General features: G+C 41.3%; 1 protein-coding gene, 1 long non-coding RNA gene and 7 pseudogenes across 2 annotated transcripts; 6 read left to right on the forward strand and 3 right to left on the reverse strand.

Annotated features, from left to right (window-relative positions):
* The first annotated feature begins 2374 nt into the window (after positions 1–2374).
* On the forward strand, positions 2375–3691 carry LOC120615899 (elongation factor 1-alpha 1-like; annotated as a pseudogene).
* A 5118-nt stretch (positions 3692–8809) lies between these two features.
* Positions 8810–63694, forward strand: LOC120615894 (tRNA-uridine aminocarboxypropyltransferase 1-like; annotated as a pseudogene).
* A 21894-nt stretch (positions 63695–85588) lies between these two features.
* LOC120615897 (patr class I histocompatibility antigen, A-126 alpha chain-like) lies at positions 85589–89218 on the reverse strand. Its single transcript, XM_039879086.1, has 8 exons — positions 89064–89218; positions 88553–88831; positions 88011–88286; positions 87092–87367; positions 86853–86969; positions 86375–86407; positions 86177–86224; positions 85589–86014 (listed from the first exon to the last, which is right to left on the reverse strand). The coding sequence occupies exons 1-8, from the start codon at positions 89134–89136 to the stop codon at positions 86010–86012; spliced, it is 1107 nt and encodes a 368-aa protein (XP_039735020.1). The 5' UTR covers positions 89137–89218; the 3' UTR covers positions 85589–86009.
* Positions 89219–89296: 78 nt separating this feature from the next.
* LOC120615898 (uncharacterized) lies at positions 89297–92313 on the forward strand. Its single transcript, XR_005656382.1, has 2 exons — positions 89297–89769; positions 91817–92313. It is a non-coding gene; the product is annotated as an uncharacterized LOC120615898 (long non-coding RNA).
* Positions 92314–99764: 7451 nt separating this feature from the next.
* Positions 99765–99883, forward strand: LOC120615901 (uncharacterized; annotated as a pseudogene).
* Positions 99884–107007: 7124 nt separating this feature from the next.
* On the reverse strand, positions 107008–107126 carry LOC120615902 (uncharacterized; annotated as a pseudogene).
* A 3407-nt stretch (positions 107127–110533) lies between these two features.
* LOC120615900 (selenoprotein K-like) lies at positions 110534–110904 on the forward strand (annotated as a pseudogene).
* A 6735-nt stretch (positions 110905–117639) lies between these two features.
* Positions 117640–124079, reverse strand: LOC120615895 (60S ribosomal protein L4-like; annotated as a pseudogene).
* Positions 124080–142542: 18463 nt separating this feature from the next.
* Positions 142543–142660, forward strand: LOC120615903 (uncharacterized; annotated as a pseudogene).
* Positions 142661–144179: the final 1519 nt, after the last annotated feature.

The raw sequence follows: 144179 nt of genomic DNA on the forward strand, positions 1-144179 counted from the left end.
CCTCCTATATAGCTCCATCCCACTTCACATATTGATGTTAGAAAATTATACCTTTATGCATTATATTCAAAAACATGACTAATAATTGCTTTTTATTCATTAGTCTGTTAACTAATGTAGGAAACAAAAAATGGAGTTATAATCCTAAGTTACAATAATACTGGCTTTTAGACTAATAGTTATTTTTAATGTATTAATCTTTAAAATTATGTAGAAAATAAAAAGTAATGTTACAAAATAAAGTTACAGTAATACTAACTTTTATAATTGCCCATGTATTTACCCTTATTGATATATTTATTTCTATATTATTTCTTCATACAGCTTTGAGTAACTGTCTAGTGTCCTTTCATTTCAATCTGAAGGTTCTCTTTTGCATAGCTTGTAGGGAAAGTGTAGCGGCAATGAACTCTCTCAGCGTTTGTTTACCTGGGAATGAGAGAGGAGAGGAGGCATCTGTAAAAATGCAAAGGAAAGGGTCTGCAGCAATAACCGACTCAGCTGGTTAAAACTGCTCCCTCCCCTCATTCTGCCCAGTGCTCTCCAGCTAACATGTTTTCCCATAGCTACCTCCCCCATCTCAAGGACTCTCCAGCTCACATCTGTTGATTCATGGCTTGCCAACCAACTAATGTTCTTCCTTATCTCTGTAGCTGCGTAGGAATAACAAGACTGTGTAAAACTGCTTGTTATGTTGCAATTGGAGCTCAGCCTTTGGATAGGAATCCGCTGAGCAATAAGGGCTGCTCCCTGCTTATAGCCTAGGTGTCCCGTCTCTCTGTTCAAGAATCCTATAATGGTGCTGATAACGCCAAGGTCGCAGGTTCTACAAAACAAAAGACCTGTAAGACCAGTGGTCTGGAAATTCCTCCCCTCTTGCAAACTCCCAACCTGAAGTTACCCCTCCCTATCCTGAGTAAGGAGACATATGCGAAACCTCAGACAAAGGAATCACGTGCCGCTTGCATGGACACTGCAGGAGTATAGAAACTGTAATAAATCTAACTAGAGTGAGCTCGTGCAGGGAGTTGTTACCCCACGCGCTCCGCCAGCCTAATAAATTCTCCTTCCTCTAACAAAGTCGTCTGAGCATCTGAATTCCTCTGTCAGGTGTCGCTTCCTGAAACAAGAATATTTTAATTTCTCCCTCGCTTTTGAAGGACTATTTTGCGGGTATAGAATTCTTAGTTAACAGGGGTTTTTTTTTTCTTTCAGTACATTAACTATATCACTCCTCTGCCTTTAAGGTTTCTGATGAGAAATCTACTAGTGATCTTAAAGATCCTTTGTATGTGATGAGTTACTTCTCTCTGTTTTCAAAAGTCTTGGGCTTTGGCTTTCAAGTTTGATTACAATGTGTCTTGATGTGGCTTTGACTTCATCCGAGTTGGAGTTTGTTATTCTTCTTGGATGTTTGGAGTTTGTTATTCTTTATGTCTTTCATCAATTTGGGGAAGTTTTCAGCAAATCTTTTTGCAAATAATCTCTCTGTTCCTTTCTCTTTCTCTTCTTTCTGGGATTCCCAAGATGTATATGTTGGTACTTTTTATGGTATTCAGCATCTTTCTTAGGCTTTGTTTATTTGTCTTCAATTTTTTAATTTCTGTTTTTCAGACTTGATCGTATCGATTGTCTTACCTTCAAGTTCACTGATTTTTTTTCTTCCTACTCAAATCTTTTCTTAAATCCCTCTAGAGAATTTTTCTATTTCAGTTACTGTACATTATTAGCATCAGAATTTCTTTTCACTTACTTTGTATGTTTTGTATCTCTTTATTAATATTTTCATTTTGTTAATAAATCATTTTCTTGATTTTCTCCATGTCTTTCTTTCATTCTTTGATCGTCTTTCAGATAGTTGTTTTGTTTAATAAGTCTACCATCTGATCTTTCACAGGAACAGTTTCTATTAATTTTTTTCTGTGGATGGGCCATATATTCCTATTTCTTTGTATACCTTGTAATTTTTTTATTAAAAATTGCACATTTGAATCCTATAATATGGTAACTCTGGAAATCAGTTTCTTCCCATGCTTACAGTTTATTGTTTGTTTTTATTTTTTTATTGTTGTAGGCTGTGTTATACGAATCAGCCCAAGGTGTAACCCAGCTCTTCCCAGGTCTTTTCCAAGCCTACACCTTTCCCTAGGTTCACTCATACATGCAACTGCATTTTCATATTCTAAACATGAAGTGTCTTGCTCCCAAAGGAACAAACAGTGAAAAATGTCTTGTCCTTTTAATCCTTTGAAAGTTGCTTCAGTCAGATGGGAGAGCTTGGAACAATGGCAATGAAAATTGACATAGCTTTTCTGCAACAGGTTTGCTGCCAGAACACAGGTGCCATGAAAACCAATGCTACATCTAAGCCAAAATGGAAATGGAAAAAATTCACATCAACATCATCATCATTGGACACATAGATGTGGGCAATTTGTAGACCAGATGACCACAACTGGTCATCTGGTCTACAAATGTGGTGGGATTAACAAAAGAACCATCAAAAAAATTGAAAAGGAGGCTGCTGAGATGGAGAAGGGCTCCTTCAAGTATGCCTGGGTCTTGGAAAAATTGAAAGCTAAACATGAGCATGGTATTACCATTGATATCTCCCTGTGGAAATTCGAGACCAGCAAATATTGTGTGACTGTCATTGATGCCCCAGGACAGAGACTTTTATCAAAAACATGATTATAGGCACATCACAGGATAACTGTGCTGTCCTGGTTGCTGCTGCTGGTGTTGGTGAATTTGAAGCAGGTATCTCCAAGAATAAGCAGACCCATGAGCATACTCTTCTGGCTTACACACTGGGTGCAAAACAACTAATTATCAGTGTTAATGAGATGGATTCCACTGAGCTGCCTTACAGGCAGAAGAGATGCAAGAAAATTATTAAGGAAGTCAGCACCTACATTAAGAAAATTGGCTACAATCCTGACGCAGTAGCATTTGTGCCAGTTTCTGGTTGGAATGATGACAACATGCTGGAGCCTAGTGCTAATATGCCTTGGTTCAAGGGATGGAAAGTCACCCATAAAGATGGCAGTGTAAGTGGAACCACGCTGCTTGAAGCTGTGGATTGTATCCTGCTCGTCCAACTGACAAGCCTTTGTGTCTGCCGTTCCAGGATGTCTACAAAATTGGTGGTATCGGTACTGTCCCTGTGGGATGAGTGGAAATTGGTGTTCTCAAACCCGGCATGGTGGTCACTTTGGCTCCAGTCAGTGTAACAACTGAAGTACAGTCTGTTGAAGTGCACCATGAAGCTTTGAGTGAAGTTCTTCCTGGGGATGATGTGGGCTTCAATGTCAAGAATGTGTCTGTCAAAGACATTCATCATGGCAATGTGGCTGGTGACAGCAAAAATGACCCACCAATGGAAGCAGCTGGCTTCATGGCTCAGGTGATTAACCTGAACCACCCAGGCCAAATCAGTGCAGGATATGCACCTATGCTGGATTGTCATTCAGCTCACATAGCTTGCAAATTTGCTGAGCTAAAGAAGATTGATCATTGTGTTGGGAAAGAACTAGAAGATGACCCAAAGTTTTTGAAATCTGGTGATGCTGCCATTGTTGATATGTCAAGCCCATGTGTGTTGAGACCTTCTCTGTCTATCCTCTGGGCCGTTTTGCTGTTCATGACATGAGAGAGACAGACAATTGCTGTGGGTGTCATCAAAGAGTAGCAAGGTCACCAAGTCTGCCCGGAAAGCTTAGAAGGCTAACTGAATATTATCCTCAATACCTGCCAGTGGTGGAAGAACGGTCTCAGAACTGTTTGTCTCAAATGGCCATTTAAGTTTAATAGTAAAAGACTGGTTAATGATCACAATGCATAGTAAAACCTTCAGAAGGAGAAGGTTTTGTGGACCATTTGTTTGTGTGTGTATCTGTGTGTGGCAGTTTTTAAGGTATTAGTTTTTAAATCAGTAGTTTTTAATGGAAATAACTTGACCAAAAATATGTCACAGCATTTTGAGATCCCATTAAACAAAGTGTAATGAGAAAAAAAAGAAAAAGAAAATTTAAATAATGGCAGCCTACCTCTCTGTCTACACCTCTGCCATCAAAAGCAGTAATCATATATCAGAGCATAGATCTCTTATATTTGGTGGAAAGGGTTTTTATGGCCCACCGTAGCTCCTGCAAGCTGTGTGCAAGCTGCTCCGAAAACTTGAGCATGGCTGCTTCCCATGGGGCTGGAGGGTGGTAGATGCTGCCATACAAGGCACTGAAATTGCCTGTAATTAACCACGATTTTCTGTTCAACTCTTTTCATGGAAGTTAACGTGCCTTCTAATAGACTCAAGAATTTCGAAATAGTTACATCAGACAGATTTTGCCAGTATAATTGTTGTCTAGGTGGGTGTGTTGCTGCAGATTTGTGGTTCCAGGGTAAGGAATACAAGACTTGGGCAGTTGGAAGAAAACACAGGGAGCCACAGGCCACTGCAGCCTACTTCTTTATTCCAGCAAGGGCACAGCCATCCTCACAGGGCGGCAGGTTTATCCAGCAAGGGCACAGCACCATCTTACAATGTGACAGTGCTTTTTTATACACAGGTAAAGCAATAGTGTCACACTGCTAGATAATGGAAGCCCATGCACACGTACCAGGCATCTGGTTACATAGGGGAGAAGTGCTGAGTTTCTTCCCCTGGGAAGTTAGCTATGGGTGAGGAGAGGGAGCCTAACTACAGTTATCTTACTTTCTCTGCACAGTGGGTAGACAGGATTCCTAGTACATTCTATTCTGCCATCTTCCAAGAATCCTTTCCTACACGCTGAATCTTCATAAGTTTTATCTTCCATATTTTTGAGTGCCTGTTTGTTTACCATGTCCTCCACCATACTTTCCACCTCTTGTCCATCCAATCCAATCAATGTGATCTCAATGTAATGAACTAATTATACTGGAATGTAATGGGATGTTCAAGGGCTCCAGATCTCTAAGGACTATACTATAGAGGTCAGGAGAGTTAAAATGGCACTGAGGTAAACTATAAATAAATACTATGGTTTATCCTACATGAATATCATCCCACATCCACTTTTCTAATTTGAATGTAAAAGAATACACTCACCAAATCAAAAGCTGCATACCATATGCCTGAGGCCTTATTAATCGGCTCTAGCAGTGGTATCAAATCCAACATAGCAGCTATTTAAATTTTCTTCAAATCCAGCACAATCAGCACCTCTGCTGAGTTAAGTCTGAAGTAATCTCATTCATTATTAGAATTCGTCAGGATTCCGCAGGGACAGATTGTTGAATTAAATGGAGATAATAGGCAAAACAGACACCACACCTGCATCCTTCAGGTTTCTAATGGTGGGCTTAATTTCCATAAGACCCATCACCTGACACACAACATTGTTTCTGCTTTGGCCAGGGTGGGGCCAGTTTCAGAGGTTTCCCTTTGGCCTTCCGTACTATTAGAGTCCTTACTCCACAGACCAGGGACCCAGTGTGAGCTTTGCTCAAACTGCCAAGTTTATCAATGCCAATCATCTACTCAGAGAATAGGGAGGTAACTCAAGGTATTTAATATACCCAATTACATACTAGGTTGCTCTGAGGGGTGGCCCATTTTTGAGCTGGACTTTGACCAGGATGCCATTTATTACCTGACCTCTGAAAGCCCCTATTATAATAGTGTGGACTTGATTGATACTGTGGGTACCAATATCATCTCAAACATGATGTCCAATAAACCTGGAGATTTGTAGTTATTCCCCTTTCTCCAGCATAGTCACCGGAGTAAATGGCTCTAGGTTCATTTGCATAGGACTGTAATATATAACAATTTCCTTGCATCATGTTCCACATCCTTCCTCTTGGGGATATGGACATCTCTTCAATCAATGGGGTTTGAATCTGAAAATTGGCTCAGTTCTAGCAATGGAGTAAGGAACTATGATGTTTTATGGGAGCAACAAACCTCAGCCTCACTTTTCTCAATTCTTGCTTTTTAAAATTACAGATATTAAGCAACACCAATATTGACTATCCTTCAATATCAACTATTCTAGGGTTCTGACTCTAGAGACACCTTCTCCACAGCTCCCTGAAAGTCAAGCTCATTATAGTCATTGTGACCTCCAAGATCCAAAGAATTAAATGCCACCACTTTGCCTTTAATTCTTCGAGGTCGCACCCTCCCCACAGATATTAATGATCACCTTTCCTACCATCATCCCAGCCTATAGAGGACAATACTACCAAACTTCTTCATGATGCCAACTCATCTCACTAGCACATACACTGAGTAAGAAGGGTGTTCTCTGGACCCTCTGTGGAACATGACCCTGTGGCCTTACGTAATATCTCCATTTCACATGCCAACTTCCCTCAGCCTCTTTATCCTATTTTCTACCAGCTACCAGAGCAACTAAATCATGTCTACCTTGTTGGTGGTTGGTCATTGCTTTTTCCAGTCCATATAGAGCCACCCCAGCAGTGAGACTGCTTCACACCCTGGGGTACTTGATAAACACATGTCTTGAGAAAGTATCCCCAAACCAATCAAATTTCACTTATCTAATTTGACTTCGCAAACGAATACCCTCAAAATCCAACTCCTACATGTTGGGCTCCTACATGTACATGCTGGCTAAATTTTTGCAATTACTTTTATGTAAAGTCTCTTTTCTACCTTATTAACTCCATTGTGTCCCCAGCTGGGTGATGTTGGGATTTAGCCCTAGTTATTGGGCTAAGGAAAGAACGTGGGGGCAGCTCCTAAGTGGAATATCCATTGTACCATAGGGGTGAGGCTTCTGCAACATCTGTGGCACAGTGGAAGAGCTAATCATCATTAGAGAAGGGTGACCACAGAGGGTCCAGAGGGCATCCATCAGGATGACTTTGTCCCAGTTTGCAGAATCTTGAGTTTTTCCCCACTAGCCCTGACTCACATCACAGGTCTGCCTTGAATGAGTGTCTAAACATCTCTAAAGAGTTCTACCGTCCTCACAACCATGTCTTTAGCTGCAATTCAACTCTATCCATCCTACTGTACATGAGATAAAGGCTTCTCTATGAGCTACTGCAGAGGCTTTCACACTAGTCAATAACAGCTTGTAATAATCTGTTACAGATTCCCATTATCTTTTTATAGGGGATCAATACAGCTTATAGTAATCAGCCAACTCCACTATCTTTGTAGAGTGTCTCCCCCCTACCTACCCTCCAGCCACCCACACATGCATAATTTTTTTAAAGGTTTCTGGAGGCTAAGGTTAATGTGGCTCCAGGGGTGAGTGGCTTGTTAGCGCTCCTTTGCTTCTGTTGTGACTGCACACCTTTGGGCACCTCGAGGCCTCCAGGTCCTGGCTTGCTACCACTTTCCAACTACAGCCACAAAGACCACAGGACCAGTTCTGCAGATACAATTGACATCTTTATGTTACTGAGTCTTCCTATTCAAGCATAAAGTATACCATTTCATTTGCTTAGGTATTCTTTAATGTCTTTTTTAAATGTTTAAGGTAGACATCAGAAACATTGCAGAGCGAGAGACATCCCTGGATCTCTCCCTTTGAAACGACAATAAGCTGAACATCTAAAACTCAATAACAAAAACAAACAAACAAACAAACTGCACACCAGCACGTCTGAGCGTGAGATCTGCACATAAGAGCTACCACGGGTCAGAACCCCAGGTGTTGGGTGGTGGTCTGGGGGAAAAAAAAGAAGCTGCCTCTCACAGCCACTGGAGCTCCCTGTAGGAAGATAGGAAGAGGGAGAGGGGAGAAGGTGTGGCAACTTTCCTGAACAGCCCTGCCTGGGAGAGCTCTGAGCTCCACGCAGGGAATGGCAGTACCCAGTCATCAGGGCAGAATGCAGAGAAATGGGGACAGCAGAAAAGCGGGGACGGCAGAGAAACAACAGTTGATTTTTACCAGCTGAGGATGCAAAACCAAGGCTGAGCCACAGCTTCCATTCCCCAACCCAGAGGGCCCCTACCCCCATAAACTCCCAGATGGAACACTGTGGAGCCCCAGGGGAATCTGAGCAAACGCTACCAAAACAGTCACAAACACTGACAGGAACTGAGACTGAGGGTAGTGAGTGTGATTAAACATCTAGAAGAGAAAAAAAATTATTAACACTTTATACAAAGCAGAGATCCAAGAGGCTTAAACACCACCTACAGGAAACCAAAAGAAAACACCTTCTTTGCAACAGGCTAGGGACCATTATATGATAAATCTTCTTTCTCGAAAAAAAAATCAGAATACACTTCCCTTAATGCTCAGGTGGAGAAATAGTCCATTACAGACCATGAACAATCAAGGTAACAAGGCATCTCAAAAAAGAAAGAGAGAGAGAGAGAGAGAGAGAGAGAGAGAGAGAGAGAGAGAGAGAGAAATCTCCAGAAAATAAGCTTACAAACATAGAAATATGCAACTTAAATGACAGAGAATTCAGGATGGTACTTCTGAAAAAAACTCAATGAGATCTAAAATGAATCATATCAACAATTTCAAGAATTGAAAAAACAACTAGATGAGTGGAATGAGTTCTTTAGCAAGGAGATTGAAACCCTCAAAAAGAACCAGCTGAGGAGATAAAGAACACACTGCCAGAGTTGAAAAATGAAATAACAAGCTTGGGAAATAGAGTCAACCAAATGGAAGAAAGGATCAGTGATATCAAAGACAGAAATCTAGAAATAAATCAGAAGGCAGAAGAGAGAAACCGAAGAATGAAAAATAATGAAAGAAATGAAGAATGAAAAATAATAAAAGAGAAATATAAGAACTAGCTGATACCATCAAGAGAGGAAAACATAAGAATAATGGGCATTCTTGAAGGTGAGGAGAAGAAGCAGGGATTAGAAAGCATTTTAAGACAAATACTTGATGAGAATTTCCTAAATCTAAGGAATGAGCTGGAGCTTGGAATTCATGAAGTCAACAGAACGCCAATTCTCTCAACCCAAAAAGGCCATCACCAAGACACACTGTATTAAAATTATCAAAAATCCATGACAAAGACAGAATTCTCAGGGCACCCAGGGAAAAGAAGACAGTAACTTATAAAGGAAAACCCATTCGAATATCTTGTTGGACTTCTCAGCACAAACCTTGCAAGGCAGAAAGGAGTGGAATCAAATATTCAAACTAATAAATGAAAGGAACTACCAGCCAAGAATAATGTATCCAGCTAAGCTCTCCTTCAGATATGAAGGAGAAATAAAGACCTTTCTAGACATACAAAAATTCAGGGAATTCTCCACTATGAGGCCTACACTACAGGAAATACTGAAAGGGGTCAGCTCACCTAAAACAAAATGACAAAAAAAAAAATACATAATTAAAAGTAAGGCGACTAGCAGACAGATAGAAGCAGAGGAGTGCAACCCTTACAAGGAACAGGGCATTGTAAGCTTAAAAATAAGAAGAGATTTGCTATAGCAAGATAGTAATAAACATTCAGCACACATAGGGTCAAATTGAGACAACAATGACTGAAAAGGGGAGGATTCAAAGATCCAAATTTGCAAAGGGGAATAAGGCACGCACAGAAGAAAAGGGACGAATATATATACATACATACATACATACATACATACATACATACATACATATATATAACTATCCTTTACAAATTTGTAATGGCAACTGCATGCCAAAGATTCAGAACCGAAGTATATAACATAAAACAAGAAGAACCAGAGGCAAAACCCACAAAAGCCAACCAAAAAAAAAAAACAAACAAACAAAAACAGAAACACAAGAACAAGGAAGCAATGGAAATACCGAGATACCAGAAAGCAAAAGATAAAATGGCTATAAGAAGATCTCATATTTCAATAATCACCCTAAATGTAAATGGACTGAACTCACCAATGAAAAGGTGCAGAGTTGCAGAATGGATCAAAAAACAAAACCCAACCATATGCTGCCTCCAGGAGACACATCTCAGTTCCAAAGACAAATATAGACTCAAAAAAGGGTGGAAAATAATATTTTAAGCAAATGGCATTGAGGGAAAAGTGGGAGTAATGGTACTAATATCAGATGAAATAGACTTCAAAATAAAAAAGGTAAAGAAGGATACCGAGGGACACTTCCTAATGATAAAGGGAATCATGCACCAAGAATAGAAAACTTATTAATATTTACACTCCCAATCAGGGAGCCCTGAAATATATAAAGCAATTACTAATAGAACTAAAGGGAGAAATGGACAAAAACGCTATCATAGTAGGAGACCTACATACCCCACTGTCAGATATGGACAGATCATCCAAACAGAAAATCAATAAGGAAATAACATCCTTAAATGATACATTAGACCAACTGAACATAATTTTTGTATGTCTAGAGCCTTTCATCCCAAAATAGCTGCTTATGCATTCTTCTCTAGTGTATATGGAACATTCTCAAGGACTGACCACATACTTGGACACAGAGATAGCCTCAACAAATATAAGAGGGTTGAAATCATACCAACCATATTTTCTGATCATAATGCTTTGATACTAGAGATCGCTTGTAAGAAGAAAGCGGAAAGAACCACAAATACATGGAGATTAAACAACATGCTACTGAAGAATAACTGGGTAGAGAAGAAATAAAAAGAGAGATCAATAAATACATAGAAATGAATGATAATGATAGTACAACATATCAAAACTTTTGGGACATGGCAAAAGTGGTCATAAGAGGAAAGTTCATATCATTTCAGGCCTATCTACAAAAACAAGAATGAGCCCAAATAAACAACCTAACACCTCATCTTAAAAAACTAGAAAAGGGGGGTGGCTCCATAGTGTAGTGGTTAGCGTGTCTGCTTTACACACAGAAGGTCCTGAGTTCATGCCGCAGGTGGAGCCACAGACCATACCTTGGGTGCGCCAGGCACCGGATGCACACCATGAGCATGTGGGAGGAGATGCCCCACCTACAGAGATCCAGGTCTTAAGGGAAAATGGCAACATCCATAGGTCAGTGGTAGAAATGGGAGGAGGGAATTAAAGAGGTGGGGAAAAACCCAAAAAAACTAGAAAAGGAAGAACAAATGAAGCCTAAAGTCAGCAGAAGGAAAAAAATCATCAAAATTAGAGTAAAAATAAATGAAATTAAAAACACAAAAACAATAGCAAAAATAAATACGACAAAGAGCTGGTTCTTTGAGAAGGTTAATAAAATTGACAAACTCCTGGCTAGATTCACTAAAGAAAAAAGAGAAAGGACACAAATAAACAAAACCAGGGATGAAAGAGGGGAAATTATGACAGACACCGCAGAAATACAAAGGATCATACAAGAATACTATGAAAAAATATATAACACCATATTCAATAACCTAGAAGAAATGGACCGGTACTTATAAAAATACAACCTTCCTAGACTGAATCAAGAAGAATTGGAAAATCTAAATAGACCGATCAGCAGTATGGAAATTAAAACAATCATCAAAAACCTACCAAAAAGTAAAAGTCCAGGACCAGATGGCTTCACCAAACATTCAAAGATTTAATACCTGTTCTCCTCAAATTCTTCCAAGCTCATTTTATGAGGCCAGTATCACTCTGATATCCAAACCTGGTAAAGATAACACAAAAAAAGAAAACTACAGACCAATATCTCTCATGAACACAGATGCAAAAATCCTAAATAAGATACTAGCAAAACAAATACAGCAACATATTAAAAAGATTATACACCACGATGAAGTAGGCTTCATCCCAGGGGCACAGAGATGGCTCAACGTACGCAAATCAATTAATGTGATACACCACACAAACAAATTTAAAAATAAGAATCATATGATATATCAATAGATGCAGAAAAACCCTTCAACAAGATACAGCACCCATTAGTGATCAAAACATTTAACAAAATCAGTATAAAAGGAAAGTACCTTAACATAATAAAGACCATAAATGACAAACCCTCAGCCAACATTATACTTAATGGTGGAAAAACTAAAACCTTCCCTCTAAGATCAGAAACAAGACAAGGTTGTCCACTATCGCCACTATTATTCAATATAACATTGGAGGTCCTAGCGAGTGTAATCAGGCAAGAGAAAGATATAAAAGGCATCCAAATAGGAAACCAAGAAGTCAAACTATCATTATTTGATTCTCTTTATAGAAAACCCTAAAAACTCCACAAGAACACTACTAGAAACAATAAGCAAATGCAATAAAGTTTCTGGATACAAAATCAATATTTAAAAAGCCATAGCATTCCTATACTCTAATAACGAAGTGTCGGAAAAAGAAGTGGAAAAATTAATTCCTCTTGCAATTGCAACAAAAAGAATAAAATACCTAGGAATAAATCTAACAAAACATGTGAAGGACCTATATAATGAAAACTACAAGACCCTTTAAAATAAATCAAAGAGGATACAAAGAAATGGAAAGATATTCCATGTTCTGGGATTGGAAGAATCAACATAGTTAAAATGACCTTATTACTTAAAGCATTATACAGCTACAATGCAATCCCCATCAAAATCTCATCATCACTTATTAAAGAAATGGAACAAAAAAAATCTTTCGATTTGTATAGAAGCACAAAAGACCCCGAATTGCCAAAGCCATCCTGAGAAAAAAGAATAAGGCCGGAGGCATCACTCTGCTGGACTTCAAATTACATTACAAGTGACAATAATCAAATGTCATGGCATTGGCAGAAGAACAGACACACGGACCAGTGGAACAGAATCGAGTCCATGTTTATATGGGCAAATAATTTTTCACAAAAGAGCCAAAAACATACAATGGAGAAAGAAAAACCTCTTCAATAAATGGTGCTGGGAAAACTTGAAAGCCACCTGCAAAAGAATGAAACTAGACTGTTGTCTATCACGACACACCAAATTGACTCAAAATGGATTAAGGACATGAATATAAGACCTAAAACAACAAAATGCATAGAAGAAAACATAGGAACTAAATTCGAGGACCTTGGACTTAAAAAAGGATTTTGTGAATTTGACCTCAAAAGCAAGGGAAGTAAAAGCAAAAATAAATGAATGGGACTACATCAAACTTGAAAGCTTCTGCACAGCAAAAGAAACCATCAACAAGGTAAAGAGACAACCATCCGAATGGGAAAATATATTCGCAAGCAACACTTCCGATAAGGGCCTAATATTCAAAATATACAAAGAACTCATATGACCTAATAACAACAAAAAAGCAAACAATCCAATCAAAAAATGGGCAGAGGACCTAAACAGACACTTCTCCCTAGAGGACATACAAATGGCCAACAAATATATGAAAAGATGCTCAATATCGCTAGCTATTAGGGAAATGCGAATCAAAACCACAATGAGCTACCATCTCACACCTGTTAGAATAGCTGTTATCAACATGGCAATTAATAACAAATGCTGGAGAGGATGCGAAGAAAAAGGAACCCTCGTACACTGCTGGTGGGACTGCAAATTGGTACAGCCACTGTGGAAAACAGTATGGAGGTTCCTCAAAAAACTAAGAATTGATCTACTATATGATCCAGCAATCCCTCTACTGGGTATTTACCCCAAAGACTTAAAAATTCATATCCAAAAAGATATTTGCACACTGACGTTCATAGTAGCATTATTCACAGTGGCCAGACATGGAAGCAACCAAAGTGTCCTACGATAAATGATTGGCTAAAGAAACTGTGGTACATATATACAATGGAATATTACTCGGCCTTAAGAAGAGATGAAATACTGCCATTTGTGACAACATGGATGGACCTCGAAATAATCATACTAAGCAAAATAAGCCAGACAGAAAAAGTTGAAAATCACATGATATCACTTATATGTGGGATATATATAAATCTAAAAGCAACAAACGAACAGGACAAACAGAGAATCATGGACATGGAAAATGGACTAGTGCTTACCAGAGAGTGGTGGGGAGGGAGGATGTAGACAGAGGAAAAAAATTTAAATCATTTCTTCAATAAAAAATAAATAAATAAATTTTAAATAAATAAATAAAGGCCTCTATCCTTACACTTTCATAGCATTCCCCCAAACCAGGACATTTTCTCAGGTCACCACCAGTCAAATCTATAGTAGTTCAGCTGCCACCATGTGCCCCACCTACCAATCTGGACAGCATCGTCTTGGCCTGCAAGCAGTTGCTGAGCTAGTCTCAAATCCCCATTTTTGCCTGTGTTCATACCCCTTGTGTTAGCGAGGGTCCTGTGAGGAGCAGACACCAATACGATATTAAATATGCAAAGGTATTTTAAGGGAAGCACTGTTAGAGAAAATAGAGGAGAAAAAATGGCTGGGAGAGCCATCAAACCTCAGTGCATATGACAAAATCTAGGGGATTCAAGGGAGAGGGGGCCAGGAAGAGTGGAGCACAAGGTTACGGAGGAGAGGAGGTCCAGGAAGTGAGAAGCCAAGGACTGAGAACATCTTCTCTGCTGTGTGGGTGTCCTGTCACTGCCATAAAATCACCACAGCCTGGGTGACAGGCTTTCAGGGTGGGGAATGGCTCCGATGTGTGACCACCTTGGGCACCCTGTAGGGGAACCACACAGGGGAGGGCCTAGATCTGGACCCATCACATGGTCACAGCTGTGTAGACTGGGCCTTATCTGGAAAAGGTCTTGCAAATGAAAGGGATTTTTAGTGTCAATTATACTTTGAGAAGGTCATTCAGGCACACAGAAGCAAATTTAAAACATTCAAAAGGTTTACAATAGACACTCCCCTCCACAGGTCCTAGGCGCCCAGGTGCCCTGCCAGAGATGAGCATGTTATCAAGTTACCAATTTCTTCTGTATCCTTCCTGAAGAAACAAAGTTATACACATGTTGTTACTGTGGCCCCTTCAAGCACCAAAAGGAAACAGGCAGTAGTAGAAAGTGCTTCTACTTCTCCGTTATCCTGGATGTTGCCCTCCACAGACTGGAGAGTCCAGGCGAAGAGATGGAACCTCAGGGAAGGCACTAGGGCTGCTGAGTGAGCCTCTCCTCCAATCCCGCCGCATCTGCGGAGTCCAGGGCCGCTCAGAAGCTTCTTCGTCCCCTCCTGGATGTCCAGCCTCTGGGTGGGCCGCCTCTGCGGGACTTAGACCACAGCCCAGTCTGCTGCCCCCTCCCACCTCCATCACCAGCCTCCCTCGCAGCACGGTCGAAATCGGAGAGCAGTGCGACTGCGTCACCGTGTGGCCACAGGACTAAGGACAGAAGAACATCTCCCCTTTCTCCTGGACTTCCGGCGGGTCTCCCTGGGCTCCCAGCCAGTGCACAGTGCTCTACACACAGGTGGTGCCCCTGTCTGGATCAGGTTGGGCTTCTGAAGTGTTTACAAAACTCTACATTGACATAAGGTGTTTCCTCCCCATTGAGAAACTGGAGACCTGCCTCAGGGAAGAGCGGGGTCTCCAGGCCATAACAGTTGGTTCCCAGGTCCACAGTGAGCTCCACAGACATGCTGGATGTCCCAGTACACGTTCCGTCACTTTCCCTGGATGGGACCTTGGACCACCAAGACCCTGTAACTTGTTTCTGCTGCTGCCCCTGGAGCTGGAGGTCCCTCCACCTGGGAATCAGTCCAGCGAGAGTCTCCAACCCTGGGATCTCAGGGAGGAACCCCTGGGGCACTAGGTCCAGGAAGGAAGAGAGGCCTTGGAGGAATAAAGAGAAAGAGGAAGAAAGAACATCAGAGGTCTAAGCCAAGAGGAAAGGGGGAGGATCAGCCAGAAAAGGGGAGGGATTGGGAAGGGCTGGCCTAAGGGACACCCATGGAGCTGTTTGGAGAGGGTTTTCTGGGTACTGGGCCACAGAAAACGAAGGGCAGGTGCCTGTGTTGCCCCTGCAGGGACCAGCCCTGGTCCTTAATTTCCAGGATTTCCAAGGCTTCACTCTGTACAACCTTGGGAGTGATCTGAACCCAGGTCAGATCAGTTCAGTCACTCAGTTGTCCCTTCCTCATCTACCTTCCTTGACACTTGAGGGACCCCAGAGAACCATCGTTCCAAGGATCTTGGCAGTAGGCCAAGACACGGACAACTGACAACCCCTTTCTCGGGATTTGGGGAGGCCATGCCCCTCTGCAGCTCTCTGCCAGGGATCCTGTCTCTTTCCCTTAGGTGACCTAAGTGCCAGCAACCTAAATCTAGACCACTTCAGCCCCCACCGTCTGCTACCTATTACACCTGAACTTAGGAGTTCTGCCACCCTATCCCCAGATCTCATTTCTAACCCAGAGGGTTGAGGGTTTCCGGCCAGGAGAGGGTTCCCCAGGGCCTCCAACCCTGCAGCTGAGCAACAAGACCTGCGAGATAATCAGAGACCCCTCCCAGGCTAAGACATGCCAGAAACAGTTGGTGGTTAGGAACTGCCTGTCTGCAGTATCCATGTGGCAGGCTGTGAGCGTGGGAGGCTCTATGCAGAGTCCTGATTGCTTGCTCAGGGGACCAAGACTAATAAGTAGGTACTAGACTCAGGATACATGCAGATACATGCACACGTGTATACACACAGCATAAAAGACCCTCTGCACCAAACACCAGCAAAATCCCCTCTTTCCAGCCTCAGGTCCAGTTTTACAGAACTCTGGTCTCAGCATTTGTTCATTAATTCATTCATTCAACTAACATTTAATGGTGCCTCTCTGTGCCAGGCTTTGTGTTAGGCCTGGTGATCATTTAATGAAAACAGACAAAACATTCGCTCTCTTGATGCTAACAGTTTGACAGTAATGACAGACAATAATGAGAACATCTTAATAGTAGCAAATTATGTGGTATGTGTTCCTGTTATCTGTTGTTGGGTAACAAGCGATCCCAAAATAAAACAACCTTTTTACTCTCCCTCATTCTGTGAATTGACTGGGCTCAGAGGGCAGCTCTTCTGCTCCAATGTGATGTGGGCTCGGGCTCCAGTCATCTGGTGGCCCGATTCATCCAGAACATTCAAGAGGGCTCCCTCACAGGGCTGCAGGTAGTACTGGCTCTCAGCTAGGACCTCACTGGGGTCATTAACTGGTGGCCTGGGTTACCCTCCACCTGCTTCTCCACTTGGCTTGGCTACTTTCAGCTGGGCACCTGGGTTCTAGGACGGCAGGTTCCAAACAGACAAGTCAGAAACTGCAAGGCATCTTATGCCAGAACCTCAAAAGCCAAGCGGTGTCACCTTCCTCATGTTCTAGTCATCAGAGCTAGTCATAGATCCAAGGGGAGGGGAAGTAGGCCCCACCTCTAGATAAGGGATGGTGAGGTCACATTGCAAAAGAGCATGTGGGCTGGGGCATAATTTTGAGTCCATCTTTGGAAAAAGAAACCTTCCCAGTCATTTAGAAAGTGATAGAAGATATAGAAAACATTTTAATTCAAACTTTTTTAATTTAAGATTTTAAAATTTAATTGAAAAAATTAATGCAAAACAGAAAATTAATGCAAAATAAAGGAAGAGATGCCACTTTTAAACAGCACGGTCAGGGTAGGCCTCACTGAGGTGACATCTGACCAGGCCTGAGATGGTGAAGAACTGAGACATACAGATATTTGAAGGAGGAAACTTCCAGAATCACCGTCTACACATACGTAGCCTCTGAACTGGAGCTAGCACTGAAGCTGGAGCAGGAATGGAGATGGAAAGATTTTTAAAAATTTTCTACCTAACTTTACCTTAAGAAACTAGAAAAAGAGAAAACTTAATCCAAAGTTAACAGAAAGAAAGAAATAATAAATATTAGAGCAGAGATAAATAAAATAAAGGATAGAAAAACAATAGAGAAACTTAATGAAACCAAGTCAGTCCTTTAAAAAGACCAACAAAATTGACAAACCTTTAATTAAATTAACTGAGAAAAGAAAAACACTCAATTTACTAAAATGAGAAGCAAAAATGAGAACATTACCACTAACTTTACAGAAATAAAAAGAATTATAAAAGAATACTATGAACAACTGTATGCCAACAAATTGGATAACCTAAATTGAGCAAATTTAGGTTAAGACTAAATCATGAAGACTAAATCATGAAGAAATAAAAAATCTGAATAAATATGCAGTTGACCCTTGAACAACATGGATTTGAATGGTGAGAGTCCACTCCCATGTGGATTTTTTTCATCTTGGAAACAGAGACATAAGCTAATGGTATTGATACAGTACTGTGAATGTATTTTCTTTTCCTTATGATTTTCTTAATAACATTTTCTCTTCTCTAGCTTACTTTATTGTAAGAGTATAGTATATAATACATATAACATACAAAATGTGTGTTAATCAACTGTTTATGTTATCAGTAAGGCTTCTGTTCAATAGCAGGCTATTAGCAGTTAAGTTTTGGGGGAGTCAAAATTATATTTGTATTTTTGAATGCATAGGCAGGAATCCAGAATATCGAGTTGAGCATGTACGGCTGCTTTAGTTCTAGGTGATGTTTACTGGTCTAGGCATTGTAGATAAGAGCCTGGAGGGGCTACAGTCATAAAGAATGGAGCTAGTCTGCAAGGGGTGCACATGTGGCACCAAGAAATCCTGGTGTTTGAGATGGGTCCCAAAGGGCTGCCCTTTAAGAATAAATTAGCTAGTTCTCACATGAGCTACAGTGTGGGTGGCCCAGAAAATCTGAATCATAAAATTGGTATTAATTGATTGTTTTCATCACTCTTGTTGAACATTGTATTTGAAGACCTCTTCAGTGCAGTTAAGAAAGAAAGGAAATAAACATATAAGGATTTGAAAAGAAGGTACAGAACTCTCATCATTTGCAAAGGATAGATAATATGTTGGGTGCAGAAAATGCAAAACAATTATAAAATGCTTAGAGTTAATTGATAGCTTTTAAAATGATAAAAGTTATTAGCATTTTTACACTGGTAAAAAATAGAAAGTGAAAATTTAAAAACATAATTTGTACAAGACACCAATTGGGATATTTTTAAATGGGAGTAATTCAAGAAAATACAATTAACTGAAGGAATCTATCATGTTTATGACTGGGATAATTCGATATTATAATATTAACTTCCCAATATGCTCTAAGAATCAAAGTAAATCTCAATCAAATGTTCATCAGGTGTATTTGTGAAACTTGGTAAAATGATTCTAAGCTTTATATGGAAATATAAAAGATGATTAACAGCCAAGACACTTTTTAAATAAGAACAATAGTGGGCCAAGAATTTTCTTAGCAAACATCTAGACTCATTTCAGACTTACAGTAAGAGAGCAAGGTATTGATACAGGGATGGACAAATAGATTTTGAAACATAATAGGTAGCCTCAAATAAAACAATACACATGCAGATAATTGATTTATATATTTCATATATGTCTGTAGGTGCATGTGATATGTACTTATATGTATGTATACACACTGTATATATATGACACATATACCAGTGTTTACTATATATATACACATTACAGATAAATGAGTAAAAGAAAAATTTTTAATAATTGCTTTAAGAAAAATTGGTTATCCATATGGAAAAATGCAATTGTGCCCATCTCTTTTAAAATAACTAAGTAAAATATCTTCAACCACAGTGTAGGACAAGATTTCTTGAACAAGTTACAATAAAATGTTAGGTAGCTAATCAGACGTGAGCAACAGGGGAATAAAGGAGTGGAGGCCCAGCCCAGAGACCACCCCAAAAACACCCCATTGGTAGTTAAAGAATCTCTCCTGCATCCTAGGAGACAAAGGACAGGAGGGCCACAACCTATAGCTGGTTTACTCCAGCCACAGACGGGTGCACAGAAGGTACTACCCTAACCTGCCCATAACCTCAGCCTCATTATACCATCATTATAATACCATATTTATGCCCAGAAGTTCATGAACCTAATTATAAAAGACTGAATTCTGGGTAAGCGCATGCACACTAAGCAAAGAGTTATATAGCAGCCAAGTGTCAATCAAAATGACCTCACAAGCCAATCACCTAAGAACACCTTTGTAACCACCCATCACAGCCCTAATATAACGCAGACCTTCCCTTCCCCTGGGGTTACAACTCTCTTCACTGAAAACCCATTCCTCCTCTGGAGCATGCTCTTTCTAAAGTATACCTTTAATAAATCTTTTTTCAAATCTTGCTGACCTGTGATTCTTTGCTGCATCAATAGGAAAGAACTGAAGAAAAATGCTAATTGCTCTTTTGCGTCGTTACTCCCTCCCTTCCCCTCCCTCCCCTCCCCGCCCCTTGCCACTAGGGCGACACCAGAGTTCAAATTGCCTCTCAAAGGTAATGAAAGCATTAACCTTAAGGGTAATGGTTGATAAAATCAAAACGTAAAAATTGAGCTCCCAGGTAATTTGTTGTTGAGGTTTTCATTCCCAGTGGACAGTGGTAAATGACCAAACATCCTTTGGGAAAGGTCTGCGGTAAGAATATACCTAGACCTGCAATCTAGGACTCTTTCTTATAAGCACTCAACCTTCCTTCCCCTCAATCAAAGGACTCTGACATATAAACTGGCTTTTGTATGGCAACTGGGTAAGGATTTCTAAATATCCTTTACCGAAGATTGGTTACTGTCCAGAAGAGCTAGCAATTTTTATACTCATATATGTCAAGCAACATCTTAATGCCTTGGTGAGGAGAGTGAATGCTTCTGTTCCCTCTATGGAGATACAGTGAGAAAATGGTTAAGCAGTTTGCACATATGGATACATTTCAATATTCCCGTCCTTCTGAGCTATTTTAAGACACCTATCTCTACAGTGTGTGTGATGTTGATTTTATTGATATAGGCTACTGTTGTTCACAAGCTTTTACATATGCCAAAATCACCTAGAGAGCTGACAAAAAGAAAAATACATGTCTCAGGCCTGCAGAAGTAGAATGCCTGGGCCTTAATAGTTGTACTACTATTCCAAGATGATTTTATTACACAACAAGTACAGAGAATCATTGCTCTGAGCTACTGGTTCTTAACTTGGCTGCTCATTGGAATCACCTGGGGAGTTTTACAAATATTAGTACCTGGATCCCACTACTAGTCATATTTAATTGATTTAAGGTGTGATGCAGGCTGTGGCTATTTAAAATCTCCCCCAGATGATGTAAAGTGCAGATGAGTTTGAGAAACATTGCTCTTAGCCACAGTTGAATTCAGTTTTTTTAAATTTATTTTTCAATTACAGTTGACAAACAATATTATATTACTTTCAGGTATACAGTATAGTGATTAGACCTTTAAATACTTTATATAATGATCACCTTGATAAGTCTAGTACCCATATAACACCGTACACAGTTATTATAATATTATCGACTATATTCCCTAGGCTGAACTTTACAAAACCATGACTATTTTTATAACTGGTAATTTGTACTACTTAATCCCTTTCACCTGTTTCTTCACCCTTCCTCCAAACCTGCCCCCTCCCCCACCCCGTGACCATCAATTTTTCTCTCTGTACGTATGAGTTTATCTCTGCTTTGTTTGGTCATTTATTTTGTTTTTTAGATTCCACATACAAATGAAATTATATAGTATTTGTCTTTGTCTGACAGATTTTAATGTAGGGAGAAGGCAAGAGAACTAAAATGTTGAATCAAAGCTATATTCAGAGACTGCAATATGCTGATCAGCCCTATGGCCAGACCACAAGGACACCTGCAGAGCAAAGGAAGATTTCTTCTGGGATTGCTAACAAACCTCCACACTGTGAAGGGAAAACAGAAAAACAGTCTTTAAGTGGTGTCCTACACAAAATAAAATCATTCATTCCCTATGGCTAAAACCATAGGGAACCTATGGATCAAAGGCTGGGAATTGCCAGCAGGCCTGTCATGCTACATATTCTTACCGTTTCACACTACGTACTCTAACCCTTTTACTCTGTATGCCCACGCCATCAAAGGGAAATGGCTGAACAAAGTCTTAAACTGTAATTCACAGAAACTAAAGAATGATATATGAACTGAATTCCCCAAACACTCCGAGGTCTCTTTCAATGGTTTTACTCTGTCCTCCTCATTGTCTCTGTCTCTCTCTGTCCCTCTTAGTCTCTCTTAGGCTCTCTCATTGTCAGCACCAAGCTGATCAAGAAAGGAAGTTTTCAGTGGTGAGATGCCCAGTTGAAAGAATGCATAAGGGGCCGATATGAGAATGAAATGGCAAGCACCTACTTTATTGCCGGGAACATGCTTCTGCTTCTGCTCCCTTAGGGTATCGCATCGGCTCCACATATATCAGAGTACAACAGTGGCATTCTGCCACACATGAGTGATACAATGAGCTGAATTATGTTTACATATATTAGGCATAGGAGCCCTACTACACTAATATAACATTCTAAATCCGGGGTCCTATTCCTAGTCATGATCTTGGATCACAGCCAGACCTGGGACTAGCCAGGCCTGGGACCCACACTCATTCTCTGCCCGTGAGAGGATACCATGTTCTGTCTATGGAGCATTACCCCTTCTCTAATAAACTTTTTTAGACTCTAACTCTGGCATGCCTTTGAATTCTCTCTTACACTCAGTCAAGAACCCTTCCCCTCTCACTGCAGGGCTTGAGGTTCCCGCCACTTGGGAAATTTGCCCTGTCCTGCATCAATTTCACTTAGTATAATACCTCCTAGGTATACCCACAGTGTCACACATGGTAAGACTTCATTCTTTCTATGGCCAAGTAATAGTCCATTATCTATGTATACCACTTCTTTATCCTTGTGTCTATTGATGGACACTTAGGTTGTTTTCATATCTTGGCTATTGTAAATAATGGGGCAATGACTATAGGGGTGCATGTGTCTTTTCGAATTAGTGATTTGGATTTCTTCAGATAAACACCCTGAAGTGAATTGCTGGGTCATAAGGTCGTTCTATTCTTGATTTTTTGAGAAACCTCCAAACTGTTTTCCATAGTGGCTGCACCAATTTGCAATTCCACCAACAGTGCACAAGCATTCCCTTTTCTTCACCTCCTCACCAACACTTGTTTGTTGATCTACTGATGATAGAAATTCTGACAGGTATGAGGTGATAGCTCATTGTGGTTTTGATTTCTATTTCTCTGATGACTGGTTATGTTGAACATCTTTTCATATATTTGTTGGCCACCTGTATGTCCCCTTTGGAAAAAAAGTCTTAAGATTTTCTGCACATTTTTAAATTAGATTGTTTGGATTTTTGTGTGTGTGTGTGTGTGTGTGTGTGTGTGTGTTAAGTTGTTTGAGTTTCTTAGGTATTTGGATACACTCCTTATCGGATGTATCATTTCTGAATATCTTCTTCTGTTCATTAGGTTGTCTTTTCATTTTGTTAATGGTTTTCCTCACTGTGCAAAAATTTTTTAGTTTGATGTAGTCCCATTTGTTTACTTTTGTTGTTTTTGTTTCCTTCGCCTGAGGAGACATATCCAAATATATATTTAATTACTGATTATTGAATCAGTAATAAAGGTTGCTCCTTCATTATTATTGATCTGTTTAGATTTTCTATTTCTTCACAATTCAGTCTGGTAAGTTGTTTTCCCCGAAAGTGGGAAATAATCCTAGAATTTGACAGTAACTGTTGAAATGGCCAACCCAGTAAACTAAATAGCCCTTCAACATCTTATATTTGTTCCATTTCTGATGGCAGTATAGCTAAATCTGGGAGAACTGATCATTTGTCCCTATTACATCAATTGCCAACTTTCTGGGCAAAACCCTCAACTGATATTGGCAGAATCCATAATGCGCCTCCTATTTATATTCAAATAGATCTCTCAAAACCCCTTCTCAAAATATGTCAATACCATATAAGTAAAGAGGATTTTCAAGGCATAAAGCTCATAATAAAAGACTATAAAACTCAAGGTTTTATTATCTTTTGTACTAGTCCCTGCAACACTCCTATTTTACCTGTAAAAATGCCTAAGGGACAAAGGTGGAGATTTGTCCAGGACCTTAGAGCAATAAACAACATTGTTATTCCCCTACACCCTGTTGTTCCTCACCCTCATACAGTACTAACATCTATGCCAACTGGAGTAAATTCTTTACTGTAATTGATTTATACAGTGAATTCTTTAGCATTCAGTTGATATATTTTGACCTTCACTTAGGAAGCAAAACAGTTCACCTGGACAGTAATGTCTCAGGGTTTTACTGAGAGCCCTTTTTATTTCTCACGAATTCTGAGGACTGATTTGGATGATATACTTTCCCTAAAGGTTCTACTTTGTTGCAATATGTAAATGATTTTCTTCATTGCTCTTCTTCTCTGGTCTCCTCATAGGAAGATGGCATCCACCTATTAGAACTTTTGACCTTAAGGGATATAAAGTCGCTAAAGAAAATTTTCAGTTTGTCCAAACTGAGATTTAACATTTGCGCCATCTGATATTGAAACAGGACTACACCTGGATTCAGTTACGCATCATGGTGTCCTTAGTTTCCCAAGGCCCAAAACTAAGCGTCAATTGTGAGGCTTCTTGGGATAGGTCACTATTGCCAAAATTGGATCCTAAATCTCTCTTATGGTAAAATCTCTGTATGTTTTATTAAAGAATGACAGTCCCAAATCCAATTTTATGGGGAGAATGGATGGGATAGCCTTTAAAGCCTTAAAGGAGAGTTAATGAACCCACCTGCTTTGTACTTCATGAGATAGAAGCTCTCCTGAATTCTCATCACACCCTACATTTTTTAATCAGTCACCTCACTTCCCATGAATTCCTTTTGTTAACTGCTCCTTACATAACTCTTTCAAGTCGCAATAACCCTAACCCTGCTACTCTTCTCCCCTCCAATACCAGTGAAGCTCCTCACAATTGCTTAGCACTGATGGATCATCTCCCGACTCCTCATGATGACCTGCAGGAAACTCCTCTGGGAAACACTGACTTCTCATGCTTTACAGGTAATATTTAAAAAGTAAAAATGGTAAGTATTGTGCTAGGTATCCTATTGTCACTCTTTTTAAAGTCATCAAGGCAGCATCTTTACCTCTGGCTACTTCAGCCCAACAGGCTGAATTATATGCCCTCACTCGGGCTTATATTTTAGCCAAAGACAAAACTGCCAACATTTATACTGACAGTAGATATGCCTTCAGCATAGCTCACGATTTTGGAAGGTTATGGAAGCAACATGGCTTCCTTTCTTTCAGTCAAAATAAAATTACAAATGGCTCATATGTTCATGAATTATGGGATGCTACACTTTTACCTGCTGCTATTATAAAGGTCCCAGGGCATTCTAAACTTGACTCTCTGGAACCTAAAGGAAATCGCCTTGTTGACACTTCTGCAAGAAAAAACTGCCCTTAAAGAAACCAAAAGCAGTCAACCTCTGTCATGGTCCAAAGGGATAATATTTCTTCAGCTGATAACTTAGAAAAACCAGCCAGAGAAACACAACAAAAGGGAAATAAAGGAAATTCAAGATTGGAACTCTTAACAGTTGATTGATTAAAAGAGAAAGCTCTGGTTCGGACCAAATAACAATGCAGTCCTATGAGAAACTCTGAAGTTCACGTGCCTAACTACTGCGCATACATTAAAACATTGATCCACTGACAAAATGACAGTATTAATGAATCAACATTGGTGGAGAAATATCATTTGTCCCACCTGTTCAAAATATAACCCAGTTTGTACTGCCCTTGGATATTTTAAATTGCTTAATGGACCATTTCAGGTTTGGCAAATAGATTTCATACAGCTTCTCCCATCTCATGGATATTATAAATATGCTTTAGTCATGATATGTATGCTTATTACTGGACTCTAGCTTTCCTTTGTAGAAAAGCTATTGCCTCTTCTGCCCTTAAAGACCTATTAAAAAGATTATCCCTACCTGGGGAACTCCTCTCAAACTCCATAGTGGTTGAGGACCCCATCTTACTGGTCAGGTGCTTCAACAAGTCTGTGCTGTTTGGCCAGTGTTACAACATTTCACTGCACTTACCATCCTCAGTCCTCAGGTTTAGCTGAATGTACTAATGGCATTATTAAGATTCAATTGGCAGTACTCATAGAGACATTTCAAATACCTTGGCCAAAGCGCTGCCAGTGGACCTTTTAAATCTCAGATCCACCCCTTTTGGAGCTCATAAAATCTTACCTTTTGAGATAATTACAGGACGCTGCATGTATTTGGCTCCTGCTTCTTTCGATCCACAGTTGATAAAGAGAGACATGCCTCAATATTGTAAAGGCATAATTGCTTCTACTGAAAATAACTATGCTTTAGTACAGTGCACTCCAAGGAGATGAAAACCCATAACATCACACTCTACAACCTGGACACTTTGTTTACTAGAAAAGACGCTTCAAAAAAGACTCCTTCCAGCCTTGCTGGAAAGGTCCCTATTAGGTACTGTTGACTAACCCCTATGCTGAGAGCAGACTCTTGAATTCAGGAAGTAGACTCTTGGATCCATACATCACGCCTTGAAGCACCAAATGCTGACTGGAATTGCACACAGTCTGGTAAACTGAAATTGAAGCTGTCAAAAATTGAAGCAGGTGACAGTTTTTCCAAAACAACTGGACCAGACCTGTATAACATTTTCTTACTGTTGTTTCTTCTCTTTCTTGGAAGAAAAATGCCCTTGTCTGTATTTCCCAATCTGCCGTGAAAGGGAAAACCTCTCCAGCTCTTGGACCTGTCATCAAGAGCTTCAGCATCCAAGACAGTACTGACCCTTTAGTTAGTTCACTTATTTCAGATCTGAACTCCTATTTTAGAATCATCATCATAAGTTTGTTATGTTGGTTTTAATTTTGCTCTGTTTTTTTGTTTTGTTTTGTTTTGTTTTTGTTTGTTTTTTTTTTTGCTGTTAAGCTCTGTAACTGTTGCTTGTCAAAACTGGACATGAGTGGTATTCAGATCATGAACTTTCTCTCCTACATGGACATGAAACCCAGAAGAGGTCTTTCCTGGCATCAAGGGACAAAAGACCACTGAAATTGGAAGACATGACTGTTGATAAGTGACGTTTTTAGAGAAAAATCTCAATCAAAAGGAGAAAATGTCAAAATTAATGACAGAGACTAGAACCAAGATAGGGATCAGGAGGGCCTATAGGAGAAGCTGTCATGCCCTATGTCAGCTACAAAAGCCCTATGGGAAGAACTTCATGGTTATAACATACCCCCAACTTCCTCTTCCCCTCTATAAAGAATTTTCTCTCCTTTTTTTCCCCAGACTTGCAGCTCATCATGGCTGCATGTTGGGATTACATTCTTTTCTTTTTTCCTGAAGAAATCCTTTTTGCTGAAGGAATGCCTGCCTGACTTTTTGTTTGTCCATACCCCTTAAAATTGACTTTGCTGCATCCATAAGTTTGAGGATGTGTTTTCATATTTTTTTAATTTCCCATCTGATTTTTTATTTGACCCATTGTTTAATGAGGAGTGTGTTGTTTAATTTCCATATATATGTGAATTTTCCAACTTATATCCTGTTATCGATTTCTAGTTTCATATCATTGTGTTTGGAAGAGATACTTGGTATAATTTCAATCTCCTTGAATTTGTTCAGGCTTATTTTATGAGCTAACATATGCTCTATCTTGGGGAATGTCCCATGTGCACTTGAGCAGAATGAGGTTCTACTGCTGTTGGATGGAATATTCTGTGTATGTCTGTCAGTTCATTTGATCTAAAGTGTAGTTCAAATCCATTATTTCCTGGTTGATTTTCTGTCTGGATGATCTATCTATTGTTGAAAATGGAATATTGAAGTTCCCTACTATTATTGCATTGCTATCTATTTCTGATTTCAGATATGTTAATAATTGCTTAATATATTTAAGCATTCCAATGTTGTGTGAGTATATATTTTATAATTGCCATATAGTCTTGATGAATTGACCACTTTATGATTACACAAAGACTTTGTCTCTTTTTACAGCTTTTGACTTAAAGTCTTTTTTTTTTATCCTAATATAAGTATGCCTATGTCTACTCCCCTTTGGTTTCCATTGCATGTGAATATCAGTTTTTAAATTAGGGGAGAAGTAACAGCTTTCTTACATCCCTTAGAATATTGAGAAAAAGAGGCCCTTTATTTGAGGTGAAGAAAGTCAAGGCAAACCAACAAATAGCTGGTGGAAATCCTGATCCTGTTTATTACAATATGTGGGGCTGCTCAATATCACCTATCATACTGACAAAAAGATTTAAGACTCCCTTTGAAAACCGCTGAAACAAATTGAAGCAAACATAATTTTTAAAATACGAGTGAAGATGGAAAGGCAAAGAGGATAAGAAATCATTATTGGCACCTAAAGAAATAAGTGATAACAGTGAGCCTTTACAAAACTCATCAAAATCAGCAATGACAATATGGAAGTGAGCAGATTATTACTGATGGCCAGAGGAAAACTCAGATGTGACCAGCAACTCACAATTCCTATCATTATCATTCTTTGGGAAAGAAAACCATAGAGAATTAGCATCAAGGACCACACATTCAAAATTAATATGAACATATTGGCCATTTGAACTCACAAAAAAAGTAATGCAGGAAACAGAATGATTGTATCGGTTAAAATAATTTAAAATATAAATATCAGAAGTTTTCAAGTAGCTTAAACAATTAAGGAGATTAATTATCTTACCAAACTGGATGTTGAAAAGTAGGTCTCAAGATTTAGGGATACTGATTGAGTAGCTCAACAATGACATCAAAGACCAGGTTCTGGCTTGCCTCTGTTCTGCCATGCTCAGGACATGGACTTTGCCCCTAATACAAAGGTAGTAATGTAGTCCAAAGTCATAAACAAATATGGTCATATCCAACGAATGAAAAGATAAACTCCTCCAATGTCTCCGTTTAACAGCCAGCAACTCCTTATTTGTCATGTGCCGCATTAGCAAAAAGATCATTACACAATCATTCCTAAACCACATCAGGAGATGAGCAGGGCAGTCTGTTAAAATAAGGAGAGAATAATACAACCTCTAATTACATTTGCTTTTCTTTGAAATATAAGAAATAAACCAATCATTGCTAACATTTTATATATAGGCACTGACAAACTGATAAATATATAAATTAATATATGCATATTGTGGTTTAACAAAAGTCACTTATAGATTGGTTGCACAATCAAAAATGAGTTTGAAACCCCATATTATTCAAATCTGCAGATGTAGCAATCCACTTGCTGGCCCATATCCCTGGTAAGGTGCAATGACATCCAATGTCATTTCTCATAATTCTTATTCATGTGCACTGGACATCTGGAATCTAGGCCTGCCAGGGAGAAATGAATCCCTAATACATTTTTATAAATATAAATTAAAACTAACCAACCTTGATTGCCTTGTCTAAAACCCAATTACCCAATGATTAGTATAAATGAGCCAGTGTCATCAGTTCCAGGCAGAATAAACAGGAGAATATAAAAGAGGTTATAAGAAATAAAGGGAAAATTGAAAAATATCCCAGAGAAATCAGCCACTCTGAGGGCTGGGCCTTCTACCTCGCTCATACCTTCAAGCAGCTTTTCAATATTTATTTTCTGCAAGTTTTCTAGTGAGTCCAATTACTCAGTTGGCCTTTACTGAAAGCTAAAGTTCATTTTTAGATGTTACTAACCTGTACCAATATATACAACATTGCTAATGGTGGATGTTTTGAACATTTGTGACTTTTAGAAAATACAAGCACATACTGGTAAGTGACTACATATATTATTATTAAAATATTTACTAATCAAACTCCTAGGAAAATCTATATATTGAAATATGCTTGTGACTCATATTCAAAGCAAGACTAGTTTGTGAAGAAAGTGTCGACCCACTATTGGTGCATTGTGTTCATGCATTGTGAAAGTCAAACAGAAATTCTGGATGCTTTGGGAGGCTGTCTGGAAAGCAGCTTAGAGATAGTTTCCACATGAAATCAAATCGTCTCCTCAAGATGATATTGGATTTAAGATTTCATGTTTGTGATTATTTAAATGGAGCCATCCAATTCAATTAATTAAGAAAAAAAAAAACTGACACACTAAGTGAATCACTCCTGATGCATTCAGCCACCACTCTTCAATATACTAAAGCAGAAACTCCTTTAACACTGGCCATTTCCAGAGTGACGTCATTCTTTCATCAAGTTCCTACAGGGTAAATTTTTCTAGAAAAGTCCAGAGAAAGAAGCAGCTCTCATGGATGAGCTGTTAATAATAAACATAACAGTAGTTAATAGTTATATAGTTCTTACTATGTGCCTGAGAGATGGCAGGGAATCAACTAGGTGGTCTTGCTGGTTCACTCTGACAATCCCAGGACCATGTGTCCCTGGAAAGATTGGGACAAGACAGCAATGGTGCTGAAGAGAGAGTCAGGGAACCACCACAGTCTCTGGGTTGGACTCTGAGTCTCCAGCCTGAGGGCTGGAGTCTAGTGGTAAAGCTAAGCTAAGCAAAGAACAAGTCCTCAGAGTTGCCCATCTCCCTGGGGCTCCACTTTCACTTTTACTTTCCTTTTCACAACTTTTTACAAGGTGTTGACACCAAGAAGGAACACACCTGACAAGGACACCTGCTGAATCTGCCCAAAATTCAGAATCTAGCAGCTACTGTTTACAGAAGCCTTTCACAGACTGAGCTGTCAAGTGTCCTGCACTTCATTTCTGCCACCTGAGCTGAATCTGATAAAGAAGTTCCTAGACTCGTATTTCTACCAATGGGCTGAGACCTGCCCTGTCCAGTTAGAACTGCACAGCTTTATCTTCTTTACTAACCAATCAGAACAGCTCCATAACAACCAATCAGAACACATGATTCTGACCAATCAGGACAGCAGGACAGTGCTATTTGGACCAATTAGACTGCAAATTTGGATTCCTCATTTGCGTAGAAATGGACCAATCAGGGACCAGGGGGGGAACTTTATAAAAACAGGCTTCCAAGTTTGTGTCCATAGAGCACACTTTTGATTTCTATCCAGGCTATGCTTCCCCAGTTTGAAAACTGTTCATTTGAATACAGTTTCTCCTTTTCCCAAACCCCAGAATGGGGACTCCTGTTGGCATTGGATAGGTGGTAGCAACATTTGTTGACAAGATTTTTTTTTTTTTGGAATCCTCTACCAGGTATAGAGGACACAGTCTGATTTTTCATTTCTATTGGGTGACCAGATTCTAAGAAGCAAATGACATTTAGTTTAGTTTAGCATTTATAAAGTCAACATAAGTAGGAAGGATTACTGTGCTTTTCCTGGACTCCAAGATGCCAGACAAAACGCATTGTGAAGCTTCCAACCCTCCTCCTGCTCCTGTCTAGGGCCCTTCCCCTACTTGAGACCTGGGCTGGTGAATAATGGACGAGAAGAGACATTGAAGGAGGGGAACAAAGGAGAATTGCACTGAGTTCTTTAGTAAATGGATGAAGCCACATCTCTGTCTCCTCCCAGGACCCCAGGCACCTCACCCTTTTCCCTCACCTTCTATACCTTTCTGTCCAAATCCATTACCTGCTCCTACTTCTATATATAACCACTACTTGGAGAGCAATTCTCTGTACTAAGATAACCACCAGGGTACAGAAGACTTGGGCCTGAGGTTGGTCTGGGGTTCTTGTTGAGTCACTCAAGCAGACTCCAGATCAAGTCGGTGGGAGAGAATGGGCCACCTACTGTCCCTAAAGTAAGAGGTCAGGGGAAACCCCTACATACTCTGGGTCAGATGTGGCATCTACTGGGTGGTGATAGGTTGGGAAGCCAAGCAGGGCAGAGGCCCAGTCTAGAGGTGGCCTGCCTCCCTAGGGCTTCTGCTAGGCTTCCCTTGCCTTGTCGCAACCTCCTTCAGCTTCTTCTGCCACATGACCAATGACACTGCCACATTTTCAGTAGCCATCGCATACCACACTTCCATAGAAACTAATCAGAGCTCTTTGAGGTTTGCTTTCTAAACAGGTAGAGATTTTAGGGATCTCCCAAGATTCTGAGGTGTCTCAAGCAGCTGGTTCAAGAGGCCTATATTCTCCTTTCTATTCCTCTGGAGAGCCCTGACCCTGACTGAGACCTGGGCCCTGGCAGATTCCAGAAGAAGTCATACTGAAAAAGGTCTCCCATGGACCTCTAGTAAAAGCCAAGGGAGCTGCAGAAGGAGGGGTCTCCACCTTTTTCCAGAGTTGCCAGCCCCCTTCCCTTTCCTCACCCTGGTGCCCTCCATCTCTCTCCATCTCTCTCCTCCTCTCACCTTTCCCCTCCACACAAAGCAATAACAGGCCCCAGGGAAGCGCTCCCAGCACAGGCAAGGGTGGTAGGGGAGTGGAGAAGTGGGGAGGACATGGGCGGGATGAGGGGATGAGGGTATGGGAGGAGGTAGCGTTTGAGACCAGCTCAGGCAGAGGGACAGGGGCGGGGCGTCACAGCCCATCCTGCCTTCCTGGAAAGACTTGTGCCCAGGCTCTCACTCCTTGATGTGTTTAGACACTACCTTTGTTCACCTAGGTCAGCAAGCCTGGCTTCACCACCACCACCACCTTCCAAGACACATTCAGGTCCTACACTTTGACAACTAAGGCAAGGGTCATAGTGAGATGCTGCGGGAGAAGTAGTTGGAGAAGATGGGACCTGATTCTTGAGGCGAGAAGGCAAACCTCACGAAAATTATCACGAAATATCCTTAAGTGATGCACTTGAGTGATGTCAGGCACAGAGGGGTAGGGGTCACGCACCTGTCCAGGAAAGGGTCTTAACCTTGTAAGGGCTGACCAACACTTTCTAGCCTGGGAAAGGTGTGTGGCATCTTGCTTCAGGTTTCATTTTCAATCTGGGTCGTGACTGACTTTTGCTGTGACAAATGTAAGAGTGAGAGGGGTGAGACAACTGCCACCAACCAGGCTGATGTCAGGGCAGTTCCAGGACCTTGCACCTTGCAGATGCGTGGTGGCTCCAAACAGGCCCTTCCTGAAGGAACATTTTTAACTTGCTTATGATGGTGAGGATTTCATCTACCTGAACAAAGACCTACAGATTTGGACGGCAACACCTAATTTCATTTTGGTTGCTGTCACTGCAGAAAACCCTGCTTCACAAAGATAAGATGTTGGAAATGGAAACAGGCTTTTCGGTGCTTTTGTGGCAATCTCAGGATATTCCGCCATGACTTTAATCCAGAAAATATGGAGATCTGAAGTTGTCTGGAGAATTGAAGTTGTCTCAAACATACTTTCAAGGCCACCATCATTTGCGATCTCAAACAGTTGATCCTCTTCTAGCTCAGACAAAGTATATTCACCTGGCTTACTCACAAATGAGTCGTGGATCCATTCCTTCCCAGTCAGGACTCCTTCAAAAATCTCTGCCAGTGTTTGAAACGTCAAAAAAATCCCAATGTTTACTCGCTGCCCTCATAATTCCAGTTTGGCGTTGAATGTAGCCACTTGGTCTGCTGACTTGAACGTAGTTGTCATTCTCCCCTGAAGTAACAGATGGACTTGGTTAAGCAGGTTGAATATGTCACACAAGTAAGCAAATTTTGTGACCCATTCTCTGTCACTGAAATGTGCTGCTAGCGGCAGCTGCTTTTCTAAAAGAAATCTCTGGAGCACTTTTTGTAACTCAGAAACTCTGGCCAGTGATCTACCTTTAGAAAGCCATCTCACTTCTGTGTAGAAGAGGAAATGTGTGTGCTCTGTGTCCATCTCACAGCTGTGTGAACAGACGTGAGTTAAGGGCATGTACTTTAATGTGGTTGATAATTTTAATCACATCCTGCAAAAACGTGTTAAGTTTGGGAGACATTCTTTCGACTAGCCAGCATTTCTCTATGAATGACACAGTGCATAGACTCACATTCAGAAGCAACCTCTTTGACCCGAATAGTGAAACCAGAAAGTCATCCACTCATGGCATCCGCTCCATCTGTCCATATACTGACACAAAATGACCAGTTCGGTTTTCCTGATATGTAATCATTCAGAGACTTGAATAGTTCTGCAGCTGTGGTGTTGGTTGGCAACAAAAGTGCACATATCATATCCTCATGCACATCCTCCTGAAAAATATATCGCGCAAAAACAAGCATTGTTGCCTTGTTGTCAACATCAGTAGACTCGTCAGCCTGGATTGCGTACCACGGTGACTCGTTATTCCTCAGTATCCTCTGCTATCTCATCAATTCATCTAGTTACAGTGCTGGCCGAAAGAGGAACACGTGCCACCTTTTGAACTGCAGGCTATCCTAAAAGTACATGACAAATGTCCTTAGCAGCAGGCAGGATCAACTCTTCACCAATAGTAAAGGGCTTCTTAGCCTTAGCAATGCGGTTAGCCACTAAGAATGACACTCTCAGTGCAGACACATTTGATGAAGTGGTAGCCTTCAATAATTGCTTCTGTTTTTCATGTCACATTTTTTTCTTTTGAAAAACTCCAAAGGCTTGTCTTTTAATGCAGGGTGCTCGGTCTCCATGTGGCAAAGCACTTTTGAAGTTTTCATGGCTTCGTTGGATAGCCAGTCGCCACGTATTATACAAAGCAGGCTTGAAGAACCTGAATCACCTGTTGCAATGAACCTGTAATTTAAGTAGAACTCTTGGTATTTTCTTTTAAATGCAGCCTTCTATTTTGTCGGCAGTCTTAGAGTCTTCTGCTGTCTCATCATTGGGTCTTTTTCCCTTTTCAGAGAAGCTCTCCAGTGACATTTGTCTTTTACTCATTTCAGCTAGGGTTAGCTTGTGGGCTTACCAAAACCATGACTGAGACAAGTGCACAGTGCGGGAAAGAGGCGCAGACCAAAGTGGTAAATAAAAAAAATGGACAGGCTGTGTGAGGACTATAATAAGTATCGAATTCTGACTTAAAGCCTTCCACCAGATGCAGCTGTACAATTGAAGTACATCAACTCTCCACTATAAAGCCTGCCACCAGGGCAGCTTGTCATTTGCCACTCACTAATAGGGTCTATATTGATATGAGTCTTCAAGCAATTGATTTATTATGGTCTCAAACCTCTCTGTGTTAATCTGTGTTTGCAGCCGCTCCCCAGTGCTAGCATCACAGCCTCAGCTCCATCTCAGATCATCAGGCATCAGATTCTCACAAGGAGCGCACAACCTAGATCACATTCACAGTCCACAAAAGGGTTCTCACTCCTATGAGAACCTAATGCTTGATGATCTGAGGAGGAGCTGAGGCAGTGATGCTAAGGCTAGGGAGCCCTGCAAATACAGATGAAGCTTTGCTAGCTCACCCCGCCACTTGTCTCCTACTCCGTGGCCCAGTCTGTGGCCCAGGAGTTAGGAATCCCTGCTGTAAGGGACTGGGGGACAAAGTGTGCAAAGGCAACTTTTACCGCCCTTCCCCTCTGCCACTGTCACTCCTCTATTGGGCCTACTATACTCACCCCACCCTCTGTACTGATGCTCACTCTGAAGTTGCCTCACTTCCTTTTCCATCAACTGCTCTCCTTCCCTCTCCTTCAGAACTGGAGTTCCCAACACTGTGTCCTCTCTCAGGCTAGAAAGTAGTCTCTTCTGACTGCTGGTTAGGGAGTATGAGGTGAGTTAGGAGACCCACACTCCCACTGAGAACAACTGAGAAATTCTAATGAAATGTACAAATCATCTTCTTAAAAATCTCTACATGCGATCAAAACAGTGGGAAGGTGCCAGCCAAGTCTAGGAAAGAACCACTGTCTGGAGAGGTGAGAGCAGGGCGTCCAAAGTGACAGAACCATTTTTGCCTTGAGTGCTTTTGAGAAGAAATCAAGCTGAGTATTAGGCTGTCTTGAGGTTTTAGGGAAGAAAATTATTTTTTTCTTCCACATTTGTTATGATCATGAATGAGCGTTGGGTTCTGTCAAATGCTTTTCCTGCATCTATTGACATGATTTGTGTTTCATCCTTTATTCTGTTAATATGGTGTAATTGTTCGATTGTAGGGGTTATTTTTTTTTTCATTTTTTATTTTTTCTGGCTTTATTGAAATATAATAGGCAATTAATTGCTTGTATTTACATTGCACAATTCAATGAGGGGTTTGTTTGTTTTTTTTTCAATTATAGTTGGCATATAATAATATACTAGTTTTGGTTGCACAGCATAGTAATCAGAGATCCACATAGTTAACAAGGCGATCACCCCACTAAATCTAGTACCTCTGTTCCCCCTTACACGTTTATTACATTATTAACCATCTTCCCCATGCTACACTCTACATCTCCATGTCTATTCTGCCACTATCCATTTGTACCTCTTAATCCCTTTGCCTTTTTTTGGTTCCCCCCACCAAACCCCACTCCCACCTAATATCCTTCTAAATATTCTCTGTATCTATGAATTTATTTCTGCTTTTGTTGTTGTTGTTGATTTTTTTCTTTAGATTCCACGTGTACGTGAAATCACATATTTGTGTTTCTCTATCCAATTCATTCAATGCAATGCAGTCAAGGTTCATCATGACAATATCTTTTTCCATTCCCTTCCTTTTAGTCTGTGAGTGTCTTTTAATATAAAGTGAGTCTCTTGTAGGCAGCATATGTAAGGGTCTTGTTTTCTTATCCATTTTTATCCATTCTATCTTTTGGTTGGAGCACTAATTCTTTTCCATTTGAAGTACTTGTTGATAGGAATGTAGTTATTAGCATTCTTTATTCCTGTTTTTGATACATATTTTTCTTCTTAAAGAAGTCCCTCCAACATTTCCTGTAATGCTGGCTTGACATTGATAAATTTGTCTCCCTAGTTGTAGAGCTTCTGTTTGTCTAGATCCCCGGTGATTTTGCTTGCTGTTTGCTCCATGTTTCTGTCACAGCTTTGATTTGGTCACAAGAGGGAAGAACAAAGCCCCTACCATCTACGCCATTTTTTCCCAGAGTCTTCTACAGCTTTGCTCATTTTCCATCTAGTTGTTCTATGAATTACTAAGAGTGTGCTATTAAAATATCTAATTATTGGACGTGGTTCCATAGTGTAGCAGTTAGCACATCTGCTTTACACGCAGAAGGTTCTGGGTTGGAGCCACAGTTCATGGGCTACGGCCACGCCACCCTGAACAAGCCCAATGTCATATCTTGGAAGCTAAGCAGGGTTGGGCCTGGTTAGTACTTGGACGGGAGACCACCTAGGAAGATATGGCAAAGACCAGGTGATGTAGGCATAAATAATAATAATAATAAATAAATAAATAAAAAATAAAGAAATAAAAATAAAGTCTCCAATTATTAATTGAATTTTCTATTTCCCATGCACTTTTGTCAGTTTTTGTTTTGTGTTTATTGGGGCTGTGTTTTTAGAAACACAAGTATTTATGGCTATTATATCATCTTGATGAATTGACCATTTTTTATTAAAAAATATCTCTGATACGCTTTTTTAAGACTTGTTTAAGTCTATTTTGTCTGCAGTTAGCATAACATTTAAGCTCTTCTATGTCTATTGTTTTCATAGTATATCTTTCTCATCTTTATATTTTCAGCCTATTTGTATCTTTGAATCTAACATGTGTCTCTTGTAGATAGCATACAATTGGAACCTGTTTTGTTTATAAAATCTGACAATCTGTCTTTTCATTGGAGTGTCTAATACTTACACTTAGTGTAACTATTGATGCAATTAGATTTACATCTGCCATTTTGCTCTTTGTTTTCTTGATGTCCAGTGCTTTTGTTTGTTTGTTCCTCCTTTACTATCATCTTTCGAGTTCAATCAATATTTCCTGGTATACAATTTACATTCTTTTTTGTGCATTTTCTTAAGCAATATTTTTAAAGCAATTTTCTTAGTGAATGCTCTAGGGACTTCATATGTATCTTAACTTAAAACGATCTACCTCAAATTAATGCTAACTTAATTTCAATAGTATATAGAAACTTTGCTCCAATATAGCTCCCTTCCTGTCTCTCTCCTTTGTGCTATTATTGTCATAGAAATGAAATCTTTACACATTTGAAGCTCAACAATAGTTAAGTAATTATTATTTTATGCAGTTGTCTTTTAAATCACTACTTAACAGTGAAAATAGTAAAACATATCAATACTTCTCTTATAATTACCAATGTAATGCCTTTACCAGTGCTCCTTATTTCTTCATATGGATCTGGTGTCAATTTCTTTTAGTTTGAAATTTTTCCTTTTAAGGAAGATATGCTAGCAACAAATTCTCTCAGTCTTGTTTATACGGGAATGTCTTTATTTCACCTTCCTTTTTGAAAGATAGTTTTTCTGGATATAGAATCACTGGTTGAGAGTTTGGATTTTTTTTACCAGCATTTCCACTATATCATCCCACTAGATTTTGGACTCCATTATTTCCAGTGAGAAATCTGCTGTTACTTTATTGAGGTTTTCTTGTACATAATGAGTTCTATTTCTCTTTTGCTACTTGATATTGTTTTTGTGTGCAGTTTTTTATATTTGTACTGTAATGTCTCTATGATGTATTTGACTCATGATGTTTCACTATAATCAGGAATAGATGTGGACTTCTTTGAGTTTATATTCTGGGATTTCATTTAGTATTTGGATATATAGATTAATGTTTATCACACTAATTCGGGTATTTTGGGCCTTCATTTTTTCAAGTAATTTGTCTGCCTCTTTCTCTCTATCCTATCCTGTTTCCCCAGTCACACATATATTGATGTCTTATGGTCTCCCACAGATATCTGAGGCTCTTCTCATTAGTCATTATTTTCTCCCTTTATGATTATCAGATGGAATCATTGTAATTGACCTATCATCAAATTCACTGAATTTTTGTCTGCCAGGTCAAAACTATGTTTGAGACCCCATTTGAATTTTTATTTTAATTATTAAACTTTTTGATCCAAGAATTTCTACTTAGTTTTTGCATTATAATTTCGATGTCCTATAGTCTGTATTTGGTGAGTCAGTGTTGTCATATCTTCTTTTAATTCTGGCTTATGGGTTTTCTTTGGTTTTTCAACATATTTATAATAAGTTATTTAAAATATTTGCCTACTTAGCACAATATCTGGATGTCCACAGACTATTTCTGTTCACTGCTATAAACTAAAATTTCCTGTTTCATTACATGTCTCATCTTTTATTTTGAAGAATGGACATTTTATATAACATATTCTGTCAACTCTGTTCTCTAATCTGCACCAGAGGTGTTGTTTATTTGTTTGTTTGTAGTGACCATACTTTTTTTATAGACTCTACTGTCCCAGTAATGTTCAATTATAGATGGCTTCTGCTCAGTTTTTTCTAAATTCTCATTTAATTTTTAAGCCTGGTTTCCTGCAACTCATCTTTGGGTCAGCATGACCTACTAGTCATCCAGTGACTTCTCAGAAGTTTTACATAAACACCTTTATGTAAAACTTCTAACAAGCAAGACTTCTAACATTTGCTAATGATTACCCATACATTGCCATATGCGAATTTGGTAACTCTTCAAAATTCAGGTAGTTTATAATTCTACATTGGCTTTCACTTTCTACTTACAGAGGACCTCACAGTCATCTATGAATGGATAAATAACCTGGACCTTTTCTACTCATTCCTGAGCATATGTGCAGCTTTCCATAGGTTAAATCTCCAGGAATAGATTGAATATTTTCAGAGCGCTCTATGACTATCTCGTACCCCAGGTTCCACTTAAAAAGTTTTGAAATGCTTTCTTGCTTCCCCAAACCAGAATCACAGTCTTAGGCAGCTAAAACCTTCCCTGCTTGTTTGCCATGTCACAAAACTAGGAGACAATGGCAAAGCTCCAATTAAAACACCACAGAGCCCATTGTACTTACCAAGTTCAGCAGTTTTTACTAAATTAACACTTTTCAACCAAAGCCATTTCCAGAGTTCTTGTTTTTGTAATTTTTCCAGTTTCATCATTGCTGCTGGGCGGGGAAAGGATGTGCTGAGGTGCTCAATCTCTATTGCAGAAATCCAACTTCCTAGAACTCCGGAATCTGGCATTGAAATTTTTCAATTTGCTAACATCTTTTCTTTCTTTTTTTTATCTTTACTGAAATATAATAGACAAATAGTTACTGGTATTTACATTGTACAATTCAATAAGTTTTTTTTCACTTATAGTTGTCATACAATAATATACCAGTTCCAGTTGTAGAGCATAGCAATCAGAGATCCACCCTTACATATTTATTACATTATTAACCATCTTCCTCATGATACACTATACATCTCCATGTCTATTCTGCAACTATCCATTTGTACCACTTAATCCCTGTACCTTTTTGTACCATCCCCCCAATCCCCCTCCCATCTAGTAGCCCTCAAAATATTCTCTGTATCTATGAGTTTATTACTGCTTTAGTTGTTGTTGTTGTTGTTGATTTTGTTCTTTAGATTCCACATGTATGTGAAATCATGTGATATTTGTCTTTCTCTATCCAACCCATTTCATTGAACGCAATACCCTCTATTCCCTTCCTTTTAGTCTGTGAGTGTCTTTTAATATGAAGTGAGACTCTTGTAGGCAGCATATGTAAGGGTCTTGTTTTCTTATCCATTCCTATCCACTCTATCTTTTGGTTGGAGCACTAATTCTTTTCCATTTGAGGTACTTGTTGATAGGAATGTAGTTATTAGCATTCTTTATTCTTGTTTTTGATACATATTTTTTCTTCTTAAAGAAGTCCCTCCAACATTTCCTGTAATACTGGCTTGATGATGATAAATTTCTTTAGCTTATTTTTGTCTGGGAAGCTCTTTATCTGTCCTTCAACTCTAAATGATATCATTGCAGGATAAAGTATTCTTGGTTGTATATCCTGGGTTTTCATCTCATTGAATATTTTGTGTCAAGCTCTTCTGTCCTGCATAGTTTCTTTTGAGAAACCAGCTGCCAATCTTATGGGTGCTCCCTTGTAGGTAGCTAACTGATTTTCTCTTGCTGCTTTTAATATTCTTTCTTTGTATTTAACTTTTGGCACTTTGGCATTTTAATTATGATATATTTTGGTGTGGCCTCTTTGGGTTCATCTTTTTGAAGGACTCTCTGTATGTCTATTTCTTTCCCCAGTTAAGGGAAGTTTTCCACCATTATTTCTTCAAGTAGCTTTTCCACTTCTTGTTCTTCCTCTTAAGGTACCCCTACGATACAGATATTTTTACATTTAATAGTGTCCCATAGGCTTATTAAATTATTATTATGATCTTGACTTCTTTTTTCTTGCTGTTCTGATCGAGTGTCCTTGGCTTCCCTATCCTCTATATTGGTGGTTTGATCCTCTTCTTTATCCACTCTGTCCATTCCCTCTGATATAGTCTTCATCTCAGATAATGTGTTCTTCATTTCTGACGGGTTCCCTTTTATACTTTCCATTTCCATTTTTATGTTTTTTATATCTTTATTAAAGTTCTCACTGATTTCATCTGCACTTCCCCTAACTTCATTGAGCATCTTTGTAACCAGTGTTTTGAACTCTACATCTGTTAGATTGCTTGACTCCATTATTCCTGGATCTCTGTTCTGTTCTCTCTTATGGTTTCTGTTTCTTTGTCTTCACATTTTGACTGCCTTTCTGTGTCTGTTTCTATGTACTAAGAAAAGCTTCTAAGTCTCCCGGTCTCATTAGTGTGGATTTGTGGAGTAGGTGTCCAGTGGCACAGTCCTGAGAGGGGTTCAGCTGCAGACCAAACTTAGCCCCAGCCTCTACCTCTCTGGGGCCACCTGTTAAGATTCAGCAAGCAATCCACAGATACTGTGTTTATAGTTGCCTCAAAAGGCCACACCACAAACTGAAGCCAGCTGCCACCAGTGTGAATCTAGGTGCTGCTCAGCGAAAAGCATTTGATTCACTGAGGATACTCCTGGATATGTTTTGGATGGGGCCGTGAGTTGGGGGAGGTGGGATTTCAGGGGATCATCTGGGCTGAGCGACCTTTATTATCCAGTTTGATGATGTCTCTGCTATTGTGGTGGTGCCAAGTCTGCTCACGAGAAGGGTGGAGGGCTCAACAGAGGAACACTGGATTCCACCGGTACTTCTGTACAGAGTGAGTCTTGCCGCGCCCCTTAGTCCGACAATTCAGTGTCCCCCTGTAAGTCCCTGCACAGCCGAATGGGCACTGGTACTCAGAGCGAGCAGGTCCATCACTCGAAAAGTCTCCAGATACGGCCCCTTTAAGAGGCATCTGCAGCTGCTGCTAACGCAGCCTCTGTCCCACTCAGCCACTCTGTACTGGGCAGCCCCACGTCCTCACCCCCTCCTACCTTCTGCCGTTACAGGGTGATTTCTTAGATTTCTCCCTAGTTGTAGGGCTTGTTCATCTAGGTCTCAGGCGATTTTTCCTTGTCATTTGCTCCTTGTTTCTGTCACAACTTTAATCGGGTCGCCAGAGGGATGAATGGAACCTCTACCATCTATGCCATTTTTTTCCCGCCAGTTGCTAACATCTTTTGGTGCATTCTTTCCATTCTTTTGTTAACTGCTCTAATCTTGAACTGTTTCTGTCTTGGAAAATGTATTTTCTTAAATTTCTTCTGATTCTTCTGATGCTTTCAGTGTTACCTTCAGCATATATGAGCTGTCAACCCAGATATGATGGCAATATCAGCCTGAAGCACTGGGCTCTAGGATGGTATCCAGCAGTGACCATGCTTACTTGGCTGCAGGATGGAAAGAAAAAAACCCAGGACATTGAGCTTATAGAGACAAGGCCTGCAGGTGACTGGACTTCCCAGAAGTGGCAACTGTGATGGTCCATTCATGATTACGGCAGAAATACACACATCATATGCAGCATGAGGGGCTGCCTTAGCCCTTCATCCTGAGATGGGATAAGAAAGGCAATGAGGATAAAAGCTCCTTCTCAGAACCAACATAGCACAGATGTTTTAGGTACCTGCAGTAAGGCCAGTGTGTTGTCCAAAAAGCTCAGGGTCCCTTCCATTTTTTTCTCAGAACGACTTTCTCAGCTCATCCTAATCACTGTGCGAATCATTGTTGGCCTAATGCTCCTTGCTGCTCTGATATTTGAAGTTATGACCTGTAAGAAGATTTCAGGTATGGAAAGATTCTTCAGTCTGACAGGTAGAGTCTTCCCCTCAAGTGGATGATTTGCCACATATCAGACAGAAATGGTGATCAGTGACAGGCAACAAATTCTAGGATGGAGCCTGACAGACAGATAGACTGACAAATTGGCCTATACCTCTTCAGGTGACCATTTTCATGAAAGCAGGAGAGAGAATAGGTAGAGTGATTGCTTCTGGAAATAGTCAGCTTGGAAACAGGTAGGCTGACAAACTGGAGGCTGATCATGGAGACAGAGGCTATCAAAGTCAACAACCCTGGGATCCCATAGATCCCAGTGTACAAGGCAGCCCCTTATTTAGCTAAAGGACACTTCAAAAGCAATTTCTAGAGTTATATATCCTCTGCTCCTCTATGAGACTGTGGCCATCAGGATAAGAAATGTCTGCACAGACATTGAGGGATAACCAAGTTTCCCTGGAATCAAAGCTTCATGTCTTCAATTTACCTTATCAAAATTGTGTCCCATTTTTACACTTATTGTAAAGATTAAATGTTATCAAACCAAGTACTCAAGATGGACACACTAACTAGTAGATACGCTTGTGTATGCAGACAGCATCTCTCATCGTATAAGTTGTGTGGGGTGAATAGATACCTGTCCCAGATGAAGAGGTTTAATAACTAGGCTATTTACAGAGGTGAGACAGGTAACAGCAATAGAGCTCCCTGGGACTAGAAACAGCAGGAAGCTGTTACCACCTCTAGACTAAAGGGACAGCAGAGAGAGTTGTTTCTAAAACCCAGCAAAGCTGTAGCCTTCGAGAGAGGCCACTGAACACATGCTACTGCTGTCAGTAGAGGATGCAGGCATTACTGTAGCTCAGCACTGGAGGAAAGAGTGCGGGCATCGAGTTGTATATTCCATAAAGTAATCGGTTAAGTTATTTGTAAGAAACAAAAGCAGTTTTAGTATTTGGGGGGAAAAGGGAATGTATTGGGAATACTAAATAGCTTATAGGATTGTAAGCAGCTGAGGAAGTAAGGCTCAGGGCAGGTGGGGACCAGGGCAGCACTGGGATACAGTCAGTGAGTACTGATCATCGCTCTACTTAAGGAACAACCATTGGGATAAAAAATAAAATACTCCCACAATATTCATACTCTTCGACACTACTCAAGACTCACATTCCTGCAAGACTATATCCAATTGGTCTAGACTGGGCCTACTGTCTACTCCTTCATTAAAAGAAGCATTCAGCATTGATCAACAGGCCTGCCAGGCTGTACCAAGATGGCACACTGGGGTGCACTTTCAAGGAATGGACACGATATATAAAAATTTATAATAAATGTTTACTTCACAGACAAAATAAGTGGATTGCTTTCAAAATACCAAGTCTCAGGATGATGCATGTGTTCACTGCACATGACCGCAATGTGACCAGGGAAGTGACGTTCAGCTGGGGCTGCAGCATCTCAGCTCTAGGCCAGGGACAGCAGTAGAGAGAAAGGGTCTCAGGCTGGAGTTCAACAAGCAGAGGCCTCAGGTGCCTCTGCATCTACAGCTTTATCACCAGGTTCTCCTCCCGCTCCCCTCCCACTGTGTCTCAGAGCCACAGCTCCTGCTCTTCCCTTGGTTTGTCTGATGGTTAAGTCAAAATTCATGAAAGGAACTATATAATAAGTCACAGATTAATACCGCAATTTCTAAGGTAACTAAAAGAATAATAAGAGAATGTGTAACTAGAAAGCTAATTAAGAAGATTACAATCATAAAAGTTTTCGGTTAATCCAAAATAAGACAAGAAAAAACCAGTAAAGCAAAAAATAGATGAAATTTAAAAAGAGTAAACGGCCAGTGATAGACTTAAATCCAAGTACGTCAGTAATTACAATGAACATACATAGACTCAAACACTATACTTAAGAGACAAAGTCTAGGGGTTTCTCAAAAAAATTAAAATTGGATCTCCCTTTTGACCCAGCAATTGCACTTCTGGGTATTTATCCAAAACAATAATTCATAAAGATCTATGCACTTCGATATTCATGGCAGCACAATTTATAATAGCCAAGGTGTGGAAGCAATCTAAATGCCCATCAACAGATGATTGGATAAAGAAGTTATGGTTCATATATACAATGGAATGTTACTTAGCCTTTAAAAAATGAAATCCTACCATTTGCAATGACATAGATGGACCTAGAGTTATTATGCTGAGTGAAATAAGTCAGACAGAGAAAGATAAATACCATACAATTTCACTTATATGCGGAATCTAAGGAACAAAAAGAACAAACTAATCAAAAACTGACTCACAAATATAGAGGATAATCTGGTGATGGCCAGAGGAGAGGGGCGTTGGGGAGGTGGGAGAATGCGGTGAAGAGTTAAAGAAGTACAAATTAGTAATTGATAGATGGTCACAAGGATGGGGAGCATGGCATAGGGAATGAAGTTAGCATTAATATATTGGCTAGGTGGAAAACCAGAGGAGAAAAGGAACAATTAGGGGGATCGTTTTATAAACTATATAAATGTCTAACCAATGTAGTGTATACCTGAAACTAATTTAAAAAGAGAGCGAAAGAGACAAACACTATCAGATGAATAAAAATAAATAACCATATGCTGTTTACAAAGGCATCATTTCAGGATTAGGTCACAGAAAGGATGGAAGTTAAAGGATGGAGAAGGAATACCACACAAACACTGATGAAAACCTTTAGACACCGCAGGACATGAATCTCCTGAGACACAGAGCTCATGTGGACAGTTTACATCTTTAACATAGTTCATTTGATCTGACGTGATCTTTGAGAAAATATAACGCCCTGTATTTGACATAGTGGATACACAATAAATATTTGTTGAAGGAAAGAATAAACTGCTCAGTAATTGAAGTATTATTCCAATTCATATTTCAAAGATGAAGAGCGACATCCGGAGAAGTAAAGTAACATAAATTGAGTTAGGCTATCTGGATTGCACACTCAAGAACACATTCTCTACCCTAAGGGAATCACAGCTCTCCTTGGGTCAATACCAGGTACCATACACACCAAATATGGAAATCACTAGAAGTGAATTTGACACTTTCCTGGATACAACAGAAGGGTGAGGAAGGGTTACCTGAATGAAGAGATAGGGGGAAGTTTATTTGTTTTAAAGATGGGTACAAGTTTTAAGGACAAAAAACTGGGGAAAAAGAGGTCTTATATGGACCAAAGCAAAAGATGAGCTCACTGAATCCAGGTGTGAAAATGCCTAACCTCGTCTTGCCTGAGACCCGGAGTAGCCCCAGGCAACAGAGCTCCTGGCCTGGCTGCAGCCCTGAGAGATTTTGGCCTCAGAGGTATTTTGAAGTGTCTGGGTCATTTTAGTTGTCATACTTGGTGAGGGGACTAAGCATCTAGCAGGTAGAGGCCAGAAATAGTGCTACACACCCCGCAGTGCACAGCTCTCACAGGGATTATCTGGACTATAATGTTCATGGTGCCAATGTGAGACACCCTGCCCTAGGGGTAAGTGCCGCAGTGTCCTCGTCATTTCACAGATGAGGAAACTGAGGCAGGAAGAGGGAAAGTGCTCGTGAGACTAGAGAAGCGACTTGAACCCCAGCCGCCTGGTGCAGATTCAGTGTCCCTGCCCCGGGGGAATCGGTGGACCGAAGAGCTGACCAAGGAGACTGAGCTCAGCTGCAGGGGCCAGTATGGTCTGTCTGGTGATGGCACTGGGCTTGTAGCTTCACGAGTTCTGGGGAAGTAGGTAAAAGAAAGAATGATCAACAGAAAAGAGTTAACTGGGTGGGAAATCTTTCTCTCCTCACAGGGATGCTCCCTCCTCGGGCTCTGCAGATTTCAGGCCTTGACTCAAGCTCAGGAAAAGTAATGTCCACCTGGTTCTCCCCCTTGTCCCACTTCCCCAGTCCTTGCTGGTCTCCCCCCATGACTCCACCAACACCACCACCTGTCCCTGCTTCCACCACCCACCATGCAAGGGACTGAAAGGGCCACAGAACTAAAGGACAAGATCCAGGAATGGAAACCCAATGCCCTCCCCTCCTCTTAAGCCCTGACTCTCCCACCAACACAGCGGGTGGCCCCCCTGAGAGGTCTTGTCTCCTTGGTCCTCCAGGCCTGGGAGTGGCACACGGCACACACACAGTTCCTTCTCTCCTTATTTCTCAGCCCCCCTCACCTGCACAAGTCCCCACTGTCTGCTCCACTGGCCCCTGCTCGGCTATAGGCACTGACCTCTGTCTGCAGCTCAGCTTCCTTCCCTCCTGCAGCCCTGAGCCAGCAGCTCCTAACTGGAAAGCTCATCAGGAAACACAGGTATCAGCTGGCCCAGTCTAGAAAACTGGGGTACCATGGGCTCTATACCTCACCTGACCCTGGAGCATCCCTTGCTTGCAGAAGCCCAGCCCTGCCCCAACTTTTACACAGGCCTGGGCTCTCAGGCTGCACTTGGCCTTCCCTGCTCCTTCCTGGTTCACTTGCCCCTAGAATTGCTGATTTACTCCAAGTGCTGCTGATTGGCTGAGGCTGCCTGAGACTTCCTGCCCCTTTCCTGACAGAGGCTCACCAGGCACTTCCCTCGGTGCCTATGGGGATCTGCTTGTCAATACAACGGGAATAGAAGGTTCTTGAGAACCCTCAGCCCGACACTGTACCTGCCTCTCTTTGTACCCTGAGACTGTCACTGCCACCACTGCCCAACCCCACCCCCACTGCCTCCTAGACAGGGAGCTCCCCATTTGAATCCTGCTTCATTTTATATACATTGTAAGATTTGTGTTGGAGGAAATCCTATTAGGGTTAGCTAACCGAAATCATAAGCATTTGTTTTAGACATGAAAATTTAAAGTAGAATATTTGGGAAAATAGCACATGACTGTCACACTCTTCCCCAGCAAATGTTTCATCCCAAGGGAACCAGAACTGCAGTTCCCTCTGGGTGGCCGCTCCAAGTAAGAGCAGGAGCAACCACAGACCTAGACAGCCCCCGGCTCTGGGTGCAAGATGGACGGAGCCTCTTGCTGTGGGCAGGGTCAAAAACCATCCCTGTCTGCCCAGGACTAAGGGCCAACTGATAAGGAAATTAGGTTCAAGGATGAGAAATCACACCACCCCCCACTACAGTCACACAGAAGTAGTGGAAACACCAGAAGGACTCGAGTCCCTGCACATCCCACCCTTCACTCTGTCATGCCTGCTTTTGATCTTTGCCCAAACACGAAATTCTCTGTTCTTCTTTTCCTCTCCCCTCAAGCAGCGTGAGTATGGAGAAATTATTTTGATGTCTACTCCTCCAAATCTACAGGGCTCAGGGAGGAAAGGGTGAGGCCAAAGAGCACAGACAAAGCACCCTACTCTGAACAGCCTTGTGGACTCTACCACAAGGGCTGGACAGGAAAAATCATGGAGGGAAGATACGATCAGTGACCACAGCTGCCACAGGAATGAGCTGGCTCCCTCTCCCCAATTGTCAGGGAGTGTCTGCTCATCTACTCTTCCATATTATCTCCAAGGAAACTCCAGGAAGCACGGGGGCATGTGATGAGAACTGGGAAAGAGTTCAGGCCAGAGTGACCCAGAGGAAACAAAACTCAGGAGACACTCCTGGAGGAGTCTGAGGGGCTACAGAAGGACAGAAGGTGACCACCTGTGCTCAGGACCCATCTATCTCTTATAAGTGGGGCCTCCTAAAGGGACATCAGAGTCAGGGCTCTGGAACCACCCACTGGGCTTCATGGGTCTTTTACGTGGATTCTTCATGAAGGCTAGAGAAATTCAGGGAGAAGGGAAGGGAGTAGAGGGTTCACTCTCCTCCAAATCCCACCCCAGTGCTTATCTTCTCCCCACTAGATCATAGACACTTTGCTGCTTGTTCCTTCTGATTCCATGATCACCTAGTGCTCCCCTCCTCCAGTCAGGAAGCCTCAGCCCTCCCTGCTGCTACAGCCGGACACTCAAGGACCCTGGGCAGGCCCTGGCTTTGAGCAGGGCTAAGGGGTGTAGATACAGATGTGGCAGCCATATCCCTCACAAGTACCCAGCTTCCAGCTCCTGTTACAGAGGCTTGTCACTCCCATACCCATATCTACCTGCAGAGGGAGATACGAGGGACCCTATGTCCCTGGCAGAGCCCCTCTCTTCCCCACCCACTGCCCAGATTTCTCACTTGGGTTCTTCAGAGCCAATAGTGCCTTCTTATTGTACCAAAGGACACAGAGAATGATGATAGCAAGGAGAGAAACAGCTGGAACACCCAGAATGATTAACCATCAACTCTGATGCACCAGGGCCTTTCCTGAGAAAGGGTTTTATTATATAACCTGTGTACCCCAGAGCCACAGGCCTGCTCTTCCCTCCCCCAACCCTGGTCCCTTACCTTCCCAGGGTCAGAATCCCTTCCAGGATCACCTCAGGCTCACCAGAAAGCACAGGGTATTTGCACTGTGATTCCTGTTGTGTTCCATGTCGCATGTGAACCTCTTTCTACTCCTCTTTCTGGGGAACCCATATGGACATCCAGGTGTGGCAGAGCCCCATCTCTTGACCCTGTCCCAGTAGTATGCCACTGCTTAAGCCTCTCCCTCCTCTGGAGTACTCTCACCTCTGCCTTCCCACCCCTCAGACCTGCACATTCTAAAATGTCATCTCAATTAGAGAATGGTGATGCTGGTACAACCTCGGGATTATACTGAAAATCACTTAAATGTACACATCCTCCTGGAAGCTTCCTTCTACTGAAAGCCGTGCCTTATCCCCAAAACACATCTGGTCCCTGGAACATCTCCCCTGTGGTCTTCAAACTTGGCTGCTTATGCAACCAGCTGGAGAGTTTTTCCATATGTCCAGGCCACAGCCAAAACCAATCAAATCAGCATCCCTTGGGTTGGACTCAAGCCTTTGTGCCTTTTAAAGCTCCCTCAATGGTTCCAATGTGCAGGCAAGTTTTAGAACCACTGATCTAGCCCACAGTTTGAACCTCCTCGATAATACCAAATGTGCCCAGCCTTGAACCCATCTTATCATCTTAGAGTCCTCCCATTAAACAATGAGCCACTCCAGGATCAGAAACTGTGTACATCTTTGTCTCTCTGAAAATATTTTCTTAAAGGTGAACTTTGGTAACCACTTTCAACAATTTTGATGCATGTCCTTCCATCCCCATCTGTGCATTTGTGGAAAGATGTAGATAGATGATAGACAGATGAAAGACGATAGATGAGATAGATAGATGATAGATAGATAGATAGATAGATAGATAGATAGATAGATGACAGATAATACATAGACACATAGATATGTAATAAATGATAGACAGTCAGCAGACATGTACAAAGGCACCTTGTTTTGTTGCATAAATGGGACCATAATGTACATGTTATTCTGCACTTTTCTCCTTTAACAGGGAATATGGGTCTAATACTCACCATTTTGGACGGAGTTATTTTTAAATAAGAATAAACCATGATCTATTTAACAAAATAAGAAAAAGTTGAACTCCCATCATTACTAACTATTCCACTAAGACCCCTATTTTATACTTTTTCTATGAATAGAAAGTCACATATCACATTTTAACAATTTCTTAGATTTCACATCCATTTTTATTAATTAATTACTTTGACCATCGTAAATTTTCTAGCATGTCAGGGATGGGGTCCCGTTCCATTCTCAGAGAGATTCTTTTCATTGCTAAAGGTCCCAGGGCAGTGAGGATGTGGAGAGGGAGACGGGATCTCGCTCTCCTGACAGCTGATAATAATAATAATAATAATATGCTACGTTTGTTCCACAGCATTTACAGATGGTTGCAAGAAGAGATGAAGCCAATATTACCCTTTCTGGAGTTGGAAGAGACCCTGATGGTCTAGGGCTCCGGATTTGGGGTGCACCCCAAGATCTAGGCCTGGCAGCCTCTCCCCCACCAGCCTCCCAGATCCTCTTTCGTACCAGTGTTTCCCTCCACCCCACCCTGCTCCAGCTCCGCCTGCTCTGCACCATGAACTGTTTTGTCCCCTCCATTCTCGCCTTTGGACCCCCGGACTCATTAACACAGGGGCACCCGCAGACCACAGGTGCCACTTTTGGTTCCCCATAAAGAAACTGAGACCATCCAGCACGAGGCTGACACAAACCTAGGCGAACTTCGCTGTCGGCCAGGGTCAGAGTTTACGGGGACCAACGAAGATCACCCGTCCCTCTAGACTGGCCTAAAGGAAATAAAAGATGTTCATTGACCTAAAAGCAGAACGAAGGCGCTTATGCGTAGGTCGGGAACGGAGCACGTTGCACCTCGGCTTCTAGTTCTCAAACTGCCGGCGGTTGCACCTGCTGGTTGGGAAAACATGGCTTTGCCCAGGTCTGCAGAAATCCGGTTCCCAGAGTCTGGAGGGCGATCTGGATTCCAACTCGTTTTAAACAGCATCCGATTGGTTCTGAGGCCCGTGAGCAGGGAAGTGCTTCTTCCAGCCCGCCCCCCACTGGTTGCCCCTGGATTCTAAGCACCCGGGGGGTCCGTCCTGATCGAGGAGAGCACCGCGGGCCTGAATGAAAAGCCACCGCTAAGGATCCAGGAACATCCCACCGAGGTTCTGCCACGTTCACGGAGAACCTACCTTAGACCCCGTGTGATCTCCATCAATGACTGGAGCGAATTCACTGAAATGACACAGTAACAGCGGGGCCGACTGCGCTTACAAAATGCCTTGACCAGCGCCCTCTCCAGTCTCGGTCCTTGACCTGTCCCAAGGGGACTCAGTCACCTGTACTGACCAGGAGGCTTGGATATGCGGAGATAAGATGTGGAAAAGGGGGAAAGGAGGTTGGAGGTAAGAGAAAAGAAGAGAGAAGAAAAGAGGAGGGAAAAAGCTAAGGGCAAAATAAATTTTAAAAGATGTAATATTATTTCTACCCTTTACTCTCTGTCATTTTTTGACATTTCACCATAGCTGTTTGATCTCGCTCTTTCTGGATACATAAATAGGCACCTATTACTGTTACAGCCTGACCATTTGAGAGTAAAGTGCAACATCAGGACCTTTTGCCTCGGGATGTGTCAGGGTGTATCTGTTAACAACTAGAACAAGTGTTTTGTTTGTTTTCTTTACAAAGCGCACATTTCAAAGAGGGTAATATGTTTAAAGCCAACTTTGTTGGGACACACATTACATACAGTAAGATGCATCTATTTGAAATGCACAGCTGGTTGAGCTTTGGCAATTGTACACACCCTTGTCACCATTACCACTGTGAAGATGGAGAACATTCCAACCTCCCCAGAGAGAAGTCATGTCATAAAATGCTATGCATCCATTAGAAAGAGTAACATAGAGTTTAATGTATGGCTCTGAAAAGATGTGCCCAACAGACACTCAAGTTTTTTTAAGAAGTTAAGAATATGCTGAGTTATGCCACTAATAGCACTTACAAAATATGTTTCATTTATTTTATCATCTGATTGTTTTCTTTAATAATTAAACAATTTTAAGAAACTATACGATGTGATTTCACAATTAAGATAAAGCAGTCATGGAAGAGAGAAAAAAAATGATGTAAATGATAGAGGCTCTGTTCATCCCTCTGGTGACCAAAGCAAAGTTGTGACAAAAACAAGGAGCAGCAGCAAGGAAAAATCGCCTAGGATTTAGATGAACAAACCATACAACTAGGGAGAAATCCAAGAATGCACCCTGCAATGGCAGAAGGTAGGATGGGGCAAGGATGCGGAGCTGCCTGGTCTGGAGCAGCTGAATGGGACAGAGGCTGCAGCAGCAGCAGCAGATACCTCTTAAAGGGGCTGACAGACCTGCTCGCTCTGAGCACCAGTGCCAATTCGGCTGCACACAGGGGGCGCCAGGGGCTTACAGAGAGACAGTGTCGGAGTGAGGGCCAAGGTGAGACTCGTTCAGTTCAGTAGTGCTGGTAGTATCCATTGTTCCCTGTTGAGTCTTTCCCACTCCCAGGGTGCAGACACAGAGCAGCCATAGCCGAGACGTCATCCAACTAGTTAACAGAGGTCACTCAGAGGATTCCCTGAAATCCCACCTCCCCCAACTTGTGGCCCCACCCAAGACACATCCAGGTGTAGTCTCAGCGAGTCAGATGCTCCTTGCTGAAACGCACACTGGAGGCAGCCTAGGTTTCTGGCGTGGCCTTTTGAGGCAACTATAAACACAGTATCTGTGGATTGCTTGCTGAATCTTAACAGGTGGCCCCAGAGAGGTAGAGGCTTGGGCTAAGTTTGGTCTGCAGCTGAACCCCTCTCAGGACTGTGCCACTGGACACCTACTCCACAAATCCACACTAATAAGACCAGGAGACTTAGGAGCTTTGCTTAGTACAAAGAAACAGACACCATATGAGAAGCAGAAACCATATGAGAGAACAGAACAGAGATCCAGATATAACGGAGTCAAGTAATCTAACAGATGTAGAGTTCAAAACACTGGTTATAAAGATGCTCAATGAACTTTTGGTAAGTGTAGATAAATTCAATAAGAATTTCAACAAAGAGGTAAAAAACATAAAAATGAAGTGGAAATTATAAAAGAGAACCAGTATGAAATGAAGAACACATTACCTGAAATGAGAAGTATCTTAAATGGAATAAACAAAGAAATAAACAAAGTGAATAAAGAAGAGGATCAAATACCCTACCTAGAGGACAGGAAAGCTAATCAGAACACTCAATCAGAATGGCAAGAAAAAAGATGCCAAGACTATAAAAATAATTTAAAGAGGATATGGGACACTATTAAGGCTCAGAATATTTGTCTGATCGGTGTAACTGAAGAAAATCAAGATGTTGAACAGCTATTTGAAGAAATAATGATGGAAAACTTCCCTAACCTGGTGAAGGAAATGGACATGAAACCCCAGAAAGCTCAGAGAATTTCAAAAATCAGGGATCCAAAGAGGCCCACACCAAGATACATCATAATTAAAATGCCAAAGTGCCAAAAGTTAAATACAAAGAAAGAATATTAAAAGCAGCAAGAGAAAAACAAATAATTACCTATAAAGGAACACCTATAAGACTGGCAGCTGATTTCTCAAAAGAAACTATACAGGACAGAAGGGCTTGGCAAAAAATATTGGACAGGAGAAAGACCCAGGATATACAACCAAGAATAATTTATTCAGCAAAGCTATCATTTAGATTTAAAGGACAGATAAAGAGCTTCCCAGACAAAAATAAGCTAAAAGAATTTATCACCACCAAGCCAGTATTACAGGAAATGTTGGAGAGACTTCTTTAAGAAGAAAAAACATATATTAAAAACAGGAATAAAGAATGATAACAACTACATTCCTATCAATAAGTACCTTAAATGGAAAAGAATTAAGTGCACCAACCAAAAAACTGAATGGTTGAAAGGATAAGAAAACAAGACCCCTACAAGTGAAATGGAAGAGAATGAAAAAAGATATTGCCGTGACGAACCTAGAAGGTGTTTATGTCAGACAGAGAGAGATAAACACTATATGATTTCACTTACATGCGAAATCTAAGGAATAAAAAGAACAAACTAAAAAAAAAGATAAAGCAGTTATATTATATCCAGGATTATGTAGCTTTCATGTGTGCAGAATTACACTTGGTATTTAGTCACTACGGTCAAATAGTATCATTATCTTTTAATTACAGGGATCAATTTTAGTCCATTAGCAAAATATCATTGCAGACAGTTCATGTGAATTCTTCGTAGCTGCAATCTTTTAAATGTCAGAGTGAAATATATTTCACAAAATAAAATTTGACAAAAATATTTGAGTTTAAACCACAGCTAGGAGGTGCCTCCATAGTGTAGTGGTTAGCATGTCTGCCTTACACACAGAAGGTACTGGGTTCACACCCGAGGTGGAGTCATGGACCATACCCCGAGGGTGCCAGACCCCGGGAAACCAGGCCCCAGGTGCACACGGCTGTGAGCATGAGCATGAGCGTGTGGGAGGAGATGCCCCGCCTTCAGAGATCCAGTTCTCAAAAAGGGAAACGGGCAACATTCATAGGTCAGGGGTAGAAGTGGGCAGAGGGGGGTGGAATTAAGGGGGGGGAATAAAAAACCACAGCTGTTCAAGCCTCATTGTCCTGTGTTATCATAGATCTGCTAAAAAGGCATAATTCAAAAATATGAAAAGGAAACTATGTGCCATAGCCAAGTAATAATTGCCATTTCCCCTTATTTCTTGGTTTTAGCAGCTTTTTTTTTCTTATTTATTTGTTTGTTTGTTTGTTTGTTATTATGGTGATATTGGTTAACAAAATCCAGTAAGTTTCAGGTGTACAATTTAACAGTAAGGCATATATATATATTGCATTGTGTGTTCCTCTCCCATAGTTAGATTTCTTTCTGTCACCACATATTTGAACCCTTTTACCCCATCTACCTCCCCTCTCCCCCTCCACCCTCTGGTATCCACTAGTCTATTGTCTATGACCATGAGTCTGTTTGTTTGTTTGTTTGTTTGTTTGTTGCTTTTAGGTTTATATCTCACATGTAAGTGATATCACGTGGTTTTCAACTTTTTCTGTCTGGCTTATTTCACTTAGCATGATTATCTAAAGGTCCGTTCATGTTGTTGCAAATGGCAGTATTTCATCTCTTCTTATGGCTGAGTAATATTCCATTGTATATATGTACCACAGCTTCCTTAGCCAGTCATTTATCATAGAACACTTCAGTCGCTTCCATGTCCTGGACACTGTAAATAATGCTGCTATGAACATCAGTGTGCAAATATCTTTCCGGATATGTGTTTTCAAGTCTTTGGAGTAAATACCGAGTAGAGGGACTGCATAGTGACTATACCAATTTGGAGTCCCACCAGCAATGCATGAGGGTTCCTTTTTCTCCACATCCTCCCCAACACTTGTTATTACTTGTCCTGTTGATAATAACTATTCTAACAGGTGTAAAATGGTATCTCATCGTGGCTTTGATTTGCATTTCCCTAGTACCTTGTGATGTTGAGCATCTTTTCATGTTTGTTGGCCATTTGTATATCTTTTGGGGAGAAGTGTCTGTTCAGGTCCTCTGCCCATTTCTTGATTGGATCATTTGTTTTTTTGTTGTTGTTATTGAGTCGTATGAGTTCTTTGTATATTAGGCCCTTATCTGAGGTGTTGCTTGCAAATTTATTTACCCATTGATATGGTTGTCTCTTTACCTTGTTGACAGTTTCTTTTGCTGTGCAGAAGCTTTCGAGTTTGATGTAGTCCCATTCATTTATTTTTGCTTTTCTTTCCTTTGCCTTTGAGGTCAAATTCATAAAATCCTCTTTAAGTCCAAGGTCCATGAGTTTAGTTCCTATGTTTTCTTCTATGCAATTTATCATTTCAGGTCTTATATTCAGGTCCTTAATCCATTTTGAGTTAATTTGGTGTGTGGTGATAAACAACAGACTAGTTTCATTCTTTTGCAGGTGGCTTTCCAGTTGTCCCAGCACCATTTATTGAAGAGGATTTCTTTTCTCCGCTGTATGTTTTTGGCTTTTTTGTTGAAAAATATTTGCCTATATAAACATGAGTTTACTTCTGAACTCTCAATTCTGTTCCACTGGTTTGTGTGTCTTTTTCTGCCAATGTCATGCGTCTTGATTATTGTCGCTTCGTAGTACAATTTGAAGTTGGGCAGACTGATGCCTCCAGCCTCGTTCTTTTTTCTCAGGATGCCTTGGCCATCCAGGGTCTTTTGTGCATACATACAAATCTGGTGATTTTTTGTTTTATTTCTTTAAAAAATGCTGATGGGATTTTATTGTGGATTGTGCTAAATCTGTATGTTTTAGGTAATAAGATCATTTTAACTATGTTGAATCTTCCAATCCAAGAACATGGAATATCTTTCCATTTCTTTGTATCTTCTTTGATTTCTTTTAATAGCGTCTTATAGTTTTCATTATATAGGTCCTTTGCATGTTTCGTTAGATTTATTCCCAGGTATTTTATTCTTTTTTGTTGCAATTGCAAAAGGAATTATTTTTTCCATTTCTTTTTCTGACAATTCATTATTAGACTATAGGAATGCTATGGCTTTTTGAACATTGATTTTGTATCCAGAAACTTTACTGTATTTGCTTATTGTGTTCTTGTGGAGTCTTTCGGGTTTTCTATATAGAGAATCATGTCATCCGCAAATAGTGACAGTTTGACTTCTTCATTTCCTATTTGGATGCCTTTTATATCTTTCTCTTGCCTGACTGCACTCGCTAGGATCTCCAATGTTATATTGAATAACAGTCCCTGCTGGAACTCCCCACGTGCATCTCCCCTCCAGGGACCCACACCGCTGCCCCGCTCACCACTCAGGGCTCTGCTCAAGTGTGCAGGTGTCAAGTCCTCAGAAATGTTGTCTCCAAAACTATCTGAAAGACATGACCTGCCCCATCCCCCACCACCAATCTTCCAGCCCAGGCATGTTTTTCTCCACAGCAATTATCACTGATCTTGTAACAAATTTTGTTTGTCAGTGAATATCACTGAACATATAGATATGTTCCCTGAGCAAGGGATCCTGTCTGTTTCTTCACCACTGTATCCCCAGCATTATCCCCAGCTCGTAGAAGGGGCCTAATAAACATGTGTTAAATGAATGAATAAATTTGTCAGTACAGCAATTTAGAGAAACAATTTGACCATATGTATGAAAAGGTATAAAAATATTTAAACTCTTTGACCGAATATTGATCATTTGAGTAGTCTATCAATTTAAAATATCCCAAGTATACAGGAATCTTTATGCAAAATGAGACTTGTCACATCATTATTTACGAGAAGAAGAAATGAAAGCAGATGGATAGGAAAAGGTCTGGTTGTATTCCATCGTTTGAAATGGTATTCAGCTTTGTAAAAGTGGTGTTAAAATTTAAGCAGAGTTTATAAAACTACTTGTTATATAATAACACTTTTCGGAAAATAACATTTAAAATAATCCATAACGTACAAATGCAACTTTGTAAAATGAACACACACATACATATACATTTATTGTTATTTTTACATAATTTTATTTATATAATGTTACATATACTATTACTTTTAATTATTATATTACATATATTTAATATATATAAACACTTTGAAAATCAGGACCACTATAAAAGGCAGCTCCAGAGAGAGCCATCGCACTGGAGTCTATGAAGTTTTCAACAATGTAATAGTTAAAATGTTTTTTGAGGAGAAGCCATATTTCTACATTTCTTCTGTGCATTTTAAACTTTTCAGTGATTGAATAAGTTTTTCTTTTTATAATATGAAAAACATTTTAAATTTCAAAATAAAACATTTGAAGTAAAGTAATAATAAAGAGAAGTCCAGATCTCCTACCTACCTCAACCTGACTCAAAACCTCTCATTTGGACTCCACAGGACAGAAACCCTACTAGTGTCTCCTCAGAAGGAGGAGAAGAGGAAATTCTTCCTCCACAATCCATGACTCATCCTTGGTTACAGAGTGCGGCTGAGCAATAAGGGCAACACAAAGAATACGATCAATTTATAGATTACCGATTGTCATGCATATGATTATATATGAATGTATGCATTTATTAATATACATGTATGTTTGTTTCTAAAGCACAGTTGCTGTTCAAAGGATTCCAAAACTGTCTGAATTTGGGGATGGGATCTTCTTTTTGATTCCAGTGGCTCTTTGAATGACCTATCCTCTGAACATTTTTTTATCATCCCGCATGTGAGTACAACATCGAAATCCCTGGTCCTCATGAGAATGTCTTCTAGGATGACTGCCAGATGTTATGACCCTGGGAAGCACAGGAAATACAAAATGAAAATTTTTACAATGTAAAGAGACTGTGCAATATTAGCACAGAGACAGAATATTCATAAATTACTAACTAAATAAATCTTATTTTGAACTGAATATATATATATATATACACATACATACACACACACATATGTATGAATGTATATTTTTTATCCCACCACACCTAAGAGAGTGGATGGTTTCTTCCCTTTCAAAGCTTCATAAATTGAGCTCCTGAGAACCTAAAGCTTTGGCCTGGGTTCACAGAAAATGTTAGCCTTGAGAATTAAAGGACATACAGCTTCTTGTAAAACCCACCTGGGCATGAGCCATAGGGACAGAAGCTCCACAACGGGGGAAGATCAACTGAGATCCCAGGACCAGTCACACTCACAGTTTGCCCACATCCAGTAGAACACTGCTGAAGGATAGACCAAGGTAAGAGTTCCCATCTTTCTTTGGTTGTGGGTGACAGGTGGGTGAGTTGTTCAGCTACCAGCAAGGCACAGGTGCTTGGTGCTCCTAGAGCTATCTTTGGGTCTTCTGCTGAGGATCCCACCTGCACATATGAAAACCATATGTTCTTTTGTGAGCAGGCAAACATGACATCCCTAACACTAAGACCAATCACTGGAACTCCCATTGAATCCTACTAACTGGATAATCTCCTAGCTCCCACTGAAAATTATCTTCAGCCTTGCATTCAAGTATTTGGATCCAAGGCAGAAAGTCATCTTGGGGTTTAGACCTTGCCGATCCAGGAGGATATTCCGAAAGACAGCTTTCTACAAGCAGAAGATCAAGGGTGAGCTCTAACTAGGAGATGAAGTCCTGAAGAAAGAAGACATATGTGCAGACTCTAAAACAAATCTTAGTAGTTTACCATACAAATGTTTTGGAGTATATTTCCCAGCTTCTTTCTTTAAATTGATGTAAAATACACATAACATAAAATTTACCATTTTACCACTTAAAGTATATGATTCAGTGACATTTAGTATGTGCACAATGTTTTGCAACCATCACCACTATTGTTCCAGAGCAATTTCATCACCCTAGAGGGAAACTGCTCACTCATTAGGCAGTCACCCCCCATGCCCCACTACACCCAGCCCATGAAAACCACTAATCTGCTTTTTTTCTAAATGTATTTGCTCCTTCTGGATACTTCATATAAAAAGAATCATACAATATGTAGCCTTTTGTGTCTAGCTTCTTTCACTCATAGTTTTCAAGGTTCACCCACATTGCAGCATGTATAACTACTTCATTTTTTATGGCTAAATAATATTCCATTGTATAACTATATCACAATTTCTTTATCCTTTCATCGGCTGATGGACATTTGGAAGTCCAGGCTTTTCTGCATGTCTGATGTTTTTGGCCCAAATGACAGCTGCTCGTTCATTGGCCTTTAAATATTTTTGACAAATGCCCTTTGCCTTAGCAATTTCTGCAGCCTGAGAGAGCTCTGAGTTAGGTGAAATAAAGATAAGCCATATACATTCATCCTGTAGGGAGCCACCTGACAGATCAAACCAGATCAATTCTTGTGTGTGTGTGTATTGGGGTTTTTTTTTGTTTTTTGGGTTTTTTTGCTAGAAATGCAGTTTTAATTTTATTTTATTATTAGTTTCAAGAATACGGTACATTGGTTAGACATTTATATAGTTTGTAAAACAATCCCCCTAATTGCTCTTTCTCTCCTCTGGCTCTCCACATAGCCAATACATTAATGCTATCTGCACTCCCTCTGCTGTACTCCCCGTCCCCATGACCATCTATCAATTACTAATTTTTACTTCTTTAACCCTATTTTCCCAGTCCCCCCACTCCCCGCCCCTCTGTCTTTCACCAAATTGTTCACTATATTTGTGAGTCTGTTTTTGATTAGTTTCTTCCTTTTGTTCCTTAGATACTGCATATAAGTGAAATCATATGGTATTTATCTTTCTCTGTCTGACTTATTTCATTTAGCTCTAGGTCCATCCATGTTGTTGTGAATGGTAGGATTTCATTTTTTTTAATGGTTGAGTAATAGTCCATTATATATGTGAAACATAACTTCTTTATTCAATCTTCTGTTGATGGGCATTTAGGTTGCTTCCATATCTTGGCTATTGTAAATTGTGCTGCCATGAACATAGGGGTGCATAGATCTTTATGAATTATTGTTTTGGTTTTCTTTGGATAAATATCCAGAAGTGCAATTGCTGGGTCAAAAGGTAGATCAATTTTTAATTTTTTGAGAAACCTCCAGACTATTTTCCATAGCGGTTGTACCAATTTGCAATCTCAACCAACAGTGTTTGAGGGTTCCCTTTTCTCTACATCCTCGCCAATACATGTTGTTCTTTGATTTATTGATGATAGCCATTCTGAAAGGTGTTAGGTGATATCTCGTTGTGGTTTTAATTTGCATTTCTCAGATGATCTTTTCACGTCTATTGGCCATCTGTATTTCCTTTTTGGAGAAATATCTCTTCTTCTGCCCATTTTTTAATCAGATTGTTTGTTTTGTTGTTGTGTTGTTGAGTTGTACGAGTTCTTTATATATTTTGGATATTAACCTCTTATCAGATGCACCATAAGTGAATATCTTCTCCCATTCAGTTGGCTGTCTTTTCGTTTTGTTGATGGTTTCCTTTGCTGTACATATAATCCCATCGTTTATTTTTTCTTTTGTTCCTCTTGCCTGAGGAGATATGTCTGAAAAGAAATTACTGGTAGCAATATCAAAGATTTTACTGCCTAAGTTTTCTTCTAGAAGTTTTATGGTTTTGCATCTTACATTTAAGTCTTCAATCCATTTTGAGTCTATTCTTGTATACAATATAAGAAGGTAATCCAGTTTCTTTTTTTTTTTTTGCATATATCTGTCCAATTTTCCAGCATCATTTATTGATGAGACTGTCTTTACCCCATTGTATATTTTTGCCTCCTTTGTTATATATTAAGTGAGCATATAGGCGTGGATTTATTTCTGGGCTCTCTATTCTGTTCCATTGATCGATGTATCTGTTTTTATGCCAGTACCATGCTGTTTTGATTACTGTAGTCTTGTAGTATAGTTTAATATCAGATAATGTGATGCCTCTAACTTTGTTCTTCTTTCTCAAGATTGCCATGGCTATTTGCAGTCTTTCATGATTCCATATAAATTTTAGGATTATTTGTTCTAGCTCTCTGAAAAATGCCATTGGTATTTTAATAGGGATTTCATTGAATCTATAGAGTGCTTTGGGTAGTATGGCCATTTTAATGATGTTGATCCTTCTTACCCATGAGCACGGTATGTGCTTTCATTTATTTGTATCTTCTTCAATTTCTTTTTTCAGTGACTTATAATTTTCTGAGAACAGGTTTTTTACCTACTTGGTTAATTCGATTCCCAGGTATTTTAGTTTTTGATGCAATTGTAAATAAGATTGTTTTCTTAAATTCTGCAAGTTCATCGTTGATGTATAAAAATGCTGCTGACTTCTGAATATTAATTTTGTATCATGTTACTTTACTGAATTCATGGAAATCACAATTTTTTACACAGGAAAGATCGCGCTCGCCTACAGGCTGAGCAGGAGGAGGGCTCAACAAAGGGACAATTGTAGCTGTCCCTCCAGCCCTCGCCCTGAAGCCATGCAATCAAGACTTTCCCTGTGTGTCTCTGGCACCTCCTGAGGTGCTGTCCCTCCACCTCAGCCTAGGTGCATCTATGATACGTATTTTCAAAATAGATGTTAAACTGTGGTTTGAATGAAAAGTGTCTCTCAGTCTACCTATATTTGTCAAGGAAAGGGAGGGAAAAAAATCTGAGGAGCTACAACAATCACAAACTACTTCCAAAGCTGCAGAAGATCTTCAAAACTTATACTAAGGGGGTAGCTCCATAGTGTAGCGGTTAGCACATCTGCTTTACATGCAGAAGGTCCTGGGTTCACGCCCTAGGTGGAGCCACGGACCATACCCCAGGTGCACCAGGCCCCCCGAGTGCACCAGGGGTGCCAGGCCCCAGTGCACACGGTGAGCGTGTGGGAGGAGATGCCCTGCCTTCAGAGATCCAGTTCTTAAGGGGAAACTGCAACATCCATAGGTCAGAGGTAGAAGTTGGGGGCGGAGGGGCGGTTAAGGAGGGGAATAAAAACCTTATACTAAGCATCTCAAGGAGTTCATCAAAACATCTGAAATGTGGTGGTTCAAGAATGTTCTATTGCTATATGCGTTATGTCCCAGTTGAAAACGTATGCATGGAACAGATGCCACTTGTGAAGCTTTCCTGAAGACTGACATCATTAAACATCCAAAGAAAACAGATGGCAAAAGTACTCCTATACATGCAAAACTCTTAGCACCTGAATTTGTAAATATTTACATGTGCCCTTGTATTCCAGAATATGAAGAAAAAGTACATGAAGTTGTGTTCGTTTTTCCTGGACCTAAGTCTATCTTAATAAAAGATGTTTCTTTTCATCTGCAAAAAGGATTCAAAATAATGTAAGAAGAAAAATTAATGACCCTGAGCCATCTATTAAATGCAAGAAAACTAAAGAATGACAGCAAGTGCAAAGTGACAACCTTGAAAAAAATTATATTTATAGATGGCACATGGAACCCAACAAACAAAATATTCACTGATGCTAGACTTCAAGGATTGTTACAAGTTGAGTTTAAAACAAGAAAAACTTGCTTCTGGAGCTATTGAAAAGGAAAGTCAGATACCTTCCTTTCCATAATTGAAGCCATTTACTACTTTCTGGTAGACTACCACGCTGATATATTAAAATAGAAATACAAAGGACAATATGACAATCTTTTATTTTTCTACTTTTTTATGTACCAGTTAATAAAGAAAGTTAAATGCTCTGGAGACAAAGAAAGTTTAGTCTTTAAGAAGCTGCTGAAGTCATTTTATTTTGCTAAAATCAATAAACTTGTAATTGTGCTTTGTTTATATCTTGGGGAAAAAAGGAAAATCACAATTCTTTGACAATAGTGTTCACTCTGATCCCTCTGGTAGAAAGAATTCACACTAGTAGCACTGTCTTCAAGGGCACAGCTCTGCTGGGGAAGGGGTAATGGGCCAAGGGTAACTCAAGTTACCACGAAGCTCTTCTATTGAATTTCTGTTGCCTTTTTCTGTTTTAGCACTTTTGTGGTATCTATGAACACTCCATTACTTTCCAGAGTTCTCATAGAGTTGATCCTGACAGTTTTTGCTAGTTTTTTCATTGTTCTGTGTAAGGATGGACCATTGAAATTTCCTATACCACCATCTTCTTTGATGTCACTCCCTTCAGCCTCCTTTGAATTCTACTCAATTCCTGGTCTTCTAACAACTTGCAGGAAACTCGTTTATTTGGTAAATGTTAATTAAATACCAACTTTATTCTGAGTACTATGTGTAAAAATTGGAGTCCAAACTAAAAATTCAAACTCAGCCCTCAAGGATGTCACAGCCTAGGTGGGGGTGGGAAGATAGGTGAAGATATTATAACACAACATGTTAAGTATTTTATTTATATTATTTCTGTGCTTTGAACTCCACATTATTAAGATTTTATAAATACAGCATTGATTTATATAAACCTGCCATTACCAATTAACTTTTCTGCTTGCTTTCTTATATATCTCTTTAAACTTTTAAAATACATTTAGAGCAGGTATTTTGCTAATAAACAAATGGTTTTATTTACATGAAAGTGTCTTTTTTTTACTTGAAAGATCAATTTTCCAGTCCCAAATTCTTAATTTGACATTGGTTTTCCCTCAGCCTTTGATGAGGATATTTCACTGTCTTCTGGCTACCGCTTATTGACAGGGAAAAGTCAGCTGCATTGTAACTGTAGTTTCTTTTTAGATGATCTGTTTTTCTTCTGTGGATACTTTTAAGATCATTCGTCTTTATTGTCTGATGTTCCAGTGAAATGTGAAGCATCATGGATCTCTCTGTATTCATAATGCTCTGTAATCATTTGCTTAATCCTTAGCCATAATCTCTTTACACGATGCCTCCCTCCATGTAGGATTCCCTTTTCACCTTATGAGACTAACTAGACTAAGGTTAAAGCTCTTTATTCAAACACCATATATGCTGTAGTAGGCAGAATAATGATTCCCGAAACATGTCCAAGCCCTAGTCCCCCAGAACCTGTGAATATGTTACCATACACAGCAACAGAGACTTTGCAGATGTGATTAAAGGCATGGACCTTAGAATGAATAGATCATCCTGATAATGGGGTGTGAGGCTAATCTAATCACACAGGCCCTTTGTATAGGGTCTTCATGAGAAAATCCTGCAGTTCTGGGGAGAGGCTAAGTGACACCATCCAACAAGGCATCTTCCCCACTTGCATTACGTACAGCCCCCATCACATGGATACCCTCTGCTGGACATCCACATGCACACCAGTATCTTAACCTGCTCTGCCCATGGCAAGAGGTCTATGAACATATCTCTCCTTCATCTCTCCACTTTCCAACTTTATTTTCCTCAGGTTCCTGACCAGCCAGCCATTAGCCACTGCCCTTGAGTCATTCACGCACTATTTAGGGGTGTCTTTCATGCTGTTCCCTCCCAAGATCTGTTTGGGTTTTGGTTCTTGTTCCCGGCTTCGCAGCCATTCCCAAAACTGTTCTGGTTTCAGTTCCCAGGCTTATTGTTCTTGCTTCACATTCTCTTCTCCATATCTGAATCACAGGCATGTATTTCCTTGGATTTTTTAAAATTGCAGTGATTTTTTTTCAATTCAGCATTTGTTAGGGCTTTCAGTAAAAAGAATTCTGTGTTAGTTTAAATAAGTTGTTTCAAAAATTTTTTAAAGGGTACTCTCATGAAGAACAACACTTATCAAATAATAATAAATGGAGCCACTTTAAAATGGAGCCAGAACTGCCATGCCAAAGGGATTGATTGCCATGCACATCTTATGCCTTAAACCTTTGAAATGTTAAAACAGGGCAGAATAACCTTTGGACTGGGCCTAAAGCAATATTGTGCCCCAAAGAACTGTCTGCAAAGGTAACAAGAAAGCAGTTATTTTCACTACTGGACTGAAAAAATTTTTTAATTGTTTAGATTTAGCGTGTATGAATGTTATCTGCACCAATAGAAATGCCTTCTTTTTATTGATATAATTGTTCCCCTTCCCTTTCTCATAAATACGCACTGCCTTTGTTTTCTAATCAGAACATAACTTGGGCTTCTGCATGAGTTGGTACTTCCCAAATAGCTATTCTCTTTTTTTTTTTTAATCTCAAATATATGCTTGTTGCCTCTCATGTTGAAAGCCTTTTTATTTTTAGATTAACATATCTTGGTAACTATAAAGAAGCCTAAGTGACCTCACCTTCATGGTCCAGCACCCCCTGAAACCAGGTATAATACCTACAGAGCCTCTTTTGTGCTCACCATTTCGTGGACTGCTGTCTCCATGACTGTAAAACCATCTTAAATTCAAACCTTCCTCCCTTTCTGGTTAAGGTCAAATACATTTATTTGCGATTAAGAAGGTTTTGCCCTCAAGAGAGGTTTTCCCTTGTGGGCCCAGGCTTGGCTGGTCCCAGGTCTGGCTGAGATCCAGGCTCCCTACTAGGAATAGGACTTCGGATTTAGAATGCTATGTAAACATAATTCACCTATTGTATCACGCATGTGTGGGTGACTGCCACTATTGCACTCTGATATATGTGGAGCCCATGCAGTCCCCTGGGGAACAGAAAAGGAGCAAAAGGAGAGCAGAAGTGTGCTCCCTGCAATAAAATTGGTGTCTGCCATTTCATTTTCCTGTCAGCCCCTCAAGCATTATTCCAACTGAATGTCTCACCACTAAAACCTTCCCTTCAAAATCAACTTGTCACCGGAGAGTGGGGGTCCTCTCCTGGCGCGTTGTCCAGGTTCTTAATGTCTCAAACAAAGACTTGAGCAAGATACCGAACAAAATACAGCAGAAAAGAAAAGCTTTATTAGAAGGGAAAATACACTTCCAGACGTGGAAGTGGGCCCGAGCAAGAGAAGCATGGCTCAAAAGGCCTAGTAACAAAGCCTTTGGGGTTTTTATCCCTATTTGCTATGGCTGGTGACTTTTCTTAGAGGGGTGGGCTTCCTTGATTGACAATTAAGATTGACAGGACTCAGTCATTTGCTTTCTGCACATGTTCATTCCCAGAATTCAGTCTGTTAGAATGATATTAATGAATTTCTGGGCATATGCATCATATTATAAAGGTGGTATGATAAGACTCAGGTGAGTTGAAGGTCATTGGGGGCTTCGTTGCGCAGGTGCGAGTGACTGGCTTAAACTAATACCTAATTCCCTGCTTATTTCTTTGTGGAAGTTACTTTTAGCCTAAAAATGACTTCTGGCTTGCTTAATTTGGGGCAGATCAGGGTGGACCCCTTCTAGGATAGGATGACCTCAATGTCTTTGTTGACAGACCCAAAACCCCCTAACTAACTTTCCTGCCTAACTCTTTTCTAAGAGCCATGAACCCCCTTATTATTTGTATGAATGTTGAGGGACAGGAGGTCTCTTCTGTATCTGCTTCCTGCTGAGGAGGGTCAAAGTCCCTGCCTATTGGGATTTCATGGAGCTCTTTCCCTTTCTGCCTTAGTCAGAGCAAGGTTTTGGGTTTCCTGCTGAAGTGCTGCCTTGGTCCCTAGAGAAGGAAAAGAAGATACAAACTGGTTATTTAAACCACATATCTATTAATTTCTATTATTGATTTGCCTGTTAAGTGAGTAAAGGGAAACAGGCTTGGTTAATATATTTCTTAAAGAGTAAAAAAAAAAAAAGACCTTTGGCCTAAAGTCCCCTCCCTTCTCAGACTCTACGGGCCCTGTCTGGCTTAACACCATTTCTGCTAACAATGGGCAGATGACCTTTATCAATAGCCAGAGGATCTGAGTCACCAGTTTCAGGACAATTATAGGGATTTGAGGGAGAGAGCCTTTTTCCTAAAGAAAGGAGGGAAGAAAACTTAACTAGGTTTACTAAAAATATTAAGAACATCTCTGCAAGAGATGTTCCATTTCATTTCCTGCTAAAAGATTAAGACTTTTACAAGAGATGTCCCGTATCAAGTTCAGAGCTAACATCCTCAAGAAAGGGGTTTTTCACACAAAGGGATGAATTGCCGCAGATGCTGGCATGTGGCAAGATGCCACAGAAGCTTGTTACCACACACCGAAGAATCTTTTTTCTCAGGAGTGACTTTTCACAGCTTTTGCTTGTAAGAAGTGTCCTAGGGGCGGGTAGCTCTCTGGGGGTTTCCCAATGGGTGAGTACCCATTTGATTATTCCATGCTTTTGTTTCCTTTTCTTGTCTGTCTGTTATGTTGCTGGTCATAAGAAAAATATATCATAAGAAAAGGAATCCAAACCTCTCTGGGACAGTAGAAAGCATTCCTTGATTCATAAGCAGAAGTTTCTAATAAATGAATAATTTTTGGCCATTGAATAGGTTCTTTAAAATGTCATACTGTTTTTCCTGCCTGGAACCTGACAAAATGGTTAAAATAATTTAATAACTCTATGATCAGAAATTTGGCAAAATGAGAAATCTAATAGGATTTTTCTAATTCTCAATAACTTTCAAGGCCTTCCTAACAGATAATCAGAAATGTAAACATGGCCCACAACTGCCTGAGGCTAAGCAAATCAAAAAAAAAGAGGGGGAGAAGAGAAGAAAGCTTTTTAAAAACACAAGAAGCTAAAAAAGTTCCTTTGCCTAAGCAGCATCCCCAGTCTCCTTAACAAAAATGTCAAGGACAAAGACAAATCTTAGAGCCTCAGCTACCTGAATGAATAAACTTAACTTATTCCAACCGTCATAAATTAATGGGGGTTTTGCCTTATTGTACCTGTCTCGTGTCTAACAATATTTAACAAAACTATCGAGTCTCCGGTTATGTCTGTCTATATATGCGTATGTATGTCTACCTCCAGAGTAAAATACTAGAATTTGGTTTATATAAAGAGCTATGTTTAATTGGCTTAAAAAATTGCAAGCTTACATAAATTAAGGAAAATAGGGAGTAATAATTGACTTTATGTAATGTCTCATAAAATTTTCATAAGTAGTCTAAGTATAATTATTGAGCATTAATAAATTAAATGGAAGTAAATAACATAAAAGGTTTTTGGTGAAACTTTTCAGCAATAAATGTTTACTTAAAAATAGTTTCCCGAAGTGTTTTGGTAATTTGAAACCTTAGAGTTTTATTAAGTTAAGTAAAAAGATGAAAATTATTGAATATCTATATCATTTTCAAGTAAGATAAAATGCTGAAATATTAATTGCTAAATGAATCTAACTTTACCTACTTTGGGCTTCCTAATACAGAAAAGCTAAAGATATTTGGGTCTCTTAATAAAAATGTGTTATGTTGAGGAAGCTCACGTTTCTAAATATTATGAAATATATTTACCAGTCAAAAAGTCTATGTTTCTAGAGATTATGAAATATATTCATAAATTTGCCAATCAAAAGAATTCTAATTGGTATGAGATATGGATATATGTTTTCATTAAGAGAAGTGAAAATAATTTTGTCCTGGTTATTTCAGAATGGGAAGAGAGAAAGAAAGAATTTTACCTCTTATAATTGAGCTGGCTAAAGTTAACTTATTGTCATAAGGGTTTTTTAATTAATGAAGCTTTAACATCAATAATGTGCTTATGTAAAGCTAAAATTTAATATTATCTCTGCTAAAAAACCAAAATTTTTCTGTACTATTGGTGTGTTCTTAATAAGAAACTATAAAAGGAAAGCAAAGATTTTATGTTTTATTTAAATGATTTCCTGTGCTCTTTATCATCTTTAATTGCCTAAGTAGACCAAGTCTTCTTAATATTAAAAGAGCTAAAATTTTGCTTACAGCTATGTAACTTTATGTATTTCTGTTTAAAATCTTTTGTTATCCCTTTGGTTAAATACATAATTGAGTATTGTTTTGTTAGATATTGTTTCACAATGACCTAGGATTCTATTTGATGAAATGTTTTAAAACTTTTGATATGTTTGACAAACCTCCCAAGATCAGATTCTAAATTAAGTCTTGTTGACCTAGGAAAAACTGGAATATCCCAGAGGGCCCCTGAAACATTTCAAAAAAAAATTCTCCTAAGGCGAGCTCAGGGAGGACAGAAACCTCCCTCGGAGCAGAAGGGTAAAAGCTTGCTCGATCCTGATTGTCAGTGCAAATACAGACCCTGAAAGCGGGACCTCTCAACCCTCCTGACCTTTTGGGATTTAAGCAGGAGCTGTCAGAAAAGTTACCACAAGGATAACTGGCTTGTGGCAAAAGTAAAGAAAAATATTTCAAAGGAAATTTTTTAAAAAATAATTAAAGAAAATTTCTCTTTGTAAAAAAGGGAAATTAAACTAATTAGGCTCATTTGGTATGTTAGTTACACAGGAAGCTTGTCAAATAAAAGATGCTAAACCTTCGATTGTATTTATGTTTTCAGTAGAAGAAAGTATGAAGTGTTGCAGGAAAGGAAAATAGAATGTGGTTTGGTTTTGTTTTATTTTGGTTAAAGTAGGATATAAAGTATATAGGGTTGTTTTGGGTTTGGGAATTTTTGGTAAAGAACACAAAAGCAAAATAATTTTGTCCTAAAATAGAATGGTTGTTTCAAAATAAGAAAGGATAAAATATGACGGAAATTGAAAGGTATGTGTAAGTTATAGGTTTGTGGAAACTGCAGAAGTTTCATAGAGAAGGGGTCTTGAGAAAAGAATTTTATATGAGGTCCAGCTATTAACTAAGATTGGAGCAGGTAACTAACTCAAGTACGTTATTTGTATACGCTTGTATGCAAACTCACCAGAGGATGGCCACTTTTAAGTCTTTTACCATTTACAGTTATTGTTTTACTCTGATGCTTTAGCAAAATATATTCCCACAAATGTGTTTCATCTTCAAAGATTCATAAAAAAATACAAGTACTCTAAAATACAGGTTTCTGATAAGTTTAAAAACAACACTGAACTAGGTGAACTCTAGGGAAAAACTAGATTCATGAAACTATTAACAAGAAGACCAAGATCAACAAGAATTAATAGCATGGGACTAAATAAACTGGTAAGGATATTATAATTTTTATATAAAATATTATTGGATTTTAATTCTTGTTTTCCAGATATAAGAAAAATGTTTCCTAAACTACATATGACCTACAGCAATTTGGTAAACTATACCTTTGTAAACAAAATTAAAACATTTATCTTTTCCTTTCTACCTATCCCCCCAGATTTCAGGTCATCTGAACTAATCCATGCGCCACGAAATGTAAAAGTGTTGACTCTTGGATTCATGTTACCTAATTTAAGAAAGCTCTTAACACCTAAGTGAACTGCTCAACCAACAGAACAGCAGATGACGTCTGCTGTGAACATCTAATCCAAGATTCCGTACCAAGCCTATATAATTTACACGTTCCTTTTTTCCTTACTTTTGTTATGGCGCAAACGATTCTAAGACCCACGGAGCCGATTCAGATTAATTATGAGCCTTTATTAGCTGGCCGGCTACTGACTTTCTACCACGCAGGGTTAGAGGAGATCAGCCCCGAGCTTCCAGAGGAGGCAGTTTATAAAGCCTCCAACTACATCCTTGAATAAGCAGATTACAAGAAGCAGAAGTTAGCCCTTAACGTTTTGTACAAAGATAAATGTATCCCAGGACTCTCAGATCAAACAGAGCCTAGTAAACAGTTTTATCATCTGCACCTTGGAATGTTGTGCTTCTCCTGGGGCTAGCACCTGGAGATACCACCTCCCTGAAACTGGAGAATTTCCATTTTTACATTCCCCACTGGTTTTTGAAGGGAAATCAAATCATTGATTCTCCGACTTGGAGTGGTTGGTAGTTTGTTCTGAGGACCGTGAGTTTTACTGCCTGGACCCGCTTTCTGACATAGGCAGTGATCCAATTAATTACACACGGGCCAAAAAGCAACCCCAGAAATACCAGCATTAGGGGTCCTGTGATGGAGGTAAGCAGTGTAGTTAACCAAGGGGATCCATTGAACAGGTTCTCATACCAAGACCCTGTCTGCTGACGTTGTTCTTCTCTGTCACGGAGTCTCTGTCTGACCAGGGCTAAACTATCTCTAATAACACCTGAATGATTAGCATAGAAACAGCAGGTTTCACCCAGAGCCACACAGAGACCTCTCTGTTTCAGGAAGAGGAGATCCAGTCCTCTCCTATTCTGTAAGACTGCCTCTGCAAGGGAGTTGTGGTGGTCTCGGGATGCTCTGAATAGTGGGAGTGATGGGGGCAGCACTTTCCAAGGAGTTAAGGGGCAGAGGTAGTCCCTTTGGGGGCGTGGGTTGAGGTAGAGATGGCAGGGGCAAAGGGATCAAGGGGATTAGTAGGTGATTGGGTCCTATCGGTAAAGGTGAGAAGCGGCGGTTTACCTGCCGCTGTACAGTGATGAGTATACCAGGATCACTCCCGATACATATAACCGAAGGCCCCATGTTTTCCCTGTAGTCCAGGCCTATGCATTCCATTGTTTTACAGTGAGGGTTACAGGGTTACAGCTTCCTAGGTTAGTACATACAGGCTGAATAGGGCGGCTGAGAGATATGTAATGATCTCTCCCACCCAGTTCACTCTCCCATGGTGCGATTGTTTTGCAGCCCCAAGAGGCACAATAATATTCATTTGGCTTAGCACATGTGGGGCTTCCTTCCTGAGGACACATAGAAAGCTGTGTTCCTTGAAGGCCTTTTGCCATAGCGAGGTTTCCGCACCCATATAGGGATGACCAGAGTCGGCCCCTTGCCTTATAGTAAGCTTTGCCAGGCTGCCCGAGGATGGCACATAGATCTACATTGAAAATAGGTTGGCTAGAGGTATTCACTATGGAAATAGGAATGCCCGTCTCGGTTCTAGTTAACTCCCATCTATACCCTTGGGGCTGGTGAGGATTGCTGGAGTGACATGTAGGAAGATAGAGACAATGAAGATGGTCCAGTCCGAATCCTTGAAAGTCTTATCTTTAGAGGGTCCTCTGACCAATGCAGGGTCCATTGTTCCGATGTCTGTGGTGGATGCGCAGCCTTGATCCTAGTATGGGGAATCCAATGACGGCGCCCAGCCACCTTGACTGCGGTGGGTGTTGTGAGGATGACAGGGAAAGGTCCGTCCCAGCGGGGCTCAAGAGAAGCAGGCTGTACCTTCTTCACCCAGATCCAATCACCTGGAGCGTGGTTGTGTGGCTGGACTGGATGCTGAGCGGTTGTTCTGGTGGCAGAAACCAGTTGGTGGATCTCCCGCCGTGCGAGATGGAGGGCCTGCAAAGACTTAAGCAGTGAAAAATTATGAACTTCTGTTAGTTCTTCTTCCCCTAACTTAGGGAGGAGAGGAGGGGGTCTTCCAAACATTATTTCATAAGGCGTGATGCCCTTACAATAGGGTGTGCACCGTGCCCTTAACAGGGCGAAGGGGAGGAGACTCACCCAGTTTTCCCCAGTTTCCAGCTTGAACTTAGTTAGGGTTTCTTTCAAGGTTCTATTCATTCTTTCTACTTGCCCTGAACTCTGCGATCTATAAATGCAATGCAATTTCCAACTGATCCCTAACACCTTTGCTGGAGATGGGCTGGTCTGGGCGATGAACGCCAGGCCGTGTCAGACCCCAGTGTTATGGGCAGGCCAAATCGAGGCACTATTTCTGAGGCACTATTTGCTACTACCTGAGCTGTCTCCTGCTTGGTGGGGAAGGGTTCAGTCCATCCTGAAAAAGTGTCAATGAACACAAGCAAGTACTTCAATCTGAAGGTTCCTGGCTCACCTCAGTGAAATCCAACTCCCAATGCTCCCCCGGTGCCTGTTCACGAAGCCTCGTCCCTTGTTGTACTTCCTTGGAGGGCCCTGGATTCACTTGTGCGCAGATGTGGCATCGAGCTGATACCTGCTTAGCCATTCATTGCAGCCCCGGATGTAATAGTCTCTTTTCATCAGTTCAGTTAACTTGGTCCCTCTCAAGTGAGTGCTCTCGTGAACCTGGGTTGTAAGGTCTCGGCCCAAGGCCTCAGGTACCACAATGCAGCCGTCCAGAATCCTAACCCACCCAGTAGATTCCTCTTTTCCTCCCAGCTTGTTGCATAGTTCAACTTCCCCTGGAGTGTAGATAGGGGTGTCTGTTAACACTCTGGGAGGTAGGGCTTGCAGAATGTCAATTAGCCCCATTGGTTTTCGGGCAGCCTCCTTTGCTGTCTGATCAGTGAAGGAGTTGCCTTGTGCTACCTCAGAGCCGGAGTTCTAGTGCCCTGGGCAGTGGATGATTGCCACTTTCTTTGGCAGCCAAATTGCCTCAAGCAGGACTAGTATTTCTTCCTTATTCTTGATTTCTTTTCCTCCTGAGGTCAGTAGCCCCCTTTCCTTATATAACGCCTCACATATATGTACCGTGGCAAAGGCATACCTGCTGTCCGTATAGATATTAACAGTTTTGTTTTTACTCTACCACAGAGCTTGAGTCACTACTACTAGTTCAGCCCACTGAGCTGAAGTTCCATGGCTTAGGGCTTGTGCCCAGATGACAGTCTCAGTGGTAACCACTGCAGCCCCAGCATACCTGACTCCTTCTGAGATGAAGCTACTCTCATCCGTAAATAGAGTAGTGTCTGGGATTGGCCAAGGGCTGCCTGTCAGGTCTGGTCTGGTGTAGGTGACATTCTCTAGGACCTCAAGACAGTCATGTAGGGGTTGGCGAGGGTCATCATCAGGCAGTAGGGTGGCTGGGTTGAGTGTGGCAGTTTTCAGGAACTGTATGTGGGGTGGGTTGAGAAGCAGGACCTGATGCAGGGTGATTCGAGCATTGGAAATCCACCGGTCTGGTGGACTGCGAAGCACTGACTCAGCTGCGTGTGGGGTGATGATCTGGAGGGTCTGCCCTAGTGTCAATTTTAGGGCTTCCTTAGTGAGGATTGCAGTGGCAGCGATTGCCCTCAAACAGTTGGGCCATCCTGCTGCCACGTAGTCCAATCTTTTGGAGAGATATGCAACTGGTCGCTTCCAGGGTCCCAGGGTCTGTGTCAGGACTCCTTTCGCGATTCCCCACACCTCGGTAACAAAGAGCTGGAATGGCTTTTCCAGGTTGGGCAGGGCTAATGCAGGGGCTGTGGTTAGGGCTGCCTTCAGGGCTTCAAATGCCTTCCTTTCTTCCTTTCCCCAGGCTAGGTCCCCTCCTTTCCCTCTGGTACTGGTGTACAGGGGCTTAGCTATTTCTGTGAACCCCGGAATCCAAAGCCTACAGTAACCTACTGCTCCCAGGAACTCTTGAACCTGTCGCTTGGTGCGTGGCTGGGGTATCCTCAGAATAGCCTCGATCTGATTAGAGGACAGGGCCCTGGGCGCTCTGTAGGACAGAGCAGGTAGCTCCTGTGTCTATCAAGAAGTTCATGGGCTTGCCCCCGACTTGTAAAGTTACCCTGGGCTCCCAGGGGCTTATAATGTAAGAGCCCCGACCTCCTCATTCTGCGTCCTCCAAGAGGACGAGGGGGGCCTTCTTCTCGGGGGCTCGTCCTTTTTCAGGGCACTCATTCTTCCAACGTCCCTTTTTCTTGCAATATGCGCATTGGTCCTTCTCTAGCCCGACTCCTAGGTCCATTGTTCACTCTGGGTGCCTGTCCCTGGCCTCTGCCTTTTCCTGTGGGTCCCTTTGGATTGGCTCCTTGCATGGTTGTAAGCGGGACCTTGGTCATCTTCTTGGTCTGTGCTATATCTACCTCACTTCTATTGTTGAATACTCATTGGGCTATCTCAACCAGTTCAGACAGGTTCTTTCCTTCAAACCCTTCCATCCTCTGCAGTTTCTTTCTAATATCTGGGGCCGACTGACTGACAAAGGCTAAATTTACAGCCCTCCTATTATTAGGGTCCTCTGGGTCAATAGAGGTATATAACCGGTACGACTCTAAGAGTCGTTCCAGGAACAGCGCTGGTGATTCATCCTTAGTTTGGATGACCTCGCTTACCTTAGATAAGTTAATGGGTCATCAGGCGGCAGGCCGGAGGCCCTGGAGCAGAAGCTGGAGATACCGTTGGAGAGCCTCCTTAACTTGGTCGGTGTTGGGGTCCCAAGGCGGACGGGTGTTCGGGAAAACATGCTGGTTGCGGGCCAGATCGGTGGAAGGCTGCCCGTTGGGCTCTAATATCATCCTTGCAGCCTCCCTCAGGATTCATTCCCGCTCCTCTGAGGTAAACAGGACCTGGAGAAGTTGCTGACAATCATCCCAAGTCGGCTGGTAAGTAAAGAAAATAGTCTCTAGGAGAGAGATTAATCCCTGGGGTTTTTCTGAGAATGAGGGGTTCTGGTGTTTCCAATTGTATAGATTGCTGGTGGAGAAAGGGACTTAGACCATGAATGGCCTCTAGGTTTCTCCCCCAAGCGGGGGTGCCAATTGCCAGGGCGGAGCCAGGACTGCTGCCTGGTTCAAGGAATCAGGAGCAGGGTCAGGGTCTTGTGGGGGCCGATACACAGCTCCACTGCGGGTATGGGGAGGGCTCCAGAGAGGTTCTGCCTCCCGGTTGGACGGAGATAGAAATGGGTTACGAGGGGAGTTAGGGGGAGGAGTAGAGATCTCGGGGTCTTCAGGGAGTTCCTGTAAGACAGGGTAAAGAGAGTTAGGTGTCTGTCTGGACGGTTTCTCCTTTTGCCCCTTCGGTGCTGAGAGAAGGACAGGCTTGGGAGTCGCCCTTGACTCTTGACCGCAGCGGCAGCCCTTCAAGTACTTGGGGGCATCAGAAATGATATCGACCCACACAGCGATATATGGAGCCTGATCAGGGTGGCCAAGATCTCTGTAGATGATATCCCGCACCTGAAAGGCTGCTTGCAGGTCGAGTGACCCTTCTGATGGCCACCCTGTTCCAAATGTGGGCCACTCTAACTGGCAGAACCTTTGGAGGTCGAAGGGAGTGACATTAGCTCCGTAGACTTGGGCTCGTCTCTTAAAATCCTTAAATTGGTTAAGGAGGCACTGCAAGGGGGTAGGACGATTTGAGGAGGAAGCCTGACCCATGTTAGTAAAGACAGGCAAGAAAAGAGAAAATCCCCACAAAAGCCAAATAAGCCAGGGCTAGGATCAGCCTCTGACCTAACGTCCAGTCGGGCAGGGCCACGGAGGCCAGACCTAAGGAAAGAATCAAACTAAGTAAACTTATGAAGGCTAAAGCAATAGGAGGGTAACAGTACATTTGGCTCGTCCGGACAGGCAGACACAATACAGACAGACAAGACAAACTACAGGTAACACAAAACACTAGTGCACCAGAAAACCGAATACCTGGAGTTAAGACTGACGTCTCAGACCTTGACTGGACTAGGGAAGTGTTGCTGCATCCAGCCTTCCACTAGTTCTCTTTAGGGCCCACCGACAGACAGACCCAAGCGCAGTCTTACTCACCGGTGAAGCTGCTCCAGATGGCTCGTGCCCAATTGTTACAGAATCAAACCTTTTTGTCCACCTGCCCTCCTGGGCAAGTCTGCCTGGCGTCTGAGGCTGAGGAACGTCTCTCAGTGGCCATGCCCTGGATGGGCAGGTCCTCGCCCAAGGCGGCCGGAGTCGCGGGTCTTAGGAGATCTCCCCCGCTGGAGAGATCTCGCTGGGGCCTCCAAATGTTATGGTACAAACGATTCTAAGACCTACGGAGCCAATTGAGATTAATTATGAGCCTTTATTAGCCAGCCGGCGACTGACTCTCTACCACGCAGGGTTGGAGGAGATCAGCCCCGAGCTTCCAGAGGAGGCAGTTTATAAAGCCTCCAACTACATCCTTGAATAAACAGATTACAAGAAGCAGAAGTTAGCCGTTAGTGTTTTGTACAAAGATAAATGTATCCGGGGAACTCTCGGATCAAACAGGGCCTAGTAGACAGTTTTATCATCTGCACCTTGGAATGTTGTGCTTCTCCTGGGGCTGGTGCCTGGAGATATCACCTCCCTGAAACTGGAGAATTTCCACTTTTACACTTTAATTCCTTCCTTTCTCACACATATATGAGAGGCCAAGCACTCACTATTGTGGACAAAAAAATAGTCACATACTAAACCTGACCAGCTCAGGGAAGGCCAGCATGGTGGGCCCTACAAACTCAGACCAAGCGTAGTAACCACATGGGATGGTCTGAACATAAGTGAAGGGTAGTCATATCCTGGGCCTGTAGCTTTCTTGACAAAGGTCAATCCTTACCTTAAGAGCCTATTGTCTTTTTGCATCTAAAATAACATACCGTTGGAATGTCAGAGTAATCCCCTTTTTCCAGACCCCTCAGGGTACAACCACTGCACCAGAGCACAAGACCACAGAACCTTTCTTGTTAATCTTGTCCCCCGCATACCATCTCTACCGGCTATAAATGTTAATTACTAACTCTCCTGGATCCACCACTGTAAAAGAAGTGTGTGTCTCTCCATTTTACTTTTTATCCAATCCCAGAGATTCCCCCTCTCTGCTTTCTCTCACCCCCTTCATCTACCACCAGTGTCTTTTATGTAGCCCTCCTTACGTCTCTTCCTTTGATTCTAATGTATAAAATAAGCGGCAAAACTGCCATTCTCTGGACCATTTTCTTAATCCATTGAGATTTTGCTTCCCAGCAATTGTCATCAGTTTGGCTCAAATAAACTTATTAAGATTCTCAACAGGTTTGGACATTTCTTACATCGACACAACAACAGTTGTTTGCTTTTTCCCTTTTATTTCTATCTAGGAAGATGACTCAGCATTGGGCATCATCTTTAAAACTATTTCATAGGTCAAAATGTAAACCTGATTGTCACCGCTGGCGTGATGTGAAATCTGGCGTCGCCCCAGCAGCATGGGGGAGGAGGAGGAGGTAGACGGTGGATAGCTATAGTGGAGTACGGTGGATGGTGTGGCGTGTGTTGTTCCTCGGTTTTTCACCGCCGATGCAGTAAAGAATTACAGGTCGGCAAGATTGAGAAAAAGAAAGATTTATCGAAAGTACATTTTAGAAGGAGACAGGCAGTGCTAAGGGAAGGCTGCAGCCCTGTGGACTTCAGAAGGTGAAGATATAAGACAGTACACCCCAAAGGAAGGAGCAGGTTTCCAGCCAGGAACGCTGTAACGGTGCAGAAATGGGAAGTTCTGTTTATATTTGGGCTGTGATGGGAGGTCCAGATGATCCCTACGTGAGGTCACCTTGACTGACAGTCGGCCGCTATATCTTTGCCTAGTTTGCATGTTCTTACCCAGAAGTCAGTCTGTTATAACTAGATTCATGAACTTCCAGGCATAGTCAGGATATTATAATGATGGCATAATGAGACTGAAGTTAGGGGCAGTACTTTCTGCGCATGAGTTTGTAGCTGGTTTAGCCAGCAGCTTTTATGGCCTTTGTGCACTGGGATTTGGGATAATTTATAACCCTAAGAGGGAGGTATTTCTGGGAGGTACTTAAGGAAGGTCTTCAAGGGAAGTTTCCATGGTTACAGAGCTGGGCTTCGCTCCTGTCGCTCATGCCTGACTACCTAACGTAATTACACAGAGTCAAGGATGTTTAGTGTCTGGAGATGTCATCCCCAATGAAGGTACCACCAGATTTGGAAGAATGCTTTTTCCCTGGGCAAGTAATAAAATGAAAAACATACATGATTATAAACGTATCAAAAACCTTAGAGGAAATTGCTGGCACTACCACTAAAACAGTAGCCAACCAGAGAAATCTTTAAATTCTCTTATGTGGACTATATTAGACAACAGAATTGCTCTTGGCCATATCTTAGCTAAGCAAGGTGGGGTTTGCTCTCTTGTTAATACTTTTTGCTTTACTTGGATAAAACACCTCTGATAAAATAGAACTAAATAAAATTCAGGTACAAGCCAAATGATTAATTACAGTGCCCAGTGGACCTCAAGGTTTTTTAATATCTTCAGCTAACTGCCCTCAGTTATTGCTACCCGGTTCAAATCTAGTCTTCAAATTTAATGTAGGGAGGAGGCAAGAGAATTAACCTGTTAAGCCACAATCTGAGACTGCAATACGCTGATCAACCCCGTGGCCAGGCCAGGAGGACACCTTCAGAACAAAGGAAGATTTCTACTGAGATTGCTAACAGCCCATTCCCCATACCTGTGAAGGGAAAATGGGAACCAACAGAGTCATTCCCTATGGCTAAAACTATGGGGAACCTATAGATTAAAGGGTGGGAGCTGCCAGCAGGCCTTTTCACACTACATACTCTTCCCTTTCCTCACAGTATGTCCATATGAAAGGACATGGGAACTGAAGAATGACATATAAACTGAATTCCCTGAACACTCTGGGTCCCTCTCAGTGCCTTTACTCTGTCTGTCCCTCTCACTGTCCCTCTCATGCTCTGCCTCTGAGAGGAGACTATACTCTGTCTGGAGAGTGTTACCCCTTTTCTAATAAACTTTCCTTTTGTCCCTAACTTTGCATGTGTCTGGAATTCTTTCCACACTCTACATCAAAGGCACCTCTTCTCTTGGCGCAGGGCTTGGTCTGCCCAGCCCCTCGCTGCCCCCTATACTCGGGGAAATTTGCCTTGTTCTGCATCGAATTGAACTCAACATTTTGTTTGTTATGATAAAATTTTTGCTGTTATAAAACTTTGTTTTGCATATCTTGATGTTAAAAGGACACCACTCTGATAATGGTTGCTCAAAGTTTCTGAACAGACTTATCAGACTTTATATAAGACACCTCAAGAAACTACATAAGGTGTTTGTCCTTACAGGAACATGACGATAAAGCCCTGCTCTGTTCTGGCACTCTTGTTGCTCAAATGTATTCTAAGGCTCCTAAGAAAAAAAGAAAACCACTATCCCTCCTACGTGAGACATGACATATCAGGAATGAGCTTCCTGGCGACCAGAGACTAATAGTGGCATAACACACCAAAAATGAGCCACCCTAACAATGAAGGACCAACAATGCTTTTAATAACTGACCGGCACTGCTTTCCAGTGATTCATCAGTGATACTTGTAAGCAAAGATATTGATCAAAGGAGGGAAATATCAAAAAAACAATAATAATAATAAATGGAGCCAACTTAATATAGAGCTGGAGCTGCCAGGCCAGAGGAACTGCTTTGCACATCTTATGCCTCAAACCTTTGAAATGTTAAAACAGGGCAAAATAACCTTTGGACTGGACCTGAAGCAAAATTGTGTCCCAAAGGACTGTTTGCAAAGATAGCAAGAAAGCAGTTATTATGACTACTGGACTGAAATTTTTAGGTTAACACACCCATAGAAAGAGGTGGACAAATCTAAATATACTGTGGATTTTCACAAAGTGAACATTGGAATAAACAACACCCACATCAAGGTTCAACATTTCCAGCATCCCAGGAAACCCTCTTGAATCTTATTCAGTCATAAATTCTCCCCCTAGTAAGCATTACGTTGATTTTTAACAACATAGATGAATTCTGTATTTGGTAGAATAGAATATTACAGTGGACAACTTTCTGTATCTGCCTCCTTCACTCAACATAATGTTTCCGGGTCTCATCCCCAGGGCTCTGTGTGGTTGTAGTTTATTCACTCTCATGGCTACAAGGGGTTCCATTATATGAATAGACCATACTTCTTGTTCACAGGCATTTCTATTATACCCAGATTTTACAAATCATGAATAATTTCTTTATATATTTTGGCACACATTTTCATTCATGTCTATTGGGTATATAACTAGAAGTAGAAATGCCAGGGTTTGGACTTATTAGATACCAACAAAGAATTTTTCAAAGTACTCGAATCAATTTACTCTGCCACTAGCAATATATAAGGGAAATAATTAGTCCCAATTCTTGCCAACGATTGAATGTCTTTTTCATTTTAGTCATTCTGTGAGGTGTGCATTGATATAACAATACAGTTTATTTTGAATTTCTCCTCTGATTAAATAAAAATGTTGAGCAATTTTTGTAAATTTATGGACCATGTAAATATCCTCAAGTAGATGATGGACTGGACTAATTGTCAATGACTGAATGGGATCCTAGTAACGTGCCAGCATCTTTTAACTGTTTTGATCTTTTTGCTATTAATGAATCTGTGGTCAAAGACAGTAGTATAATAATGGTCTTTGTCCCTGGTTTCTGGCACAAAGCCCTTAAAACCCTTGAATCTTCTGAGTGATAAGAGTGTCTTTGGGATGCCAATGAGATGATTCTTGAGATGGTTCTTGGTTAAGATAGCTTCAGAATTGGGGCTGGTCACCAAAAAGACCAGTCACAATTAGAAAGTTGCAACTTCCAGCCTCATTCCCTGATCTATGGGGAGAGAAGATGGAGGTCGAGTTCAATCACCAATGGCCATTAATTTAATCAATCATACATACTGAATAAAACTTCTAGTAAAAGAAAAAAAAAAACCTAAGTCAACAGAATTCAGAGAGCTTCCAAACTGGTCAAAACATTCATATGCTAGGAGGGTGACACACTCTAATTCAGTGACAGAGGCTTTTGCGCTCAATACCCTTCCAGACCTCACCCTATGTTCCTCTTCATTTAGCTACTAGTCACTTGTATCCTTTATAATAAACTGTAATATAACCATAACATTTTCCAGAGTTCTGTGACTTGATCTAACAAACTAATGAACTTGGGTGGGGGGATCCCTAACTTTGCAGCCAAGTCAGACAGAAGTGCAGGTAACATGAGGATATAATAGTTGAGACTTGTATCTGAAGTGAGAGCAGTCTTGCTGGATGGATCCCGAATGTGTGGGGTCTGATGCTAACTTCAGGTAGTTCATGTCAGAACTGAACTGAATTGTAGGTTATGTATGTGGTGTCTGAGTATAGAGAATTGGATGAGTGGAAGAAAAATCCTCACCATCCCACCAGGAAATTCGGAGTAAGGAAGTAAACTTCTACCTTGAATGTCATTTATTAGTCACTTGTTCTTCCAGCCAAACCTGAGTGCCTACAAAGTACCAGAAAAAATTCCAGTCTCAGATCTTTGCTCTAAGAATTAAAATTTGTCATTCTTTTTCCAACCCTCACCCCCATCACCTGAACTCTCTTCCTACATTAGGAGACTCCCACACATAGTTTGAGTGAGAGGAAGACACCACTATACTCCATAAAAGGGGGAAACCCACTTCCCCCTAACCCTCTTGCAGCTGGACATGGCATGAGGCTCCACCAGTCAGGTGACCACATGCTAGACTCTGACTCAGGACATGGTGACACAGAGAGGCTAGAACTGTGCACAATGCATTTGATAACAGTGGCATGAGTTGCAGTAACAACATCCAGTTGCCAAGAGCAGTAGTGATAGCAATCCTAGGCCCAAGGTCCAGTATCCAGCATCAGGGGAGTCAGTGATATGAGCAGTGATATCTGTGCCCAGAAGCTGGGGCAGTGGTTGCCATGTAGGACCTGCCTTGGGGTGGATTATGAATGTTCCTAGCTGTGTGGCCTCAAGCCTGCTCTGTGCCTTCCCCAAAATAGTATGAGGCCTCAATATCGTGTGTGTGTGTGTGTGTGTGTGTGTACATATATTTACACTTTATATTTTAAAAAGTAAAAATTTGGATTCCATTGTTTGCTCATTCCCTGAGCTCTGTCACTGACCTCAGTGGTTCCCAATCTGGCTGAGCCCCAGGATTGCTTGTGGACTTCTTACAAAACACTCAGACCTCTCCCAAGACCAATTTTCCCACAGAATTAGACACAAGACCAGGAATCATTTATTTAACATTTTGCTACTAAAAGTGCCATGTGAAGACCAGCAGCATCAGCACTTTGTTAGAAATCCAGAATCACATTCTCTGCTCCAAACTTCCTGAGTTAACCAAATGCCCAGGTGATTCCTGCGCACAAGAAAGTTTGAACTCCCTGATCTGTGTGCCTTCTAGATGTAGAGCCAGAACTGTGCCATCTGCTCTGTGTGTGTCTGTGGTGTCTGATCAGATCACTCAGCACTGGGGTGTCCAGTATTCAGTCCTGTTTGTTTCTCTTCTATAGCCATCAGTCTCGGTGACCTCATCTGTTCTCAAGGCTTTAAATATTATTTGTATGTGTCACCGGTCTAACAGACACCTCAGCTCCAACCTCTCTTAAAATGAATGCCTGTGATGACCCCCTCAGATATGCTCCTTCCAGTCTTCCCCATTTCTGCTGACAAGTGCACCTTTCCACTTGCACAGCCCAGAATTTCGGATGCCCTCCTTGACTCCTCACTCTCATACCCCAAATTAACCCACGAGGAAACTCTGTAAAATCCATCCTCACAATGTACCCAGACTCCCACCACTTCCACTATCTCCACCACTCACCCCCATGGAAGCATCTCCAGCCTGGAACCCTGCAGTTTCCTACTGCTTCCCTACTGCCTCCCCGGACGTTTGCCTCCCAAGCCTGTTCTCAGCACAGCAGTCACAGCAATCCTTTTAAAGGAGAAGTCATACCACATCCCTCTTCTACTCTCAAGCGTCTTGTAACTCCTTCTTCACACAGAGCACAGGTCAGCACCCTCCTAACATCCTCCAGGTCCACGTGGTCTGGCCGTGCCTCTGTCTCATCTCCATTACTCTCTGTTGTAGCCACACCAGCCCCCTCCCTCCTTCCAGAAATCACAGACACACTTCTGCCTGGGGCATTCCCACTGCAGGTTCCCCTGTCCAGGATCCTTGTGGATAATTCCTCATGTCCTTCAAACTTTTTCTCAAGGTCGCCTTCCTGGGGAGGCTCACGCTGACCTCCCAGATGAAATCAGCCATCTTCCCTGTTTCCACATCTCCACACTCTGGATCACCATCCCCATTGCATTTTTCCCCACAACATTTATCCCCTTCTAACATAAACACCTTTCTTATTTATTGTGCTTATAGTATGTAGTCTGTCTCTTCACACTAGAACATATGCTCTGCAAGACCATCAATTTTTGTTTTTACTTCAATTACATTTCCCAGATGTAAAAAATGTGTCATACATCTGGCACACAACCAATATTGGTTGAATGAATGATCAGCGTACAGCACCTCCCTATTCTAGAGATAGTATCTTTATTAATATGGTCTCAGGTCACGTGCTATTTTGAGGCAGCTTTGGCACAAAGTCCACTCATAATTGCATTGATGCCACCTCTACTTTTCTCACAAGTGCTGCTCTCACCTCCTTCCCCTCATCTCTTTCTGCCATACCAATTCTCCCACACACCACAACACATAATTATATTTCTCACTTCCGAAAACAATGACCTTTGATTTACCGGTTTTATTTTTCAACCAAATAGAAATCTAAAGTAGACTCTGCTTTATAAATCCCTGAGTTTGGACTAGAGCCAGCACTAGAGCTAAGGGCAGGGAGAGATGGTGAGCAAGCAGAGCAGAATTCCAACAGGAACTTATCTAAAATGAGAAATTGCAGGATCTCGTCTCTGCTAATTCCAAAAAAATTTGCTTCCTTTGAGAGTTTGAGAAAAGGTAGAAAGAACAATCAAGCCCTAGAAGGAGGCAAGAGCAGGTTGACTAGGAAAATTCATCTCTTGATGCCACTTATAAGTCTGGGGCTTATAAGAACAGTCACAGGGAAAATGACTCTCGGAGATGAGAGATAGTCTGAGGAAAATGAGACCAGGACTTGTAACAAGAACAAAACCAATCATGTGCCTCTATAAAAACAGTGCAACAAAAAATAAACACCCAAAAGAAAGGGCCGAGGATCAGACCCAGGCCTGAGCCGAGGCTGACCCAGCCGCTTAAATCCCTCACTGACAAGACAAGCCCTGGGTGATGGTTGAGACCCTGTGATCAGAGGTCCCGGTGCCGCAAGGTCCTATTGAAGAGACAAGGACAATGGAAAAGAGAGGTGACCAGCTGAAGAATGACCATGTCAAAGTCCACAGTGCACTGAGCACTGACTGGGCACAGATCCCATCCACGCTCGGTCCTCACAGCCTCTCATATCCCCACCTGCAACAAACTCAGCACAGCAAACACACAGATTCTGAAAAGTTCCCAGTGATTCCATTTATTTCCTCTCTCAAATATAGGATTGTCTCCTTTAATTAATCCATAAACCTTTCACAACTAGAACTGAAAAACAAATTCATATTTATATTCTTATTTCAATAAGGCAGTAAGAAGTTGCAGCTCAGTGCAACACGAAGCAAAGGCAGGGATGGGAACAGCACAGCCTCTGCTGGAACAGGAGAACGGATGAGGGAAGAGACACAGGTCAGTGTGGGGAAGGGGAGTTTGGAGGGCAGGAGTCAGGCCGGTCACTCCACTTCCTCACATTAGGCTGATAGGAACGCAGACACATTCGGATGCCCTTTGCAGAAAGAGAAATCAGAGGTTCTTCAAGTCACAAAGTGGGAGCATGAACAAATCTTGCATCACTCGTTCCCCCATAAGGCAGCTGTTTCATGCTACAGAAAAAAATAATCACGAACAAATTCAGGTTAGTCGCTGCATGTGGTGACATTCTCAACACTCCACCACATGCTCAAAATATCCCAAAGAATGCACATTCCCCAGTCCTGTCCCTTCTTCCCCAGCCCCTCGCCACTTTAGGCCACCCAGGGTCTCACCTTTAGAAGCTGTGAGAGACACGTCAGAGCCCTGGGCACTGTCACTGTCTGGGGTAGAACAAAACAGAATGCGGTCAGAACTCATAGGAGATGTGGCTAAAGGAGGAATTGTGGGGGTGGGTGAGCTTCCCCCATAGGCTCCCAACTACACTATCCCAAGGGTCTCTGGGATCACTCCCTGCCCCCAACCATACTCACTTGCAGCCTGAACGTAGATCCCTCCTTTTCCACCTGTGGGAAGAAAACATCTTGTGAGAAGCCAGGGAAGGGGGGTGGGGGCCATGAGGTACTAAAGGAACCCCCTAGTCCTGGACCCCAGGGAAGTTTCCAGAACTGTGACTTCAGACCCAGGACACGGTGAGGAAACCTAAGGAAAGTACATGTGGGCAGACTGGACCAACCACTCTCCTGGAGGTCTGTCCTCAGCAGAAACCTTCCCCTTTATCCTGTGACAACTAGAAGTCAGGTCCCCGTCACCGGAATCATCGAGGTGATAAATCTGTCCTTCATTTTTACATGTGCATTAATACAGAGCAAGTGTTAGCAGATGGGGCCCCAGGCTGGGAAAGAACGTGTGTGTGGATGGTACTTCCCATTAATGAGGCAGGACACACTCTACCTGGGGCTTGAAACCCCACAGAGGGACAAGAAAACTCGGACACCACCCCTTCCTTACCTGAGCGCTTCCTCCTCCACATCACAGCTCCAAACACAGCTCCAAGGACCACAACTCCAAGGAGGACCAGGGCAGCAATGACACCCACAATGGGGATGGTGGCCGGAGGAGGAGGCTCTAGCAAGGGAACAGACGGTGATGACCCTGACTCCGGGGCCTCAGCCCCAACCCTGCTGAAGTCCTCCAGGGGCTCCTGCTTCCCCTGAGAAAAGGCGCTGTGCCCAGGGCCCCTTCCTTACCCCATCTCAGGGTGAGGGGCTGGGGCAGCCCCTCATGCTGCACGTGGCAGGTGTATCTCTGCTCCTCTCCAGAAGGCACCACCACTGCCGCCCACTTCTGGAAGGCCCCGTTCCCGTCGGGCCTGGTCTCCACGAGCTCCATGTCCTGGGTCTGGTCCTCCCCGTCACGCTGCCAGGTCAGGGTGATCTCCTCAGGGTAGAAGCCCAGGGCCCAGCACCTCAGGGTGACCTCACGGTCAGAGATGGCGTGGTGGGTCACGTGTGTCTTTGGAGGGTCTGAGGAGAAGGATCAGAAAATTCAGGAACTTTACATCCCTCCTGGGACACTCCACCATGACCATGTGACCATGTCCCACTCCACTGTGACCATGCTGAGAATGCTCAGGACAAATGGGGTGGGAGAAGGGAGCATAAAACGCAGACGCCACACTGGACATAGGTATCTGGGATAATCTCCTACTGTTTAGAAAGTTCTAGAATTAGGCTGAGACAGGCCAGGGTCAGAGATAGGTCTCTGAAGGGGGGAGAAGGGATTCCTGGTCCTGACCTGGGTGGGGGCCAAATGACTCAGAAAAGCTAGAGTCAGACCTCAAACCCACTGGGTGTGGGGCAGCGAACATGGCCTGAGAGAAAAAGTCCCCAGGGTTCTCAGAGCAGCTGCCACAGTCAAAGGGAACCGCTCGCTGACCAGTTATTCCCGAGATAGTCTCCCCCTCCTTCCCCCGAAGACAGCACCCCTCATTGTCCCTGAGGGAAGGTGGGCCCTCTGGGCGAGCCGCCCTCTGGTACCGGATCTGAAAACCCACACGGACTCATTTTCCCGACCCGCAGGAGGCGGGTGCTCTGGTCCCACTTTCCTCCATCCTTGGAGGAGCCCCCGGCCCCCGAGGGAGAGGGGAGGCCCCGCGGCCCCTCGCACCTGCGCGCTGCAGCGTCTCCTTGCCGTTCTCCAGGTATTTGCGGAGCCACTCCACGCACATGCCCTCCAGGTAGGCCCTGTCGCGCTCCGCCACACCGGCCTCGTCCAACTTGCGCCGGGTGTTCTGAGCCGCCAGGTCGGCCGCGGTCCAGGAGCGCAGGTCCTCGTTCAGCGCGATGTAATCCGCGCCGTCGTAGGCGAACTGATGGTACCCGCGGAGGAGGGGCCCGTCCGGCCCCACGTCGCAGCCGCGCATCATCTGTAAGGTGTGAGACCCTGTCCCCGCCCCGCGTCAGCCCCGCGTCAGCCCCGCGTCAGCCCCGCGTCAGCCCCGCGTCAGCCCCGCGTCAGCCCCGCGTCAGCCCCGCGTCAGCCCCGCCGCAGCGACCGGACCCAAACTGAAAGCGAAACCCGGGGAGTCCCCGCTGGCTCCTCCCGGCGGGTCCCGCAGCCTCGGGGCGAAGCCCGGGCCCGGACTCTCGGGCGACCCCGGCCTGTCCGTGGGGACGGGGGTCGGGACCGGGGCCCGTCGCGTCGCTCACCGGCCTCGCTCTGGTTGTAGTAGCCGCGCAGGGTTTTCAGACCCACTCGGAAAACCTGTGCGTGTTCCCGGAAGTTCCGGGTGTTCCGGTCCCAGTACTGCGGGTCCTGCTGCTCCACCAGGTCCATCCACGGCGCCCGCGGCTCCGCCCTCGGACTCGCGGCGTCGCTGTCGAACCGCACGAACTGCGTGTCGTCCACGTAGCCGACGCCGACGAAGCGGGGCTTCCCGCTCCCGGGCCGGGACCAGGCGGTTAAGAAATACCTCATAGAGTGGAAACCTGGGGGCGGAGAGGGGATGAGACCACCGGCCCTCCTCCCGGCGCGGGTCCCGGTCCCAGGTCGACGGGCCGGGAGCGACCAGGGGGCGCGGGGGGCGCGGGACGGTCAGGACGGGACGGGGGTTCTGGGCCTGGGCGGTGGAGACGCGTCTTCCCCGGGTCCTGCGTCCCCGCCGGGCGGTCCCCTCGCTCCTGCCCCGCAGAGGCGGTTCCCTCCCGACCCCGCACTCACCCGCCCAGGTCTCGGTCAGGACCAGGGCCCCCGAGAGCAGCAGGAGGAGGGTTCGGGGCCCCATGACCTGCATCCTCGGAGTCTGGGGAGACTCTGCGTCCGGACGGGGCCGTGGAGACCTTATAAACGGGCGGCGACACGGATTGGCTTCTCTAGACACCGGACGTGCAATGGGACTGGGAACTGGGGCCGCGTCATGAGTATCCAGACAGGAGGACCCGACACAGGTTGTGAGAGGGAGAAGTGAAACCTCGGGGAGGTGGGGACTCCCCAACACTGAGCTTCCCCGCCCCAGACACCGCCCCGGCGTCTGAGACCCTGAGAGCCACGCCCTGGGGACCTGGGACTTTGCCCTGACCGCTCCTCCTTCACCGACAGCTCTTTGTCACCCTGTCTCCCTGAGTCCTGGCCCAGGAGCTGTGTGAGGAAACCAGGGAGAGACCCCAGGCGGGGACGGGCCCCTTTGCCTCCTCTCCTCTTCCCGGAGCCCTTCTCCCTGAAATGTTCTCTCTGCCTCCCGCCCTTTGCCTCTCCCTTGGACTCTTCTAGAAAGCTCAGCCCCAGGGAACTTGATGCCTAAGAGTGAGCTTGCCCTGGGAACGAAGGAAGGACAGAGGGTTTTGCTTTCATCCTGGAGAAGTTGTGCCTGAAAACACCAGCCAGAGATTCTCACAGTGACCAGTCTCCTTGTTGTCTATGAACCAGGGTGGGTAACACAATCTTGAAAACTCCTGATCCTCAGGAAGCTAATCTGTGAAAGAAAAGATTGGGCCCCCTGGTCCGGATAGATAGGTGAGCGCTGTGCTCAGACTCACAAAGCTCCTAAGTCTTAACTTTCCCAAACAGCATATCTGTGACTCCAGGTTTTTGTATTGTAAAACGAGCTGCATTCCACAGCCCAGAATTTACCAACATACCTTATATTATAGAGACTTCCCACAGAGACAAAGCCATTGGAGGGTTTTGGTGAAGAAATGGCAGGTACATCCTGAGTCACATTAGCAGGATCTGTCTGTGTGAGTCCCCCACATCCTCAATACAAAAAAGGACGTGGAAGCAGTTTGTTACAGTGTATTTCAACCAGCAGCATGTACAGCCTCAGAGTTCCAAGTGTTCAGTGCAGTTACAATGTCCTTCACTAGTGCTCCTGCATAGCCTATTTTTGAGGAATAATTCACATCTAAGTGGTGTGCATATTTTATCGAGACATTATTATTTTTTAAACTGATTAACATAAGGAGGCAATTAGTTTTTAGGCAGGTCCACAGAACAACCTGCTAGGCTCTAGATCGTTTATTAAAGATCTTTAAAAACACATTTAAATCTCAGAGTTCCACTGCTGTAGAATTCTTTACTTCTGCTGCACTTTCTCACCTGCCACTTCTCCAGCCCTTCCCTCTGTCTCCTTCATCCCCAGGCCCTCTTCCCCTCTTAGTCTCCACCACCCTCTCACTCCTGATTGTGACACTAGTGCTACCCACACCCCCCCACAACTGCCACCCAAAACCTATTCTCCCCACAAGGATCAGAGATCCTGCTAACGTGACTCAGGACATACCTGCCATTTCTTCACCAAAACCCTCCAATGGCTTTGTCTCTCTGTGGGAAGTCTCTAGAATATAAGGCATGTGAGCACAGGGGCTTTAGGCTACTTAGGTCAAAGTTGCCTCCCAGGCGTATAAAGCCATTCCTGACAGATAGTAGGCATTAAGTTAATTGTCGGTAAATGATGATTGCATTAAAATTTAATTACATCACACAAAAATCATAAAATAAAAAATACAAAAAAGTTCAGAAAGATTTTATTACGGGTGACTAGTGTGCATATCAATTCATAAATTCATCCCAGTGAAATAATATGCCATATGCTTATTCATTGCACAGTTGAGCCTGTGTATTAGTTTTCTATTTTTGCAGAAGATATTACAATTTAGTGTCTCAAAACAACTCCCAATTATTTGCTCACAGTTCCTTAGTCAGAAATCCAGGCATGGTGTGGATGGGTGCTCTGGTCAAGGTGTCACAAAGCCGTGTTCTCATCCTGAGCTCAGGGTCCTCCTCAAAGCTTATGTAGAGACGGTTGGCCAAATTCAGTTTCTTCCAGTTGTCCATCTGAGGTCTCGTTTCCTTGACAACTGTCAGCGATGAAGTGCCAGGGCATAGCTGCTCCTATCACCTAGTGGCCAGCAGTCTTTGCCACGTGGCCCTGCATTTTCAAAGCCCCCAGTGGAGAAATGCCTCACATTGAATCCCTCTCACACTTGGAATCTCTGATCAGGAAGAACCCCAATCAGCACTCACCTGATCAGGACAGCCCCACCCAGGACATCCCCCTCCTCCCAATCTTAAAGTCAACTGACAGAGAACTTAGTTACATGTGCAAAATCCCTTCCCAGCAGCACCCACATCAGTGTCTAATTGGATAAGTGACTGGAAGTGAATAACGAGGGTTGTTGTTATTAGGGACCTGTTCTTCCTCTTGTGTTTGATTGGGTCATGGTTGGAAATCAAAGTACAAGTAAATAGAGTGCTGTGAATGGTAATAAAATGCATCCTGCCTGTTAGCCATGGAATTTTTTAAATCTTAAAACCAAAAGACATTGTGAATATCTTATAATTAATTTAGAGCAAATAAAAATTAAAATGCAATATTTCATTCTCTCTTTAAACACTGTATCAGTTAGGTACTGTAGCATAACAAATTATACAGAATGTAGCAACTCAAAATAACAAATGTATATGTTCTCCCATAGTTCTCCAGGGTCAGGAATCTGGCAGAGGTTTACCTGAGCGCTTCTGGCCAGGGCCTCTTTCAAGGTTGCTGTCAAGTTGTCAGCCAGGGCTGCATCATCTGAAGGCTTAACTGGGGCTGGAGGACTCACATGAAACATGACTTATTGTTTGAAGAAGCTGTTAGAAGAAGCCTCATTTCTACCTGGGTGGTCTCAGGAGGCCTCCATTCCTAGCCATGTGGACTTTCCATAAGGCAGAAAATGACCAAGCAGCTGCTTTCTTCAGAGAAAGTGATCAGAGAGAGAGAGAGAGCAAGCAAGATGCAAACTGCAGTGTTTTCTGTCCTGGACTCAGAGTCACACACCATCACATTAGCCTTACTCTGTCAGTTAGGAGTGAGTCATTAAATGCAGCCCACACTCAAGAGGAGGGAATTACTGCACCTCTGGAAAGGAGGAGTGTCAAAGAATCTACACACATGTTAAAACCCAAATTAAAATTAATTAATGTTTCAGGATTTTGTAAGTCACTGTTTCCTTTTTCTGATTATTTTTCTTTAATGCTTTACATTTCACTTTTGGAAAGCCAGGGGTAAAAGTCTGAAACAGAGAAAGGAGATACATCAACTTTTGTGCTTCTCAAAATTACCTTTAGTGATAATGTTTCATTCAATACGTTGCAACAAAGTTGAGAACCTATAGTTAGCTAGACCAAATAGTTCCAAGATGTGGGTGCCTTAACAAGAATGTCTTTAAAATAATAACTATCTTTGTCATTAGAAGTTTCAAATTTAGTTTGTTAAGAATGTCAACCAGAGAGTAGAGAGGGAGGGGGAAAAGGGGAGGTAGATGGAGTAAAAGGGGTCAAATATGTGGTGCCAGAAAAAAATCTAACTCTGGGCGGTAAACACAGAATGCAATATGTGTATGTGCCTTACTGTTAAATTGTACACCTGAAACTTGCTGGATTTTGTGAACCAATGACACTATAATAATTTTTAAAATGTCAAAAATATTAGCAAAACTGCCAGTTTTCTTATTCAACATCATCTTCAAAAACATTTGCGTAATGAAATTACTTTTCAGTTAGAAAAATGTGAACCTCATGCCTCAGTCTATACACCTAGGTTAGCACCATGACAACAGTTTTGGCGTGATGCAGTAGGCAGAGGTGTTTAACTCCAACTGAGGAACAAAATGTCCAAAACTACCTGTCCAGTTGGCATCCTAGAGTAAATTTCATATCTTTCACCGTGCTTTTGAATGAGATTTGGTAGAAGTGATTTGGACACCAACGTGATTCTAAAAAGCACTGTTAATATGTGCCTCTAAAGTTTGTTTTAAAGCAGCTCTCTTGTGTTTTCCATTACACTTTCTAGTCGTCACTGGTTTTCCCTTTATAACATTTTCAGGTTTACTTACATTGACCAACAGTGTGCTTTTCCACTTCTGTAAAGGTATTTAATTCAGTTGTATGTGAAGTTAAATGTAAATAATATATCAAATCACAAGATAGAATTACTTGCACATCAGATTGAAGACTGTATACCAGAATATATGGAGAGTGAAGGATCATGTGACCTATTTCTAACCAATGCCATTTTCTGTGACATCCCGGTCCTCTCTCTGACATGGCTCGTAATAATTGGTTGTGGATTTGTTCCAATGTGAGTAGTTCTTGCTAAGTACTCTTACAATACACTTTGGTATTTTCTTTTCTCTTTCTTTTCACTTTCCTTTTTAAAAAATGAGCCAGGAATAGGTCACAGTTTGAAAAGTGTCAGTTTGAGGTAAATGAGCCAGGAATAGCTACAGTTTGAAAAGTGTCAGTTTGAGAAATTATGATCAATTAAATACCTGGGCATCCACCACTGCTGTCAGAAACTGAACCTAGGAAGCCCCCATGAGGGCCCCTCAGTCCCATCCCCCAGGTGTAACTTCTATCCTGAGTCTTGTGTTTACCATTCCCTTGAGTTTCTCTAAAGATTTTACAGTAAGTGTGTCTGTCCCCAAACCAAACATTGTTTAGTTTCGCGTGCTTTTGAACTTCCTGTACAGTGAACTCTTGCTGCATGGACTCTTCCGAGACTCAGCATTATGTAGGGAGTTACCTCTCATGTGTGAGGCTGTTGTTCATTCATTTTTACTGTTGAAGTCTTATATTTTATAATTATACCACAACTTTGTTATTTTCCTATTGATGCCTATGTTGTTATTCCAGTTTTTACTGTGAACATTAGTGCGCATGTCTCCTGGGGCACAAGGCAAAAAATTCTCCAAAGAACACTTAGGAGTAGGACTGCTGGGCTATACATGCTCATTTGATTTCCAATGTGCTTGTGCCCATTTAAACTTATACCAGGACTGTGTAAAACTTTCTGTTGTTGATGTACTTGTTCCAAAAAAACAAAACAAAACAAAAAAACCCACAAAACCAACAACCCTCAGTCAAATGAAAGAATTAAGAGTTGAAAACCACTAACTTGGTTGCCCAGGCATAATTTTTCAGATACTATTAATAATGTTTTTTATTTAATTTTATTCCATATACCTTGGCATTATACTTGTAGCACATAGGTCCAGATAATGCTTCCTTTTAGCATAACCACATAGTCATTTTATATGTTTTCATGCTTCCATAATAAAAAGGAAAAAGGGAAAGAGGGAAGGAAGAAGGGGTACAAGAGAATAAAAGAGAACAGGAGGAGAGGAACTGGAAATAGTGAGTGCAGAGAATTTCAGCATGCAAGGAAATAAAAGAGCTGTAGACAAATAAAAACAAGAGAGTTTTATTAGTTATCTATTGCTATGTAGCAAACTCCCCCAAAATTCGGTGGCTTAGAACAACAAACATCTATTAACTCAAACAGATAATACAAAGACAAGCAAAATGGAGCAGATGCTAATGGGATAAGATGGATAAAGAGAAGGATTTTACAAGATGGGATAAGTAACAGGTCCTTGGTATACAGATAAAAATGATTTTGTTCCTCAGTGTCCTCCAAGACCTCCCCAGTCACCAGGCACCCGGGTGTCCTGCTAGATTTGAGAGTGTTACCAATTTCTCATGTATCCTTCCTGAGAAAATTTATACGAATTTTGTTATTGTTGCTACAGCAAGGAGTACTACAAAAAGAGAGAGAGAGTGCGTACCTAAGAAAATATTTATTTTCAGTTTTCCTTGGTGTTGGCATCAAGGACCTGGAGAAAGGGGTGGCAGTGGGGAGATGGAAACCTCAGAGATGGCACAAGTTTCCTGAGCTCTCCTCTCCTTCAATTCCTGTCCCATCTTGACCTTGACACCTGTGGAGTCCAGCACTGCTGGGAAGCTTCTTCATTTCCCCATTGATGCCCAGCCTTCGGGGCAGACTCCTCTGACCAGTTTACAGCCCGGATCCTCCCATGCTGCTCCTTCAGCATCCACGAGCAGCGCAGCAGCGCCCCCGTGTGGCCACACGGCTGAGGACGGAAGACCGTCTCCACTTTCTCCTGCTCAGTCAAGCAGTGTCAACTTCCTCATGTTCTAGTGATCAAAACTAGTCACAGATCCAAGGGGAGGGGTCACATTGCAGAAGAGCATATGGGGTGGGAGATATTGTTGAGGCCGTCTTTGGAAAAGGAAACCTTCACAGTATGTTAGAAGCGATAGGAGTTACAGTGAAAAACATAATTCACCGGAGACGATCAATGCCAGGTGATGGGAGAGGCGGCACTTTTAAATAGGGTGGTCAGGGTGAGCCTCATAAAATGTGTAAGCAGACTTGAAGGAGCTGAGAAACTGAGCCATGCAGTATTTGAAGGAAGGACGTTCTTGGGCAGCCCTCTCACACCCAGGGCTCCGCACGGGGCAGGCACTAAAACTGCAGTGGGAATGGAGGCGGACGCACTGATGGACAGACTGGTGGGGCAGGGGGCTTTGGGACCAAGGTCTCTCCTTCTTGCTCTGGATTAGGAAGTCCTGGCGCTGGGGGAGGGAGAAGGCACCAACAAGTGGAGGACTAGGAGAGGAGGGAGGGAGCAGAGGTGGGAAGCCCACGCGGTCCTTGTGCTGTTGCTCTCCTATATCCAGTGCTCCCTCAGGTTGTGTTGACTGACAAGTAGGACCCTGAGGGCAATCACACTGTGAGAGGCCGAGTATTTATCTCTTTACCTGCCAACAACATGCTGACCTGGCTGCATGAAGGAAAGCTGCTGACTGGACTCAGGATTCAGGGGGACCGATGGAAGGGGAGGGGAACAAGACACTTCCGTGACAGACAGCTATGAGTGTCCTGCCCAGAGAGGAGCTGAGACACATCTGCTTGGGGGAGCACCTGGACTTGAAGGGCACCTCAGAGTGACCTGGGGTGAGGTGCTGTCAGAGCACAAGGGTGAAGGTGACAGTGGATCTCATCCAGACCCTGCCATGCTCTCTGCCTCTGTACCCAAGGCCTTTCTCTTCCCTCCTAAATGGAGACAGGCAATGTCCTCACTCACTCCCTGATCTCACCTCATTCAGAAGTCCTTCCTGCTCTAACCTCCTTCATTCCTGCTGCACCTTCCCCACAGCCCTGGACTGACCTCTCCTCTGCCCTCCAGTGGCAGGAGTGGCTCACTCCCCACTGAGCGGCAGGCTCTAGGTGAGAGGCTGGGCTCTAGCTGAGGTGGAGAGAAGGAAAGGCTCCTGGGCCAGGGGCTGGGGAGGGAGAATGGGCACAGCCCGAGAAGCTGAAGGGTTGGGGGAGGTGATGGAGGAAGCTGTTTCCACACCATCATTTTTCTCTCCTTTTTCTCCAAGGGAGCCATCCTTCCTTCTCCCAGGCCCAGGGACATGGAAAGAGCAGCATCATGGGGACTCCCAAGAGAAAGTAAAATAAAGGCGTTACTCTCTGGTTGCTTATTCCTCTTACAATGCTGGCCAATGTGTGTGATATGTGTTACACTGAGATTATTATTTTTTTTCACCAAATTCTAGAATCCCTAGATTTGGAAAGACTTTCTGAACTTGAAAGAGTTCATTTAGGGAAGTCTTCAAATAGAAGTGAATAATATTAAAGATATCCTAATGCTTGGGTCCTTGAGACAAATGATTTCAAGAAAGGGTCAAAATATTCATGGAGAAGTAACCATCAAAATTTGGCTATTAAAGACTACAAAATAAATTATGATGTGAAGTCAAAATAACTTGTTTTGTAAAATCTTTACTTGAAATAATTTACAACTTAGAGAAAACTTGCAGGTACAATACAAAAAAAAAAAATCTATCGTTTCCCAGACATTTTGCCATGGTTGCTGTATACATAATGATTTGAGAGCAAGTTGCGTGTATCACTGCCCCTTTACTGCAAAACACATCAGTCTGTCTCCTAAGAACAAGGACATTTCTTTCATCATCAGAGCACAGTAATCAAAATCAGGAAAAGAAACGTTGACTCAATACTACTGTCTCTATTCAAATTTCCCAAACTGTCACAGTAGTATTATTTATAGACATTTTTATCCAGTCCTGGATTTAATCCAGGAACATGCATTATATCCAGTTGTCACGTATCTTTAGTTTCCTTCAATTTGGAATGGTTTTTCAATTTTTTCCCTTTAATGACCTCACTATTTTTGTAGAGGACAGGTCATTTCTTTTATAGAAATATAAAACTTGGAATTATCCATTGCTTCTCTTGATTAGAGTCAGGTTGTGTTTTTGGCAAGAATGTTACAGAAGTAATATTGTATCTTTCTCAGAACATCACATCAGGAGGCACATGAGGTCAGTTTAGCCCAATCGTGAGTGATGTTACTTTTGATCGCTTAAAGAAGTGTCTGCCAGGTCTTTTCACTATAAAGTTACTCTCTTCCATTATAATTGAGAAGGAACTTGCCAGAGGTACTTTGAAACTATGTAACTACCCTGTTCTTCAAATAAACTTTCACTTACTAGCTGTAGCACTTGATGATTCTTGTCTGTATCAATTACTATTACCACGGTAGCAAAATAATAATTTTTCAAACTCTATTATTTTTTTTAAGTGGTAAAACACTTTTTTTACTGGCCACTTCCAAGAATGCTTTACAAGCTGTACAAACACATTTACAGACTCCATGTGGTGTTTTTCTCATAAACTTTTCCATCTACAATGGCTACAACAGATGTCTGATAAAACACTAAACTAGTCTTCTAAGGAAAACAAGGCTAGGGATCCCTCCTGTTAATCCGCATTTGCCTCCTTAACATTGGTTTCATAATAAAAAGACAGAAACAAAATGCAGACATCTACTGTCGCTGCCAGTGATCTCTTGGTCTAAACCAACAAGGACATGACAGTCAAAGTCTATTCTTTCTTTTACATTTGTTAGTTGGTATTCTACAGTAAAGAATAGTTATTCTTTTCTCCCTGCCCCTAGTTATTTATTGATGTGTCCATTTAATATCGGTATGGATTAATGGATTCTAAATAACGCAATGGGTTACAATAAAAGAACTGGTTTTTAATTTTAATTTTTGTCACTTAATTGTCTATGCAAACCTCTATATGTCCCGCGTCCTCATGTGTAAAAGAGAAGAGGAAAGTCATTTTGTAGAGTTCTTCTGAAAGTCACCTATGACAGATTCTCAGAGACTTGTGGGGTGATATCGAAGTAATCACGCATATGTGCAATTAGAAACTCAGGAGAGGAAAGAGAGAACAGGGCAGAAAAAATGTATAAAAAGAGACCAAAAGTTTCCAAAATTTGCTAAAAGACATGAGTTTATAGATTCAAGAAACTTGATGAAGTCCGAGCAGGATATATATAAATAAAACCACACCCAGAACAACTGACAAAAGCAAAATAAACAGAAAAACTTGAGAACGAACAGGAAAAAGGACACACTGCATACATGAGAACAATTATAAGAATGACCAGTAAACATGTTTCTGATTTATCAATGGAAACAACAGAGGTCAGAAGACAATGAAATTGAGGAATGGCCTGGTTGGGACCCCTGGAATAGAGGCCTCACAGTGTCCCCAGCTTCACTTTTCCTTGCCCTGTCGCTTAACAATAGATTGTCACCAGCAGTTTGACCCAGAGGTTGGAACGTCCCCTGCCATAGAAAGTCGCCCTGAAACTTATGATTATGCTGACTGATCATAATCCTTCTGTCTAGCATTCTTTGTTTCTGGGTTGTTAATGCCACTGGAGGACCACAGCTCCATGAAGCACAACAGACAACAGACTCCCCTCCCCCAACTGTCATGCAGCCTCTGGGATAATGCCCAGATTTTCCCTTAAATACCCGAAATGGGTTTGAGAAGCCAAGGCAGTTTTGACCTGCTGCCTTCTCAGATCACTGGTGCTCTGACAATAAATCCTTATTCTAAACAGCTCAACTCCTGTCAGTCTATTGGCTGAGCGGCACAGGCAGCGCGAGCCCCTGACTCAGTTGCCCTCTGGTTTCAAAATGATATTTTCTAAGTGCTGTAAGAAAATAACCTATTAACTCAAAACTCCACACCAGCGAAAATATTCTTCAGAAAAAAAGACATTTTTAGATAAAATAAAACAAATAGTTTTCTTTCAAACAGAACTCAACAACAACAACAAAAAGAAACACTGAAGACATTTCTTCTGGTTGAAAGAAACACCAGATGTGAACTTAAATCTTCAGGAAGGAATACACAGCTCTGGAAATGATGAATACAGGGGTGGAGGGCAGAATCAGGCAGGTAACAAAAGACTCTTTTTTTTCTTTTAGCTTCCCCCAAATCCAAATAAACAGTACTATCAACCACCTTGACCTAATTTACGTTTACAGAATGCTATACCCTGCAATCGTGGAATACATATGTTTTTATTCATTAATAATTTATTTCAGAATATATATTTTAAAAAGTGTTTAGGTTACATTCACTAAAATGGCTTATATGTTGAGAAATATAACAATTAATAAATTTCAAAAGATGGAAATCATATGTACTCTGGTCAAAATTAATTTTATTAGAAATAAATAACAGTCTACAGCCATGCCGCCCTGAACGTGCCCAATCTCGTCTGATCTTGGAAGCTAAGCAGGGTCGGGCCCGGTTAGTACTTGCATGGGAGACCACCTAGGAAGACCAGGTCCTGTAGGTGTATAAAAATAAAGAAGGAAGGAAGGAAGGAGGGAGGGAAATGAAGGAAGGAAGGAAGGAAGGAAGGAAGGAAGGAAGGAAGCTGAAGGAAGGAAGGGAAGGAAGGAAGGAAGGAAGGAAGGAAGGAAGGAAGGAAGGAAGGAAGGAAGGTAAAGGAAGGGAAGGAAGGAAGAAGGAAAAGAAAGAAAGAAAGAAAGAAAGAAAGAAAGAAAGAAAGAAAGAAAGAAAGAAAGAAAGAAAGGAAGAAAGAAAGAAGAAAAAAAGCAAGAAAGGAAGGAAAAGAATAAGATATCAGAGGAATAAAACAAATATTTAGAAATTTAAAAATACCCTTCTAAATAACCCATGGGTCAAAGAAAATAACACATAGGATGCTAGAAATATTGTCAACTGAATGATAATAAAAACATCTTTTGAAAATTATGGGGTACTATTTCAAGACTGTCTATAAATGTAAAATAATTAAGACAGTGTGTTATTGACAAAAGAGTAGAAATAGAGATCAATAGAACAGAATGGGCAGTCCAGAAATAGATCTATGTAGGTATAGTGAACTGATTTTGAATGTAGGTGTAAAGGTAATCCAGTGAAGATGGGATAGTCTATTTAACAAATGATCCTGGGACAATTGGACATCCATATGCAAAAAAAAAAACAAAAAACAAAAAACTAAACAATACCTTATATCATGTAAAAAATTAATTCAAAAGGATCATAGACTTACATGTGATATATAAAGCCATAAAACTTCTAAAAGAATGTAAAGGAGAATAACTACATAACCTCAGGAAATTTTTAGATAAAACACCAAAAGCCCAATCCATAAAGAAAAAGATAATATATTAGACTTTATCAAAAATTAAAAACTTTTGCTCTACAAAACACACTGCTAAGAGAATGAAAGACAAACCACTGACTGAAAGAAAATGCTTCGGTTATAAGTCAAGAACTTATAACCGAACTATATAAAGTAAAACTCAACAATTGTAAAACAAACAATCCCAATTTGAAAAGCATGTAAGAGACAGATTTTTACCAAAGATGATATATAGGTGACAAATAGATACATAGAAAGATGCTAAGCATCATTTCTCATTGGGGAAATGTGAATTAAAGTCACAATGAGATACTACTATGTTATCAGAATAGTTAAAAAAATTTTAATGACAGTAAAAATTGCTAACAAGGATACAGAGCACCAGAAACTCTCAATCATCGCTAGTGGGAATGGACAATAATACAGACACTCTGGAAGACAGTTTGTATTTTCTTATAAACTCGAACCTAGACTTAGCTGACATTAATCACACTGCTAGATAGTGAATTGGAAACTTATTTCCACGCAACAACTGCAAGTGAATGTTTATAGCAGTTTTATTCATAATCATTAAAAACTGTAAACAACCGAGATATCTTTCAAGAGTAGAAGAATAAACCTAGTACAATTATACAGTACTGTGCATGTATACAGTGGAATACTATGCAGTGATTTTACAATGGACTATTAATACACACAATAACATGAATGAATCATTTTCATTTGTTTTATTTTGGTTTGGTTTTATTTTAAGACTTTAAAAAAAATAAAGCAGTTTTAGGTTTGCAGCAAAATTAGAAGTACAGAGATCTCTCAGATGCCCCCTGAGAACAGCTTCTCCCATGAGCAGCACCCTCACCAGAGAGGTGCATGTGTGAAACTGACATCGTGATCACCTGAAGTCCATAGTTTACATTAGGGTTTATTCTGTTCATGCTGTTGTACATTCTATGGGTTTGGACAAACGAATAATAACATGTATCCATTATTTTAATATCATGCTGAGTATTTTCATTGCCATAAAGTTCCTTGGTGCTCCGCCTATTGAACTCTATTCTCTACCTAAATCCCTGGCAACCGCTGATCATTTTGTTTTCTCCATAGTTTTGCCTATTCCAGAATGTCATATAGTTGGACTATATGATTACGCATGTAGCCTTTTCAGATAGGCTACATGCCTATCTGAAATAATTTTCCATTTCCTGCAGGTCCTACAATTTATTTGTGCATTCACCTACTGAAGGACACCTTGGTTGCTTCCAAGTCTTGGCAGTTATGAATTAAGCTGCTATAAACATGTGTATGCAGGCTCTTGTGTAGACATAAGTTTTCAACTTTTGAGGGTAAATACCAAGGAACACAATTGTTGGATCATATGGTAAGAGTATGTTTCATTTTGTAAGAAACCGCCAAACTATCTTCCAAAGTGGCTGTACCATTTTGCGTTCTTACTAGCAATGATTGAGAGCTCCTGTTGCTCCATATCCTCACTAGTGTTTGGTGTTGTCAGTGTTTTGGACTTTGGCCGTTCTAATAGGTGTGTACTGGTATCTCACTGTTGTTTTAATTTGCATTTCCAGATGACATGTGATGTGGAGCATGTGCTTATTTGCCATCTGTATATTTCCTTGGTGAGGGGCCTGTTAAAGTCTCTGTCCCATTTTTCGATTAGATTATCTGTTTTATTGCTGTTGAATTTTAAGAGTTTTCTTTTTTCTTTTTGTATATTTTGGATAACAGTAGTTAATCAGATGTGTCTTCTGCGAATATTTTCTCCCAGGCAGTCGGCTGTCTTTTCAATTCTCTTGACATTGTCTTTCACAGAGTAGAATTTTAAAATGTTATCGAAGAGAAGAGGTAGCTCTTGCCTGTGTTGTGTGTGTATGAGAGTGAGCTAAGCTCCACGGGGCAGACCAGCAACAAAAGCTTTCTCTTCTGTCGCCTCACTTTTCAGTTCGTCCTTAGAGCCCTCAGACCATTTAAGAGGCTATTTTTCCCTCTTTCTCTCTTTTAGTTTTACTTTTACACGGAAGCTCTTGGACAACAACTCTCCATCTCCTGCCCCATTCCCACTACTTTTTAAAATGTCCCCCTTCGGATATTCCCTGTCCCCACCAGGAATTTTTAAATCAAATCACCCCAACTTGGCAGCTTTTTCTGTGGAGGACAGACTGCTGGCAGGACACAAATCTGAGCACGTGGTGTCCTGACCACCCACCCACTTCTCCAGCTCTGCCCAGCCTCTCCTACCCAGCGACCTTGACCTCTGTTTGACGGATCCTTGAAGAAGTTCAAGGTATGAAAGCAAGTGGGGACAGATTTTGTAGCGCAGTTTTGGCCTGTTTCACTCTCGTTTCTCCTGCTGACAACGATGTGGTTAAGTGTGGGGGACGACAGCAGTGAAGTGGTAGCAGCCAGAGGGTGCTAGGGGATGGGACAAGGAGGAAGGATCGGGTGGGGCGGAGGTTTTGTACTGAGGGCTAATGGTGATATTTTGATATTTATTTCCTGCTACTAAAATTTGAATCTGAATGAATTGTGTCTATTTCTGATGACGTTATTGCAAAGCAACAGCTTCCTAAAGTAATGATCAAATCTTCCTTTCTTTCCATGTGTATTTGTAAGAAATAGAGCCAACTGATTCTGTATGTAAATACCAAGAGCAAATTACCTGGTACTAAACCCACACCCCAATGCGGCTCCTTGCCCATCCTCACCCACACTCTTTCCAACGGTCCTGGAACCTGTCCCCATTGTGTGATCCAGATCCTGGTTATGGCTGCCATCGGTAGATCCCAGTGAAGTGTTTTGTGTGTTTAGGCCCCATTTTTTTCCCTACCCTTTCTTGGCATCTGCCGGTTTCTGGTGTACATTCTATAGTCTCAGTCCATGTTTGATTCCATTCCACGGAAATAAAATAAATAAAATAAAACACACTGCTGAAGAATTGTCTTGCAAGTTAAGGCTTCTCCCTTTACTACAAGACTCTAAAAAGAAGAAAAGAAAAAGAAAACACCTGTTTGATCCTTCCAAAACCAAAAATAAAAGAAAATAAAATGTTACTGAAGTCCAGCTTATTATCTATCTTTCATGGATCATGCCTTTGGTGTTATGTCTAACGAGTCATCATTTAGGCTTAAGCCACTTAGGTTTAGTCTTTTATGTTATCTTCTAGGAGTTTTATAGTTTTGCATTTTACATTTAGGTCTATGATCCATCTGAGTTAATTTTTGAAGAGTGTAAGACCTGTGTTTAGACCCATGTTTTTGCATGTAGATGTCAAGTTGTTCCAGCACCATTTGTTGAAAAGACTATTTTTGCTCCATTGTGTTGCCTTGCTACTTGTCAAAGATCAGTAGACTATATTTATGTGTTCTCTGGGCTCTGTTCTGTTCTTTTGATCTATTTGTCTGTTCTTTCACCAATACCACACTGTCTTGATTACTGCAACTTTATAGTAAGTCTTGCAGTTGGGTAGTGTCAGTCCTCCAAATGTGTTCTTCTCTTTCAATGTTGTGTTGGCTGTTCTGATTCTCTTGGCTCTCCATGTAAACCTTAGAATGAGTTTGTTGACATCCACAAAATAACTTGCTAGAATTTTGATTGGGATGTCATTGAATCTATACATCGAGGTGGGGAGAACTGACATCTTCACACGTTGGAAATAGTGACATCTTCCTATCATGAATATAGAATACCTCTTCATTTATTTAGTTCTTCAATTTCATTTATCAGAGTTTTTTAGTTTGTCTTGTATAGATCATGCACATATTTTGTTAGATATTACCTAAGTATTTCATTGGGGGGCACTAATGTAAATGATAATGTGTTTCTTACCTCAAATTTCATTCGTTCATTGCTGGTATACAGGAAAGCAATTGAGCTTCATATACTAACCTTGTAAAATGAATGATGAAAGGGAACATTTTGCCTTGTTTCTGATCTTAGTGGGAAAGCTTCACTTTTCTCACTATTAAGTATGATGTTAGTTGGAGAATTTTTGTAGATAGTCTTTATCAAGTTGAGGAAGTTTTCTTTTTTATGATTAGTTTACTGAGAGTTTTTATCATGAGCTGATGTTGGATTTTGTCAATTGGTTCTTCTGCATCTGTTGCTATGATCATGTGATTTTTCTCTTTTAGCCTGTTGATATGATAGAGTAAATTACTTTTTAAATGTCAAACCAGCCTTGCGTGCCTGTGATAAATTCTACTTGGTCATGGTGTATAAATCTCTGTATACTGTCCGATTTGATTTGCTAATATTGTGTCGAAGATTTTTGCATCTATGCTCACAAGAGATATTGGTCTGTACCAATATCTTACATTTTCTTATAACACCTTTGTCTGGTTTTGGTATTAGGATAATGCTAGCCTCATGGAAAAAAAGGAAGTATTTCTTCTGCTTCTATCTTCTGAAAGAGACTGTAGAGAATTGATATAATTTTTTTCTTAAATGTTCCTTAAATTCACCAGTGAACCTGTCTGAGCCTGGTGCTTTCTGTTTTGAAATGTTATTAATTATACACATTATACACGTATAAGCCTATTCAGATTGTCTGTTTCCTCTTGTGTGAGTTTGGGCAAATTGTGTCTTTCAAAGAATTGGTCCATTTCATCCACGTTATCGAATTTGTGGGCATAGAGTTGTTCATAGTATTACTTTATTATCCTTTTAATGTCCATAGGATTTTTAGTGATGTCCTCTCTTTCATTTCTGGTACTGGTAATTTGTGTGCTCTTTTTTTATTAGTTAGCCTAGATACAGGCTTATCAATTTTATTGATCCTTTCAAAAACCTCCTTTTGCTTTCATTGACTTTTCTACTGATTTTCTAGTTTTTTCCTTTCTCTTTTTTTCTAGTTTTATTAATACATAATTGATATTCAGCACTGTGTAAATTTAAGGTGTACAACATAATGACTTGACTTACATATGCTGTGAAATGATTACCACAATAAGTTTAGTTAATATTCATAATCATATATATAATATTCATAATCATAAATATATTATATATATATAAATTTTATTTCCTGGCGATAAGAACTTTTAGAATCTACTTTTTAAGCAACTTTTAAATAAACCATAGAGCTGTATTGATTATAGTTGTCCTGTTGTACAGTACATCCCCAGTACATATTTATCTTATAATCTGAAATTTGTTCCTTTTGACCACCTTCATCCAACTTCTCCACCCCTCATATCTATCCCCTGCCTCTGGTAACCACAAATATGATCTCTTTTTCCATGATTTTTTTAAAGATTCCACATATATGTGATATTATATAGTATTTGTCCTCTGTCTGACTTCTGTTTCAAATTTCATTGATTGCTACTGTAATTATTATTATGTTCTTTCTCCTGCTAACTTTGGATTAAATTTGTTCTTCTTTTTTAGTTTCCTAAGGTGGATATTTAAATTATTGATTATAGATTTTTCTTTTTTTTGAAGAATAACTTCACAGGGTATAGAATTCCAGGTTGGCATTTTTTCCTTAACACTAAATATTTCACTCTAGTCTCTTCTTGTTTTCTTGGTTTCTGGGGAACATTCAGATGTAATTCTTATCTTTCTTCCTCTATAGGAAAAGTGTTGTTTTCCTCTGGCTTCTTTTAGACATTTTATTTATCTCTGAGTTTCTATAGTTTGAAAAGAATATGCCTAGGTATAGTTTTTTGGAGGGAGTGGGGGTGAGGGAATTAATCCTACTTGGTGTTTTCTGAGCCTCCTGGTACTGTGGTTTGGTGTCTGTCATTAATTTGGGGAGAATTTTCAGTCGTTATTGTTTCAAATATTTTTCTGTTCCTTTCTCTATTTTCGCCTTCTGGCATTCTCATTATGCATACATTACACCTTTCATATTTGTCCCACAGTCCTTGGATTTGCTGTTCTTGTTTTTTGGGTTTTTTTTTTTGGCAGCCATATTTTCTTTGCTTTTCAGTTATTAAAGTTTCTATTGGTATGTCCTCAAGCTCAGAGATATTTTTCCTCTGCTGTGTCCAGTCTATTAATAAAATCATCAAAAATTAGTGTTCTTCATCTCTAGCATTTCTTATTGGCTTTTTCTTAGAATTTTATTTTTCTGACATTGCCAATCTTTTCTTGCAAGCTGTCTACTTTACCCATTAGAATCCTTAGCATATTATTCATAGTTATTTAAATCTCTAGTCTGATCATTTCAATATCTGTTTCTGATGCTTGCTCTGTCTTTTTTTTTCTTCTTCTTTTAGGCAAGGCAACCCTTGGTTGAGCTCACAGATTGCAAGGACCTTGTCAGCTTAAAATCCCTTATTTTTTATTTTTTACACCTACAGCACCTGGTCTTCCGAAGTGGTCTGCCATCCAAGTACTAACCAGGCCCGACCCTGCTTAGCTTCTGAGATGAGACGGGATCGGGCTTATTCAGGGTGACATGGCCGTAGACTTTCTCTGTCTTTCAAAACGTGGCTTTTGTCTTTGATATATCCTATAATTTGTTCTCGATATCTAGACATTATGACCCAGGTGTACATAGGAACCAGTGTACATAGGCTTTTAGTAACATGGTAGTGAGGTGGTCAGGAGGGGGAGTCTTCTATAGTCGTATGATTAGGTGTCAGTCTTTTAGTGACATGCTTCTATACTGCGACCTTCACATGTGTTTCTAAGCTTTTTTCTCCTGCCTCAAGTGGTACTGGATGGCCAGAGTGGACTAGAATTTGGAATTTCTCTTCGCCTAGGTCATTTGGCTCTGATTATACCCCATCAGGTGAGGTTCTAGTTAACTAGTTTCTCCTGAGGGCAGGCCTTGTTAAGACCACAATTTCAAAATGATTCCTTTTCCTCTTTCCCTGCCAGAAGTATGAGGGATTTTTTTTCTCTCTCTAATATTTACTATAGGAATCTGGTCAAGTTCCTGGAGGTAAATCTCACAATATTGTGAGGTCCCCCCAAGGCTCGGTACCCTTGGGATTTTTAACTCTCAAACGCATCTGCACAGATTCACCAGCTACATGGAAATTACGGTTCGGGTTTTCCTACTCTGGCACTGGTTCCTGTGGCTGTTTCCACTCAAGAATATCTACTCTAAAGAGCTCTATTCACCTCTCCATCTCTCCATTTTTTGGGGGCAGTGGTTTGCCCTTTGTCCTCTCCTGTTTTACAGATCCAAGAATAGTTGTTCATCTTTCAGTCTGTTCAGTTTTTTACTTGTAGTCAGGGTAGAGTGGCAACCTCCAGGCTCCTAACATGTAGAACCAGAAATAAGAAGTCTCCCCGGATAAACTTAAATAAATTTTATTAAGTGAAAAAAGTCATACTCAAAGGCTACGTATTATACCTTTCCAATCATACGACATTCTAGAAAAGGCAAACCAATAGGGAGAGAAAACAAATTAGTGGTGGCCAGTAGTTGGAGTAAGGAGTGATAAAAAGGATACACAGGAAACTATTAAGATAAAGGAACCATTGTATATACTACTGGAGTAGTGGATACATGATTCCATGCATTTGTCAAACCCTTTAGAAATGTACATTACAAAAAGTAAACTTTAATATATGCAAACTAATATATATGCATACCTAGATATGTATAAATATGTCTTTATTTTAAATATACTATGTATATTTATATGTAATGTTCAGGTGCTCTTATAAGGGCATGCGTGACTCTAATTTGCTCTACAATGTATACATGTCTTACAGCCTAATTAGGGGAACACTGCAGATCCAAACCACTGTTAATATTAATATGCACACTACTCCCAATATAACATTGAGGCTAAACTAATTCATTATTAAAAAGCATAATTAGCAACAATTACAAGCCAACACTTCCTCAAGAAAACACAATATATTTCCTGAAAACTGTGGAAACTCCTACCATCTATATTTTTCTTTAGGTTATGGAGATCTAGTCAGAGTAATCTTCAATAATTTTATGGCTTTATAAGCCATAAGTTAAGTGGCATTCAATGGACTTAGGCCTTGTTTACCTATGACAAAGAAAAGCTATGTTTGGGGTCAGTTAAGATCAATTAGGAGATCCTTCATTTCCTATTGAGTTGAACGTATTGGTTAAATTACATTTGTTTCCTTCCCTCCTCTCAGAAATCAGTCAAAGCAGCTAAGGTATAAAGATTCAGAAATCCCAAATCTATTTTGAGAGAAATTAGACAGTTTTTAGTTCTGTTTTAGTTCAATCCTCTCTGCAAGAACAACTACCAAAGCTGGTCAGTAAGTAGGAACATCTTTTAGAAGGCCCTGGAGAGCCACCAAGGCAGAGAGAACTTGATGGAGCCAGCTTAGCAAGAAGGACATCCCAGATATGTGAGCCCGATATTGAATAACACACTATTCTAAACATTTGTCAAGTTGGGAGTGGTAGCTGAGAGCCCGAGAAGCTAAGTGGGCCTTTTGGCAGACTTTACTGGCAGAGAGGAAAAAAATTGGAGATTAGAATGTCATATGTAAATGAAAATAGACAAACTATTGCAATGCACAAAACATGGGTGAATCTCAAAATTTTACAGCTGAACAAATGAAGCCAGACATAAAAGCATAGGTACTGTATGGTTCCATGTATATAAATTCAAAAGCAGACGAAACTAAAGTGTGGTGTTATAAGCCAGGAGAGCGATTACTTCAGTGAGGTCAGGGGGTTAGGGACTGAAGGAATTATGGAAAGATGCTGGTAACCTTCTCTTTCTTGATCTGGGTATTGCTAATAATTGTATGAGAATTTATTTTATGACCTGGATCTGTACAGTTATGATTTGAGCAATTTTGTATGTATGTTTTATTTTCCTTTTGAAAGTTTCTTTTTCAAGTATTTAGGGATTCTAAACACCAAAAACTCCAACTACAAAATAGGGTAAAGGCTGTGAAAAGCAGTGAAGATCGAAGAGGGATCGTGGCGGAAGCAGAGGATACCCCACCTTCAGGTCTCAGAGAATACCAGCAGAGGGCACTTCTCCAGTGCTCAGCGCCCAACCTGAGTTGGTGGAAACAGCTTTTGAAATGGAGACTGTTTCATCAATCATGAGATGAATTTGTACAAATCTACACATGAATTTGACAACAGAAAACAGTTTTCTCAAGATTATAGTGTACTAATCTTAACCTAGTAGAAAATTTAACCACCAATTTCCATAAAGGACTAGAGAATGATGATAAAGAGTTCCTCTGTCCTAAAGAACGATTCCTTAGGAAGAATCACATGGTATTCTTCTAACTCTTTCAGGATCACACAGTTCCAATGAAACCAAATTATTCCAAAGCATAGAAAAATATAAACACTTTCAGATTCATTTTACTAAGTGAAAACAATCTTGACAGCGAAATCTAAGAAAGATTTCACAAAGAGATGACTGCAGAACAGTTTAGTTTCCCTTGGGAATGTGAGTGTAAACATCTTTAATAAATAGTAGCAAAGAAAAACAAACTACATAGTTTTTAAAAAATTGATCTTTTTGACCTTAGTGAAGTTTATTTCAGGAAGGCAAGTATAGTTCACTATTAGATAAATATTAAATAATATAATTTATTAGTAGTAACTCAAAGGAAAATTATATTCTCCATAGACACTGAAGTACCATTTGTCAAATTTCAACAATTTTCTCCTAGTTTAAAAAAGTTATTCCTCACAAAAATACACATACATACACACACATGACTTCAGTCAAAAAGTCAGCATTTGACTTTAATAAAGAAACACTGGATGCATCCATGCTAAGTTAGGAATAAGACAATGAAGCCCATTGTCACCATTATTGTGTTACATTATTTGGAAGACATTAGCCGATGCAATTAGAAATTGACAAGTAGCTCTGGAGGTGGGGAATGAGAAGCAAGATGGTTTACATCTTGAAAGGACAAGTGTTGAACAGCCAGCGTCAGTCCCCATGGAGATGATTGTTTTTAACAGATTTCTCCTGGGGAATAGCTGAGCTCATGGTTTTGTTTTTCAAAACTCTGCTTCAGCAAGATGTGAAAAAGAGAAAAAGCTATGGAAACTCATCTGATTCCAGATATGATAACGGAGGAAGGCCCCAGGAAACTCCCCCAGAAGAAAGGGTCGAATTCATCACCCTAGTAGTCCTGATCCTCCTCCAGTGTCTGGTGGAAAACGAAGGTAAATGTCTGCTGTTAGAAACAGACAACTGGACATGCACATTCATAGCAGAAGGAAACCATCAAGCAGTGGAGGACTGACCATGCTGAAGAAGTAGATGAATGTGTATGTCTAAACAAGGACTGCTCTGTGTCCTCACATACAAATGAGATTGTGCTGGGGATTTCCTCACAGGGATCTAGCATGACGAACGTGGAGTTCTACAAATGTTTGTCCATTATCTCTTTATGTAGTTTATGAAAGTTCTAATATCGTTCTAATATAGTTAACATAAGTAAATATTTTTATGTTACAAAAAAAATGACAAGCAATAGTGACAAAAGAATAGGAAAGAAAAAGCTAACTTTGTTTCCATTTGTAGATGATACGATTGAGTATAGAAATTCACAAAAGAAATATTGGAAAGTTACTTATCATTGGAAAATTTATGAAGTTAGTAGAATACAAATTACCGAGTAGTTATCAATTGCCTTTGTTCATAGAAACGATAAGTTAAAATATTTTCAAAGAGATGACCTTATGTACAATAGCAACAAAAATTATAAAAATAAAAAAATGTAATAAGTGTGCAAATCCCTTATGAGGAAAACTTACTTAAAACACACTCGACATTTATGAAAGTAGATATGAAAACAGTATGGAGGTTCTTCAAAAAATTAAAAATAGAACTCCAATATGACCCAGCAATCCCACTTCTGGCATTCATCCGAAGGAATCTAAAAAACTAAAAAGGTATATGCATTCCTATGTTCATTGCAGCATTATCTACAATATCCACGACATGGAAGCAACCTAAGTGACCATCAATAGGCAATTGGATACAGATGTGGCACATATATACAGTGGAATATTACTTGGCCATAAATGAAATTTTACCATTTGTGACAATATGAGTGGACCTAGAAGGTATTATGCTAAGTAAAATGTCAGACAGAGAAAGACAAATACCATATGATTTCACTTATATGTGGAATCTAAAAAAAATAAATAATAAAAAATAAATGAACTAACAAAGCAGAAGCAAACTCATAGATACAGAGAACAAACTGATGGTGCCAGGTGAGAGGGGTGCTGGGAGATTGAGTGCAAAAGGTGAAGGGATTAAGAAGTACAAATTGGCAGTTACAAAATAGTCATGGGCATGAAAAGTACAGCATAGGGAATATAGTGAGATAATATTATAATAACAAGATATAGAGCCAGGTGGGTACTGGAATTATTATTCATAAATTATGTAAATGTCTAACCACTATGATGTACACCTGAAGTTAATATAATATTGAATGTCAACTGTAATCGAAAATTTTTTAATTTTTAAAAAAGTAGATATGAACACATGGAAGAACAGTGTTCCTGGATAGAAAGGTAAATTATAAAGCTGTCTTACAAAGTGAATTTAACAAATTCTAATGAAAATACTGTCAACGGAATAATAATATCGATGAGGTGATTCGCCACCAAATAGGATTTATTTGGGAAAAAGAAAGCGTTACAACCCAGCTCATGCCGACATGGCAGTCCATGTGCATACTCTGGCTTGTGTGCCAACATGGGGGGGTATCTCTATAAGAGAAATCGGAAGTTAAGGGATGGGAATATTAGAACTATAAAGCTTTATTATAAACATAGAATTCTTCCTGTAGCATTCTCCCGTGTAGGGTCCTCGCAATTATGTAGGACTTCCATGAGCCCTCGCTCCTTCCATAGGCCCTCAGGACTGATTATGTTTAAAGTTCCATATCAATGGAACTTTATCAATACCAACAACTTCTTTCTTCTCAAATTAGACAAGTTGGTTATGATGTTCACATAAGAAAATAAATAAATAAGAATAATCAGGAAACCTTTGAGTAAGAAGGACAAATAGAAGAGATGTATCTAGACCTACAAAAATTAAAACATTTTATAAACTCTGTCATTAAAACAGTGTGCCACTGGTTTAAAAAAGTCCAGAAAGAGATCAAAGTGCATAAGAACCTATTCATTATTTAATGACTTTAATTCATTCCTGGACATCCTTCCTTTAAGTGAATAGTATAAATAAAAAAAATTCTAATGGTAAAATTTATGGTACATAGAAAAAAATGGCATCGATGATAGAGACTCTGTTTATCTCTCTTGCAACCAAATCAAAGTTGTGACAGAAACAAGGAGCAAACAGCAAGGAAAGTCACCTGGGATCTAGATGAACAAGCCCTACAACTAGGGAGAGAAATAAGAAATCACTCTGCAACGGGAGGAGGTAGGATGGGGCAAGATGTGAGGCTGCCAGGTCCCCAGCGGCTGAGTGGGACAGAGGCTACAGCAGTGGCATCTGGCAGCTGCAGACACTTCTTAAAGAGGCCATGTCCGTGAGCAGACTTTCACAGTGACAGACCTGCTCTCTCTGAGCACCAGCGCTGGATAGGCTGTGCAGGGGGCACCAGGGACTTACGGGGGGAGACTAAGTTGTCGGAATGAGGGCCAGAGATGAGGTTTGCTCTGTACAGTAGTTCCAGCAGTATCCATTGTTCTTCTGTAGAACCCTCCCCACTCTCAGTGTATGGACACAGCACCACCATAGCGGATACCTCATCAAACTGGGTAATAGAGGTTGCTTCGCCCAGAAGATTCCCTGAAATTCTGCGGCCCTATCCAAGCCACATCCAGTTGTGTCCTTGGGAATTCGGTGCGCCATGCTGAGCAGTGCCAAGACTCACACTGAAGGCAGCTGGCCTCGGCTTCTGGCATGGCTTCTTGAAGCAACTATCAGCACAATATCTGTGGATTGCTTGCTGAATCTTAACAAGTGGCCCCAGAGGGGCACTGACTGGGGCTAAACTTGACCTGCAGCTGAAGCCTTCTCGAAACTGTGTCACTGGACATCTACACACACAAAGCCACACTAACAAGACCGGAAGACTTAAGAGCTTCGCTTAGTACATAGAAACAGACACAGAAAGGCAGCCAAAATGAAAAGACAAAGCGGAAACCATATGAAAGAAGAGAACAGAGATCCAGGAATAATGGACTCGAGCAAACTAACAGATGTGGAGTTCAAAACACTGGTTATAAAGATGCTCAATGAACTTAGGGTAAGTGTACATGAACTCAGTGAGAACTGTAACAAAGAGATAAAAAACGTAAAAGTAAAAATGGAAAGTATAAAAGGGAACCAGTCAGAAATGAAGAACACAGTATCTGAGATGAAAAGTGCATTAAATGGAATATACAGAGTGAATAAAGAAAAGGATTGAATGACCTTTATAGAGAATGGCGAAGCCAAGGACACTCAATCAGAACAGCAAGAAAAAAGAAGCCAAGACTATAATAATAATTTAAGGAGCCTCTGGGACACTATTAAATGTAAAAATACCATGTCATAGGGGTACTGGAAGAAAAACAAGACGTTGAAGACCTATTTAAAGAAATAATGATGGAAAACTTCCCTCACCTGGTGAAGGAAATAGATATGCAACCCCAGGAAGCTCAGAGAGTCCCAAGAAAGAGGACCCCAAAGAGGCCCACACCAAGACACATCATAAGTAAAATGCCAAAGATTAAATACAAAGAGAAAAGCAGTTAGTTACCTACAAGGGAGCACTCATAAGACTGGCAACTGATTTCTCAAAAGAAACTGTGCAGGACAGAAGGGCTTAGCACAAGATATTCGATGTGATAAAAACCCAAGATCTACAATCAAGCATACTTTATGCAGCAAAACTATCATTTAGAGTCAAAAGACAGATAAAGAGATTCCCAGACAAAAATATCAACACCATGCCAGTATTACAAGAAATGTTGGTAGCACTTCTTCAAGAAGAAAAAACATGCATCAAAAACAGGAATAAAGGATGGTAATAACCACATTCCTATCAACAAATACCTCAAATGGAAAAGATTTAAGTGCTCCAACCAAAAGATAGAGTGGAGAAATGGATAAGAAAAGAAGACCCCCTACATATATTGCCTACAGGAGACTCACTTCAGATTAAAAAACACACACAGACTAAAAGGAACGGGATGGAAAAAGATATTGCCTTGATGGACCTAGAGGGTATTGTGCTGAATGAAATAAGCTAGACAGGGAAAGACAAATATCACATGATTTCACGTACATGTCGAAAATAAACAACAACAAAAGCGGAAATAAACTCATAGATACAGAGAATAGTTTGAAGGCTACTAGAGGGAAGGGCGTTGGGGGGACGGCAAAAAAAGACAAAGGGATTAAGAGGTACAAATGGATAGTTGCAGAATAGACATGGAGATGTAGAGTGTAGTGTGGAGAAGATGGTTAATAATGTAATAAACATGTAAGGGGGAGGAGAGGTACTGGATTTAGTGGGTGATCACTTTGCGAGTCATGTGGATCTCAGATCACTATGCTATGCAACTGAAACTGGTATATTATTGTATGCCAACCATAATTGAAATAAACTCATTAAATTGTATAATGTAAATACAAGCAATAATGGTCTATTATATTTCAATAAAGCCAGAAAAATAAAATTATGATAACTGTTATGCCAATACAAGACTTACAGACTTTTTCAGATAGAAAGATAGAGCAATGAATACAAATTTATGTAATAGCTAGAAACTTGAAGGTAAACATACAAAGACTTTTATAAAACTTATGTGCAGAAGGCTCTACTTGCCAAAGGAGGAAGAATAGTCTTAGTAGTGGGTATGTTTTCTGTACAAAGAGTCTCCAATATGTCCTGACTGTTTTTCTGATGTGGAACAATTTTCCAAGAAATACAAATGACTCAGAACTTTATCTTTTATTATTTGCTAATTTCATATATACAGTAGAACAAGACAGCCATAAGGAGAACATGATGTTGTTTATTCTCTCTCGTTTCTTTTGCCTTTATATCTCACACAGATACACACAGGCACACACACAGAGCTGTAAAAACTGAGCATGAACACTCCATTCACATCACTGCTTTAAGAGACTTGATCAGACTTCAGTATGGCTTCTAGCAGCTTAACGCCACACCCCTGGGGTGTCCCAGAACCTACTTTGAGTCTCAGTCTGGAAAAATAGGACTGTCAAAAGAATTTAATTTACCATTTATTCTAGACAGACCTATGGACAGACCTCTGACTCCCCTTTCTTGAAGCATGTACGAAGAGGTTTACAAGTGTAAATCCTTCCTCCTTCCCTTTGAGACGTATCTCCTACAACTCTGGAGTATCGTTCTCAGGAACCTCGAAGCCATTCCTCGAAAATGTTATCATCAGGAAGGACATGGCCTCTGTCTCTCAGCGTCTGTGAAGGATAAAATCCTAACCTGGAAGGTTGCCAGTAGCACACACAGCAACCTAATTGCATTTACACTGACCAACCCTCTGTGAGTTTTCAATTCTCTGACTCTGTACTAGCCCCCATCGCTCCTCCTCCCTACTCCCTCTTTCCTTTTTTAAAATGCCCAGTCACCTCTGTGCAAATTGGAATGGAGTTCAGCCTTTCTCCCTCCTGTCAGAAGCTACTGAAGAAAAGCTGTTTTCACAGCTTTAACTAATGTCCAGCTTTGTTTGTCTTTGGCAGTGCGTGCGCGCACGCGCGCACACACACACACACACACACACACACTACTGAGCTTTTGCTCAGTAGTTAAACTTCTTGATTTTCTTTGCTTTCTGTATCATCATCTGTACTAATATTTTAACTTTTTCAGTGCTCACAATTACCTTCCCTCAAACTACACTGAAAAATAAATATATAGAAAGAAAAAGAGTTAGGGCAAAAAGAAGGCAAAACCTGGAGGGCTTCAAAACATGTCAGTCACTCAGATTCACAGGAGAGGGGACTGGCGAACACCGTGGTCCTTCCACACAGTGGAGGGCAGCAGGGGTGCACAGGAATTAAAATATCTCTGACAAGGAGGGATCCCAGGATTAAGTGCATGCAGTCTGCTGATGTTTTATAAGAAAGAGGGTGGGGTTGTGTGAATGTATATAAGTGTGTATATGTATGTGAACCTGGAGCAGCTTATGAGTGTTTTGTTCGTGATTTCTGTGTCTATGTTCATAGGAAAAGTTAGCATATAATTCCTTTTCGGTTTGAGAATCAGTTACCAGTTCAAAGACAAGACACGTAGCTTTCCCTCAGTCTCTGTTTTCTACTTTATGTGTAAAATAGGGACCTATTGTTCCTTACATTCCAATAAGAATTGCTTGCAAAGCCATCTGGTCTCGGTGACTAATTTTTTGAGCACACTGGGGAGAATTCTTGGGTGCTAGTTCAAGATCTTAATTTTAACACTTGCTGCTTATAACAGTGCCTGTGGTGTAGAATCTGAAGCAGAAAGATCAGGCCACCTGCCAAAGACCTCATAGTGAGTGAATAGCAGGGCCAGGGTTCTCACTCAAGTCAGTGGTCCCCAGATGCCAAGTCCTCCACACCATGCCATGCAGCCTCATGAGGTTCTGGTTTTTTATTTGTAATTGAGTCCATTTGGTAATTTCTATTTTTATCAAGAAAGTGTACGTTCATCCAGTTTTCTAACTTTTAAGCACAAAGTGCATGCTATTTTGGACTAATTTTTAAAATTTTTACTGTATCTAGAGTTATTTTTCTTTTCTCCGTAATCTTGTGCCTTCTCTCTTATTCATCACCATGTGAGTGTGTGTCTTACTCACCCCTGCCAGAGGCTTGTCTACTCAATCAACTTACAGTTAGTTCTGTGGACTATCTCAATTTTTTCTGTCCCTAATTTTAATTTTTCTTTTTGTCTTTATTGTATTTTTTCTTCTTTATTATATTTTTCTTGCATTTATCTATCTATTCAAACTAAGCACTTAGCTCTTTTATTCCCAATCTTTATTCTTTTCTAACAAATGCACTCATGGCCATAAATGTTCATGTTTTCATATTATATATAGGGTAATTATTGATATGTAAGGACTTATTAATGCTACCTTATTCATTGCTTTCTGGTTGTTGTTGTTGTTGTTGTTGTTATTTTCCCTATGATCGCGTTTTTATTCAAAATTGCTGTCCAAAATGATTTGACTAATTTGGATAAACTGACTAAAATGAATAAACTAATTTCCGTTTATGCCACAGGCTTCTTTTCATCGGTGGTGGGTTTCTTTTCCACGGGCTTCCTCTCAACTGCAGGTTTCTTGGTAGCTGTAGCCTTTTTTCCCACCAAAGGCTTCTTCTGCCTGGTAACATCAACAGCCTTCTTTTCTTTCTTCCCCACCACAGGCTTCTTGCCTGAAACTCCCTTCTTCTTATCTGATTTGGCTTCTAGCGCTGCTGCTGCTTTACCTGCCCAGAGCTTGTGGTTTGTTTGCCTGGTGAAGCATGGTGCTCCGGCTCATGGCCTTTGCATTTGGGTTTAGCTTCAACAAGATTCTCATGTTTTTCAGTGGATTCTTTTTTAGGACTCTGCGTGGTGCTCGGAGGGCTCTCTGGGTCTCTGAGCTTTTCAGGAGTCTGCTAAAGTCTATATTGAGCGTCTTGTGCATGGGCAGGTTGTAGTTACTCTTGAGAGAGGCAACTTACGCCGAGTGCCATACAGATCATCTAACTTGTGGGACGCGCTTTCAGTCCAAACACAGAAACGGCCCCCATGCCCACCAGGAGCAAGTTTAAAATGTTCAGTTTGCTTACATTAAGCAGAGTAATTCCAGGGATGCTTCTGAAGACTTCGATGATGCATTGCCTTCATTATAGATGATGCAAGGTCCCCTGTGCTGGATACGACGGTTTCTCATTTAGCCCTGCCAGCTCTCATTCTCTGAGAGGCATAGAACATTTTTAATATCATTCCAGGCCTTAAGTTTCTTAAGAAGCAAAACAGTCTGTTTGTTCTTCTTGTAGCCTTCAGCTTTATCTTCAACCATCAAAGGAAGTTCAGGAACTTCCTTAATACGATGACCTGTAGACCTGACCAGTGCTGGTAAGGCCGAGGCAGCCAGGGCAGAGCAGATGGCATATCGCTTCTGTGTGTGTTCGCCCTGCGGTGCCAGCGGTGCCAGGTTTTGGTTGGTGCAAACACGCGGCCCCCACAGCACATGTTGCCAAACGCACCCTGGCCCGAACGATGAGTCCCACTGCCTCGAACGCTGGGAATTCGAGCCACAGCTCTGCCAGTACCCCGTGACTTAGTGCTGCTTTGAAGACCTGCTAATTTTAGCACAGGACTGCCTATTGTTTTTTTGCAAATCAGTGTGAACAAAGTTCATAATATCTGGTTGAATGGGAGCCTTGGACAAAGCTGGCAATGTGACATTTTTGCCAGATGATTTCCCCCTTTTCGGAGTACACTGACATCAGTGGACAAGCACACACCACGGTGGGGAGAGGAGATGAATTCAGTGAGGCCACGCTTCCCTCAACCCAGTGGCTCCCAGGCTCCCACAGGAAAAACGCTTCCTGGTTCTTTTTATTTCCATTGTTTCTTTTGCCCTCTGTTTCTGCCTGTCTTCGTAAATTGGTGATTTTCCATGGTGCTATTTTCTGTTTCCCCTTGCTTTATCTTTTGTGCATCTACTCTAAGTTTTTGCTCTGTGGTTACCATGAGGCCTACATAAAATGTCTTATAGATAAAATAATTTATCTTAAACTGATAGCAACTGCAAAACTCCTTAAATTTTATTCTCCTCTTTTTATTTTCTATGTCACAATTTACCCTTTCTTATGTTGTGATTTTCCGAAACAAATTATAGTAACTATAGTTATTTTAAATATTTTTTCCTTTAACCTTAATACTATCGTTAAGTGGTTTTCACACCATCCTTTTACACAATTAGATTTTTCTAAATCTGACTGCACATTTACCTTCACCAATGTGTTGTATACTTTCCTATATTTTCATGTCACTAATTAGTGTCTTTTTATTTCAGCTTTAAGAACTCATTTCAGTATATTTTGCAGGTCAAGTCTAGTGGTGATTTAACGCCTTCAGCTTTCATTTGCCTGGGAAAGTATTTCGCCTTCATATCTGAAGGACAACTTTACCAGCTAGAGTATGCTTGTTGGTAATTTTTTCTTTCAACGCTTTATGTCATTCCAGTATCTCCTGGCCTATAGTGTTTCTGCTGAGAAATCTGCTAATGGCCTAACGGGGGTTTTCTGTATATTAAAATTTATATTCTCTGGCTGCTTGTAGAATTCTCTCCTGCAGAACAAGATGGTCCTTGCACCTTGCTCAACAAAAGGGCATATCTTCCTGTACATCGCTGATTATCACATAGTTTATTTCTGCATCTGAAATTAGAGCAATGTTAAAGCTGGGTTGGAGGCATGTCATTCTGAGGAAAGATAAAGCATGGCAAGCTCCTTCTCTTCTTCCAGAGAAAGATAAAATAAAATATGAGTTAACTTCAGATTATTTTTAAAAATACCTTTCATTTTAAAAATTCATGAGTAACCGTTAGAACTATGAAGATGGTGTGTATCTTAACCAAACCTATTTGATGTGGTTGACATCGCCACTTAGGTGATTAGCCCTACCTCATTCCAGTGGTTGGTCAAACGTGCCCATCTGATATAAAACAATAAAATTAGACATTGACAACAAAGTTCCCACTAAGTTATTCATTTTGTAACTTCAAAAAGTTCATGATTCAAAGCAGGAATAGATAGAATGAATATTTACAAGTGCTCAATTAATGGTGGGAATGTAAATTGGTTCAACCACTTTGAAAAACAGTATGGAGGTTTCTCAAATAATTAAAAAGAGAACTACCATATGATCCGGCAATCCCACTTTGGGGAATATGTTCAAAGGAAATGAAAACAGGACATTGAAAAGATATCTGGACTCCCATGTTTATGGCAGCATTATTCACAATAGTCAAGATGTGAATAAGTGTTTATCAGTGGATGAATGGATCAAGAAGACATGGTACACATATGAAATAGTACATTATTCAGCCATGAGGAAGAAGGAAATTCTGCCATTGTGACAATATAGATGGATCCTGAAGGTATTGTGTCAAAGTGAGATAAGTCAGACAAAGAAAGACAAATACTGTATGATATCACCAATATGTGGGCTCTTAAAAAGCCAAAGTAATAAAATCAGAGTAAAATGATGGTTTCCAGGGACTGAGGGTTGGATGAAATGGGGAGAAGTTAGTCAGAGGGTACAGACTTCCAGTTGATAAAGTGAATAGGTTTTGGCATCCAATGTATAGCATGGTGACTATAGTTAACAATAGTGTATTATACACTTGAAAGTTGCTAAGAAAGTACATTTCAAATGTTCTCTATACAAAACTAAATGGTCATCACATGAGATGATGGAGGTATTAACCAACCACGTTGTGGTAATCTTTTTTGCAAAATACGCATATATCGAACCATCATGTCATATACCTTAAACACACAGTATTATATGTCAATTTTATTTCAACAAAGCTGGGAAAAAAAAGATATTCCTTTTAAGGTGAAGCATAGGTTGTTGCATCTGACTCCTACAATCATAAAGAAGGCACAATGCCTTCCTGGTGGGCCCCCTTGGATTTTGGAGGCAACATATTCCACATTCCCCCTTTGGGTCTTACTCTGGCACATTTACTGAGTGACCCAAAGAGCTGCAAGTGTTGAGCGAGGCCCAGAATAGAGGGAAGGCTCTGCAGCAGGTCCAAGCTACTCTGCCACTTGGGCCACCTGATCCAGCAGATGCAATGGTGCTTGGAGTGTCATTAGCCAATAGGGATGCTGTTTGGAGCCTTCAGCAGGCCCCTATAGGTGAATTGCAGTGCGGGCCTTTCAGATTTTGGAGCAAAGCCCACCATCCTCTGCAGATAACTACTCTCCTTTTGAGAAGGATGCCTCAGCCTGCTGCTTCTGGGCCTTACAGAGACTGAATGCTTAACCACTGGCCACCAAGTTACCAAGCAACCTGAGTGTTACCCGACCCACCGAGCCCTAAAGTCGGGGGTGCACAGAAGTACTGCATCGTCAAATGGAAGTGGTAAATAAGAGACTAGGCCTGAGCAGGCCCTGAAGCACAACTAAGTTACATGAAAAAGGCCCAAATGCCCATGGTCCCCACTCTTGCTACACCACTTCCTCACTCCCAGCATGCACCTGTGACTTCATGAGGAGTTTCCTATGATTAGTTGACAGAGGAAGAGAACACTCAGGCCTATTCTGTAGATGGTGCTGCATGACATGCAGGCATCATCTGAAAGAGGACTACTGCAGCACTGCCATGCCTTTCTGGGACATCCCCCAGGAGAGTGATCAAGGGAAATCCTCCCAGTAGGCAGAAGTCAGAGCAGTGCACCTGGTCGTTCACTTTGCTTGGAAAGAGAAATGGCTGGATGTGCAATTATATACTGATTCATGGGCTGTGGCCAGTGGGTTTGCTGGATGGTTAGGGAATTGGAAGGAACGTGTTTGAAAATCTGGGGAAAGGGACGTGGATAGTCCTCTCTGAATGAGTGAAAACATGAAGATATTCGTGTCCCATGTGAACGCTCACCAAAGGTGACCTCAGCAGAGAAGAGTTTTAATAATTAAGTGGATAGGATGACCCAGTCTATGGACACAAGCACCCAGTTAGCCTCTTTCTATCGCCACCCGTCATCACCCAATGGGCTTATGAAAGAAGTGATCACGGTTGCAGAGATGGAGGTTATGCATGGGCCCAGCCACGTGGACTTCCACTCACTAAGGCCAGCCTAGCTATGGCCACTGCTGAATGCCTAATCTATGAGTATCAGAAACCAACACTGAGTCATCAGTATGGCACCATTCACCGGTGTGATCAGTCAGCTCCCTAGTGACTAGTTGATGACATTGGACCCCTTACATCATTGAAGGGGCAGCATTTTGTTCATATTGAAATGACATTTACTCTAGATACAGATTTGCCTTCTCTGAAAGCAATGCTTCTGCCAAATCTACCATCTGTGGACTCCTAGAATACCTTATCCACCATTATGGTATTCCACAAAGCCTTGCTCCTGATCAAAGAATTCATTTCACAGCGATCGAAGTGTGACAATGGGCCCTGCTCATGGAATTCACTGGTCTGACCATGTTCCCCACCATCCTGAAGGAGCTAGTGTGATAAAATAGTCATGCATCACTTAACGGCAGGGATACATACTGAGAAATGTGTTGTTAGGAAATTTTGTTGTGCAAATTTCATAGAGTGCACTTACACAAACCTGCATGGTATAGCCTGCCACCCGCCTAGGCTCTGTGGGATAGCCTATTCTCCTAGGTTATGAACCTGTACAGCTTGTTACTGTACTGAATAGTGTAGCCAATTATAACACAATGGTTAGTATTTGTGTAAATAAACATAGAGAAGATACAGTAAAAGTACAGTATAAAAGATAAAAAATGGTACACCTGTATAAGGCACTTACTATGAATGGAGCTTGCAGGACTGGAAGTTGCTCTGGGTACGTCAGTGAGTGAGTGGTGAGTGACTGTGAAGGCCTAGGATACTGCTGTACATTACTGTAGACTTTATAAACACTGTACACTTAGGCTATACTAAATTTATGAAAATATTTTTCTCGCTTCAATAATAAATTAACCTTAGCTTGCTATAACATTTTACTTTACAAATTCTTTAATTTTTTTTAAAAGTTTTTGACTCATTTGTATAACATTGGGCTTAAAACACAAACATGTGGTACAGCTGTACAAAATATTTTTTCTTTATATCCTTATTCTATAAGGTTTGTCCTATTTTTTTAATTTTTATTTTTTCTTACTTTTTAAGCTTTTTTTGTTAAAAACTAAAACACAAACACACACATTAGCCTAGGCCTATCCAGGATCAGAATCATCAATATCACCATCTTCCACCTCCACATCTTGTCCCATGGGAAGGACTTCAGAGTCAATAACACTCATGGAGCTGTCATATCTCATGATTTACACTCTTCTTCTGGAGCACCTCCTGAAGGACGAGCCTGAGACTCTTCCTGAGGAGGTATCACTCTTTACAGAAATATGTTCATGGTGGTTTTCTTGGTTTGTTTCTTCTTTTCATCATAGAGTTGCTCTCTGTTAATGAAAACCTTTCAGTGTTGGGGTCTATGTTTTCAGACTTTTTAAGGAACATGTTGAGGTCTGCAAAAGCTTCCACTAAAACCTTTACTGTGACTTTTCTTGCAGTTTCTTCTTTTTCTTCTCCTGCAGTTTTCTTTTCTCTTTTCTCTTGCCTCTTCCTCAGTTATGCATTTGTGTTCCAGTTCCAACAACTCCCCAGTAGTCAATTCCTCAGGAACCACATGTAGCAGCTCCTCACAGTCATCCTTATCCACACCCAGGTTAAAGTTGTTTGCCATCTCAACCTCAGCCTTGTTGATTTTTGCATGCTCCTCATTCTTGGAAAATCCTTTGAAGTCATGGACGAACCTCTTGGGTGTCTTCTTCCAGATGCCATTTTTACACTCCTTGGTAACATCACCCCAAGCTCAAGCAAGGTTCTTGATGAAGTCATTCCTTCCAGAATTGCATCAGGATCTTTCTCAATTGTAGTAGTACCCTGGGCAAAGGCCCTCCTCCGGAAGAAGGCCTTAAAAGCTTGATTCATTGGTTGGATCAAAAAGGTGGTGTATGGAGGAAAAAGAAACACCACTTTGACATTGGGACAAAAATCATCATAAAAGGAGGAGCACTATCAACAATAGGCAAAATCTTGAAGGATATGTTATTCTTCAAATCGTACTTCTCCATTGTGCTGGCATAGCAATTCAGGAGAGCATCTTAGAAGAGAACTGGGTCATCCATGACTTATTGCTCCTGCAGTACACTGGCAGTGCGTGCTTATTGATATGCTTGAAGGCCCTGGGGTTCCTATTGTGCCAGATCACAAAGGGTTCCTTAGAGACATCCCTTTGGGTGTCTCTTAGTATTATCACGCCCTATGATTAAAGTCAATGGAAAACTGCAACATTGTCTCGAAGCAAGACTGTTATCCTGTCCTTAAAAGCCTTGAAACCTGGCATTGTATTGGCTTCCTTACAGATGAAAGTCCTTTCAGGCATCCGTTTCCAAAATAGGGAGGTTTCATCCATATTGAATATTTGATCTTGCAAGTAATTTCCTCCACAAACAACTTATCTAGAATTTACAAAAATTCTTCAGCTGCTTTCACACAGTACTCACCTCTCACTTTTACATTACGTAACGAGTAACAATTCTCGAATTGTTTAAACCACCCAGGGCTAGCAGTAAATTCGACATCATAGTTGGGTCCTGCCTTTTCTTTCAACATCACAAACTTTTTGCTTTAGCTGTGATCATCATGGTTCTTTATCTGGTCTTCGATCAAGATCATTAGAAGTTTCTCCATGTCTGATATAGGCCCTTCCTGAATTTTTGTTAATCTTACTGCCTTCAATGAAGTATATCCTTCCTTTAACAGCATCTATCACTTTGTTCTTGTTCTTCAAGATCATAGCTGTGGTGGAATGAGATGTGCCTGACTGGCGAGCAAAAGCATCACTGATTTTCTTCCGTTCTAGTCCTTAATCACTGTTAATTCTATTTCCAGGTCAGTCACTCAACCTGGCCTCTTACTGGCAATGTTTGCAGTGGATTTTGTATGCTTAGGGGCCGTGGTGAACAACACAAGATTAAATCAAGCACAAGAGAAAGTGATGTAATCAAGAGACACAATAAACGCGAGCTACATGAGGCTGCCGCCAGAGTAACACGGCATACTGTGTTACAGCACACATTTTTTATAAGTACAAACAGTACACCATAACATAATGATAAAAATATAGTATAGTAAATACATCAACCAGTAACATAGGCATTTATTATCATTATCAAGTATTACATACTGTACACAATTGTATCTGCCATACTTTCATGTGACTGGCGCACAGTAGGTTTGTTTACACCAGCGTCACCACAAACATGAGAGTAATGCACTATGACGTTACAACTGCTACAATGTCATCAGGTGATAGGAAATTTTCAGCTCCATGATAATATGCATGGGACCAGTGTCATATATGCAGTCCATCATTCACTAAAATGTCATTATGTGGAACATAACTATAGTGGAATGGCCTTTCGAAGACTCAGTTACAACACCAGCTAGGTTTTAAGGCTGGGACAAGGTTCTCCAGGTGGCTATATATGCTCTGAATCAGCATCCAATTTATGGTACTGTTTCTCCCACAGCCAGGATTCACAGGTCCAGGATTCAAGAAGTAGAAATGGGAGTGGCATCACTCACTATTACCCTTAGCTGTCCACTAGCAAAATTTTTGCTCCATGTCTTTATGACCTTATACTCTGCTGTCCTAGAGGCCTTAGTTTCAAGAGAGGAATCCTTTTACCAGGAAATACAACAGTGATTCCATGGAACTATATGTTAAGACCAGCACTCAGCCACTTTGAGTTTCTTGTGCCTCTGAATCAACAGGCAAAGAAGGGAGTTACTGTGCTGGCTGGGTGACTGGTGATTGATCCTGATTACCAAGAGGAAATTGGACTGCTACTCCACAGTGGAGGTTAGGAAGAATATGTCTGGAACATGGGAAATCCCTCTGGGTGTCTCTTAGTATTATCATGCCCTATGATTAAAGTCAGTGGAAAACTACAGCACCCCAATTCAGGCAGGCCTACTAATGGCCCAAACCCTTCAGGAATGAAAGTTTGGATCAAACCCACAGGCAGAGAACCACAACAGCTCTTGTGCTTTCCGAGGGCAAAGGGAACACGGAATGGATATTGGAGGAAAGTAGTTATCAATACCAGCTATGACCACTTAACCAGTTACAAAAACAAGTATTGTAATTTCATGAGTATTTGCTCCTTATTTTGTTTTGACTATGTTTGGTGTGTTTGTGTGTATGTGTCTGTGCGTGTACCCATATCTCAAACATATTTTTCTGGAGAACCCTGACTAATACACCTCCCCATAGGGTTCATTCTACATCAGGTTCTGAAAGTGTCTGCCCTGAGCCACCTGTTATTCTGACCACAGTGTTGGGCCTGGGTTGGAGCAGAGCCAAGCCCACCATGTGTGTACTGTTTTGGTGGACTGACCAGTAGTAGATGAAGGAGACTCACCTAATCAGATCTTTTCTTTTGAGTAGCAGAATTCTCAGAAGCTGCAAAATACTCAACTTTGTCTCTCAAAAACAAGCTTCTACTGAGTAAACAAATTGTAGATGAGGGTAAATGTCTTACTTTAGAAATTACTTGGCTAATAAATGAGGAAAGAATGAAAGACCAAAAATATAGCTCTTTTGCAGACTCTAATGAGTTAACAACAGATTTAACCATTAAATAGCAATGGCAATTAACATCACAATGAAAAGAAACCCAGAAATAAGTTCCTCTATGGAAGAACACAAGTAAAGTACTTGTATCAAAAAATTAAAAATCCCTGAATATAATCAAGCCTCTATATCCAACTACCAACTTATAAAAATACAGACGATAGAGATACATATCGAAATAAACTTTGGAGATATAATCAGCAAGACCTAAACAATGGGAAATTCTACAAGACATAAAATTCAGAATAGAAGACATAAAGTAGGCACCTAGAGAGCAAAAAAGAATGAAAAACATTTTTAGGTAAAACTAAATCATAATTTTGAAAAATAATATTATTAAAAAGAGCAAAGAAATGATTATCATAAAAGTCAACATGGGGGCAGGGAAGAGGTTATGATTGGTAGGGGGCAAATGATGGAGCTTGTGGGTTGCTGACAAACGTCTGTCTTTCTGGTGGTGAAAAGGTATATGCCTTTTATTCAGGGGCCCAGTTTTTAGACAGTTGTTCTTTTTTGGTTATCCAAAAACCTGTGGGTTTTGGTTTTATTTTTTTAGAGTCGGAAGATCTGCAATTTTATTTTATTCTATTTTCTAAAGGTACTGTTTTTATTTTGGGTAACTACAAGTCCAAATGCAAAGAATACAAATTATATTAACTTTAGAAACAAAAAATTAGAAAACCTAAATATAACCTTGTAAGGAAAACCTATACTGTCTAAAGAACAATTTAGAAGTTATTTTAAGATCTATACCAAATTGTGCCACACATTGGTTCCTAGAAAATACATTCAGGTGATGGCAAAATTCAAATATTTTACGAATATAGTTCATTTCTATTGCTCGAATTCTTTCTCTTTTCATCTTTTAACCCCCTGCACTCATTTTTCCCACCATCCATCCCCTGACTCTGACAACCATCTGTTCTCTGTATTTCTGAGCTTAGTGGTTTTGTTTTTGTTTTAGATTCCACATGTAAGAAAGTATCTGTGTTTTATTTTATAATAAAAGAGGTAATCAAAAAGAAAATAATTAAATTATAAAATTTTCCTATCGTACACAAAACCTCCTACCTACCTTCTTCTTGGAGCCTTGAGCACTCAGAATAATCGGAGGCCTAAGAAGCCCCTGGCAGGGCTACCTCACTTCTGGGTGTGCATCTGGCTCACAGCACCGGAAGCAATGTCCAGGGTCTATCCCTTGAAGCCTGATAAACCTGATAGTGACCTGAAAAGAAGCCTCCCCGAATCTAGGGCCATCAGCATCAGGGAGAGCGGGGCCTCCCCTCTCCAACAGGCCAGTCATGGCCCCTAGACATGGGGAGAGAGGCTTGGCCCTTCTCCTGAACACAGTGACGGGGATCTCCCCAGTGGTGGAGATGACACCATTCCTCCCCCACCAGAGCCCCACCTCTTGCCTTTTCTGCTTTACAGAAAAGTGGACTGAGGCCTAGTGTCCAGTGAAGAAATTTCCAGGGAGGCAGGAAGGGCAGGTCGATCACAGGGTTGTGCTTGATCCAGAAAAAGACAACCGCAGACCACAAGGTGGTGGTGCTGTGTTGTTCCTGCACCAGGAGAGGGTAAGAGGGCTGAGCAACTAGGCGGGGAGAGGGATATCATTGTTGCTCTTCTAGTTCAAAGTAAAAACCCTCCTGCCCAGCCCATTGGATTCTCAACTCTAAACAAGGAATGTCTCCTTCTCACCTCATTGGTCAAGGCTTTTTGACACAGGAAAGCTGATATGATTTCTGTGTTCACTACATCCCAGTTTATTCTGCTGCCAGTAAAATGAAGCTAAAAAATATTTTCATAAATAATATAGAAAAATAAAATAATTGGCAAGTGCTTATAATGTATGCACGCTATCGAGGTTTTTTCTTTAAGTGCGGACACAGCTGTAGATATCCCTTCTCTCTTGGCTCAGGTAGCTCGGGTAGAGTAAAAGAGCAAGGAAACAGTCGCTGCAGAAAGGGCACAACACAGCTCCAGCAGTTGAGGGTCCTGCTGTCTCAGAGCTGCCATATTTAGGGGATGACTCACTCTCCTTTCTGGGCAGGAGTGTTCTTTGATTCTTTCTGTAATCACAGTAGTTCTGAAATTGCAGGAGACCAAGATGCAGAACTGGCCAACAGACTTTCTTCACCATTAACTTCTGTGCCAAACAGTGCTTTAACACATTACTCTCCTCTTCCCAGAGGTGGAATTCCTCAATTATCTAAACAAGACCTAGGGCGGTCCAATTGGCAACAGGGTGGATGCCCGAGGGGTGGATGTCAAGTTGTGCAACAGGCTTCTGAGCACTGAGGAGGGGAAATGTTCCCATCAGTTTATTAACCTAGAGCAGAGGATTGCGGGTCAACAGTAACATCCTATTGTGATATTCTTGTACTTTATTTGGAACACTGAAAGACAAACTTCTCTCCAATTTTCATAAATTCATTAACAGCAAGAAAGCATGCTTCTCAACAAAAGATCATTCAGCTAAAAATGTGTAGGTGTTACATGTTCTTCTCTGCCTTCAGAGATATGGAGCTTCTCTTGTAGATCGTCCCCAGAGCCTTTGACATACTTGCCAAATGATGTCTGCAACATGCCCGAAGATAATAAACTGGGGAAAGATTTATAGCGAAATGAATGTTGAATATTGACTCAGGTAATGTGTAACATGGAGTTCATGATAAAAAAATATTGATAATTTGGTTTATGCTAAAATTTTTCTAAATATAAAAAGATAGAGAGCTAGATATACTGCTTAAAGATTAAAAAAAAAAAAAAAGACAGCGGTCACAGCCTACCAACCTCACCAGTGTTTCCTTAAGAAGAAAAACAATCTTATAGGTTAATCAGAGGGGATGCAGATCACACTCTGCCCCAATTATGGGATTTTCCCTTAGATCTTCCAAGAACATGGACATGTCTGTGTCTCAGGGTAGCATACTGTGACTGCACACACACCCTATGGAACTGCAAGGGGTGTGGGTGGAGACACTTTAACTTTCCTGTTCCTACTTCACCAGCTCCACCAGGCATGTGCCAACTGCAGAGGCTTAGCCAGGTTGGGGAGGGCAAAGAGTAGGTGGATGAGTAGAAATCCTCTGCTGAGTTGGGCCCTGGGTGAACGAGGAGACATTCTCTATAAAGCTACACTCTGGGTGAACACATAACTTTAATCTTCATTCCACTCCGTTACTTCTAGTTTTTACATGCCATGTAGCTCAGAAAGGAACCATCGTTCCTGATGATTAAAAGGAGACCCAAGAGGAGTGACTCCCTGGGTCACAAATAAGAGTTAGGGGGAGAGGAGACAAGAGCAGTCTCCTGAAACCTCCTCAGTTTAACGTTCTAGGGCGAGCTGAGGATTGCAGTCATTCACGACATGGCTGCTACCCTTTCTTTTTCTATGGATGAAGAATATGGGACAACATCAGTAAACCAAGAACCCTATGCCCTAACAGGGTTCGTTGCTGGACTGGTAGAAGGAGGGACCGAGGAATAAAAAAAATAGTCCCAACTCCCTTTCCTAGAAAATCTGAGTCCTACCATCTTGTTTCCTGGTGCTCATTTTGCTTCTCGCCTACATGCTCTTTATGTGAAGTTTTCTTTTTCCTTTAAATGCCAATTATCATAGCAACAAATACAAAAAACAAGAGACATTAATCTTTACCACTACCCCAAAACTATAGGTACCACGGAATGAGACTGTTGCTTTAAATTTCCGCTCACCACCCTCTCCTCTCCTTTCTTTGAGGAAACAAATGAAAACACGAAGCAATGCCTTCAAAATTCAGAGGGAAGAATTCTGTCACAGAATTCTTCACCCAGCCAAACTATCAATCAAGCCAAAGAATAATACACTTTGAAACATGCACCATGTACCTTAAACGTGTTCATAAGAAACTACTAAAATATTAATTTCACCAAAATGAAGGAGGGTATATAAAAATAGAGAAAGAGTACACATCCATGTTCATTGCAGGATTATCACAAAAGCCAAGAGATGGACGCAACCTGTCTGTCCATCGACAGATATATAGATGAAGAAAAGGTGGTATATACATACAGTGGCATATTATTCAGCTTAAAAAAGGAAGGAGAGAGATGTCAGAAACATGGCGGCGTGAGAGACATCCCCAGATCTCTCCCCTTGAAACAACAATAAGCTGAACATCTAAAACTCAACAAAAACACCCAAACTGCACACCAGCACGTCTGAGTGTGGGATCTGTGCATAAGAGCTCCCACAGGTCAGATCCCGGGGGTCAGATCCCCGGGCATTGGGCAGTGGGCTGGGAGAAATGAAGAAGCTGCCTCTCGCAGCTGGAGCTCCCTGTAGGAGGAGGGGGAGGGGAGAAGGTGAGGCGACTTCCCTGAACAGCCCTGCCTGGGAGAGCTGTGAGCTCCATGTGACCGGTAGCAGTGCCCATGTGGCAGCCTGACCCTGCCTGGCCATTTTCAGCTCGAAAAAGTTTGTTCTTGACTGCCCCTCCCTTTCCAAGGACTCTCCGGCTAACATCAGTTTTCTCATAGCTTGCCAACCAATCAATGTTCTTCCTTATATCTGTAGCTGTGTAAGAATGACAAGACTTTATAAAACTGCCTGTTATGTTACAATCGGGGCTCAGCCTTTGGATAAGAATCTGCTGAGCCGGTGCCGGCAGCAACAAACGCTGCTTCCTACGTGTAGCCTCAGTGTCCCGTCTCTCCCTTCGAGAATCCTGCAACATTTCTAGGCCCTCATCCGGGATCTGGAGATGGCAATTTTTCACCTCCCTTGTCTTTGGCGTCTGGCCCCCAGGATGCTGGGAGAAGCGGACTTCACCTGGCGCCAGCAGACCTATTGTCTGTAGGGGAGGACGATTCTTTCAGTGGACTGGGGCGGTGGCTCCCAGAGCACAACGGAACCCAAAGAGGTGCAGCAACCAGCCCAGGAGCACCACCTGACTGAGTGGTAAGGACCCAGGTCCCAGGAACAGCCTGTCCATTAGAGGACAGAAAGGGAATCTGATCAATTCTCGAGCTCATCTGATTACTCTACATTTGTTAGAGGACAACATGACCTCTCAGGTACATAGGGCAGAAGATGGAGCGTGTTTGGTGTGTGATTGCATGTGAATGAGATGTGGCCTGCCTACGAAGCGACAGATGAGTCTCTATCCATGGTTCCATGACCAACCTCATACGGCTTAGGGTGGTGTCACTGGATCTCCGTGAGGAGTCTACTCCAGTGATACAAGTCGGGGGTTTATACCGATCCACCAATTGCTAAGAGTCGCCTGTAAGATCCTCGCGAGGGGAGTGGCCAAAGACGGGCGAAGTGAATCTCTGAGTGCATGTGTAACACCAACCATGGATGGAAGGATCAGTGGACAACAGAGTAAACAGACACTTTTAGGTTATATGCTTAAGAATTTCAAAAAAGGTTATTCAGGAAATTATGACGTTAAACTCACTCCACAGAAACTCCGCACCTTTTGTGAGATCGACTGGCCCGCTTTTGGCATTAGGTGGCCAGCAGAGGAAGCTCTTGATAAGGAAATCATTGCAAAGGTCTCTCAAGTCATTACTGGTCAACCTATCCACACAGACCGATTCCCTTATATCGATTTTTGGGAGGCAATAGTTCGCACCCAACCTCCTTGGTTAAGAGTCTTCCTAGAGGAGAACTGTAGGGATCTCCTAGGGACAACTTTGTTGGCTTTGTTGCCCTGGAAGGGTTCAAAGATGACTAGGCCAGATTGAGCTCCATTCTGCTAGGCCCCCAGGAAGCTATGGTCCAAATGATAGTTGGGGGCCAACCTATTAACTCTGTGGTTGACACTGGAGCTGAACATTCAATTGTAACTTGGCCTGTGGGCCCCTTTCTCAAAGACAATCTATCATTATGGGAGCAACTAGCGGATGAGTCCATCACCCCTTCCTGCAGCCCTGCCAGAAACTAGAAGGACAAGAAGTCGTCCATAAATTCCTATGTCTTCCCAACTGCCCTGTAGCACTGATGGAATGAGAACTTTTAGGAACACGATAGGCTCAAATTACCTTTGACACACGTGGCCAAGCAGCCCCAAGGAGAAGAGTGATGCCTCTATAGTCTCATAGAAGGGTCCCAACAGGAACCCAAGCTCCTCTTCAAGGTGCCTGGACTGTGGGCTGAAGACAACCCTCTAGGACTGGCCTGACACAATCCTCTCCAGTAGTGGTAGAGTTCAAACCAGGAGCCGAGCCAGGCCACCAAAAACAGTATTTCATCCCCTATTACGCACAAGTTGGGATCCAAAAACATTTAGAGAGCCTTCTAAAGGACGGAATTCTCCGTCCTCGCCAATCAACCTGGAATACACCTCTCCTGCCGGTTCAGAAGCCAGGGACCAATGAATACTGGCTGGCCCAAGATCTATGAGCAGTCAACCAAGTGACTGTCACACTGCACCCTGTTGACCCCAACCTATATACCTTCCTAGGCCTCATCTCCGCTGAGGCAGCCTATTTCCCCTGTCTGGACCTCAAGGATGCCTTCTTCTGCATTCACCTGGCTCCTCAGAGTCAACCAATCTTTGCCTTCCAATGGGAAAGCCCTAAAGCAGAGACAAAAGACAGTTGAAATAAACATGACTGCCTCAGGGGTTCAAAAACTCCCCGACCATCTTTGGGACAGCTCTAGCCTCAGATTTAAAGGCCTTCTGGGCAAACCAACACAGCTGTACGTTACTCCAGTATGTGGATGACCTCCTCTTAGCAGGAAAGACCTATGAGGAATGCATGTAAGTAACGCATTTACTTCTCAATCTCTTCTGGGAAGCGGATTACAAGGTCTCTAAAAAGAAAGACTCAAATCTGCCAAGAAAGAGTCAAATACCTCAGCTTCCACCTGTCACAGGGACCATGCCAACTCAGCCCAAAAAGGAAACAAACAGTCTGCTCAGTTCCAGTCCCTACCACCCAGCGACAAGTCCGTGAATTCCTCGAGCAGCTGGTTTCCATAGAATCTGAATATCTAATTTCTCCATCCTGGCCAAACCCCTCTATGAAGGCACAAAGCGAGGAGAATGGGAGCCCATACTCTGGGAATCTACACAACTGAAGGCCTTCGAAGAAATGGGCACTCACTAATGCCCCCAAACTAGAATTCCCAGACTTAACCAAATCTTTCTTTCTGTATGTGCATGAGCGCACGGGTATCACAGTAGGACTCTTAACCCAGTTGCTGGGATCTTGGCACCATCCCGTGGCTTATCTCTCCAAACGACTTGACTCTGTCACCCAGGGCTGGCCACCCTGCTTGCGAGCACTCGCAACCATGGCCCTCCTTGTGTCGAAGGCTGACAAACTGACTATGGGGCAAGAACTGACAGTTCGAATATCACATTAAGTACTAACATTACTGGGCACAAGGGACAATATTGGCTAACTAATGTCCAAATGGTCAGATACCAAGGAATGGTGTGCAAGAATCCACTTATCTGACTAGAGGTAGTACCAACCTTGAACCCAGCCACCTTGCTACCCATTGGGCTTGGCCAGCCAGACCACAATTGCATTGAAGTCATGGATGAATTGTTTTCCAGACAACCCGACTGGACAGACCAGCCCCTCAAGGACCCTGACGTAGAATATTACACCGATGGTACCAGCTTTGTGAGAACACCTTGTAGGATATGTCGTGGTGACCCTACATTCCACCACTGAGGCAAAACTTTTGCCTAGGGGAACCTCAGCACAAAAGACAGAGCTCATCGCCTTGACCCGCGCCCTTCAGCTGGCAGTAGGAGTGTATGCTAACATATACCCTGACTCTAAGTATGCCTTCACCACCTTCCATGTACATGGAGCCCTATACAAAGAGAAGGGTCTAATAAGTTCTGGGGAAAGAGACATAAAATATGGAAAGGAAATTCTAGAACTCTTAGGTAACTGTGTGGGCCCCCAAGAAAGTAGCAGTCATGCACTGCACAGGACATCAAAAAGGGGACACCATAATGGCCCGGGGCAATTGCAGGGCAGGCCATGTTGCCAAACTGGCAGCAGCCAAGGAGATGGCCAGCCCTATGGCTCTAACTGCTTCCCTGTTTCCCAGTCCCTTAGCCGAATGGGACCTCAAGAAAAAGCCTGGTTTAAACTGAAGAGGGGAGCCTCCTCCGCAGTGGATGGTAGAAGTTCAAACATGGATGAGTCGCAGTCCCTGGGACCCTAGTCCCAGCTTTTGTCAAGCAGTTTCACCAAAGGACTCATCTTGGCTGCACTGCCCTACAAACCACTCTGGGCCGGTACTTGTACATCCCCCAGCTCTGCAGCAAGCAGTATGTGAATGGTGCGAAGCCTGTGCCCGCAACAACCCCAGGCAAGGGCCGTGTGCCCCATCAGGGGTCCAAAGTGTTGGTGGCACCCCCTTTGGGGAACTCGAAGTAGATTTCATTGAAATGCCTCGATCATAGAGCATCGAGTATCTCTTGGTTTTTGTATTTACCTGTTCCGGTTGGGTAGAGGCTTACCCTACCCAGACTGAGAAGGCCTGAGAAGCAGCAAGACTGCTCCTCCGAAAATTTGTTCCATGATTTGGCCTATCAATCATGGAACGGGCCAGCCTTTGTAGCAGAAATAGTGCAGCTACTAGCCAAGAATTTAAATATTAAATAGAAATTACATACCGCCTATCAACCACAGAGTTCAGGAGAGATGGAACACATAAACAGGACCCTTAAGACTCAATTGGGAAAACTATGTCAGGAAATACATCTACATTAGGATGAAGTCCTCCCCATGGCACTATTAAGAATCAGGTCAGCCCCAACCTGGAAGACTGGGTTCTCCCCCTATGAGATCCTGTACGGGCAGCCACCACCATTCATCAAAGGACTACAAGGAAGCCTCAAGGAAATAGGTGAATTGACTCTGAGACAACAGCTTCAGATCCTAGGGACCACCTTCCAGACTCTCAACCAATGGGTTAGGGAAAGGCTCCCCGTCAGTTTAAACTAGACCTGTCTGGGTAAAAGAGTGGAAAATCCCTGTGGAGAGGTCCCTTTACTGTCATTTTGTCTGCCCCCACTGCAGTTAAGGTTCCTAAATAACGCCCTGGATACATCACAGTAGGCTTGAACCCGCAGCTGCAGAGAGGGAATGTGTTCCAGACTCTTCTGAGGCCCTCAAGGCAACCCTCTGAAAGAAAACACCAACTATGCCAACAGACCAAAGGTAAGACATTGACCCCGATTTAGTCACACCAGAAGCTGACTAATTTATGCGTGGCAGAAGCCTAAGGATGACGTCTCGTCAGGATAGCACCCCTAATGGCTCTTTTCTTTTTCCTCCCATGTATATGGAGCCAGTCTCCTCACTTCTTCTTCCCCTTGAACCCATTGCATGCAAAAGTACAGGATAGGATCCAACATTGCCACTGCCTTCACTTCCATAACCGGCCTACACGAAGGGTGTGCCCTAAACACCACACTCTGCACCCACTGGGGATTCCAATATTGGATGGGGTACATAAAGGTTAAATCTGAGAGTGGCCAATCCTGCCAAGAGCCGGAAAAATTAGAAGAAACTTAGGTGTGTTGGTTATGGACCTCGAGCAGAGGAAAGGTTCATAACCATGCTGAGGGCCCAGCAGTTAGAGAAATTGTCCAATGACTGCGTGATTCAACCACACCTAAGCCTACACTGTCTCCTAGGTGCCAAAGCCCACAAATGTATGATCAGGTAAAGGCCACGTTGGGCCAAAACCTAGACCTCCCAACCCTAGAGAAGAACCTCTTTGTTGACCTAGCTGAGATAATAGTCCATGAACTTGGTGTCACTAAATGCTGAATTTGTAGAGGAGCACTCATGAGAGAACATTGGCCTTGGAAGGGAACTAGCCTAGTCGCCTTTTACCTCCTCTAGTGGAACCACACGGTGGCTCGCCATCAAGAGGATCAATCCAAGAGCTCCTCTCCTCAGAACTGGTAGGGGGAGAATGTCTTGGCCAGTTGGGTCCAGGATACACTCAGTGGGTTGGAGAGACCCCATGTAAAAGAATGCTATTTTTAAATCACACAGACCTAAACTGGTGGCCTAAGTCTCCTTCCTGGTATTGGGCCAATAGTACTGCAGCTAACTCCTCCTTGTGCCACTCTCTCAACCAAAACTCAACTATACTATAGGGAATGGCACGGTCCCTAACCACTTCCATTCTAGAAAAACCTCAATTCCACTAGCCCCCAAAGCTGGAAATCATCCAATGGGCTCTTCTGGATTTGTGGAAAGTGGGCTTATCCTCAACTCCCAATGAACTGAAAGGGAAGTTGCATCATTGGGAGAATTCAGCCTGGCTTCTTCCTTCACCTGACCAAGGAGGAAATGAGCTAGGTGTTCCCCTATATCAAGATTTAAAGGCCAGAACTAAGAGATCACTTAAAATAGGGGGACAATAAATGTAGGGGAAAGATAACTGGCCACCCCCCTGTATTATCCAATACTATGCCCCACCACTTGGACCCAAGATGGGAGCTGGGGTTACCAGACACCTATATACATGCTTAACCAGACCATTAGATTACAAGCAGTTCTTGAGATCATAACCAATGAGACTGCAACTGCCTTAGATCTTCTAGCCAGGGAACAATCCCAGATCTGGTCAGCTATCTACCAAAATCACCTAGCCTGAGATTATCTATTAGCAGAAGAAGGAGGAATGTGCGGAAAGTTTAACCAGACTGATTGTTGCCTCAGAATAGGTGACAATGGAAAAGCCGTGACAGCCATAGCTACTAATATTAGGAAAATAGCTCATGTGCCGTCCAAAGTTGGAAAGGATGGGACCCTAGTAACCTCTTTGGAGGCTGATTCTCCACTTTTCATGGCTTTAAGACCTTAGCTGGGACAGTGTTTCTCCTCCTCGGGGCCTGCCTTCTCCTCCCATACTGGTTGACTCTTGTTATCTGGTCAACCACCTCCCTCAGAGGCTACAGTAGAAAGAAAAACTGCAGCAAAAGTCCTCATGCTATGCAGGTACCAGCCTCTAGACCAAAAATTAGAAAATAAAAGATGATGCTCTCTGACCCAGTGCTGAGTCCAAGCATCAAAGGGGGGAATGTGGCAGCCTGACCCTGCCTGAACATTTCCTGCTTGAACAAGTTTGTTCCTGACTGCCCCTGCCCCCACCCCTCATAAAGACTCTCCAGCTAACATCAGTTTTCTCATAGCTTGCCAACCAATCAATGTTCTTCCTTATATCTGTAGCTGTGTAAGAAAGACAAGACTGTATAAAACTGCCCGTTATGTTACAATTGGGGGTCAGCCTTCGGATAAGAATCCACTGAGCCAGTGCTGGCATCAATAACCGCTGCTTCCTCCTTATACCCTCAGTGTCGGGTCTCTCCATTGGAGAATCCCACAACACCCAAGAATCAGGACAGAAAGCAGAGAAGTGGGGACAGCAGAGAAATAACAGTTGATTTTTATCAGCTGCGGTTGCAAAACTGAGGCTGAGCTGTGCTCCCATCGTCCAACCCAGAGGGCCCTCCCCATATATCCTCCAAATTAGAACACTGCAGACACCCAGCGGCATTTGAGCAAATATTACCGAAACTGTCGCTAACACTCACACAGACTGAGACTGAGGGTGGCGAGCATGAATGAATATCTCTAAGAAAAAAAAGAAAGCATTATTAAGACTTTATATAAATCAGGGAACACGAGGCTTAGATGCCGCCTACTGGAAACCAAAAGAAAAGCACCTTCTTTGAAACAGGCTAAAGAGAGACCTTTATATAATAAATCTTCTTTCTGGAAAGAAAGCAGAATACCTTTCCATTAATGCACAGGCGGAGAAATAGTCCATTACAAACCATGAACAACCAAGATGACAAAACATCTCAGAAAGAAAGAGAAAAATCTCCAGAAAATAAGCTTACAGACATAGAAATAGGCAACTTAAATTACAGAGAATTCAGGATGGTACTTCTGAAAAAACTCAGTGAGATCCGAAATGATTCACATCAACAATTTCAAGAATTGAAAAAACAGCTAGATGAGCAGAATGAGTTCTGTAGCAAGGAGACTGAAACCCTCAAAAAGAACGAAATACAACTTCTGAAGATAAAGAACACACTGCAAAAGATGAAAAATGAAATACCAAACTTGGGAAATAGAGTCGACCAAATGGAGGAAAAGATCAATGATATCGAAGACAGGAATCTAGAAATAAATCAGAAAGAAGAAGAGAGAAACCGAAGAATGAAAAATAATGAAAGAGAAATACAAGAACTAGCTGATAGCATCAGGAAAGGAAACAAGAATAATGGGCATTCTTGAAGGAGAGGAAAAGGAGTAGGGATTAGAAAGCATTTTAAGACAAATACTTGATAAAAAAAAAAAATTCCCAAATCTAAGGAATGAGCTGGATCTTGGAATTCAATAATTCAACAGAACACCCAATTATCTCAACCCAAAAAGGCCTTCACCAAGACACATTGTATTAAAATGATCAAAAATCAACAACAAAGATAGAATTCTCAGGGCAGCTAGGAAAAAGAAAACGATAACCTATAAAGAAAAACCCATTAGCCTATCGTCAGACTTCTCAGCACAAACCTTACAAGCCAGAAAGGAGTGGAATTAAGTATTCAAACTATTAAATGACAGGAACTACCAGCCAAGAATAATATATCCAGCAAAGGTCACCCTTACATATGAAGGAGAAATAAAGAACTTTCAGACATACAAAAATTGAGGGAATTCACAACTATGAGGCCGCTACAGGAAATACTGAAATATTGAAAGGTGTCAGCTCAACTAAAATAAAATGACAAATATATATATAAATTATATATATATATAATTAGGAGTAAGGCGACTAGCAGGCAGATAGAAGCAGAGGAGTACAACCCTTATTAACAACAGGGCATTATAAGCTTAAACAATAAGAGAATTGCTATAGCAAGATAGTAATGAATTTTCAGCATACATAGGGACAAACTGAGACAACAATAACAGAATAGGGGAGGATCCGAAGATCCAATTTCACAAAGGGGAATGGTGATCAAGCACACGCAGAAGAAAATGGACGAATGTACATGTATAACAATTATCCTTTACATTATTTGTAGTGGTAACCAAATGCCAAGGATTCAAACTGAAGTATATAACATAAAACAAGAAAGATCAGAAGGAAAACTAAAAAAATCCAACCAAAATTAAAAACAGAAAACAAAACAAAACAAAAAAAAACACAGAAACAAAAGGACAAGAAAGCAATGGAAACACCAAGTTCCCAGAAAGCAAAAGATAAAATGGCTATAAGAAGACCTCATATTTCAATAATCACTCTAAATGTAAATGGACTGATCTCACCAAAAAAAAGGCACGGAGTTGAAGATTGGACCAAAAAACAAAACCCGACCATATTCTGCCTCCAGGAGACACATCTCAGCTCCAAAGACAAGTATAGACTCAAAGGGAAAGGGTGGAAAATGACGTTCCAAGCAAATGGCATTCAGAGAAAAGCAGGCGTAGCGGTGCTTATAGCAGACAAAATAGACGTCAAAATAAAAAAGGTAAAGAAAGATACTGAGGAACACTTCATGATAGGGGGAATCATGCACCAAGAAGACATAACACTTATTAATATCTATCCTTCCAATCAGGAAGCTCCAAAATATATAAAGAAATGACTAATAGAACTAAAGGGAGAAACAGACCAAAACACTATCATAGTAGGGGACCTAAGTACCCCACTGTTCAATATGGACAGATCATCCAAACAGAACTTTAATAAAGAAATAACATCCTTAGATGACACATTAGACCAACTGGACATAATTGACATATATGGAGCCTTTCGTCCCAAAACAGCTACTTATACATTCTTCTCTAGTGTGCATGGAATATTCTCAAGGACTGACCACATACTGGGAAACAGCGATAGCCCATACAAATATTAGAGGGTTGAAATCAGACCAACCATATTCTCTGATCAAAATTTGAAACTAGAGATGAACTGCAAAAATAAATTAGAAAGAACCACAAATACATGAAGATTAAACAACATGTTACTGATGAATAACTGGGTCAGAAAAGAAATCAAAAGAGAGATCAAGAGATACATAGAAACAAATGTTAATGATAGTACAACATATCAAAACTTTTGGGACACGGCAAAAGCGGTCATGAGAGGAAAGTTCATATTACAGGCCTATCTCCAAAAACAAGAATGAGCCCAAATAAACAACCTAACGCTTCATCTTTAAAAACTAGAAAAGGAAGAACAAATGAAGCCTAAAGTCAGCAGAAGGGAAGAAATCATCAAAATTAGAGTAGAAATAAATGAAATTGAAAACACAAAAACAATAGAAAAGACAAATACAACGAAGAGCTGGTTCTTTGAGAAGGTTAATAAAATTGACAAACTCCTGGCTAGATTCACTAAAGAAAAAAGAGAAAGGATACAAATAAACAAAACCAGGGATGAAACAGGGGAAATTATGACAGACACCGCAGAAATACAAAGTATTATACAAGAGTACTATGAAAAAGTATATAACACCATATTCAATAACCTAGAAGAAATGGACTGGTACTTAGAAAAATACAACTTTCCTAGACTGAATCAAGAAGATCTGGAAAATCTAAAGAGACTGATCAGCAGTATGGAAATTGAAACAATCAACAAAAACCTACCAAAAAGTAAAAGTCCAGGACCAGATGGTTTCATCAGTGAATTCTACCAAACATTCAAGAAGGTTTAATACCTGTTCTCCTCAAACTCTTCCAAAAATCAAAGAGGATGCAATACTTCTCAACTCATTTTATGAGGTCAATATCACTCTGATACCAAAACTTAGTAAAGATAACACAAAAAAAGAAAACTATAGACCAATATTTGTCATGAACACAGATGCAAAAATCCTAAATAATACACTAGCGACCTGAAGACAGAAATACATTAAAAAGATTATACACAACAATCAAGTGGGCTTCATCCCAGAGGCACAAGGATGGTTCAACATACGCAAATCGATTAATGTGATACACCACATAAACAAATTTAAAAATAAGAATCATATGATATATCAATAGATGCAGAAAAACCCTTTGACAAGGTACAGCACCCATTAGTGATCAGAACATTTAACAAAATCAGTATAAAAGGAAAGTACCTTAACATAATAAAGACCATAAATGACAAACCCTCAGCCAACATTATACTTAATGGTGGAAAAACTAAAAACCTTCCCTCTAAGATCAGGAACAAGGCAAGGCTGTCCACTATCGCCACTGTTATTCAATATAATATTGGAGGTCCTAGCAAGTGATATCAGACAAGAGAAAGATATAAAAGTCATCCAAATAGGAAACGAAGAAGTCAAACTCGCTATTTACGGATGACGTGATTTTCTATATAGAAAACCCTAAAGACTCCACTACTAGAAACAATAAGCAAATACAGTAAATTTTCTGGATACGAAATCAGTGTTCAAAAATCCATAGCATTCCTGTACTCTAATAATGAAGTGTCAGAAAAAGCAGTGGAGTCTACGGCCATGCCACCTGAACAAGCCTGGTCCTGTCTGATCTCAGAAGCTAAGCAGGGTCAGACCTAGTTGGTACTTGGATGGGAGACCACCTAGGAAGACCAGGTGCTGTAGGCGTAAAAGTAAAAAATAAGGGACTGTAAACTGACAAGGTCCCTGCAATCTGTGAGGTCAACCAAGGGTTGCCTTGTCTAAAAAAACAAAACAAAACAAAAAACCAAAGAAACAAAGAAAAAGAAGTGGAAAAAAATCATTCCTTTTGCAATTTCAGCAAAAAGAATACCTAGGAATAAATCTAAGAAAACATGTGAAGGACCTATATAATGAAAACTATAAGACTCTATTAAAGAAATCAAAGAAGATACAAAGAAATGGAAAGGTATTCCTTCTACTGGGATTGGAAGAATCAACATAGTTAAAATGACCTGATCGCCTAAAGCATTATACAGATTTAATGCAATCCCCATCAAAATCTCATTGGCATTTTTTAAAGAAATGGAACAAAAAAACCATCAGATTTGTATAGAAGCACAAAAGACCCCAAATTGCCAAAGCCATCCTGAGAAAAAAGAACGAGACTGGAGGCATCGCTCTGCTCAACTTCAAATTATAATCCAAAGCAATAATAATCGAAACAGCATGGTATTGGCAGGAAAACAGTCACACAAACCAGTGGAACAGAATCGAGAGTCCAGAAGTAAACCCATGTTTATATGGGCAAATGATTTCTGACATAAAAAAGCCAAAAACATACAGTGGAGAAAGGAAAGCCTGTTCAATAAATCGTGAAGGAAACTGAAAAGCCACCTGCAAAAGAATGAAACTATCACCGCACACTAAAATTAACTCCAAATGGATTAAGGACCTAAATATAAGACCAGAAACCATAAATTGCATAGAACAAAACATAGGAACTGAACTCAAGGACGTTGGACTTAAACAGGATTTTATGAATTTGACCTCAAAGGCAAGGGAAGTAAAAGCTAAAATAAGTGAATGGGACTACATCAAACTAAAAAGCTTCTGCTCAGCTAAAGAAACCATCAATAAGCTAAAGAAACAACCATCCAGATGCGAAAATATATTTGCAAGCAACACCTCCAATAAGGGCCTAATACCCAACATATACAAAGAACTCATATGACTCAATAACAACAAAAAATAAACGAGCCAGTCAAAAAATGGGCAGATGACCTGAACACACACTTCTCCCTAGAGGACATACAAATGGCCAACAAATATGTGAAAAGATGCTCAACATCGCTAGCTATTAGAGAAATGCAAATCAAAACCACAATGAGATACCATCTCACACCTGTTAGAATGGTTATAATCCACAGGACAAGTACTTAACAAATGTCGGAGAGGATGCGGACGAAAAGGAACCCTCCTACACTGCTGGTGGGACTACAAATTGGTACAGCCACTATGGAAAACAGTTTGGAGGTTCCTCAAAAAAACTAAGAATTGATCTACCATGTGATCCAGCAATCCCTCTACTGGGTATTTACCCCAAAGACTTGAAAACCCATATCTGAAAAGGTTTTTGCACACTGATGTTCATAACAGCATTATTCACGGCGGCCAGGACATGGAAGCAACCGAAGTGTCCTGTGATAGATGACTGGCTAAAGAG

This window comes from Pteropus medius, unplaced genomic scaffold (genome assembly GCF_902729225.1).
Source record: "Pteropus medius unplaced genomic scaffold, Ma_sr-lr_union100, whole genome shotgun sequence".
NCBI lineage: Eukaryota > Metazoa > Chordata > Mammalia > Chiroptera > Pteropodidae > Pteropus > Pteropus medius.

Excerpts from the sequence above, each read along its gene's own strand:
- LOC120615897 (XM_039879086.1), bottom strand. The coding sequence starts at position 89,136 with ATGCAGGTCATGGGGCCCCGAACCCTCCTCCTGCTGCTCTCGGGGGCC. Across the intron at positions 87,368-88,010 it reads GGAGACGCTGCAGCGCGCAG|ACCCTCCAAAGACACACGTG; the intron begins GTGCGAGGGGCC and ends CCTTCTCCTCAG. Across the intron at positions 86,408-86,852 it reads GTGGAGGAGGAAGCGCTCAG|GTGGAAAAGGAGGGATCTAC; the intron begins GTAAGGAAGGGG and ends TTCTTCCCACAG.